The 113,040-nt window shown below is 38.8% G+C and overlaps 3 protein-coding genes across 12 annotated transcripts; 2 read left to right on the forward strand and 1 right to left on the reverse strand.

The window, feature by feature from the left end:
* Positions 1 to 1,136: 1,136 nt before the first annotated feature.
* Positions 1,137 to 7,899, forward strand: ostm1 (osteoclastogenesis associated transmembrane protein 1). Its single transcript, XM_085431980.1, has 6 exons — positions 1,137 to 1,584; positions 1,856 to 1,970; positions 3,256 to 3,353; positions 3,436 to 3,546; positions 3,945 to 4,110; positions 6,868 to 7,899. The coding sequence occupies exons 1-6, from the start codon at positions 1,207 to 1,209 to the stop codon at positions 6,921 to 6,923; spliced, it is 924 nt and encodes a 307-aa protein (XP_085288106.1). The 5' UTR covers positions 1,137 to 1,206; the 3' UTR covers positions 6,924 to 7,899.
* A 5,773-nt stretch (positions 7,900 to 13,672) lies between these two features.
* On the forward strand, positions 13,673 to 21,570 carry drc1 (dynein regulatory complex subunit 1 homolog (Chlamydomonas)). Its single transcript, XM_085431991.1, has 16 exons — positions 13,673 to 13,848; positions 14,296 to 14,389; positions 16,198 to 16,310; positions 16,420 to 16,603; positions 16,710 to 16,847; positions 17,431 to 17,517; positions 17,619 to 17,741; positions 17,910 to 18,037; positions 18,116 to 18,250; positions 18,366 to 18,735; positions 19,320 to 19,409; positions 19,490 to 19,573; positions 19,676 to 19,797; positions 19,890 to 20,033; positions 20,110 to 20,207; positions 20,977 to 21,570. The coding sequence occupies exons 1-16, from the start codon at positions 13,772 to 13,774 to the stop codon at positions 20,994 to 20,996; spliced, it is 2,007 nt and encodes a 668-aa protein (XP_085288117.1). The 5' UTR covers positions 13,673 to 13,771; the 3' UTR covers positions 20,997 to 21,570.
* otofa (otoferlin a) lies at positions 21,200 to 109,564 on the reverse strand. Of its 10 annotated transcripts, none has more exons than XM_085431990.1 (48): positions 109,206 to 109,564; positions 104,376 to 104,434; positions 85,166 to 85,254; positions 75,958 to 76,057; positions 71,158 to 71,357; positions 56,223 to 56,293; positions 55,837 to 55,963; positions 54,208 to 54,262; positions 52,609 to 52,740; positions 51,208 to 51,270; positions 50,780 to 50,864; positions 50,457 to 50,616; positions 50,061 to 50,247; positions 48,369 to 48,555; positions 47,636 to 47,859; positions 46,960 to 47,068; positions 46,680 to 46,863; positions 46,353 to 46,473; positions 45,671 to 45,771; positions 41,972 to 42,062; positions 40,780 to 40,896; positions 40,518 to 40,670; positions 40,212 to 40,404; positions 39,643 to 39,767; positions 39,405 to 39,539; positions 38,687 to 38,848; positions 38,302 to 38,373; positions 37,920 to 38,039; positions 37,672 to 37,833; positions 37,388 to 37,550; positions 36,780 to 36,946; positions 36,550 to 36,579; positions 36,293 to 36,430; positions 36,103 to 36,178; positions 34,997 to 35,142; positions 34,769 to 34,903; positions 34,542 to 34,679; positions 34,314 to 34,441; positions 33,863 to 34,033; positions 32,866 to 33,026; positions 32,505 to 32,647; positions 32,335 to 32,423; positions 32,000 to 32,098; positions 31,685 to 31,783; positions 29,266 to 29,507; positions 28,163 to 28,341; positions 27,642 to 27,742; positions 21,200 to 21,408 (listed from the first exon to the last, which is right to left on the reverse strand). In XM_085431990.1, exons 1-48 carry the CDS (start codon positions 109,285 to 109,287, stop codon positions 21,222 to 21,224), a joined length of 6,258 nt encoding a protein of 2,085 aa, XP_085288116.1. In that variant the 5' UTR covers positions 109,288 to 109,564; the 3' UTR covers positions 21,200 to 21,221. The 10 variants fall into 10 exon arrangements, with proteins under 10 accessions (XP_085288116.1, XP_085288109.1, XP_085288113.1 ...); XM_085431986.1 differs by lacking the exons at positions 21,200 to 21,408; positions 32,000 to 32,098 and adding exons at positions 25,423 to 25,487; positions 26,984 to 27,171; XM_085431984.1 differs by lacking the exons at positions 21,200 to 21,408; positions 31,685 to 31,783 and adding exons at positions 25,423 to 25,487; positions 26,984 to 27,171.
* Positions 109,565 to 113,040: the final 3,476 nt, after the last annotated feature.

Consider the following 113,040-nt stretch of genomic DNA (forward strand, 5'->3'; position numbering starts at 1 on the left):
AAAGAATTCCAGTGTACAGTCATGGGATAAACCAGATCACTTTTCCAGTAAACCTTGCTTCTAAGTAAGTGGACCCACTTATTTCAAAGCGGGTCCCTTTAATTCTTAATCTATTTGTAGATTTACAAAAAAAGTTTATACTCAATAACAGATGTAAGAACTCTGTGATAGGCAATTTGCTAGACCCTTGAGCCTCATTGTACCAAAGCAAACACAGTATCTCACATTCCCACTAAACACAATTTAAAATATATGCTTACTTACTGCCCTGTAACTAATTTTATGAAAAAAAATTAATGCATAGATGATGTCAATAGGTTCATGGGCACTTTTCAGAAATGATAGGGAACAAGGTCAGGGAGTACAAGTAACATTTTTACAGTTTTCAAAAGCCTTTCAGAAAAGGTGTCTATTTTAACCATTGGAGGGCAAAATTACCCAGTACATATTTACAGAGGTACAATACAGTTCAGAAAAAAAATATATATATATAGTGGATGAAAAAAATTAGGCTTTCTTTCATAAAAAAAATGGCTTGAAAATGTCATGGAAGTCTTGTAAAATGCCTACTTTACCTTAAAGATGCAAATACGAGCATCTTATATGACGTAGAGGAGGGGCCCCATTGAGAAGTCATTTAGATTAAGCCCCTCCTATCTCCAGGGCCCCTGAAGACAGTCCTGTCCTACATTACAACTCATTATGTGCTGACTGCATGCAGTATGCACCTCTGAGGATACATCTTGTAATAAACTAACCATTTTCTTCTACAATGATTGTTGTTATTTTATACGCACTTAAAGTCTTTTTTAATCAGGAATTTACTAATGAAACTAGTTCAGATATTACTTTTCCTTGCTTTAAGTTCGACTTGAAAACATTTGCATACACTTCTAGGGGTTTACTGAAAGCTTACCGCAAGCAGACAAGAAGTGAGCATGCGTGAAATGACAGCCTCGTGGAAGAACTGAGCTTTAAGAAGATATGTAACTTCAGTATTATATATAGGGTATAGGTCTAAAAAAACCCAGACTGCAGCATAGCATCAAACGGTATGTACAGTACTCTTGTGTGCTCTGAAGTACTGTACATCCCACAGACTGCGACGTGCTCTCGCGAGATTTCACAGTCACATGATTAACGAGGAAGTCATAGGATCTCCAGAGTGAAAGCCAGCCAGAGATAAATCAGCTGTGTTTTTCAGCCATGTTGCCGTATAATCTCTACTTGTTTTTTGTTTTCGTAGCGATAGATGTTCCCTCTCTCAAGTGTGGAGACGTGGTACATCTTAGCGCCTCAGAGTCAGCGGACAAACTGGAAGCAGTCCCGTCTTTAAGCACCGCTGCGGTCAGTTCTCCCGTGCCCGCCGTGGACACTGGTTTCTCGTTCAGTCTGCTGTCTTCCTTCCCAGAGGACCTGGAGGTCAGCGACTACTGCAGCGACCTGCTCCACATATTCGGTCAGCGGTATGTGGCCTATGTGAACTGCTTGGTGCCCGCTGCTCGACCCGTCAAAGTATGCCAGAGCTGTTACTCTACTTATGGCAGCGTCGTGGAAATCTACAAAAACATCTCGTCAGATCAGGTATGGGCTAAAGCCATTTTCTGTGTTTTTCTTTGCTATGGAAAAATGTCTCCAGTGTTTGTGTGAAGACAGGCCTCCTCACGCGCATCTGTCGTCAGACACCAGTCTTGTGATGTGATGAGTGTTTGCTGGTGACACATTTGAGGAAACAAGCTTAATCCTCGCAACATCTTTTGCTGACCTGTTGAGATGGAATGGAAACACACATGCAGTACCTGTGCAGGCAGAAGGTAACTCGTGAGGTCCTTTTCAAATGCCCCTGTCTCCTCAGATGGGTCCTGGGAATGTGACCTGCAGGGACAGCCTTCTGCGCAGTGATCGGCTGATGCTGGTTTACCAGCTGTACAGCAATCTGGAAAGTCTGTGGGAAGACTCCAACTGTGCCCGTAAGTCTTCTTCAGAAGTATAAAACACAGGATCTCTGCATTTCTGTGAACTTCTAACGCACACAGAGGATTACATCTGGCCTAAAAGTGTGTTTGCTTTGTGGATGCTTTAGTGAAAGTAAACAGCAGATATGTAGAGCTGAGAATCATGTGATTTTCTTTTTAGTTTTTAGAGCCATGTTTGGTTGTGACTACATGATATAATCAGATATAATCAGACAGTTATTTGGGTTGCTTACAAAATATAGTTGCGAGGCTACTTGTAGATCCTCTAAGTAGTCTCGTGTGACACACATTTTGTGTATTTCTGCTGACGTCAGTTTGTGATCTTGGTGATCACTTTTAGAGCTCTGCATGAATAAATGCCTGCTTACATTACCAAACTCTTACACCCATTTATAACGTGCAGTGTTCTGACAAATACCAGTCTGAAAACTAAAGGAAACTGCACTAACATTACACTTGTGATCTGTGGACTCTTAAAGAAACTTTTCAAGAGCAGCTCAAGACTTATTTGTATAGACACACTAGTGGATATTATTGCTGTGTTTTAATAGTTGTATTTATTTGTTGAGTGTTGTTATGAAGCACTTTGTAATCCTTATCTAGAAAGATGCTAAATAAATACAACTTACTTACTTGCACGGTAGACTTTAACATTAATTTCTTCTACTGGCTCAATGCAAAGGCATGTTAGCTCATCCAAGGATCTGACCAATGAACATTCTCAGTGGAACTGGTAGTTATTTCCTCTATTAAAACTTCATGGAAAACGTATCATAAATTCTGCGTTATGACAACCTTAAGTATCTTCAAAAGACAATTCAACACCAAAGCACCAAAATATATTTAACTGAAAAAATTAAATCAGAAAGTCTTGCTTTGTGTTAAATTGTGCAGGCAACAATGAGTGGAGAAAAACAAGACACTCTACCTTTAGCTGAAGTCTGCACACAAAGTCTGCACACGAGTTCCTGTATTTGGTTTGGCACGGCACCTTAGCCATCAGCTATGAAGTGTTTCCTCTTTCCTTTTCTAAAAAGACACTTAAACAAACTTAAACAACTTCAGCAAAAACAAAAGAAAAGCAGCAAGTCTCTACAAACAAGATGCAGGTACTGTTGGATTAATATATTTATTTATTGTTTTGTCTGAATCGTGTTTTTCTGACATTTTGCGTCAGACGTTGACTGCAAACTAACAAAAACTTGGTTCCAAGTGGAGGAAAATAGCTGATGTTACTATAATGCATCTAATGTTTCTGTTTCTATTCCCTGATTTGCAGAATGTGTCACTGGAGACTTGGAGAGCCTGACCAATGACACACTGTACTTCATGTCTACTCTCAATCAAACTCTCACCTGCTTTGAGAAGTATCAACAGGTATTTAGTGAACTGGGCGACGATGTCTGTCTGTCTCCACTGAGTTCATGTTCTGACGTTAGACTGTTGCACTTTTCTTTAGGGGAACCACACAGAGCTGTGCAAAAACTGCAAGAGCGCCTATGGGACACTGAATGTGCTGTACAGCCAAATGGAAAAAAACAGTACTCTGTGTATTGACATAGAGGATGCGGTATGTATGCTGGGAACAGAGATAAGCAGACCTTTTCAAAATGGGAAAAGAGAAAGCTGCACCCTCTAGAGGAATCTGTAGACATCAATAGAGTGTTAGCCCAAAAACTCTCACTTCACCTTTAGCTGGTGACAAAATGAAAGTGTTACCAAGAACTTTTTTGTGTCACTTCCCAAAAGTCTTACCAAACGATATGTTACATGTCAATGTTGAAGATTCATTTTCGACTTTGGACGCAGAGCCCTAAATTAGTTTTTGTTTCAGAAGCTTTCAACCTAATTTTTGGCAGATGAACGCGGATGAATGGCATACAGAACTGGAAACCTAAGAGGGTTGAATTCATAGTAATGTTGTTCTGTTGCTGTAGTCAGCTGAATATTGTTATTGCCCTGTTTCAGATGAATATGACCCGCAGACTGTGGAGTAAGAATTTCAATTGTTCCTTCCCCCGGGAAGAGAATGTGCCCGTCATCGCTGTGTCCAGCTTCATGCTCTTTCTGCCCATCATCTTCTACTTGAGCAGCTTCCTTCACTCTGAACAAAAGAAACGCAAGCTCATACACCGTGAGTAACCAGCTTAATTCGCCCATTGTCAAACACAGAGATTTTTTTAGGGAGGGCTTGGGGTCTTTGTAGAGGGGAAAGACTTCACTATCTCTGATACTGGGGGTTTGGCTCTAGATCATACACAATGTTTGAGGATTTCTTTTTTTTGTGTGGAAGGGCGGATTCTGGTAGCCTTGAAGTGTTTAAGGGAATTTCTCAAGACTCAAACATATTTAAGGCAGTGGCTGTGGGATGGATCTGTAGAAGAAGAATAACATAAAAACAAAGGGGTAAATTTAAAAGATGATGAGATGCAAGAATTATCCTGTGCTCAATAATAGCAGCTTGCTTAAGTTAGATTGATAAATAAGTAAAATTGCCTTTATCTTTTTTTATTATTTTAATTAAATAATCATACATATCACAGATTCTTGATATGAAACAATTGGTTTTTATTCCAGACTCATGCGCAATAAAAACAAGAGAAACAGATAAAACACAATGAATAAAATAAAGATAAAGTAAAAGTAAAACCAAAAAAACTTTCCCACAGAGAAACCAGTCTCTTCACAGCAGATACTGGTAAGGTGGAAACATTAAGCCCCCACTGATCTCATTCTTAGAAGTACTGATATAGATTAGGTTTCATTTAATGCAGATTTAAATGAACAGACTCTTGCAGCTACAAAAACTTAATTTTATGCAACACCGCCTTGGTCTCTTAAGTAATAATCTCAGTCTCTCATTGCCTTATAAGCAACATGAAGTTTGTATAAACTTGCTTTCTTGTAGTTTGTCCACACGTCTGCACATAGAGCGAAGTTTGCAGAGTGTTTCACTCCTAAACCTGAAGAGTAGGATGCATTTAAATACATCATTAGTTATTACCTATAAATATTTTCGTCATCTGTCATTTGAGTTGTAATAAAAATTTAAATTCAATTTAAATTTATGAAATCTCACATTTTTGTCCTCCTTGGAGACTTTGTACCTCACATGTTCCACACCATGAGCTGCTTGAGACCACCACTAATAGGACTAAAGACCACACAATCATCTGCATACATAATAGAGTTCACTACTATAAATCATGCACCCAGTTTTACAGGCTTGCAACTTCTTCAAAAGCTCATCAGCATGAAGATTAAAATAAGTGGGGGAGGTGACAAAATTCCTCACTCTTGACTTTCCTAACTCCAAACGAGGTTTGTGTAGATCACAGGATCAGTAGTTGGTTCTCTAGCCGGTAACTGAAGATTGCCTGATCATCGGGTTGAATAGGAAAGTGTCGTTCCAGTCATCCTCAGATTGTTGGATCTACTCCACATTTTATAATACTGACTCATCTACATCACAATTGCCTCCTGTCATTAACGAACCTAAGCCACTAATCTTAAATCAAAGCATTTTTTGTGTTTAATACCGTTTCCTAATACTCAGAATTAAATCTCTGCAGTGTGAAATTATTTTAGTGCTTGGGTAACATTTTTGCAAATTATGTCCTTAACAGTTGACCTGTTAGACACTATATTACAATTTTTTTTTTTTTTATCAGTGCTGTTTGTGTGCATGGCATTGTCTCTCAAACACAGCTCCTGCTCCATGACAAGTTTTGAACCTGAGATCTTTGGTGAACACTTGTATAAACAAACCTAATAGGGAAAAGTGAAAAAAGCTGACCATTTCTGGGATATACTGTGAACAAGATTCATCACAGTCAGGCTTTCTTTCTTTTAGCTTGCTTGACAAAATCTAAAACCACCAGGTAGAGATAACAGGTATAACAATGCTGGTTATAAACTTTCTCTGCTTCAGGCTTTATGCACACTCACAAAAAAGAAGCATTTCATGGATCACATGATTCTTTTTCCACCTACTTATATCAGAGGGTGGTAAAATGGTGATTAAACATTTCTAAATGTAAAATATGAGTGAAATGTAACACCACTGCAAATAATATGAGGCTAATGCTACATAAAGTAGTGAATCTTAGGATTTATCACAACGAGCTGTAAAATAAACATTTTAATTCATGTTAGTTAGTTTGCTGTTCTTGTACTGCTGTTCTTTTTGAACTGAATACGCCTCCCTAATCGAATGCATGTAAAAATTGCTTTAGTTTGAGGGCATATAAACATGAAATTAATTGTATTCATTGATCAGATATTTTTGGTGTGTTTCCTGTGTTCTAGTAGCTGCAGTTTCAGTAGTGTAAACAGCAGATTAGAACCATGTGTCACAACATTTATAGATTAGTATTATTTTTTTTGTATCACCAAATTAATATGTGAACATTTGTGTTAAAATGCAACATACAGTTTGTGCTTTATTTGGTGGTTTTAGTGGTTTCAGTCAGGTCGGATTAAAAACCTGCACATATAAATATCACCATATTCCTCTTGCAGAGAATCTACCTTTGCACTTCAAACAGCAATAGTAACAAAAAGAATAATTTAAAACGTGATGCTTCCAGCTGATTTTAAACTGAAATTTGGAGCTAACCCGCTCCTGACCAGGATATAGGCTCAGCAAAAGTTACCATGGTGATTTAGCCAGTGTAAAAGAGCCAATTTAACTGACACAGAAAACTCTTATTTTAAGATCAACATAGCTCGCTCTCACTTCCTAGTACACCCCTGTCTACTTCTGTGACAATGACCGATGCACAAATATTGTAAGCGACTTCCATGAATAGCAGTTGCAGCACAGCTTAGAGCTGAAGTAGCCAGTGCTTCTGATTCTTTCTGCAAAGTAATGTCCGTTTTCTCTTCACAGCCAGGAGAGCCAAATCAAACACGAGTCTGATGAACATTCAGGACAAACTGAGCTGAAGAGGCTGCGCCTGCCTGGAATGGAGTATTGCTTTTTGGGAGTAACTTTATCATCTCACTGCCTTGTGCCTGAAATTTGACCAAATCTGAAGAACTTAAGTGCAGCCTGCTCCACTGTTTTCAACAGGCTGTGATATCAAACAGTATTAAGAGGACTTGAAAGATCTGAACAATTGCAATTTTTTTTTTTTATTGCACTAAAAGGACTTTGGAAAGGTGATAGCTTTTATATCTTTCTAGTTAATTTTGTTGGGATACCTGGAGAAAAATCCACAGTTACACCACATTTACATTCTGCTTTATTTTGTAAACTTTAACATTAGGGATTTCCATAAAACAGAAATAAGTAAATCATGTAAGTCTTTGAACTTGTAATCACGTGGTCGCTCGTGTTGCACAGTACGCTCTTAATCCACAGGCAGCACTGGCCTCTCCTTCCTTTTTAACTCGTTAACAATCTTCAGGTTGTTCACCGTATCCTGCTGTCACGGGAGTGAGTGGTTGAATGCAATACGAGTGTGTGCGCGTGTCTGTGTGTGCGCGCGCCTGCATGCGCTCTATTTATGGATTGAGAAATGGGTTTTCTGTCTCTAATGTATGTCCAGAAGAGAGATACAAAAAAGAAGCACTTGATGTCCATTACTGGTGATGTATCTGCTGTAAGAAGAAGAGGGGTGCACATCAGCGGGAGGGGGAGTAAATAAAGACATAAAACACATAATGGAAGAGCACTCCACAGGACCACACTGTGATGTTACCTGTTTTCTAGTTGGTGTTTTTTCTTTTTCTTTTTTTTTTCGTGGTTGCATAAAGCTTTTAATGCGCTTTGTTGTCATTTTTCCACTGATGTTTAACTCAATTTGTTAACAGGTTTCTGACTGCTCATGAAAGCGGGTTGATGAAGTTGCTGTGAAGTAATGTACACCTTAATTTTGAATGCAAGAGCTCAAATAAAGAAATTCCCATCACAGACACAGCACAGGTGGTTGTATAGCAATTTAACTACAAATCCTTAGGTATCAATGGCTGTTTAGTTTCATTTAAAGTTTTTTAATCAGGTATTTAAATGCATTTCATTAACATTTTTTTTTTCTTCTCATTGACTACTTTTATTTTTGCTGCATGTGTACTTTCATTGGCACTGTGACACAAGTTACATTACGCCTAATGAGTACAATGTCATGCTGTTGTTCGAGCAGTTTCTTTACACAGCAGTGGCCCTTGTTCTCAGGTTACGTGGCCTTGTGTTTCTTGCAACGCAGCTTTTCCCTCCGTCATTAGCAGCTAATCTAAACGTGGGATAAGGATACTTGGCCGAATAATCGCAGCAACACATCCGTTAAACTCCTTTGGCTTTTTGGTATTATGGAGTGGAGCCACTGCTGGCTATCAGTGGCTCGAGCATTATGGAGATTCTGAGTCATGTGGTCCGGTTGCGGCCAGCGGAGCAGCTAAAAAGCACGGGGAGGGCGGTGTGGGTTTTGTCATTCGTGCCCCGGAGTTTAAGAATGACAGCTTTGACTGCCGTTAAGCCTCGTAGCTTTTCGGAGGCGTACTGAGGCTGAAAGTCAAGAAATGGGCCGGAGGTTGCCACGTGAAGGAGAAGACCGATGGAAAAGCTGAACTTGTTGTGAAGTTTAGCTGAAAGATCTTGTGCTTACTACTGAAAGTGGAGAAATGCAAAACAATCTCCACTTAGAAGAAGTTAATAGCCAGCTGCAGTTTGGATGCAAATGCTGGAGAATGTGGAGAACGCCACCAGATACCTCCTAATATTTTTGGAGTGTTACTATCATAGATGTCTCCAAAGGAAGTGCATTAAACCATGGCCCTACATAACCTTTAACTGTAACTTTAATAATTCTGTTCTCCGTTACGTTAAAATATATGCAATATGTATGCACCAAGCACTATGATAAAAGTACATTTCACACCCAAAGCGAGGTTTAGAGGAGTAATACTAACAGCAATTACATTTTTTACACTTTTAAATATTCAAATATGATAATATAAGTTTCACTTGTTCAAATGTCATCTTTATTAACATATTAATAGATTTAGATTTTTGAATTAAAAAAAAAAAAAAACTATACATACGCATATAATTTTTTATAAATATTATACTTTAGAAAAAATATTTGGTATGCTCATGTTTAAATTTTGAATTTTAAAAACTTATTTACCAAATTGTCTTTGGTTCACAATAGTCATAAATCAATTCATAAAAAATAACTGATAATAATCAACACACATTTATAAAAATAAATACATAAAACTTACATAATCAACAACATATTAGTGTACTAAGCATAGTTTAAATGAAGTCTGCAGATAAGTGTACCTGTAAACTTTAGTGCTTAAGTAAATGTACTGAATTCCCACCACATCCCAATCCTACATTTTATCTTGGATTATAAAATTACTTGCAATCACTGTGTCACTGTAAATAAGGCTGACAAACAAATGGCTTTCAACACTGGAAATGGAAAGTAAGTGTGCAACAATAATAAAGATCAATATAACTACAATGAATAAGTAATAACTACTTGCATTACTTCACATTTACACCTTGGCTCTGCATGCTGAATTGGATTAGGATCAAAGCAGATCTACCATGAGGCACTAGGTGTTATGAAGTGCCCTGCTCAGTGCCTGTATTTCGAGAAGGAGCCATACCAGGGTTTAAAAAAAAATCTACTGCCTTATTTTGCTGGCTCTGCATCTCAACAACATTGTGTTTTTTTTCAATGCATGAGTGTTAACAAGCTGAATTTCCTCATCTTTGGTGCCCCGCACTTCACCTTGAGAGACAGAAGTGGTTTAGGTTAGCAGTTTGCTTTGGAGTCTTTATTGTTACTTTGTAAAAGATGGAAGGTTTTTTTTTTGTTTTGTTTTTTTTTAGCTGCAAAAAGAACATTTTCATTTTGTGACGTGCGTCAGAATTTTATTTTTTATTTTTTTTATTTTCTAAACTCATTTACATTAAACTGCAACAATGGAAGCAACTCATTCACTCTCTTGTTGAGCTGACTGCAGTACAGAAAAAAAATCCAGAATTATTCTCAGAGTAATTATGGTCTAATGCCATGCAAAATTATTGTTCACCTAATCCACTCACAAAGGGCTTTGATTTTAAAAATGACTGTGAGAATAATTCTATTGTAAACGTGATGGTTTATGAGGAGGAAATTAAAATGATTTTGTGAAATGACTCATATTCTGATTTTGACTGCTTGGTCCAGTTCTTTTCTGGATTAAAGTCCAAAAAACGAACTGAGGTATGAAAAACTTACATTAATGCCAGCAGTGACTTTACACAGAAATAAACAATTGTGCATTATAAGAAGTTGTATGTTTTTATGGTTTATCTTTTTTTTTTAAATTAATTTTTTTTAATTTATTTTTCCAACAGTCCTAAATGTAAACAGTCATTAGCATTGTTCAAGGAATATCTAATCAACCTGTAATCACTGTTATTTCAGAGTAAAACCATAGAGGTGTGATCTTATAGCTGTGTAATGGAAACCATGAATTTTTATTCTGAAATAGAGTTAAAATTTTTAAATAACTGTAACATTTTATAAATTTTGCTAATATCAACATGTTCACAATAATCTGATACCATAAAGTGACTGACTTTTTTTAATGGACTCTCATTATTACTGTATTTCTTTATCTTGCGTTTTTAGCTTGAATCGACAAGTGTTGATGCGTAAAAATTATGACATAAAGCTAAAAAAAAAGCCAAATTAGCTAAAGAGCAAGATAGTAAGTAGCATTTATTACACAAACTATAATACAATAAACATGTAACATGTTAAAAGAAATTGCACTTGTTTACCTGCAGTAGCCCCGTTACCTCCCTGCGTGCCTTCTTTTGTGTTTCCCACTGCTCTCCCGTCTTTTAATGTTCAAAGACTGAAATTGTGCAGTTAAAGAAGTAGAGACAAAAGATTTGTTGGGGGAAAATTACTGGGCACTTGTTTGCAGTGCATGCTGCACACATGGCAAAAACATACTTCCTTTTGCACAAGTTACCTTGAGACAAGGACAGTACATTTCATGTTTCAACAGTAAGGGGATGCTCTTCATGTTGTTTGTGAATCTGGCCTTCTGTTTTCATTCATTAAATCTCATTTTTGTCCAATTTTTTTGACTAGTTTGCTGTTCTTTGACAAGGTCATGGCCTTTCTGGAGCTAAGCATTGTTGTATTTCTTTTTTTTCTCTAATTTTTTTGCTGTATTCTACAATCATCCTCCTCTCTTTTGTATTCTGTCCCATGCTGCAGTACAGTGAATGTCTCCATCGTTATGGCAATATTAAGAAACTCTTAGTTAGGACTTAAAATGTTATGCAACCCCCACCACACCAACACTCTAAGCTGTCAGTTAGTTAACTGGCTGAAGGTCAGGCTTAGATTATGCCCCTGGGTAATGAATATGATGCTTTGTTGAACAAGAAGTAAACATATGCCCCTGGGGGTAGGAATTAACGGACACACACACACACACACACACACACTCTCTCTCTCTCTTTTACCAAGCATATGTAGAGTGAATGGGGCTTATTATACACCTGCAAGTGGGGTCAAAGTCTGTCAATCCCTAGCTTATGGTATTATGATAGATTTTAGAATCACTCTCTAATGGCAGTCATTCAGTTTGTAATCTCAGCAGCTTGATGCAAAAGCACTCAACGTTCCAGCTAAGGGTCTGTTGAAAATAAGGCCTTCTCCTCATTCATTCCTCACTTCCCTCTTTCCCAAAGGTCTTATGACAAGTCAGCTGTTAGTGACATCACAGATGCAGGATCATATGTCAGAAACCTTTGCTGCCTGACTTATATCCCTTGCAACCATGGCCACTTGAGGCCAAAAGAGCGGCGAGAGGCCCCGGGGGGTGGAGGCAGGGGCACTCTTCAGAGCAAGAACATCTGACCCGTGTGTGAGTTTGTTTGTGTGGGCAACCAGACTGTGCGCATCTTGTCATCAGCTTGAGAAGACATCTATCATGTGCATGTGTGCATGTGTGTGTGAATTAAAAGTCCAGGTTCTGTGTATGTGAGTATCTGGGTTATGGTGATCGGGGGGCATGACAATTAGTGAGCATGGCCCTTGTGAAAAAATATTCAGAAATACTTGTTTGTGGAATTTCAAGTCAAGTTTTGATCACAAGGTAGTAGCTCCACCTAAAGTCAGCTTTGCAAATTACACTAAAGTTCATTATGTGATAATATTTAAATTCTTCTTCTTCTTTTTTTTTTTAGAAAATAAATTAATCCTAAAAAAATTAAGACACCACTTAATACACACACAAAAACCTTGCTAGGTCTCATGTTGATTACAAATTTCACTTTTACAATTGTCTGCTCGTTGTGTCTCTAGCACTGTTCTGATGAGCATGTGCCACGACTGCACAGTTTTTTGACTGCCTGTAACGCTTCACTGGGGAAAATAATCTCATGTCATAATCCGTTTTATGAACCTACAATGAAACTTGGAAGATTATGATGTTACATTTCTTAGAAATGACCCTGTTAGGGAGAGATCATTGCTAATATCTGCACACTGTCCTATAGTATGGAAGTTCTCATCCCCAAAATGATCTGGACCAAGTGTGTATAACATAAGGCCAATCAAAGACTCCAATCTGGCCCACTGGAAAATGAAAAATGATGCAGATTGTGAAGTTCTTACTATAAGTTAAAATTTTGTTTTTACAGCTTTTCCTACTAAAGACTTTCCCTGTGGTCTTTCGTACTACACCATAGTAAATAAGTAATATATAAATATTTTAATGACAGAAATGCTCCTGTTTTTCCCTATCTGGTGTAGAATCTCTATTTTTTATAGAGGAAAAAGGGACATTTTCTTAGTTTCTAAATTAACAAAAAGTTAGTTCTGTTATTTCAGGACAGTCTGGGCAATGAGCTGTCTAAACTTTTTCTGTTTTTAAGTATGCCTGTTTCTTACATTTTAAGACCAAAATCATGCTGACAGATTTCCTCAATTTCTTTATCACATAGAAAAAGGGGAATGCACTTTATTTAAATTCTTTTTTCTTAATTGAACATATCTGAGGGATTCAATAATTAGTTAAACTACTTTACACTGACAGAAAGGCAAGTTTCGCTTGAGGTCAAAGTGAGCTGTTAAATGAGTTGACATTCCTGATCTAGGGCGGTTGAAACCCGATGATGCCGCTAGATGGCAGCACCGAGCCATGTAAAATTTAACAGCATCATAAAAGCTACTCCCCCGGTAGAGTCGCATTTTAAAAGCCCTAAGCACAAGGAAAGAGAGTAAGAGAGCTTACTAAATAGAAGCAATCTCTAAACATGATCAGTCATTAGTAGCAGATAGCAGCACAGAATGAAAACAAGAACAAAGCCGGCAGACTGCGCTTTATTAACAAATGAAGGGATTATATTAGAGACACTTGAAACTGTTAACGTCATTATTAGTCTTTCAATGATGAAGGAAGGAATATTCTGATAGGAAATATAAGTGTAATAAGTTGTGAATAGAAAATGAAACAAGTTGTCACAGGCCTCTGTACAAACTAAGTGCAACCAATTATTCAGTAGCTTGTATAACAATCCTCAGCAATGACACTTAAAAAGACACTGAAATAACGACTGTCGCTGTTTTATTTTTGAGTAAAACATATGCAGGTTTCCTCTTAAAAAAAACAAACAAAAAATAGGACTTCAAATTAACGAGGGAACCTGAAAGCAGCTCCGTCGCCAAAGCAACGCTTACCAAACAGACTCTACAGGACTGCTGCGGACGACTTTAACTGTACAACGTTTAATGACTTTTTAGTAATTTTTACAACATCGTCAAACAATGGAAGAAGCTGGCAAAGTGCATGAAGAGGCGCCCGAACCTCCTGTGTTGTCCGACAATCAAGTGGATAAGAAGGGGTAACCTGCAGCTTACTGTGGCTAAACACTGCGATAGACGGGACAACGACAACTACCTTGAAAGCGCCGTTGCACGTTGTTTGTGTGTGTGTGTGCGTGTGCGTGTGTGTGTGTGTGTGTTTTAAATCTGACCGTTTAATAAATACGATGAACTCTGTCACTTTGCAGTTTGGCCCATTTTTGTTGATACTTTGCTCATTTGAGTTGAACGCTGCTCATGTAAAAAAAAAAAAAAAGTGGAACAACGAATGTTTTAAAAGCTGTAAAAGCCTCACAGTTATATTTTATTACACCAGTTGAACACAGATATATAAAAAATAACCTCTAATAATCAAAAGACCACAGTTACATGTCGTAAATCTTTTCTTAGTGTCCCAGGTGATTAAGTAAAGCGTAAAGTTAACCTGATATCACTCTACAGATGGTAACTATATTGTATGTTTATAGGGCCTCCAGTTTTAAGGGAAAGAAAGACCCCACTGAGGAGGGGAATGAGGAGCTGAAGAGCAAAATGGAAGAAGAAAAGACGGACGTTAAAAAGGTGGTTTTTTCATGTTTCCCTGTCCCCTACCTCTGCAGGATTGGTGAAACAATTGAAATGTGTATGTCTGGACTTCTTTTGGGTTTGTGAAGAGATTTCAGATTTCACCTTCATCAGATTTCATCCACGAGATCTCTTTAGTTCCAAAAACCTGATGGAGAGTGACAGACAATTAAACCCTTTTCTGTTGTCCCCCTGGAGTGTAATCATGTGAGTTCTTAAGAGTCACATGATGAACTTAGGTGTGAACATGGTGTGAATCCTGTCACATGATGTCCAGTTCAATTCAATGAAATTCAAGATGTGAATCTTTTGTAAGACATTAGCTCATCCTGCTTTAAGATATTGATATTGCAGCCTTGAGAGACCTTCCCAGGCACTTTAACCTTCACTAACACCTCATCCTCTATAATGAGATCCATGCCTTGTTCACACCTTGGCTTGTGTGACTCTTAATGACTTGCATGATTGCAAGGTGGTTCGAGGACTCTCAGGACACCAACAGGAGGACAATGTCATTAGGGGTTAAATACCGGCAGCTTGACACCAGTTTTTAGAACTGAAGAGACTTCATGGATGAGAGGTGAGTTGTCACAAAAACAAAAAAGTTGCCTTCATTTTAAGGCAGGGCAGCTTAGGATCAATTTACATTTCACTCCAAATAAGCTTTGCGAGGCAAAAGTACTAACAGGACTAGAAAGAGGAATCAAATTTCTCTCATATCAAGTTCTCTTCATTGGTTCCCTGAATTTAAATAATTCTTTCTTGTCAGTTTTGAATAGCGATATCTTACCCATCATATCTTAAAGACCCTATAGTACCATAATATATAACCTGTGGCTTCTAGAGCTTCTAAAACTAGAATCAGAGCCACAGCCTTCAACTATCAGGACACTGTACTGTGGATCTTGCTCACAGTTCGGATTCAGGACATAAACATCTGTTGATGAAACTAGGCTACGAAGAGAGGTGATGATCAGTCAGCAGCAGAGAAAGATCTCTACAGATCATGACAGTGTCGGTGGAAAAATATAGAGAAGGTCAGAAAGATCTTCAGTGTGTCTTCGTGGATCTAGAGAAAGCATCTGATGGGGTGCCAAGAGGGGAACTGTGCCACTGCATGAGGAAGTCAGGAGTGGCAGAGAAGTATGTGAGGGAGGTGGAAGACATGTACAGCGAGACAGTGGAGAGATGTGGAGTACGAGTGACACATGGGTTCAAAGCGGATCAGCTCTAAGCCCCATCTTATTAGCAGTGATGATGGACAGGTTGACTAATGAGGTTAGGCAGGAGCTTCTGTGAACCATGATGTTTGCAGACGATATTCTGATCTGTAGTGAGAGTAGGAAAAGGTGAAAGAGAGGAACGATGGAAGTATGCAGTGAAAACAAGAGGAGTGAAGGTCAGTAGAAACAAACCAGAATACAAGCGTCTGAATGAAAGGGACACCGGTGGAAAGGTGAAGAATAGAGATAGTGAAGGTATATGAGTTTAAATACCTGGGGTCATCCATCCAAAGGAACAAACATTATATCAGAGGGTTAGGTCATGATTTTGTGTTCTTGACTCTTATTGTGATTGCTATGTTGGAATGAAATAATTAAATCCATTAAAGCGAGTGGCCAAAGGAGAGGCAGCATTATAATATCCACTAAAATAGATCTTTATAACTGAAACTGAAAACAAAACTGAAGTTATTGCAAAAGATGAAGTCCAATCACTAAATGGACACTACCACAATCAGATGTAGCTTTCTTAAATTCTTATGAGATGTATTTATTTTGATTTGTCCCACTTTCACTGCTCAGAGGATAATGAGCCTGCAGAAACGTCTGACCACATTAGTGACCAACATTCAAACTGCAGCGGACGCCAAAGAGATGGAGCGAAGGTCAGGGATGGAGGACAACTGCAGAATTAGGTACGTCTTTTAAATTGTTCTCAGTGTTCAAATCACGCTTTCTCCCATGCAGAACACCCAGTGCTAAAGTGGCTGATGTTAAATTATGATATTCTTTCCCATCAAACAGAGAGGAGCGACTGAAAGATGATGCTAAGGCCTGTCAGGAAAAGGTTGAGGAGATCAGAAAAGGGTGGTCGATAGTTAATCAAAAGGTGGTTCATTCAGAACTGCAGAGTGTCCTGGACAGCCAGCAGCAGCTGTGTGCTGCAGTGATAGAAGACAAGAAAAAACTCATAAGGGAGCTCCAATGGGTAAATTATACACAAATGAGTAAAAGCATGATTTCATGGAGTTTGCATTTGTACCTCAAAGCCATTGTTTATAACTTGGTTCCCTTTTCTGCACTGTGCTGAACAGGAGCGCCGGGTCAAAGAGGATGAGTATTTGAAGAACTTGAGAAGGCTCGATGAGGAGATCAAACTGATGCTCGACAGGATGCAGCAACAGTTTCAAAACCTGTCCAAGGCCTACAGAGAGGAGCTCACACAACTTCAGGTAGAACCAGATCTGAGTCACAAAGGAGCTTTAAATGATTTTTAGTGCATCTGAATCAGTGAGCTGATCACATCTTTGCCTTATTTCAGTTTGACTTTTTGTTTTTAACTCCGCTTAGTTACGGTTAGTTTCTATTGTGGGTTTGTGTGTTTCAGTTTAGATTTTACTTGTTTGAAAATGTTTAGTTTTTCTTTTAGTTGAGTTTTTATTAGTTTCAGTTTAGGAAAATCACTGCAGGTATTACGATAAAAACAAATCCAGTGTCTGCATAAATACATCAAGACATCACGTCTTGTGTCATGCACTTATGCATACTGCATATATCTACTACTTACTTTGCTTGTAAAAAGCGGTTATTTGAGGTACTGCTCCCTTCTTATCAGCTCAAAGCAGTCTGGCTGTTTTCCTGTAACTTCTATCATCAACGAGGCATTTTCACCCAGGGAACTACCACTCACCAATTATTTTCTCTATTTCAAAGCATTCTCTGTAAACCTTAGAGATGGTTGTGCAGCAATATCCCATTATATCTATGTTATCTAGATTCTTATTAATAATCTAATGATTGTCCTGTTTTTGGCAGGCAGTTTATCAGCAGGAAATTGAAGTCTTACTTGCTAAAGACAAGGCTAAGCTGAAAGAACATATGAAGGAACATTGGGACACAGAGGTTAGGATTATTTAAATTAATTCACATACACTTAACTTCTCATTGATGCTAATATGTTACATATATCAGCTCTGTATGTAATGAATGTAACCTATTTCTAGCTGGAGAGTCTGATGGAGAGGAGGAGGATGGTAGAGGAGTCTGAAAAGACAGTTCATGATGTTATGTTGGAGAATACCACCAAAATCAAACTCGTGCAGCTGGAAGAAAATGCAAAGTCTCAGGTTTGTTTTACCCCAGTGCTTTATTACAATATGATGAAGCCTGGATGTTCTTTGGTGCTGAACATGCCATAGAGTGGTAGTGGTTGTGCTGCAAAAAATAAGATCAGTGTTTTACCACTCGATGTAAATGAACGCTCAGTCTTGAGATTGCTTTTCTTGCTTTTACAGGCTCGGCTGAGAGAACAACAACAGATGAAAGGCAAATCTGTAATTTTAAATTTTAAACAACTTGAACATGGCAACAAGAATGCAGCATATAATGCCAAGCTGGGAGAAATGAAGGGCAAAATATTAGGGTATTACAGTTTTTGCAGATAGAAATACACATAAATACACATACATGTCCAAGTTATGATGGTATCTTTTTGTTTCAGCTCTTCGAAAGAGGTGAAAAACTTAAAAACCAAGTATGCCAAACAAAAGGACAAGTTTATGAAGCAGAGACAGTATTTGTGTGAGGTCCAAAAACGCTCCCGCCAGCACTATGAACGCATACAGAAGGAAGTCAGGTAAGTAAGTGTTAATAATAATAATAATAATAATAATGATAATAATATTAAAAATAATAACCTAATTCTTTTATTTTTTTTCTGTTCAACTTCAACCCTTCCTTGCTTCATGTAGGTACACCACAGCCGCTGATGCCCGAAAGTTTGAGGAGATGTGGGTAATGATGGAGGAAGAGGTGACACAGCTAGCGGAGAAGGCTTTGGCCATTGACTCTCTGATCTGCAAGCACCTTGGTTTAGCCTGGGAATGTCCTTCAGCTGCCTTCATGGAGTCACCTGGTCCCCGCAGATCTCAGGAGCATGACACTAACCCCACCAGTCACCCCTTGCAAACCAGGCATCTTTCACACTGCAGCCAGAGGATGATGGATGCATCAGTCGGGCCCAGCCTGGAGAGGGACTCAGAGCACGGCACAGGGGTGGAGGAAGGGGAGCTATCCTCAGAGATGCTGATGAAAGCGATGGAGCTGCTTTGTGATGAAACGGTTAGAAACAAGTCCACAGGTTGTGTTTATGAATGATGACAGTATGGAGGCGGTTGTTGTAGAACGGGGCATGAATTGCACATGTTCCTTAGACATCCACAGATGTGCAGTATTTATATCATACTAGACACGTCAGTAACATGTCAGTAATTACATGAGAAATTTTTGTCAAGCTAAGCTTTTCTAATTAAGCTTTGGTACAGATTAAACAAGAACAAAGTTAAATGATGAGCTTTAGCAGGGCTGATACATTTTGGGATGTTATTTAATTTGGAAATTTGAGAATAAGCTCAGGAAGCTAGAGCAATAAAACCATTTAATAACATTTCATAACTACACAATACAAATTATGCCTTTTATTGCAGGGTAAAAAACAAAGTACAATTATATATGGAAAATATTCACATTTGACAAAGCAGATGACTTAAGTAGGGTGTTAGCAGTATATCTCAGTTTTTGCATAGTCAGTCAGGTATTATTATAGAGAAACACTACTTTTGTAAAACCAAAGAAAAAAACAGATAAAAAAATGCAAAATTGCAGTTACAAGAGCCTTTAAGATAAATATCTTCCTCCCAACTTAGGGATTCCTGGTGGAAGATAAACTGCGGAAGCTGCTGGCCCCCATGGAGAAAAATGAACAGACCACTGTGAAGCTGCATTCTCTCTTTGCTGTGAGTTCACATTTAGTGCTCCTTTTCATGTTTTTCATGTAGTTACTATTGAAAATCACACATGCTGTTTTCTCTTTTAGGTTCTGGGTCTTGAAGAAAAGGATTTAGCCAAGTTGGCTGAGTTTTTACTCATGTACAAACGTCAACAAGGAGAGCAGACTGTGGTGAGGAATCGAATGAGCAGTGGGCTTGTACTGAATATGGCCTTTGTGATTAGACAACTACTGTTCTTGTATCTTCTGTCAGTGTTTTTGTTCTGGCTGCAGGGTCATTTTGTTGAGGAGGCAGAGGCCATGGAGAACAGCGCCACAGCTGATTCAACCTCCAGACTCATCAACCCTAACAACATCTTGCCTGCTTTACGATGTTTCCTTGAGCAGCACAGGAAGTAAGACTACATATTGAATCATCAGTCCCGTGTCTCTTCCTCTGTGTGAGTGTTTTATACTAATTTTTTCCTGTTGCGCTTTGAAAACGGAGGTCTGTCCACGAGCGTTCCAGTTTAAGCCATCCAGCTAGAGATACCTCAGTGGAAGAAGCCTACTGGGATAGGCTTGGCAACATTATCACTGAGGACAAACTCAAGCTGTGGGATGCAGCAGAAAGGGAATTAAAGCAGTATGAGTGAGTAACACCTACACTGAAAGCAGGAATACCTCTGAATCAGATCAGTCATTTTTGTGTGTGTGTGTCTTTCCAGAGAGGTCCTGATGGATATCTCTGAGCTTGTCCCTGAAACTGAGCTCCTGAGGCAGCAGAACACTAAGCTGCGGATGCAGCTGCAACAGATACTCAGCAGTACGTGCACTTATGTTTAAGTTTACAGCACTGTAATCTAGTGCGAATAAGAATAATGATAAAACATAGGGCCTTTACCATCATAGCACAGGGTGTATCAAAAAGAATCACCAAATTTCAAAGTGCTTTAACTGTTCACCGGCATCGAGCGACACACGTACTGTTAGAAAGAGTGAGTTTGATGTGGTGACATTATTACAGCAATGACTCCAGATACTCGCAAAAGTGTGGGATGAGTTTGACAATCACATGGACGTATGCTGGGAGGACACATTGAGCAAACTGGAAGTTTTGTATGTAAAACTTTATATTCAGCCACGTATTTTAAAATTACTGTCTATTACTATTAAAATATAGGCTTTTGAAATCAGACAATTCTTTTTTGATACACCCTGTATATTAAAACAGGAAGCTTTGATCATTTATAATAATAATTAGTGGTTAATGCTACAAATGATTAACTATCCAGCTTTTTCAATGCAAACATTTTCAGATTTCAGATTTGACTGAATTTTAGAGTGTTTTTGACTGAATGAACAGATCATTTAATCTGAATACCTCTTATACCTCTGGCCAATTCTGGGTATTATTATTATTATTGTTATTAATTTCAAGTACTTACTTCCAATACAATGAATAATTAAATGATAAAATAAGAAACATTTATCAAATTAAACTATAATCATAGCAATCAGTAAAACAAAAGGGCTTTAAAATCCCAACTGAGCAGAACATCATGGATCTAACATCTTCTCTGCCTCTCTGACAGGTACCCGGAGCTCTAATTAATGAATAATCACTGTGGAGTCCGAGAGCACTGGAAGCGCCTTTGTGTTCATTTAAAAAACAAACAAAAAAAAACCACCATTAAATGATAATGTAGTGTGAGATTTTTTATTTATTTATTTTTTACAAATGTAAAAGAAAAATAGTCTTACAGTGTAGTTAATCAAACACATACAGTGTGGTTCAGTGTAAACAACAGTACACAGAGGATGTGTGTGTGGTTCGTCTCTACCCAGCAATGTTAAACAGCTTGTGGCTGAGCGCTGAGGGCAGAGAGAAGAAGAGCAGAACCAGAAAGAGCAGACCCAGTACAGCAACCAGCAGCATCACACAGTGCAGCTTGTAGTGCCTCCAGGCCAGGATACACATCGTCCTCACTGGAGCCAGCAGCCACGACATGCTGGCATTGGGGCGACTGCAAAGACAGATTCATAAATCAAACAGCAGTCACTGAAATTCAAAAAAAGCATGTTAGATTGTTAGTAAGTTTAATTTTGATTTTGGAGCTAATTGAGAAAATTTGTCTGTAATTAGTTGAATTAACATCCAATAAAATCCAAATAAAATTAAAGCCCAATATCTTTTTGGCTCTGTTTTTGATGCTGCTGAAGGAAATTCTTCAGGCCAATGTGAACTAGTCACTAACTTGATTTGCCTTTTCTGCTGAGCAAGTTGTCTGCAGTAGTCTACAAGCCTTTAGCTCAGGGGTCCCCAATCCCAGTCCACGAGGGCCGGTGTCCCTGCAGGTTTTAGATGTGTCTTTGATCCATCACAGCTGATTTAAATAAATAAATTACCATCTCAACATGTCTTGAAGTTCTCCAGAGGCCTGGTAATGAACTAATCATTTGATTCAGGTGTGTGAGATCTAAAACCTGCAGGGACACCGACCCTCGCAGACTGGGATTGGGGACCAATGCTTTAGCTGCTCTCTTTAGGGGTTGTCATACTGGATCATCTGCCTTCATCTCACCTGCCTTCATCTCACCTTATCACCTCGTGATAGGTATGGCACACCAACCCTGTGCATTGTCCATCCTGGTCTTTCCCAGTGAAAATCTTAATCACATCAGGTCTCACTGCCGTCTTGTAAAGCTTGTAAAACGATCTGTGTTCACTACCTCTGCTCCTTGCAGTTTCACTGTTACACCCATCTCTCTCGCTCACACACGTATTCTGTTTCACTTATACCGACTTTCATTCCTTTTTTCTCCAGAGAATACTTCTGTACCAAAAACATAAAAATACATTTTAGTGTACTGGTTGAGGGTTTTGTGTGCAACAAAATAATGTTAGTCAAGCATGTCAATCTATATAGCTATATATATATATGTCTATATCGCTGCAGGCCTTTAAGCCATTATTTCCCAGTCTGGAACTTAGTAAAAACAAATGCGACACTCCTGTCTAAAATAAATAGTAAGTGGGACAGTTGGATGAAAACGTCTAAGTTAGTGTGTTAGATACCAGCTTAGTCATTCATTTTTTTCTCACTTTTAATATTCTATTAATTTATTTATTTTAACCCAAATCAGATCTTTAAATCTAAATGAATCCTTTAGTGAGGATTTAGTGCTCAGGGTTTTGGCTAAACAATGAAACTGAACTTAATGCTCATCACAGCACGACAGGATGTAAACATTAATGGCATCCTTGTCAGCTGTTTGAGAGCTGTAAACTTCTTTTTGTCCTTTGAGCCCCACAGGGGCAAGAATCATTATAAACAAGAAATGGTAAATCAGCACTGATTATCATCAGCATACTTTTAAGGATAACTAGCACTATGGGTGTCACGGCTGGCGGAGGGAGCCGTGTGGTGTGGAGGAAAAGGAGGACCCAAAATGCAGCAAACTGATGATACAAGTGACGTTTTATTTACAGGGTGGTAGTGGCAAAAACAGGCAATGAAGCACGAGTAATTACAAACGGAAACCTAAACTGGGAGAAACTAAGTGACAAACCTGGGACCATACAAAGGGGTGCGGGGCAGAGAGACGCAGAGACAGGAACACCATAGAACGCAGATGAATGTAGATTAACGCAGTGATACATGGATGAACGCAGACGAGCCGACAACAAACACAGACCGACACCCACTAAATATACACACACAAGGTAATCAGGTAATCGCACACAGGAGGGAAGAACAGCTGATCTGAATACACATGATGACTGGAGGACACAAGCTGAACACAATGACAACAGACAGACTTTCAGAACAAAACAGGAAATCTAGAACCCGAACCGGACACAAGGGGGGAGGACACAGAATAACTAGACAGAGGGAAATAATCACAAAACACAAAATGTTGGGTCAACGACCCAGGACCATGACAGTGGGGGGTGTTATGTTATCAGTGTAATTCAGTCTATTTCAAATTGTCAAAACAAACAATGTATATGAATACACAAACCCATTGTAAAAACAGGCAAGTTTATTGCAAACAGTGAAACACAGTATCACAAGCAAAGGTTCCAACCACAGGCAAACTAAACGTAAAGGACACCACACACTTTTGTCTGGAGACAAAAACAGAGTTTTCAGAAGTAACCCCGACATATTTGACTAATATTCCCATAAAAATCATCTTTTACATTTTCGTTAACGTTAAAGACAACAGGGTTGGTGATTTGGTTTGCGTCGAGCTGGAAAGACAAGTCATGCTAACACACATGACCACTTTGGTCAGTTATCACAGTGATGCATGCATATTAACATATACTGTAGCCAACAGTGATCACCTTTACATGTCTGTAACTTTGGAGGATTATTAAACAGACCCTGGTCAAAATGATAATCACAAATTATTTATTTTAATTTTCTCTGGGATTTTTATGAGTGAAGTTTATGAGTCAGAAGACGAGGCTGGAGAGCATTTACATAATTACACACACACATAAAACTCAGGACATCCAGAGGGAAGCTGCTGTGAACACCCATGCTTGCACAATAACACAATTATAAAAATGAGGGGGAGATTTGAATCATTTGCAAAATCAGTTTTTGTTTTTATTCTTAAGGAGAAATCTTTAAAACTGCAGATAAACTAAACACCACAAAATGCTCATTAATTAAACAATTAATAACTAAGTCATCTTGTTCTATGTCTCACTGAAATTTACTAGGAAAATAGAATTATTTTTGTTTCCTTATTATTATTACTATATAAGTGTGCAAAAACTGCAATACCAATAACAGTTAAAAAGGTAACACTTTAACCTCATTTAGTATTTATAAGCACTGAATCGAAATTTCATATACAGTTTATAACAAACTCTAATGAAAATATAACTTCTCGTGAGAGCAGTGACTAGAGAAAGCTGGGTTATAAACAGATAAAGAATTATTATATCATTACGTAATAAGTTATAGCTGTTGACAAGTACTCCACATCAATAATGACTTCAAAGGTCCTTAAATTTCAGAGATATTTCCATCTGCAGTAATTTATATTTACTCTGTTCTGAGACATGATGCAACACTCATTATGTCTCGGAACATAATGAGCAAACAGCATTAGAAGGAGGAACTGGAATGAATGTGGTTTGCAAAGCAGCTTGCCACATGGAGCAACTGTAGGCTGGCTAAAACATCCTAAATAGAATCTAATAGATAAATATAATCTGAGCCATTAGCTGTGGGCTAATTGATATCAGTTGATCTGTGGGGACTTTGAGGCCTGCCTGAACTAACACTATGTTCAATTTCTCCACATTATAACACCACACCACAAACCATTTATTCAATATAGTGCTTATAAATAAAATGGTGGCAGGGTTAAAGTGTTACCCAAAGTTTTGTCCATTCCCTCTTAAGCTAAAACAGTAACAAGAGCTCATATAGTATGACTTGAAAGTGCAATCGCCTGACCACTAACCCTGGAACATATAAAATAAACTGAAGGCTGAAACAAATACAGAACCACCCACTTTCATGTAGCATTGCTTCAGAGGATTTTCAGGTTCGATCGGGGGTTACTTTGTGCCATGTAATTTCTGTGTAATCGTTTAAAAGGATGGAGTCCAAATATTGTGCATTAGATTTGTTAGCTGTTTTGCAGAGTTGTTAGTTGGATCTTCATTACTTGGGAGCCAGGGGGGCAAGGAAGGGGCAGTGGGGCAGTCACTTTCGATGGTGTTCCCTTCTCCTTTCAGTGCTAAGAGGGGAAGGTGTGAGCTGATTATGAAGCTCAGATTGGATTAGAGAGGAGAAAACATAGCAGTCTTGTCTCCCATCAGTGTTGCTCCCTTTCACTTATCCATCCATCTATCCATGTAGCCACCCTTCCCCTCCCCATCCCCCTAGCAGTGACTTAGGCCCCCAGCAGCTTCTTGACAAGGTAGCCTGGCATGCTGTAGAGGAAGAGGCCCACCATGATGAGCAGCAGCAGGGCCAGCACTATCTTGATGATCAGCCACTTGTAGCGGTTGCACACCAGGTAGCGGATTGCTTTCAGCGGGCTCAGGAACCAGAGGAAGGTGGTGTCTGGGCGACTGGATGGTTCAGGTGGAGTTTTTAAGAGGATGAAAATAAAGAAATGGTGAGGAAAACATGGAAGTGGAAGGAGTGTTGAGTTAAAGGAGGGTGAGAAGGGGTGAGTAATGGTGGACAATGAAAGGGAGCAAATAAAGAGGAGTAGGACAGAAAGAGAAAGCTGGTGTTAGTAAGCCATGTTGCAATAATATGCATGCTCACGGTTCACATTTCTATCAGTATTATGTTTCACAGGAGCAAAAAAACACATCACAGAGTGGAAGCTTTCTATTATGCAGAATGAGTATGTTGACACATGTAAATGAGTGGATGATGATTGACCAACAGCTCAAAAGACTGACATTTCTGGCAAATGTTTGCAACAGATGCTTATTGCCCCCCACCGCTCCCCACCCTGGAAACCAGAATCCAGAAATATCCTGGATGTAGGCACTCATACAGCTTATAGTGCATTACAATTCACAGGTTTTTTCTCATAAAATGGGATGAGATTTTTTCATATTGTAGATGGCCGATGGACTCGTTTGCCTAGATACGATGTTGAAATGCCCACAAAGTTTATGCAAAAATACTTAGCACAACATTACTAAAAAATACAGGAACTCTTTTTATATTTTGTTGCTTGTAAGCAAACAACTACGGTTTAATATGCTTAAATACAGGTTTTATTAATATAATCAATGATATAATTTTCAGGTTTCGGGGTTTTGTCTTTTTCTTTCCTGTGTTTGGTATTTCCCTGTTTTTCTCCGTTTTATTTTGATACTCTTGATACTTTTGAAACTCTGTCATTTCTTGTGACTTTCATTTAATTTTACTGCCTATGTCTTGTTTGAACTTCCTTCAGCTGTGATTTGTTACCCCTGATGTTTCAACTTCTCTTGATTACCTTATGTGTGTACTGTATATATAGCTCCATGTCTCCCTATGTCCTTTGTCTGTTTCTCATCATAGTGTAATCCTTGCATTTGTTGATGTTTCTTTGTAGTTTTGCCTCATGGGCTTTGCATTCTTGGAGCCACTATTCAACTACCATTAAACGTTTTGACTTCATTTTGTCATTTTTGGATTAAAAAAAAATATATATATATATATATACATTTTAACCCTCACATCTTTAGAATTATGTAATTTTTAATTTGTCTATACATTTCCCTTCTCTACCAATCATCCCACTTGATAAGAACATGGATATTTCAACCACCTTGTTCACCTTAAGTCAAAGCATCCCTACATGTGTCCATACTAAACAGTTGGTCACAATATGGGTGGTAACAAGATTTATAATGACGCTTGGTGGCAAATGACACTGACTTGCACACAGGGCTAAGACAAGATACAATAAAGGACACAGACGACTAGTCTACTTCTAAGACAACAGAGAAGACTAAGAAACTGAGCTTGGCTGGAAAAAAAGGAGAGGAGCTAAAGTTAAGAGAGAAGAATCCAGGGGCAAAAAGAGAAGCAGACAAAGTGAAGAGGGGGCGGAGGCTACCAGCGCATCAGGCCCCCAGCATCTTCTTGACCAGGTAACCAGGGATTGAGTAGAGGAAGAGGCCCAGCATGAGCAGCAGCAGAATCAGCCCCAAGACCTTGAGGATCAGCCAGCGGTAGTTGTGCCAGATGAAGTAACGAATGGACTTCAGAGGGGTCAGAAACCACATAAGACTGGTGTCCGGGCGACTTTGCGGGAGAAGGAAGAGAAAGAGGGAGGGAAGGAATGCAGTTGAGGCAAATAGGGGGGAGGGTGGGGGGAGGGTAAGGAGAAGAATAACACGCACATGAAAGGGGAGGGATGAGGGGAAAGACAGGGAGACAGTTGAAGAGATGATAGGAGGAGTAACGAGTGTGTAACAGTGGCCTTTTGACAGTGCAGAAAGCAATGCTAGAGGCTAACTGGAAAATGTTTTACATCTTTAAAAAAAATATCGATTTTAAGTGGCAGCACCTTATGATGTTTTAGAAACACTGCTTTTTGCACTGATAGAATGATTTTCCTAAAGACAAAGTTAAACACTTGCTCATGTCTGTCTTTTTCTGTTCCAGACAAGCGTTAAAATTTTTTAACTCTGAAACCAGTGTGTGTGTGTGTGTGTTTGCAAAACACAAGTTCTTGTATATATTTTTTTAAACATAACCCGTTAATATCTTACTTTGGTTTTTCCAGTGGATCTGGCTCATTTCGTCCCAGTCCTACAGGGCTTTTCTCTGCTTCCTCTGCTGTCACTAGGTGAAGCTCAGCTTCAACTTTCCCCTGTAATGACATTGAAAACAGAACTCAAAATAAAGAAGTCCTACCACATACAAAATGCTGACTATAAAATATCTGTTTTGGGATAAAGAGGATATTCATGTAGTATAAGAATCTAAATGAAAAAACATTTTCTTTTCCTCTACTTTTTTAATCTGAAGGACTTTTAGAAGATATCATATATTGTGAACACAGGTGGATTAATGCACACACACACACACACACACACACACACACACACGGTTTGCTTTGAACTGAACTCACAATTTTATGTATGTTCACTTATCCCCCCCCCCTTATACCGCTAATTCTACACCAAGCTTTACTACCTTGAAAATGTCTTTCTAAGTATTATAAGTATTATCATAAGAATCATAATAAACCAGTCATGATTTTGCTCATTTTCACTCTTGACTGTCTTACCGTGAGCTCCATTTCATCATTCTCATTACGGGCTACGAATGGCCACCATCCTTTAACCCTCTTTTGTTTAAAGATCGAAATGGTTGGCAGATCCTGCTCATTTCGAATCATGTCAAGAGTGCACTGCTTGGCTGTCTTTGCGCCCCGAGGAAAACGGTTTAGGTCCAGCTCGATTGCACCTGGGAATGGTGAAAGCAAAATAAGTCAATTTGGAATAGCCAGTACTCTTTTTTTATACACTGAGGGTGTTAAGAAAAGGATGACTTAGCTGAAAACAAACAGCTACAAAGAAAGTCATCCATAAAATGCATTTATATCAAACTAACTGCTCCTTTGTTCCTCCTGTGCCTGCATGAGTTCTCTCTGGGTACCCTGGCTTTCTCTCCAAGTCCAGAGACATGCATGTTAGGTTCATTGGTGATTTTAAATTAATCGTAGGTGTCAGTGTGAGTGTGGACAGTTCTTTCTCTCTCTCTCTCTGTATCGGGCCTGTGATGGATTGTTGACCTGTCCTCCTCCTCTTGCCCTCTGACAACTGGGATATGCTCTCCAAGACACTGAACTGGATAAGCAGCTAAGAGTATGGCTGGCTGAAACTACAGCAGAACTACATGAGCATTTGTGAGATTGTAGTTACTGTCAGTGCTCCTTCTATTAGAAGTCTATTAGACGTAATTTAGTAACCCTGATAAAAGCAAATGCCTACCTGTAGTCTATCTGTACAAACATTTGTTATTCTAAAGAGCTCAGTGACTGCAAGTATGGTACTAGACTGGCATACCAACAGTGCAACAAGTCAGTTTGTGCAATTTCTTCCCTCCTGGATGTTCCACAGGCAACTGTAAGCAGTATTATTGCAAATTGGCAGCGGAGAGCTGAAGCACATAAAAGTTGCCAATGCTCTGCTGGCTCAAAGGCTACAGAGCTCCAAACCTCATCTGGCATTAACATCAGCACAAAAACTGTGTGCCAAGAGCTTCATGCCATGGGTATCCTTGGCTGAGTAGCTCCTGTAAGTTAAATGTGTAAGTGGCCCAGTACTTTTGTCCCTGTAGTCCATGTCAGATGAAAGGATTGCAAAAAAAAAATTATTTCATCCTCACCCAGGAAATCATCAGCAGAGAAGTGGTCTGCATCCCAGACCTGCAGCGTGAGACGAGGAGGGATTTTGTATTCGGTCTCATCCCAGGAAAACATGGACTCCTTCTTAGAGATGACAATCTTCTCCTCAGCCATGAGATAATCAAAAGGGAAGACGAAGCGCCAGTTAAAGTTCCCCTCACCGGTCAGTGAGTGATAGTGCACATCTGTGTCCTGTTTGTCCTCCTGCTGCCCTTTCAGCCATCTATGTAAATGGTCATAAGGGTGAGAGTTAGTCTGATCTCCAGGATCATGGTTTGGTGTCATAAGTAGATGTTTTTGGATTTGTCAGCCATGCACTTCTAAAGTCCAACATGTACAAATTTACGTGATGTCAATTTAGTGATTTAAACAAGAGCAAAGGGCCTGTTAAATGTATTATTTAGCTAACAAGAGAGATGATGCTAGAAGGTCAGAATCAATGCACATAATGCGGCTCCCCAAAAGCAAATCAGCTTCATACATGTGATAACTTTAAAATCATTATTGAGTAATCCATAAAAATCTGATTTGATGTTGGAGTTTCGCACTATTTAGAAAGCCATGCATCCATAAAACTTGCAGATTTATGAAATCTCCATGTTTTATGGACACAGAAAACTTGCAGATTTATGAAAAAGCTTCATATTTAAAACTGCAAATTGCCAATGGAGGACTGATGCCTGGCATTGATGGTCAGCTGCAGCTGTTTCATTAACAGTTAAGTGAGGTTGACTTTAAGTCAGAAGGAGCAAGAGGGAAGGTGCACTCTCAGTTCTCAAAATACACCCCTCGAAAAAAGAAAAAGAAAATTCTAAAAGGAATAAAAAGGAAATAATAAATAAAAAAAGATCTGACAAAAGGTATTTGTCAGTTTAAAACAGGTAAATAATGAATATCACAAAGTGCTGATATGGTAATCGAGATGCATAAATTAGACTGAGATAAAGGCTCCAGGGAGAGGGCAAATTTTAAAGTGGTTACAAAGGGAAGAAAACACGCCAAATTCACGTGACCCAAAAAGTGATTCATTATTACTGTATCACAACACTGGATCCATCTGAAACAACCACAGTTCTCCAGTCTGTCCTGAAACGTTTGCTACTGAAATCTAGAGTGCAAACTGAAGGTTAACCTAATCCTTTACTGTTAGGGTTGTTTAAGAATGACACCCTGTTTGCTACAGTCCTGAGGGGACACATAAAGTGTAAAGAAAGAGGAGTCACTAAAACATAATAACATAAATGAAATGAAAAAAAATCTAATCTAGGCTGCAAGAGTTCGATCGTACAAGCATGCAGACAGTCACCAAGCAGTTTATCAGGAACACCTGTATACTTGTGTCTGTGCAGTACACTTCCATGCTGGAGTTTTTTTTTCCATGACCGTAAATATCTTTTAAATTAATATTTGTAATTTACTGCAGGACCAAACCACACAGAGAAAACCTCAAATGCCTCGCTGTAAAAAAACAAAAGCAAAAAGACAACAACAGCAAAAAAAAAAAAGGCCAGTCTTATTTGCCATATGCGTTGGTTGCATTAAATAAAAAATTGAACAAAACTATACTGTTATTATTATTATTATTATTTTTACCTGGAGACTAATATCAATTCTTTAGCATTTTGAAAAAAGTTATTTCACCAGAAATACAGAGACTGTACGTAGGGTAAAACAACTTTATTAGCAAGCCTTGACTTGTCAATAGGATGTGAGTCTTGTGAGTTGGCATTATAGGAATTGTTGCTCAGTGTTACCTTAACTGAAGGTTCATGAACAACATAAGTTAGTCCTAGTTATTCATGATTAAAGCATTTTGAATTTTGTACCACAGTTTTTTATGTCAACACATGACATATCTTTGCAGTCGGTCGAAATTGTCTAAAAGTAGTGGTTATACTGGTTCAATTCAATTCAGTTTTATCTTCTTTATATAGCACCAAATCACAACAACATTTGCCTCAATGTGCCTTTGTAAGGTAAAGATCCTACAATAATACAGAAAAAACAGAGAAAACCCCAACAATCACATGACCCCCCCATTAGGAAGTGCTTTGGTGACAGTGGAGAGGAAAACCCCCTTTCAACAGTAAGAAACATCTGATTGAAGCAAGTTCAGGGAGGGGTCTGTTGGGATTGGCTGGGGGTGAGTGCATTGGCACATTAATTTGTTTGTATTATATGCTGTTACGTGTTGTTCATGTGGTTTGGTCCTTTCTGTGCAAGTTTTTCCATATGCATTTATTTTCGTGCTGACAGGGGTGTTTGAGACAAGCGAGGTTGCGTGCTATGCAGAGTTAGAGAAACAGGAGGGTCATAAAAAAAAAAGGATTCAAGGGCTTCAGAAGGAGTAAATCAGGGTATTTTGTTGTTACGAGCCATGCAATGGATTCGTGTGTTTACCCCCTGACATAGATGTCAGACATCTTCTCTCCTGTCATGAATGCATCGTCCTCTAGAATTACGTCATCAGTGTTCCAAATTATAACACGAAGCTCAAAGCTAGACATCAGCAGAGTATTGACCAGAGAAAGAGAGAGAGGACGACAGACAGGAGACACGCCACGAACACAGAGACGCAACACACGACACAAACACGCACACAGAAAAATGGAAACAAAACAAAACAAAAAAAAGGTAATGGTTAACTGCAAAACAAATCACACACAGCTCACACCCACGGGATGAGGGTTGGCTGCCCCATCCCGCTGTACCTACCCCCTGACAAATATGTCACTGGACTTTTCCCCAGTGAAGTAATCATCGTCCTCCAGTATTACTTCGTCTGTATTCCAAATAATCACCCTGAGCTCATATCTGGTAAGCGAGGGGGAGGAAGGAACACACATAGTTGGACTTATATTTGACATTTTTAGAGCTAACTAGTCAAACCATAATTTAACCAGGGGATAAAACTACATTTTGTTCTTGAAAAAAAAAAGCTTTCTGTTGAGAAGAGCAATGAATAAATATTTATATTCAGTTTATAGCTTTGTATTAACATAGAATATTTTCAAAGTGACAGTCATCTTATTGCTCCAGTCAGGATGTACCTCTTTGGTTTTCTTGGAGAAATGTCAATTGCAGGTCCAGGAGCAGGCATATCCATAGGGAACATGTCCACCCACATCTCAATGCGGCCCTTTGAGGAAATAAAAAAGAATCTGCTCTAATTTCCAATCAGATACATTTTGGGTGTCTTAGCAACGCAGTCCTTTCCTACCTGTTCAATACCGGGTTTGTCTGGGTTCAGCAAGGGTCGGGTCTCCACATGCTCAGGGACGAGCTTGCAGCCAACTCTTGGGATTTCCTCCCAGTGATTCAGCACCGTGAGGGCCAAATGCTCCTCAGTCTGCTTCTTTAGACCTAATAGAATAATAGTAAGCAACGAGGAAAGCAAGAAAAGCTCAAGTCGGAATAAATCGTATTTCACCTCACCTTAATCTTAATGTAAACAAATCTGAAAATGTGAAAATCTCTGTAAAACCAACTTAGTGTAAATGGATATGTAAGGAATATAAATGAGATATAGAAAAATGACAAAAGAAGATTAATCAGGATCACGAGGAAAAATATAACAATACCGTTTTCATCCTCAATCTCTGTCGGTGCTGTAAAGATTCGATTAGCCACCTTGACTTTGCCTCCTGGCCCATAATGAGGTCCATCGATCTTGCCATCCTTACAGAGTTTAGCCAGGATCTGGCTGGGCTTCATAGGGTCCCGCCAAGAATTATATCCATGGCTAACATCAAGAAATACCACAGAGAGAGCATGTAAGTCATTGAAAGGTTTTGCATATGTATTTTCCTGGTCCTTGGTTTTTGTAGGAAATATTATTGGCTGCAATATAGAGAAATCGCTTAGAAAAAATGGCTGATTCATGGTTATTACACAGAAACTTTTTTTCCCCAGATAATTATTATACCTCTGGGCATTTTGGTTGACTTTATTCTTAATATGAAATTACATAGAAACAGGTAGTATTATATTTTGGAGACCAGATTCATGGTTATTACACAGAAACTACAGCAAAGGTTTTCCAGGTAACAAGCGACAGCATCAAATTTTATAATTATGTTACCTTGGAGAATTTTAGGACATACAACAGAACTAATTTCACCATTATAATTTTGAAATGGTGTCCTAATATATGAAAACATCAACCTATATTACTTTACAAGGCTATCCTATTTTTTCACCATAATTTTATATTATATAACTGAATTTTTTCATTTGTTTCAACATTATTACCCCATAATTTTATTTACAGTCTAATATTACCCAGTTAAAAATATCAAGCAATAGCTCGATATTAACCATTAACCAACAAAGAGGCAGTGACTGTTGTTACCCCTCTATAATCATGTTCTTACTGAGCCATATTATAAGTGCTACTTAACTGCAAACCAAATGCAGTCAAACCAAGGAAACTTTTAATAATTCAGTTGTTTGTTTATACTATTATTAAGCTAAGAATTCCACATTTCAAAAAAGTACTTAAAACAAATGTTAAGTTTCATATTGTGGCATTACAACTTAAACAACAACTCAAGCAGGATAAAATAGATTTACACTCACACAGAGTAGCTGGAGGAAATGCCACAGGTGACTCTGAATTTACTGTAGAAACGGTTCTCCAAGTCAATCTTTGTTTCACCAATCAGGTCATCTGTGCCGACCAGATCCCAGTCATACACAGACACCGTCAGCATCGACTCCATGGGAAAGGTGGCCTCGATGTCAAATGATCTGAGGACAGGAAGTGGAGGGTAATGTGAATAGTTCAAAAGGTGCAATAGATCCTGACACATAAAGTTGGGTCACTGTCTAAACAATGGAATGGAAATAAATGCACAATACAAGGACATGAAAATAATTTACAGCCATTGTTTAGTTAAAAAAGTACAAGTAAAACTTTTTGAAAATATATGCTCATCAAGAATTTGATGAGCAGCAGCAACTTTTTTTTTTTTGTTATTACACCTCCATCATTCAACGACAAAGTGATTCAAAATTTCTCTCGACTTACTTTCCAAATACTGGATTGAGCTGTTTGGAGATATAGTTCTCTTTGTCCTTGACCTCTGATTTGCCCAGTTTAATGACAACATATGGGTCAGCTTTCCCATTTATATCAGCAGGATGGAGGTCTGTAGCCTGGAAAACAAAGAGAAGAGAGAAAAAGTATTCATTTTATTTTCATACACTTAGTTTTTATGACTGTGGCACAGATTTAGACATAAAGAAGGCCACCTACCCTGACCACATAGACACGAACGAGGACGTTGACAGGATCGTTGTGCGGGATGCTCTGGAACATCCCCATGTTGGGATCAAATCCTGCTTCTCTTGTGATCTCTTCAGATACAGGTAACTTATATATACACAAGGATCCCTGATTGATGAAAAAAAATGATATTTATATGTTGTATTTTCTGTTAGTGTAGTCTGACAAGTAACAGTTCTTAGACAGTGTTTTCCCACCTTGAATCTACCAACAATCCTGTCATCATCCAGAGCGTGTTCGTCGTCTTCCCCAGCCTTTCCTCTGTACAGGTTGAACGTGTGAAGCCAGTCTTCAAAGTTGCCATATTCACTCTCAAGCTCCTTGTTGTACACCTGAAATAAACCGGCAAACACAAAAACTTTAAGTGTGCAGGGACATTAACGTGTGCTGGCTAGCTTTTGTATGACTGTTAATGGCATATTCACCACTAGCTCATCCACTTTTGCTTTCACTGGTCGCCTCTCGGAGCCATCTGCAGCCTGACCCTTCCTCTTGTCCTTAGAGTTCTTCTTCTCTTTGCCCCTTTCCTTCGTCTTGGAGCCTTTCAGAAGAAGTTCATCGGGTTTGACATCTGATTGAAACCATGAATGGAGGTGAAGACAGACATACGGGATGAAGACATGAAGACATAGGTGGCCGGGTTGCATGCACCACTACACATTATATAACATGAAAGCTGATAGGTCTTTATCAGGGGACTAAATTTCCCAGTTTGTGGAGATTTTATTTATTATCCTTTGACATTCTCTGAAAAAAGAATGTTGATCGAGAAGAGTGACAGTCACATATTGACAAACTTTATTTTGAGAACAGATTACAACAAGAACTGCATTTTACTTGTACAAAGAATAGTAAAATTGTAACTGTGAACTTAAAAATGATCTTTCTTCATACGACTCGCCTAGCGCCTGATTTTTATTGCAGTTTCAGTAAATCATTTTATGCAATAAAAAGTATTTAATAATTTTATTTCTGATGATTAATAAAGCAGACCTTTCTCCTCCAGCTTTCATCTGTACTGCATAGCTGGGAGGTCATGCTAATGTGAAAAATGATTATGATGTTCAGCTCTGCACAAATGAATGATGGATTCATGGGACGAAAGAGAGGAAGAGCAACAAACACATATGATGCCTCTCATGCTACTACATAATAGTTCAAGGAACCGAAAACAGTCAGGGATATAGTAGGTCCATGTTTGCAAAACCACAGCCTAACATTCAATATTAGCGACATTGTGGTGATGTAAATGTTGACAACCCTGTGAAAATTAACACTTCATTACCAAAAGTGTAAATGAAATTAAAAAAAGATAAAGTGACGCTACCAGTTACGAAAGTGGACTGAAATTTGAATTCTGTGAGATAAACTACATGACGACATCTTCTTCTGTTTCATTTAGCATGGCCCTATTCCAAGGGAGATAAAAAAGGAAAGCATCAAAGCACCTTTTCCTAGCATTCAGACTCTTCGACTTCAGCCACAGCTGCATGCTGGCAGGCAGCATTGCTGATTTGATAGAGTTCAATACCTGCCGTTTCAGCTGCTATCTCGATGTCCTCTCTCTCCTCGGCCTCTGCCTGAGCTGCCTCCTGGGCTCTGAGGATCTGAAAAACCAACCGAGAAGTATTTGTCAGTCTAATAGGATTGTGCTTGTGAAAAAAAGTCCCGTAGGACACATGTAGAAGCAAACAGAATTGACTGTATTCAAAGGGACAAACCTCCTTTAGTGTCTCTATGGAAGCAAAATATTTAGACCACCAGTCCAGAACACTCTCATCTGGCTCATCCTCTTCCTCCATTCCTCCCTTCTTTTTCTTCTTTTTCTTCTTTTTGTCTTTGTCACTTTCTTCCTCAATCTTAAAAGAAGGGCAGACATAAACTGACCCTCAGTAGATTGACTTCTTATTTATAATAACACACCAGCGGACTGTGGCACGTATTTTTATTGCTCAGTTTCTGCAAGAGGACTACTCACCATGTCAACTTTTACAACAGCATCAGACGTCTACAGTAGGGGGCGTCACATAAAACAACACAAGGATTAATACACACAGCAGATGGCGCAGGTATGACTGGCACATGTACAGAGGCAGGTAAAGAGGACTGAACATAAAGCAGGACTTCTACTACCACCAGCTACAAATACACCATATAAACATACAGTTTATAGAAATCCACTGTGCACAAGCTTAATGAAAAGCTTACTGCGTCTAACTTGACGACGGTGTCCATCTTTCGGACTGGAAGATCTCCATCCATGTTGACAACGATGTCACCTGCGGGGCGAGAGAAGGAGCGGGGGGAAAGGTTGGGTGAGGAGCGGGGCTGGGGTCCGCCATTGGTCAGGACCATGTAGCCATTCATTAGCTTAGCTGGTGTGCAGGCGAAAGTTAAAGGCAGCAGAGGGTGGAAGGAAAGGACATGCGAGAGAGGAGCGAGGAGAGAAGGGATAAAGGGAGGATGTGACAGGAAAAAGGTGGTCAGAGCAGAAAGCAAGTGAGGAAATCAGTAAAGTTATTACAGAACAGACTATATTAAGAGGATTTACAAACATTATCTCAAATGTTTGATCACATTCTTCAAGTCTTTTTTTTTAGAAAAAAGGAAACAAAAAACGGAGAAAAGACATTTCTGAAAGACTGCATTTCATGTGTTTCACTTAAAACCTTTATTACCAACTGCTACTGCAGATATTACACTGTTATTTAGTACTCAGTGTTGCACAGTGTTGACAAAAAGAGCTGGTGGCTCACACACTCATGTTACAGCTAATAGAGCCCTTATTAACTAATTCATCACATGATGGTCAGCACCTGCGGTCGCCCAGTTGTTGGAAGTCTTGTCTGGAGCGCTGTAAATGAAACGTCTCAGGCTGCTCACAGCATGTGACCCAACCAGGATGTAGCGGCCAAATGCTCGGCAGTCCACCACCCGAATATTGAGAGGGGGATGGAGAAGCTCATTTTCTGGAAGGTCCTATGATCAAAATCGAGAAAAAAAATTCTAGTCAAGAGTAATGTTTTCTTCAAGGATGTCGATTTAACATCTAAGCAACCATTTTCAATGGGTCTAAATATCAAATGATCGATGCACTTACCACTTCAAACCATTTGACCAGGGTGCTGAAATTGGGATTCTTCTTGTAGTTCTGGATGAGCGCCGATTGAACGCCTCTGCCTGCACACTCTATGTCCACACGGGGCCTATCCACCTGAGCTAAGTTGATTCTCTTCAGGTCCCTTAATCCCCAGAACAAAACCTGAGCCAGAGAACAACTGGGATGTGATAAGGAAGGGGGGTTTAAAAAGCTCAGAACACACAGCCAGAGTAGTAGTTCAAATTCACCTCTATGCGGTAGCGACTCAGTACTGGCCGGATGCCCAGCGGCACAGGGAGGATGGGTCCACGCTCTGAATCTGTCGGCCCCTCAAGGGGGGGGAGGTCAGCCCTGCCTCCTTGACCAATCTAATTAGAGGGAGAGAAGGGAATTAAACCAAGTTGGAAGCCTTCTGAGAGCACTTTATCAGCTTTACGACCCACAGCCCTCAAAGTTCTTCAGTTAACGCAGTTTTTCTCTTTAAAGAACAACTTTAAGAAGAAAGTTTAAAAAAGGGAATTATTAATGTCTTGTTGGCAGAGAAAAAAACACAATCTATTGTCCACATTGAAAACACTGTTGCCAGACAGTAAGATAAATCTGGCTGAAAAGAGAGAAGGAAAAGAAAACCTTTATCTGAGGAACAGCAAAATTATGGACAGCAATCAGAGCTCGCCTGATCTCCTCTGCATCAAAGGGTATCTGTAGGCAGCAGGAGAAGAAAGACATAGAAAATCGATATTTTAAAGAAAAAGAAGGGTGATTCAAAGGGGAAGTGGAGGGATAAGTTGGAAAAGAAACATAAAAGGAGAAAATGGGATTGGTTGTATTGGGAGGAGAGACGGGTAAATAGAAAAGGTTTGTCAGTGTCAAATACAAGAAATAGTGATAATGTAGAGAGTTTACAGGCCTATTTAAGAAAGGAAAAGTAGGAAAAGAATTAAAGAGTGAGACATAATTTTTTACACGGAGAGAGATATTTACGAGTGTATTCAGACATTGTTCCATGTGTTACCTGCAGCAGCTCAAAAGCGGCTAGAAGCTCCCCGGCAGTGCAGTTCCCCCTGTAAATCTGGAAGTACTCCAGCTGTGGCGGGAACCTCGGGGGTGCATAATGCTCATCACACATCTTGATGGTGGGCTTTGCAAAGGTCCGACCTATGAATTCTGCCTTACCCTGTACACCACAATGTGTAACAGCAGACGGCCAAGGCAATAAGGGGATACAGGGTTAGACATGGGTGTGGGAAGTGCAGTCTGTGTGGCACCAAATGGCTCAAGGTTCAAAGTAAAAATCTCAATCTTCTTATTAAACAAATATGTGTCTCAAATGATTATTACAGTACAATCTGAACAAATAAGAGAGGTCTAGGTCTTAGGATGCCACTGAAGTAGAAATGCACATTTTGCAAAGATTTTTTAAATCTAGTTGGAGAAAAAAGAGATCAAATTTTAAGAAAGTTATTTTAGAAAAATTAGAATACATTGACACATTACAGTAGCAATCCTCTGTCACTCTATTTAGCCAGCACAACATAATTGAGGTCAGAGTTTAGTTGAAGGACAGAGTGGAGTGAGACAAGGGTGGACAGACATTAAGAACATAAGGGATGGAGAAGCAAAGCACATTTAGAGCTTTATTAGCACACACTAACTCATTTAAAACATTTTAGCATGCAGTTTGAGTATGTAGCATCCTTCCATTCTCTCATTCTTGCAGAATAGTATCCTACCACAGTGTCCTGATCGTAGATTTCAACCACAATGATTGGAGGATCGTCTCTCAGCTCACTGGCCTCACCAAACAGCTCCACATCATCAAAGACCAGCAGCTGATCCCAAGTAGGGCAAAGAGTCTCACTCAGAACCTGCAGCACACACACACACACACACACACAAATACTAAGTTTAGTTATGCATAATCAGCATAAACACAAACACAGTCTCTGCATGTGCGGGCACTCATTTTACCTCAGTAACCTGGCTGTGTGTGGAAAAGAAGACCCGCGCAAAGGGGTCTGAAAGGCCACTGCTATCAGCAGCAAACAGACTGCGAGCCTGGTACATGTGTGCTCTCAGCTGGAACACCTGCTTCACTATTGGATGCACACAAAGACAAATATCACATCACATTAACTGACATGCAATCCCCTTTGTGAGCAATGTTAGACCGAGGTTAGAAAATTGAGCCACAAAGTAAAGGCGATCAATTGAAATCAATGTCTGTTTCTGACTGACTTTTTTGTTTGTGTGCGTTTTGCCTAGAATTGATTTTAGAGTTAAACGTTAACGGCAAATCAGGCGATATGAAATTAAGCAAATTATGGGGAGTGAAAATTTAAAAAAAGAGGACTTTACTATAATACAAAAGACAAAGTATTCAAAAGATAAAATATCCATGTTAGAGTTACAGGTACTTTCTATGATGGGAGTATTTCCTGCCTAATTATTTGGCACTAACAAAAATGATGAGTCCATATCTGCTTCTCAGATGTGTAAAAGTTCCAGAGTTTGTCATGTTTTGTGTGTATAGTGCTTACTGTCATAGACGAGGCCGACGGGGGGCATCGAGTGAAGACCAGGGCCAGTTTTAGTGGCTTTAATCTCTTCAAAACCATTTGGCAATCCACAGAGAAAATCTTTCCTCTGCTTGTTGAGGCCCAGCCATAGATATAACTCCAGCTTAGCCTGAACTGTCCAGCCTGCAGGACCAAAACCCTTCTTACCAGGAAGCTGCGGAGACAGATAAGAGAAACAAGAAACCAAGTAATCAAAAAAATGTAACTACGAAAAATGAAAACATGCTGGTTTTCTTAGTCACTTGTATAGCTTAGAGATTACTGCACCTTAAGGAATACAGCTTTGACTTTTCCACAGTCTTTGCCAGTTTCCTCATCCACTATGGAGTACAGGATGTCTTTGGAAGGTATTCGTGCATAAGCAATGCGCTTGTTGTTGTTCATCATCCAAATGAAAACATCTGGGATGCTGTGCTGAGGCTGGACAGTGAAGACAGAGGACCATTCTCATTATTTCTAGTTCCATACCCGATGATGTCTTAACACTTTAAATGTCCAAGGGTCACACAACGAGGGATTGCATCTCTACCTCATCAGCAAGGAAGCGAAGCTTCTGCAGGAAGTTCTGCACCAGCTTGAGTTTGTCTCTGACTGTGTTTTTCTTCACCTGAGTCCGAATCTGCTTAGCCTGTTGGCCCATGCTGTCCTGCAGGAGGAGAGATAATTAGTGGTAATGAGGCATACGGTGCTTTATTGGTGCAGTACAGTAAAGAGTTACAGCACCTTAGAGACATACATATGTGGAAGCAGCTACCAGTTTGGGCTATAGTTTAACTATAGTTTAGGGTGGATCAGGTGATGCTTATTATGCTGCTTTAAGTTCAGGCTAGTGGGGGACATCCCATGAGCACTTCTCCACTCCCCTCTTTTCACACCTGATGCATTTAAATGTCACGATTGCAACTTTTTTCTTCTCTCCCCCATAGTTTGTTTTATCATTTTTGCTATTCATGGTCTCTGTATGCGCTCATTTATCTATTCTCTTTTCTTTCCCCTTCACTCCCAAGCAAGTTGCAGCACATGGCTGCCCCTCATGGAGGTCTCTTCCTGTCAAAACAGAGTTCTTCCTTCCCACCATCGCAATTTCTTGCTAAAAGCCGTAGTCTAATTGTTGTTGTTTTTTTTTTAAACTGTAGTATCTCTACTTCACACTATAAAGCACCTTGTGGGGAATATTGTTGTAAAATGGCACTATACAAATAAAACTGAACTGAGTTGAACATAAAGTGTATGAATTGCCATCAGTTTTTTTTCCACAAACAATTTAAGTTTGTATTCATCTTTGGTATTTTTAAAATATGATAAATAAAAGTAAATATATATATAAGTGCACAGTGTTCAGAAGCATCGGATATGAGAAACTATTTGCGCTACAACCCTCTCCTCTCCTTCCACCTCTAAACCACTGTTTACGGCTCTGTTTTCTTTCTGAACACTTTGCATTCTTGTTGCATTTCCTCTTGAAACGAATTAAAAGTTGCGTCACAGCCAAATACGAACACTGAACCAGAGAGACTGTGATGGTGTTGGTAATGTTGCAAATGCACAAAGATGTGTTGCACTCAATTATCATGAGGCAGTGATAATGTATTTCAGAAATTAATTTACTTGTTTGGCCTTAATATCAAGTCCATAATGTTTACAAAGAGATTAGCAATTAATTAGCTACAACTTCAACTTCCCCTCTATCATTCGTGGCATCACAGAAACATGGATCATACCATTTCTCTCATGCAGGACTTGAGTCTCTCTCGATCGAGTTTGGTTCTGCCTGCTTGGTTCACATCCTTGTTAGCCAGACACACAAACCGACTGGAAACAAAAGAAAAAACACACACACACACTTTACAGGCTTAACACTGTATATAAAATTATATTCTGCAGTATTCTGTGATTCTACAGTCGTTATATGTGCAAGTGGTGAGCTATTAAACTATTAATGTTTTATTAATCAGGGTCCATACGCCTTTTTCACGGTAAAATTGAAACACCTTTTAAGCACTTTCAAGGTCCCTTTTTAAGCTTTTCCAGCACATTTACTACCCCGCCCCCCAAAAAAGAATGCATGTTTCAATTCACATCACCTCAGTAAGATCATGTGAAAATTAAAACAAATCATAGGTGAACTTCAACACCTTTGTTCTCCTTTTGTTAAGACATAGAAAAACGCACCACACAAAAATACTGCAAATGGTCACCTTATATGCATACATTTCACTTAAAAATTAAGATGTGAAATGTGAACAAGTCAACTTTTTAAAGATATTCATTTCCTGTTGAAAAAACAAAACAAAAAAGAAATGTCTTCTCATCAGATATTGATGCTTCTTTCCTGTATGACACAAAAAATAGGAGAGACATCTGTTTGATTATTTGTTTTTTAAGTTAATTCCCAATAAAACTAACTGTAAGATGTTTAACTACATTGCTGTCTGTATTATTGTTGAAGTCCTAAATGATCAGCTTTAAAGTGTTTGTGCTAATAACATCATGTACAGTCAGACAGGCATGGAGAACAGCACTGACTTTGAAAAGATCACATAGTTCAATTCAACATACAGTGGGGCAAAAAAGTATTTAGTCAGCCACCGATTGTGCAAGTTCCCCCACTTAAAATGATGACAGAGGTCAGTAATTTGCACCAGAGGTACACTTCAACTGTGAGAGACAGAATGTGAAAAAAAAAATCCATGAATCCACATGGTAGGATTTGTAAAGAATTTATTCGTAAATCAGGGTGGAAAATAAGTATTTGGTCAATAACAAAAATACAACTCAATACTTTGTAACATAACCTTTGTTGGCAATAACAGAGGTCAAACGTTTACTATAGGTCTTTACCAGGTTTGCACACACAGTAGCTGGTATTTTGGCCCATTCCTCCATGCAGATCTTCTCGAGAGCAGTGATGTTTTGGGGCTGTCGCCGAGCAACACGGACTTTCAACTCCCGCCACAGATTTTCTATGGGGTTGAGGTCTGGAGACTGGCTAGGCCACTCCAGGACTTTCAAATGCTTCTTACGGAGCCACTCCTTTGTTGCCCGGGCGGTGTGTTTTGGATCATTGTCATGTTGGAAGACCCAGCCTCGTTTCATCTTCAAAGTTCTCACTGATGGAAGCAGGTTTTGGCTCAAAATCTCACGATACATGGCCCCATTCATTCTGTCCTTAACACGGATCAGTCGTCCTGTCCCCTTGGCAGAAAAACAGCTCCATAGCATGATGTTTCCACCCCCATGCTTCACAGTAGGTATGGTGTTCTTGGGATGCAACTCAGTATTCTTCGTCCTCCAAACACGACGAGTTGAGTTTATACCAAAAAGTTCTACTTTGGTTTCATCTGACCACATGACATTCTCCCAATCCTCTGCTGTATCATCCATGTGCTCTCTGGCAAACTTCAGACGGGCCTGGACATGCACTGGCTTCAGCAGCGGAACACGTCTGGCACTGCGGGATTTGATTCCCTGCCGTTGTAGTGTGTTACTGATGGTGACCTTTGTTACTTTGGTCCCAGCTCTCTGCAGGTCATTCACCAGGTCCCCCCGTGTGGTTCTGGGATCTTTGCTCACCGTTCTCATGATCATTTTGACCCCACGGGATGAGATCTTGCGTGGAGCCCCAGATCGAGGGAGATTATCAGTGGTCTTGTATGTCTTCCATTTTCTGATGATTGCTCCCACAGTTGATTTTTTCACACCAAGCTGCTTGCCTATTGTAGATTCACTCTTCCCAGTCTGGTGCAGCTCTACAATACTTTTCCTGGTGTCCTTCGAAAGCTCTTTGGTCTTGGCCATGGCGGAGTTTGGAGTCTGACTGTTTGAGGCTGTGGACAGGTGTCTTTTATACAGATGATGAGTTCAAACAGGTGCCATTCATACAGGTAACGAGTGGGGGACAGAAAAGCTTCTTACAGAAGACGTTACAGGTCTGTGAGAGCCAGAGATTTTCCTTGTTTGAGGTGACCAAATACTTATTTTCCACCCTGATTTACGAATAAATTCTTTACAAATCCTACCATGTGGATTCATGGATTTTTTTTTCACATTCTGTCTCTCACAGTTGAAGTGTACCTCTGGTGCAAATTACTGACCTCTGTCATCATTTTAAGTGGGGGAACTTGCACAATCGGTGGCTGACTAAATACTTTTTTGCCCCACTGTATAAGACTTTAAAAATGCAGAAGCATCTACTTAAAATCTATTTATTCAATCTGTCATCTATAATATTATTATGTACAATTCTTATGTATTTTGTTCATCTCCCTTAAATAAACAGGCAGCCTTAAAGTATGAAATATTCATATACACATAAATGTGTCTACTGTCTCAGTGGCTGATAGTGTCCCACAGGTCTCAGTGTGAGCTTGAAGCCATTTATAACGTTTAAGTAGTTTATGTGTAGGTGCTGATGATAAACACATTTTGAATGAAAGCCGGGGAACTTTGGTAGCACAGAAACAAGTTATTTTCTCATTTTGACAAACTGTATAAGCGCAATTTATCTAATCAGACAAAATTTAAAATACGAGTAGAAAAAAGTTATATTTTTGACTGTAAAAACCACAAACATGTTTAATGAATCATTTTCATAACTTGAAATGCAAATAGAAATTGTACATTTTTAAAAAATATCCACGAGTTTTGCAAACAACAAAGTTATAAGGTACTATTTACCTAAAAATGCAGCCAAGGCTCAGAGGTTTTTTATATAACCATTTAAAACTATTTACAGAACAATCAGGTGTTCTGCATCAAATAAGAAGGCGCACAAATTATTTATGCAACTCCAAAAAATAGTTTGGACTGGAAAATTATTTGCTAGGACTCACCTATTATGCGTCTGGAGAGCGCAAACTCCGCTATTGTCATTTTCCATCAAACACTCATTAAAACAGCAACCTCAGGTATGTTAGCGCACTCATCCCTGACTGTCAGGGGGAGGGGCGGGGTCACACATTGAAACAGACAGAGGTGCAAGGCAGCCCAGGCGGAGAAATTTTGCTTTTACATTTTGCGACTCGTTTTATTTCTCTGATACGAAAACTATTCAATCAGATAGTTATTTGTGGTGAATGAAATACAATTACGCTTTCAATCACTTTTAAGCAGCACATCTGAAATTCAAGCACTTCTCAAACCTTGAAAATACAATATTAAAATTCAAGCATTTTCAAGGATTTCAAGCACCCGTACGAACTCTGATTAATTCAAATAGTTTCGAAATCTACTGAAAGAACATAAAGAAAAAAACCAATGCTGGTTCCTTTTACCATGACATGTTTAATAACTATTTACTTTAAAGCTGAGTGATCATGAAGGTAGCAGAGGTAGCTTTTTGTCTTTCTTGCTGTTTGAATGCTAATTGTATGTAGCTTTGATATGCAACCATGAGAAATGATCATTATTATGCAGCTCACCTGCAGCCGACGCTGAGCTCCTCCAGCACTCCCCTGAGTCTACGCTCTGGAAATGCCTTCTCAGTCTTAATAATCTCCTGAACATCATTCAAACCCTCTTCCTGTCCAAACACAAACAGTTCCAAAACTTAGGACAAGTCAAATTGTTATTACTTATACATTCACACATTCAAAACATCTATTACATCTATAACAAATAATATCTTAAACCAGCGGACCACAACTGGTCACCCTAGGGTCACATCTGACTCAATCAACGGCTTCACAAAGTGTGAAAATTGCAGACAAAGAGAGCATTTTTTGGAAATTTTGCAAATTTGGAGATAGTTTTGTTCTATCTTATGTTCTATCTACAAATAAGGGTCGCAGGGGAGTCTAACCCTAAGACAGACAGACAATCATTTACCCTCACATTCACACCTACAGAAGTTTAGAAACACTAATTAACACGACCCCGTGGATGTCTTTGGACTCTTTGGACTGTCTTTGGGAGGAAGAGAAGATCACACAGACACAGGGAGAACATACAAACTCCACACAGAAAGGTTCCAGACTGGATTCAAACCCGGGATCTTCTTGGTGTGAAGCGAAGGTGCTAACCACCACTAAACATCATAATAGTGTTTAGCTTGGCTGCTACAGATTATTAGAATGATTTTGTGCCATAAAGATGTACACTAACCAGTTTGTCTGCAATTTTATCCATCATATTGGAATTGTAAAGTCGTCTTCTCTGGTCCTGCCACCAGCTCTTGATGTAGATACATGGCTTCTTTTCAAAGTAGGGAAGATGGAAGTAGTTCCTGTAATGATTGAACAGGACTGTTAACTAACTTGTAATTATTACAGGCAATACTTGTTGGTTACATTTCATTATATTACTAAAAAGGATACAGTCTATAACAGTTTGCTACTGAGCAAGGCATACATTTTTTTGGCTAACTGAAACAAATCTAATAACAGCAAAATAATTAAATTGTTTTCTGATCTGTGACCTTTCACCCCTAACCTGTCAGTGATGACAGGCTTCATGGGAGGAGTTGAGGACACTGATACGAGGTCTCCATCCTCATCCGCCTCATCCTCACTGGAGTTCTGGATCAGCTCACTTTCCTCTTCTTCATTTTCTCCGTCTTTCTTTTTCTTCTTTGATGACGGTTTGCTCACGCCATCTATCTGGTTACCATAGTTACCTGTTAAATGATTTATCCAGGTAGTTACAGCAGCTATTGACTTTTCAGGTCAATATTAACACAACAAATCAGTACATTTTTCAATTTATTTTTTACCTATTGTGATTTCAAAACTGATCGGTTTGTCGCCAGTCTTCCTGTCGATCATGGTGGCCTCCAGGAAGGAACCAAAGACGAAGAACTCTTCTATTTTTCCTGTAGCACTCTGATGGGGGTAAAAAAGACAGTAAACATTTTACTAGAGCAAAGTGCATCCTATTCAGATAATCAGCTGCAATTTACAACAGACATAAAAACTGCATGTCTCCCTTCTGACTTGCTGAGGCACTTTGATTTTATGTTCCAATTTTCTGCCCTTTGCTTGTTATCCATTCATGTGGTTCTTATTAAAAAATATAAAAAAATATTAATCATTACACTTAAAAAAACAGTATTATTTGCAGCTGTTCATCACTATGCTTTTTAGGTAGCTCTGCAAGGCCAGTCCAGTCCAATTTATCTCGCTAATGTAGTCCTGGAAGACTCAAGTTGATATTCTTATGCCATTAAACTTCAGTGTTAGTTATTAGCATCCTGTTCAGAACCCCAAACCAGAACATTTTCTCACGATGTTTGAAGTTGGGTTAAACGATTTTCTCAGCAGAGGGAAATATGAACAACACAGCTTAAAGCAACAAATCTAGTGCCTTTGTTTCCTCTGCTGAGCAGTTACGCGTGGCTTCATAAATACACCATAAAGCTACACAGCACCACCATCTCGGGTCTATCTCACCTCTGAGATGTTGGAAACAGACTCCACGTGAACCTCAGTGGAGCTGAAGATCTCAGGTGAAGTGGTGTCCAGGATCTCCACAGCTACAGAAAGCAGGAGACGGGCTCTGAAGGACACCCCTTCTCCGAGTCCGTCGTTCAGGTCCTGATGCTCATCCATTAAAGTGTACTGACGAGTGGAACCATACATATTGACCCAGGCTGGACCCATGGTAGGCAAGAAACCTGAACAAAGTAAAGGAAAAATATCTTTTATTATGGGCTCAAACAGAATGATGGTGCGGAAGCCCTAACTTTATTATCAATTAAGTATTGTCTTTTTAATTAAATCTGGGGGAAAAAAACAAAAACAAATTCAGTTTAGATCTGTTTGCTGGATTTTTGCATTCACAGGATGTTTTTTTTGTTTTGCTTTACTGTTGCAGCATTTGTGGTTTTTGCACTTGTGCCTTGGCTATGCAGTTCTGTGCAGTTCCTGTCTTGGGCTGCAACATGCTCTCCAGTCCACTGCACCTCCCCTTTGGTTCAGCATGTGCAGCAAGTTAATTTGAATGTCAGACAAGTCATTTCTTACAGACATTAGCAGAAGGTCAGGTACGTCATATGGCTCAATACACAATCTACCACACTAATTAGTACATTTAGTAAAATACAGATAGACACTAGCATGGCAGAATAATTAAAGTACTTGGCAGATAATCAATGTTGGTAAGAAAAACTACGTTTTGACCCACCTTTATCACCATCATTTGATATCTTGCGTAGGTCAATGAAATGGGTTCCTATGGCAACATCATTGACTTTATCTGAGTCCCTTATTTGGACCTTTATCCTTTTGCAGAGAGGCGGGAACAGCTCGGTGAAGATGATCTGCTCATTCCATATTGGTTCATAACTGCTTTTCTGGACTGAAGTCTTTCCCTGGAGAAAGGAAAAGGAATTATAAGGAATTATAACAGAATCACAGAGAAAAAAAACACCTTTGGTCAGTTATAGCATTATATAGTTATAGCTGTGCCAGTTTAATAATGTAGACTTTAAAGAAGACATTATAGAGTCGTCATTCTGCAACAGCAAATATTGTTAAATGTTTAAATGCTAAATAAAGTGCTCACATTTTTTTCATTTGATTAAATGTGACTTACTGAGGCATATAGCATTTATATATAGTATATAGTAGTTTGGTTTTCTCTTCAATTGGTTCCTTGAGATTTCTTAAGAGCATGTTCAATATAAACCACAGTGCACAAAATACAGTAGGTGTCTTTGCAGTTGGAATAAATGCTGTGGGTTTTAATCTCCGTGACTTACACTGAAATCGTTTTAGGGAGCCTTTTTGTCAGTGAATGATTGGCACTACAGAAGTAATGAATTCAGCAACTAATACCCAGTTGGCAATTTCCAAGTCTCAAAATTGAAGCAGAATGTCAGGTAGCTGGCAGTTTTGGAGCCAGCTACCTGACATTTTGTTTTAAATTTATGCATATGAAGCTCATACATGTGTAGTCCAAGGCAATTTTTTGAACCACTGCAAGTAAATGCTGACAACCTGCTTCAACCTGCTTCAGTAGCTCAAAAATATTTTGAAAATATCGCTTTACAGAAACTGCAAAATGTTTTTATTTTCATGCTAAAGCTAAATTGGAAAAATGTTATAATTAAAACATTATCACAGTTCAGTTTCTCACACCTTATAATTAATTGCATAATTGCATATCTCACAATTGCATATCTCACAAAGAGAAAACAATGTGTTCCAGTGATAGTGAGCAGATAATAATAATAATAATAATATCTTGTATGTTTGCCATTGTGAGGTTTTATAAATCATTTTAATTTTTTATGTTTTTGTCATCGTATGTTTTTTTTTTGCCATCAGCTTGCTAGGAACTGAAGATGAAAATTAGCCTGTATGTTTAAATCTCCCATATTTACATAGTTTAATAGTTTAATTATTTATATAGCACATTTAATTACAACAGGAGCGTTGACCAAAGTGCTGTACAAGAATACAACATACATAATAAAACAACTTAGAGTATTAAAAGCAAACACCAAATATGAATTGGTGATGATGATAATATGATGATACATGATGATAATATGCATTGTCCCTTTTAAAATAAACATTGATTTGAACATAAACTCATTCATGCTCACTTTTAGGCCAAGACGTACTTACTTACGGCTTAAACTACTATGAACATGGTTTAAATCTGATTTATTTTATATTCTAGAGATTCAATGAACAATATTTCTACAAAAGGAGCTAATCTAAACCTCTGGGTACCACAGGGTCCAGAAATATTAAAATTAACCACAAACTCTTCCTGGGTGCTTAACTAAACTATGGCTAAAGCGCCTACATAAATATAAATGCAGTAATTAATAATCTAACTACTTCAAGCCTTCAAGCCTCATATTACCTTCTGCCCAGCAAAGTGCACTTGAACATAGGGGTCCACCAAATCTCGGTTCTCTCCTATGAAGGCCTTTTTCACATTAGCCATGATGCTTGTGTTCATTTTAGGAAGTCCCTCTGCACGGAAGATCTTTACATAAAACCTCGCCCATTGCCTCTCTGCTGGGATGCCCTCTGGCAGCAGGAGATTTCTAGAGGACAGGGTAATAGCAAAACAACATCCAGAGGCAAGCCTGTGGAGTTACTGTCTGCATTTGAGATAATTTCATGTAACAAGCATATGAAATACTTGGGATTAATTCAGAACATGTGTTAGTAAATCTGAGATATTTAACAGATTTTCATGTATGCTGCAGATTTCGCTTGACGACAGTATTCCTAATCAGTGACAGCTTATTACCCCTCTATGTCATCTTCGTCAGTCTCATTGGCTTTGTGTGGAGTCTTGATGTTGTCACCCTTTCCGACCACAGCGATGTCACACTTTATATATCCTTTAGATCCTGCTGTGATGTCATCAGGATCAGACAGGATGGCCCATTTATGGTAGAACTGGTGTTCTGAGACAGATGTCAATCAGTTAGTCACTAACAGCATTTATCAGCTCATTTTCACTTTACAACATCAAAATTTTAAAAAATCATTTAGTAAATTGATATTTGAAAATGAAAAGTATTACATGAATGCAAATAAAAGCATGAAAGCAGAAAGCTTGGAGTTTACCAGGCTGAAAGTAAACAGTCCCAACATCCATTTTGAAGGTTCCTACCAAGGTCCCACTCCGTAAAAGGTTCTTGGAATGAATAACCTAATTAGACAAAAAGGTAAAAAATAATATTGTACATAAGGCAATAAGCTATGAGACTATAATAATCTATAAAAATCTATAAAGAAACTGATGTCTGTTAACGTGATTTCCTACTAAGGGGGCTGGGGGTGCATAGTTTTACATATTTTACACCTTATAAAGCATGAACAGTTTCAGCCTTGGCTTATACAACCTTCTGTCCAATGGGGCTATTACATTTTCTCTTGTGAACTAACAATGTAATATTTACAGCTCATATACCATAACCTGTAAGAAAGAGGGTATGGTAACAGTCTATTCAGACGCACTCAAGTGTGGACACATTGTGGTATAAATTACTTACTGAAAGCTTGATGATCTTGTCAAACATGACGTGAGGAGGGACGTGGAAATCAAAGACAAAATACTGCAGAGTAAAAAAAAGCTTTCTCATTAACACGCAGTTACTCATGCCCTCGTTTTTCTAGTAATGATTGTAGGAAAACACATCATTCTTTCAGATTTGGTCTTGGAGTAAAATGTGTCAGGCAGTTGTTTCTAGATAACTTTGAAGTCAAGAAAACATCAGTTCAGAAATTAACTAAGGAAGTGTGGGAAAGAGAGAAGATCCTCTCATTATCAGGCCACTTTGGTGGGAGATCTGCTGCTTTCTGCTGCTGTTTTATTTCAGGATGGATAATTAACTAGTAACCAGCACATACACACCAATGACTATTTGTGAGATTTATTTCTTGTTCTAGCATGTGTGATTTTACATCTGCAGTTAGTGTTTGTTTGCCCACACTAATGTGGGGCAGTTATTCTCTCCCTGTAAAGACAATTATGCTGTGCTGGACTGTAGCCCACTGACTCTGCTGCAGGCATGCATGGGTGGATTAAAATACAGTGGTTGCCTCTCCTAACAAAGCAACATAGGCTTACATCACCCACAGTTTGCAGTCTTTTTCATTCTTATTCTCTTGTCTCTCAAATCACCTGAACTAACTTCTTGAACAGAAAGTGAGTTCATTGCACTCAAATGGCCTCCACGTTCACCAGATCTCAATCTAACAGAGCAACGAGTGGTTTGACAGGAGATTTGTTTCATGGATATGCAACTAATTTTCCCTCTACAACCAATTTAGGAATCTTACTGCAGAGAAATGTACCGCTACCTGAAATAGCACAGATGCAGAACAAGCTGGGACTGAAGCGGTTTTGACACAAAGACAGAACGCTTAAACCACTATTGATCATGATTACTCTGCTTTACAGTTTGTCTCTTGATAGGGGATCCTCAGACAATTGATAACAGACTGTCACTTTCACCCCCTGCAGGGCACAACTAAGAGGCTGAGCTCTGCACAGTCCTTACCACCTTACAATTGCTACTAACACTCTCCAATTTAGCGCATTGTACACTAGTCAATAAATCATTGCAGCATTACACTATCAAAGAGAACACTACTGCTATCCTCTACTGTTCTTTGCATATTAATGAAGTTCAGGGTTGTAGCTGACTGATGACTTCATTTTGAGAAACAACTGTTCTCACTAGCTTTGCCTAGCTTTACCCACATGTCCAATTGTTGTTGTTTTTTTTGCATTGGAAAATTAGAATTGTTGCCTGAAAACCAAAACAGTGAACTGAAAGACACAAAAGTGGTCCACAGAGCTGATAGAAGTCAGACGATAAACATGCACAGATTTGTTACTTTAAGGACAAAGCTCGCAAATTACATTTTAAAAGCTTAAATTGTCTCACCTCGTTGTAGTATGGACAGTTGGTGGACTCCTTCATAGATGTGTACTTCTTGTCATCTCCAATCTCCACACACACCACAGGGTCCATGTTAAGGCCTATTAGCTGTCTGGCCTCGATCACCGTGATGCTGATCTGATGAGAGACATTAATGCATCAGATCTGACTCTGAAACTTTAAACAAGCTGCTCTTCTTCCAATAGTGAGTCAAAAAACAGCAACGGTCTTATTATAAATAATTCAACCATTCAGTAATTATCATAATAATAATAATAATAATAAACTTTATTTATAAAGCACACTTAAAAACCAAGGGTATGCCAAGGTGCTTAACAAGTAAAATAGAGTATAGGAGGAGGATAATAGAAATAGGACCAAAGCAAGTACTAAATATGCAAACAGATAACTGTCACTAATACATAGGAAAGCAACAGGTACAGAGCAAACAAGAATTTAAATGAGCATAGAAGTGCATGATATAAAATCATAAAAGAAATATTAACTAGAGGGAAAGGCAAGATTGAATAAGTGGGTTTTTAATCGTGATTTGAACAGTGCAATGGAGTCAGAGAACAATTCATAAAAAAACAATCCAGACCCATCTTTCAGAAACTAATGATGAAAAGCTGTGAGGGCTTTTGTCAGAGCGCAGTAGTTTAGACTGTTTTTACTCAAACATTTCCCCAGGCTGAGGTAATGTAGTTGCTTATGGACAGACTAGATCCCAGCTGAAGGTTTCCACATTCAAGTATCCCTCTGGTTTAATTATTCTTTGCTTGATGAAGAGAAACCAAGCGAAACAAAAAAAAAAGGGAGAGACAGTCTGCTGCTCACGATTGCACGAGGATTACAAGCTGGTGTACAAAAGTATTCTGTTTTTTACATTTAAATAGGTCATGAAAATGGGCCATGTGCTATCATTGCGGCGTAGTTACACTGTTCTGTTTAGGTGTTTGTTGATGTAATGATGAATAAATTCAGAACTGTTAGTCCCAGTAGGCAAACAGTTGTGACGGTAAAGTACACAAATATACATATCAGTACATCTACAATATCAGTGGACATATTAATAGTGCACATGCAACTGGGCACAATCCCTGTGTATGACAGTAAACTATAATTTTTAAATTTTGCAACAAATGAGATACAACGTGTTATTTTGTCTACAGCCTTTTTAAAGATAGAAAGCAGCCAGCTAGGCTGGTCTGCTTTCACCTTTTGTGCTAAAAGCTAACTGCCTGCAGTGAGATGACCTGATATTAAAAGGAGGAAATGAGAGTGGACGTGTTAATTAGCTGCCTTGTAGCCCACAGTTGCTCCAAGGTCTTTTAAACTTTGAAGAAAAGTTAAGGTAGCTGTTAGGTAAGCCATCTCCTTCCTCTTTATATACGGGTAATTTAATGACCCCCAGATCCCATTTAGATCTGATGCACACAAATGTAGGAGTTGCTTTGAGTTTAACCAGCCTGAGAAAAAGAAAGTACGCTTAATCAAAAAAAGACAAAACAAAACAAACTTGAGGCCAAACATGCAGGAAATCAAGTCGATAGAGTTGGTTACAAAGACCAGCTTTCAACCCCACATCTACATGCAAAAACTCACCTGATAATCCACTGGTCGTCCGGAGCTTGGTTCCATTTTGATGTCTGGCTTTGACCTGAAGAAATCAACATAATCATGATTTTTCTTCAACAAACTGACAGTGAAAAAGCATGAAACAAATTTAATTTGAAGTTTGAATCTTAAACATAGTATGTTTGTGTATGTATATTTAAAACTGTGCAACTAACTTTAGCTTATTTAACTGCAAATTGCTCAGTCACAGCAAAAAAAGAAAAAAAGAAAAAAAAAGGAAAAACTGGTGGTTGCATTCAATTTTTTTGCATTCCACAACCAATTGCATGCAGTTGTGGCAATTAAATGGCCACCGAGAAGTTGAGGAAAACAAAACCTTCAACTGTTTGGCGACACCTTCAAAGTGGTTGCCAAGGGGGGAGGCAACCTGTCTCCAAACAGTTGCAGTCACTTTCAGACATATGGCGTTGGGTTTGCAAACAATTGCCACCTAATTTATAAATACAGGCATATTGCCAACACTCTGCGTCATTGTGTGCTGATAAGTGCAACTTGTTTGTGATTCATCTCTTTGCAACAAGGGACTTGACTCAGCTAGTTGCTAATTGGCAGCCAACTGGTTGTAACATGGTTATATTCTTGCATAAGTAAGGTTCATGTTGCTATGCCATTTTGCAGTCACTGTCCTGCAGTACCAATATCACTTTTTGTGGAGAAATATCTGAATTTCTGTTTCATATTACTGAGGTTGTGGCTTGTAATTGGAATTTCTGTGCATGATTTTGACTGATTTGTCACAGTTAATCACTGTATTATCACAAATAGATTTCATACAAGTGCTAACATGGCAGCATTTAATCACAAACTGATAGCAGACTAACTCTGTCTTATTCCTGTTTTTTGCCATCTTGATGCACTAAAGTTAACTTAAAAATGCCAGATGACTGTAGATCGATTTTTGTAGCAACAATTTCAAAGACAGCAAGGCTGCAATAATTTTGGTCGAACTGCAGTCTCCAACCACTGTTTTCTCTAGAGCAGGGGTGGGCAACTCCAGGCTGGTGTCCTGCAGATTTTGGATGTATCCTTGATCTAACACAGCTGATTTAAATGGTTAAATTACCTCCTCAACATGTCTTGAAGTTCTCCAGAGGGCTGGCAATGAGCTAATCATTTGATTCATGTGTGTTGTCCCAGGGTGGTATTTTTAAAGCCTTTAGGACACCGGCCCTTGAGGCCTGGAGTTCCCCACTCTTCCTTTGAGTGCCTGTACATTAGAGGTTTCAGACCTCCATATATTTTCTTTTCTAATCAGACTGCAAAACAGATTAACATTACATCAGCTGAAGACGTTTTGGTAGATCTAGGTAGCTCTCTCTGAAAATACAGACTGAACTTCTTCATTTTACACAAGCCTGCCTTCATAAAAGTTTAAATTCAAGCATTTTTAATAGCTTTTAGTAGCTTGTGGGTGTGCCTTTGAAAGAACAGATTCCAGCAGTTTCTGCTTGTTTCAGGATTCCACACTACATTACACCACACAGATAACCTAGTTTTATGAGATACTGTAACTTTCAGGTTGTGAAATCTGCCTCTAGGTCTGCTTGTATTTTAATGCTGTGCCTTGTGATGTGTGCATGCGTTACTGTATAAGACCTTTTATTGGAGACGTCTGTGGTGACAGCCGTGACAGAGGCCAAAGAGATGGTGTCTGGTTCCAGCATACCAGCAAGACGCATTGCTTTCTTGTCCAAGTCCTCCATGTCCAGGACGGCTGGCTCATCTGCAAGAATAATTGGAAAAAAAAAACAAAAAAAACAAAGCAAAAGAACCACACAATTACCAAATAAAACTTGATGGGTACTTTAGATCTCCATTATTTTCAATTACATACTGCTTACACCAATTTTAAGCCTATAGACAACTATCAAAGGTTTCTATTGTTAAATAATTATAAATAATAAGTAATTTCAGATCAGAAAATAATCTTCAGTTTCTAATTTCAGTAACTTAAACAGGTCTTGTTTTGTGGAGTGTTTTACCTTTCTTGTGGTCATCTCTAGAGCTCTTGATCTTTCCGAGCTTCATGGCTGAGAAAACTCCCTTCCCTGCTCTAGTGAAGGTGAACAAAACAATGAAAAAGAGAAGCGATAAGACGGAAGTGATATCATGGTAATGAAGTGTCTGATTCACTGCCGATCCATCCTGAACTTCAAACTTGTCACTTTGAGTTGTAACATAAGGAGAGTTGGGTTAACATTAAAACCTGAACTTAACTCCAGCAAAAACTCCACTGCTGGCTTGTGTGCACCCTCAAAATGCAATTCAACACCATAAAGTTGACCATACCTCACAGACATCTTTGAAACTGGCTGGACATTCAATTCCTGTTGCTCCCCCTGATCACCACCAAACAATTCTCCAGACCCTCAATCACAAAACAAGAGTATCGAGTGTCTCCACATCGATATTATCTGGATCACATATCACCGCAACAACAAAGAGCTTGTGATGTCATCAGCAGATCGACAAATGAGGGGCCTTAATAATTAAGAATGAGTGTGGCTGTCTAATTTGCTGCGGATATGGATACATGTCAGAAAATTAATGAATAGGAGGGTTTTCCTTTTGTTGCCTCAAGCAGTGAGAGCCGGGTGTATCAGAGTTCAACTTTTGCTTTGATCTTTACCTCGTAATTTTAAAACAGTTCAGCCTCATTTCATGGAATATGGAAAAGTTGAAGTTTAAGACATCTCATATGATAGGTTCATAACCCATGGTGGTTTAAAAGTCTATGAATTCCTGATAAAAGTCAGAATATACTAAGAAATACCCACTAAAAATGCAAAAAAGAGCCTCCAATTACAGTGAAAATGGCCATTTATGCTTAAGATTTTACTTTTAGGTTTCTCAATCTGCGTCATGTCCCTGAGGCAAAGTTTAACCATATTTTTCCTACTTGATAAGTTACTTTAAATTAAAAGTGCTGGATGGTAAATCGTGAACTGTATATGAATGATGAAAAAGTGCCAATTAATCAAGAAGCTAGACCCAGCTTCTCCAGCTCTCTTTCAGTGCTACAAGATTGCAAGCAGTCAGGTGTCGGCTGTGTGGCAGGCAGGTTTGTGGACCCAAATGCAGGACTCAGGAAACAGGTATAACTGAAAATATCAGCTTTAATGCTGCCATTCACAGAAATACTGGAAAACTGAAACATGCCTAAGGCTGAAAATGCTGGGAACCCAGAGGAAGCAAACACATAACCATGCAGGATGACATGAAGCAGGATTGCACAGGAACTCAAGGAGTTAAATATAAACCAAACTATAACCATGGACAGAACTATGTGAGAATATGAAACTAGCAAATATAAAGAAACCAACCAGAAAAACATACATTAAAGGGAAAAAAAGAAAGAAAACAAATGATCTTTACAAACAAAAGAATAAAATTTTTCCAAGACCCACGGACCCTGACAAAAATTAAATATGTTTACGTTTTGGGCTGAATTTGAAGCCTCATCAGCTAAATGAAATACCACTTTAATAACGCAGTTAACATCGAACATTAGTTGCATTCACAGTTATTCTTCAAAAAAAAGAGTAGTCTAACCTATTTCTCTTATAGCCCTTATTCTCCTTATAGTCTGAGGACACATCACTGCAATGTAATAATGTGACAAAAGTATTTCTTATACATACCACATGAAAAACACTGATGCTACTCAGCTCCAAGGAGGTCAAATCAATCCACCTGAAGCTTCTTTCTATTATAAACTATATTTCCATATACTATATCTGTCAGCTGCAGAAAAAACAGACCAGCCTGGCAAATGGTAGCTGGACAGATGAGAGGATGAGGGAAAGGGAGAGAGAGAGAGAGAGAGAGAGGTGGAGGGACATGTTCAGATGTACAAAGACAGGAGGTAGAGGAGAGAAAGGATGATGGGCTTTGTAGATATTTGTAGACGGGAAAATCCTTCTACAAATCAAACGAGAGTCTCCAGAGCTCATAACAAACTCTTATGAAATTAATGTGATATTGTAGCTTTTCAACTGCCTAATAACACAAATATCTGAACAGCCAATCACATGACAGCAAGTCAATGCATTTAGGTATGTAAGCATGGCCAAGATGGCCTGCTGAGGTTCAAACTGAGCAACATAATGGGGAAGAAAGGTGATTTAAGTGACTTTGAACATGGCATAATTGTTGGTGCCAGAAGGAGTAGCTGCTGATTTACTGGGGTTTTCAGAGAATAATAGAAAATATATAGTGAATGGCAGTGGGTAAAAATGCCTTGTTGATATCAGAGGTCAGAGAAGCATGGCCAGACTGCTTTAAGCTAAATGGAAGGCAACAGTAACTCAAATAACCACTCTTTACAACAGAGGTACACAGAAGAGCATTTCTGAAAGCACAACACTTTGAACTTTGAAGCAGATGGGCTGCAGGAGCAGACGCCCTCTCCGGGTGCCACTTCAGGCAGCTAATAACAGGAAACCGAGGCTAGAATTCACACGGGCTCATCAGAATGGGACAATATTAGATTGGAGAGACATTGCCTGCTCTGATGACTCTCAATTTCTGCTGCAATATTTGGATGGTAGTGTCAAAACTAGGCAAAAACAACATAAAAGCACGGATTGAGCCTGCCTTATATGAATGTTGCAAGAGGACACTGTGCACAGGTCAGATTATTAAACTAATGGCCAGTGCTGGCATTGATGATAAAGCTAAAGTCACTGTGATGTAATACGGGGAAGAGAGAATAGAAATGGACACTTCATACATTTGACGTCACACCCGTCACTCTTTTTCATTTCCTTTTATGAGTCAAAGAAAAAAGAAAAAAATCATCAGAGACAAGTATTTTCAGCAAGAGGCTCTAAGTTTAAAATAAGACCAACGGATGTTGTTTTTTCCACCTTTTTTTAATGAGTAGTCCTTTTTTATTGAATTAGTTATGAAATGTAACCTTCAAAGATTTGAGTAGGTGGCAGGGAAACTTTACAACCAAGTGTTTCCAATTACAGAAATAAAAATATGCAAATTCACTCGTAGCTTTGAAAGTAAAAAGTCACAACACATCAAACTTGAAAAGAAAACAGAGAGAAGGGGGGTCGAGAAGCTGAAGATTATGTTGCACGTCTCTCCTTGTTTCCTTTGATCTGCAAAAAACCTATTGCTCTAGTTACACTGCAGTCAAACCCAACACACAAGTAAACACCCAGAATGCGGAGCGATGTGTATTCAAGATTAGTAGATATAACGAGAACAAGCCCACTAATGCATGAAGAGCACAGCTTTTGCATACTTTAAAGGCAAAGGTGCATAAAGACATGTGTACATGCATGCTTAAACTGTGCTGTATATCTCAGGAGAGTGAGTAGAACTCGTTGATACATACACAACCATAAACCCTCTACTTACACATTTAAATTGCAGTAAAGATCAATGAACAAATTGAAGTTATTCACTAACAGCTTGATTTAAACATTATCTGTAAGCAAAGCATTTCAAGCTATCTAACTTATACAATGTTTGTTCTGATAAAATGAATAACAGTTATATGGTTATATAAACTATTTGTCAGTCAGGATTTAGGTCACTGAATAGTATACCCTCAGCCATTAGTGAACAAATTACACTGGCTTGGTTTGGATGATTATGCTCTGGGCTTGTGCGTATTTTTCTCACTGAACTAATCTGCTCTCACATCAGTGTCCCCTGCTTGGTATTCATAAGTGACAAACAATGGTATTACTCTAAAACACAAGAATAATATACTGACTTTGATTATAGTCAGCTTTCTGTCTGCATTTGTTTTTCAGAACTGCAACTTCAGAGCGCTCCCGAAAGATAGACTGTATAAAATGGACTTGTTTCTTGCTATGGCCGTCTGGCTTGGAGCCTTTCTGTGTGGAGTTTGCATGTTCTCCTCAGGCTTACCCTCGAGGTAATCCAGCTTCATATTTCAAAGACATGCATGTTGTTAGGTTAATTGGGGATCTAAATTTTTACTAGGCATAAAAGTAGCACGAGTGGCAATCTGTCACTATGTGTTAGCCCTGTTGTTAGTCTGGTGATCTGTCCAGGGTGTAGCGCATCCACGTCTATGACAGCTGCCACACGCTCAAGTGTCCCCTGTGACCCACAAATGGATAAGTGGAAGAAAATAAATGGTTGGATGGATGATCACAAAGTAAAACATTCACTAGAGCAGGACTGATAACGTTAGGCATGATTAGAGTTCTTACATTCTCTGTCAGATCCACTTCTTGTGCCTCTCTAGCATCTTATCCAAGTATAGTATTTTCTATGTAAAAAAAAAACAAAAACAAGTTTGTGATGGTAAAATGCCAAACCTGAAGCTCAAGACAGGTGACACCAAGGTGGCTATTTCCACTTTCTTTAAATAGTCTTTCTACTAAGCGCTTCTAATATTACAAGCCAAAAAATTGTATGTTATGAGTTGGTACCACTCCTGTAATTAGGGATGGGTATCGAAACCTGGTTCTTGTTGAGAACCGGTTCCCACTGTTTCAATTCCTTGGAATTGTTTGCCATTTTTTGCAAATGATTCCCTTATCGATTCCAGTCGCCCTGAATGACGTCACCACGTTGCGGAGCGTTGCTTACCTGACAGGAAACATGGTGGCTCAAATGCTCAAAAATTTGATTATACTTTACGAGAACGGATGACAACAGGGCAACTTGCAATACTTCATTTAAGGGAGGAAACACTACGAATATGCAAAAGCTCACAAAACACGCGATGACCTTAAATGAATGTCATGTTTTTAATTCCGCTCCGGATTCGTGAATCTCAACCCAGCAGCAGCAGTAACGTTTGCACGTCCTCTCCCGTTAATGCGGCAGGTATATAATCAACTAACAGTGCATATTATGTTAGCGCGATCTGCCTTATTACAAAACCTGCCATTACTGTGCATTTAGGTGACCATGATGAGAGAGACAGACAGAGTCTGGCTGGCTCAGATGCTGGCAGTTCTCGCTGCAGTCTACCGGTCGCGTCTCCTTTCAGGCCAGGATAGACGAATGTCACCGAGCAGTGACTAAGTTTGTGGTCAAAGGCTTGCACAGCAGATGCTCCGATTTTCGGTAAGTGAATGTGTTTAATTGTAGGCAGAGACATTACTGGATATTCTTGTGTAATTGTTACAGAATAATTTATGTTATACTTTGTTATTGCTACAGAAGAATATTTATGTTATTATTTTACATTTACAATTTTTTTTCCTGAGGACCCTGTGACACCCCATTGAAGAGCCGTAGGCTGGATCTCTTAAGAGCTCACTGTTGGGTTTGTAAGACCATGTTACTCCTAAATTTCTATCTTGTTCAAAGAGAAGATATAAAACAAAGTTTTAAGCTAATCGACCTTAGTGTTCTCCTTTTTTAAAAAGAATCGATAAGAGAATCGATAAAGAATCGAATCGTTAAACAGAATCGAAAATGGAATCGGAATCGTGAAAATCTTATCAATACCCATCCCTACCTGTAATGTTAGCTGGTGGAAAAGTGCAGGTGGTTAGGCGTTTGCAGAGAAGAGAAAAAAAGACAAAATAGTGCATGGTGGTTCTCTGGGCAAAACCACAGCGAATGCCATTTCTGTCAGCTTAAAGCAGGAAACTGAGACTACACTTCACTACACTACACAAAAGTATTGCTTGATCTAATGAGTCTTATCTTCTGGTGTCACGTTCAGGATATTAGGGTGAAAATTTGTTGTAAACAACATGGAAGCATAGTGTATATAACAACATAGCTCTGTGAGTGTGTATTTATGAATCATTTAATACCGTTCAGTTAAATCATGAGTATTACATTTGTTAGATTTCTGAGTTTGCTGAGGTTAATCCAATATTCTCTCACAGTTTCCTCCAGACAGTAATAGCTGAACCGTTAGTTAGCATCTATCCATCTGTATGTTTTCTCATGTGTTTTAATTTCAGTTCAGATGAAAACAAATAAATAAAGTGAAGACTGAAAATATCCCAGGAGCAATTAATATTTAACTAACATATATACTGTCAGTTCTGCTCTGGGAGTTCTGCTGAAAGGGGCTCACAAAGATTCCCTCCATATATATCTCTTCTTTCTTTTTCACATGAATTGGATTGGATGCACATTGAGCCAGACAAAGATCAGCACTACCTGATAACACTGCAAGGGAATGAAACTGAGATAATAAGAACTCTATCCTGAAACCTTATTGAACAATGCTCCCTTTTCGCTTTCACTCTCTAGTTCTCTACACTTGATTTCTTTCCTTGGCTATTAAGCACTGTTTTGTTTTTTAGCTTTCTAATTGATAACGTTTGTGTTCCTATCATCCCCATGATTTAGATAGATCTTGTCAAGTGCATTGTGTTCTCACTTCATTTGCTTAAATGATATTCTTTGCATGCATGATCTAGTAAATGTTTGCTTATAACTTCATCCCCATTAGAGTCACATAGTTAAATTCTCATGCAAGTTTAAAGCCTGCCTACACAACAAAGTCCTCTGAGTCTTGGTGGCCTATTTACAGCAAACAAAACTTAAAAAAAAAAAAATCACAGGTCTATTATTTAACACGGCGTCTGCATCAGGAAGGAAGATGTTACCCATAACACAAACTGAAAACTCAAACAAAAAGAAGAAAATAAAAGTGCTGGGGAAACTGAAATTAAGGGCAGGGGTATTAGAATGTATAGTACACAATGGCATTTTTTGTAGGAACATTCATCATATTTAAAATTTTAATATTTTAATATCCACTCCAAAAATAGCATTTTATTTAATTATTTGTTCATATTTTTTATTGCACCAGCTGGGCTGGAAAAGAAAATCTCTGGATAGTAAAGTTTAATTCAGGCTGTGCTGAGGAGTTTGCAATTGTGGTGGTCTGCCACATTGTTCTTTAGTTCTCTTCTTGTGTTTCTTAGTTTAATTTTCCTGGTCACTTCCTGTATCGGCTAGCTGAATGAGGAGAATTGTCCCTTTATCTCTTTGTCATTACGTGAGTTTTGCTGGACCACTGCTGGACGACCTCCCATAACACTGAATACACTTTGCGCCATCTTTCAGTTTGACTTAAGTTTGACTTTTGTCTGCCTTACCTGCTGATTCTAGAGTGGATTTTGGTTCTTTTTATGTCTAAAGTAATTTAAAAAATAATAATGGCAACCTTAGCTTCTTTATGGCGTACAACGTTACAACTCCTGTCTGGATTAAACACATGCAATAAAAAAAAACAACAACAAAAAACTGGGATGTCTTTATGTCATCATTGTAATCTGCTCCTTCATCAGGGCTTTGAACAAAAAAAGAAAACAAAAAGACAGCATCGGGAGACAAAAAAAGTTCAAATTTACACACCAGCGCTATCACAGAGGCTGAAGATAAGAGCCAGTGCAAAGCACAGCAAAACAAAACAGCAGAGATGAGAGCTGCAATCCCTCGAGGGGATATCAGTGCATGAAAAGAAACAAGTAATGCCAAAGATTTAAATTACAACGGCTGCAATTTAGGGACACACAAGTGAAAGGGTGAAGAGAAAAAAAAACATAATTCAGTTAAAACATTGCATTAAAGTTACTCTTTGACTTGAAAATGCAACATTTGAACCCCAGACTGATACAGGAGAATATTACAAGATGTTTTCCTTAATATTTCTCATTTTTATGTGGTAACTTTCTTTGCAAGGTTCCTCAACTGATAAGTTACAGTTTACATTTAATTTGATAGATAAGACAAACCAGCCTCTGGATTTTTACATCGCTCGTCACCAGTGTTGGGACTAACGCGTTATTAAGTAACGCGTTACAGTAACTACGTTATTATTGTGGTAACGAGCACGGTAACTAGTTATTATGCCAAAATCAGGAACGCGTTACTCGTTACTGGGATTTAGATAGGGTCGTTACTCGTTACTTCGTGTGGTGGCTATCGCGGAGCTTCCACAGATTCAGTAACATTAGCAAGTGGTGGAGGCAGCAGGTGGATGAAGGAAAAGGGACGCAGAAGGAAAAGAGACCCGAGGCGGCCGCCGGTCCAAGTGTGAACTGAACTTCAGGTAAGAAGTTATGACCTGCAGTCTCTCTGGGTCAGATATGAACCAAGTTTAGGTGGAGTTTATTTTCGTTATTCTGACTTTTTCCGTACTGCGTGCTAGCTAGCATGACGGAGTTTCTATACAGCTGGGTGGGTGCTATGAAGTTAATGATGTTGAACCTTATTTTGTTCATAAGTTATTAGAGTTGCCAACTGTCCCGTCTGGTATTCAGAGAAAATATTACGCGTTTCTTATTGAGGTGAAAAGGAACAGTTTGTCCCGTAATTCAGCTACAATGAAAAAGGCACAAAGCTGGAGTTATTCTGTGTCTTTGCTGCACAGCTGCCTCTTCTTCTCTCATTATCTCTCCTCTCTCTCCTGTTTCTACTTCAATCATGAAACTGATCAATGATCAGCTGATCGGCTCTCTTGTTTGTTTATCGCTCACTTTGCGCCAGAAAGAGGAAACCAGCAGATGTCGCGCTAAACAACAGCAGCACGTTTAAGCTTGATCGGCTGTTGTTAGAATTTATTTAATATTAATTTCTAGTATCAGCTGATGTTTGCTGGAGCCACAGCTGCAAAAAAAAAAGCTGCTGGTCATGATATGGTTTGGTTATCTGGTGAGAGGGAAACATGAAGATGAAACCAGGAGATGTCCTTACTGGATCATCAGAGCTGAGCAGGTGATGGAGAAACAGGTTTACCTTTTAGGTGACATGAATGAGTTGAAGTTATGAACTGTTTCTGAGAGACAAATAACACCAGGATCCTTTTTTAGGTAGCTGACAGCTGGTAACTGTGCAGGTGCGGATCTAGCAAAGTGTGGCCAAGGGGGCATGTAGGGCATTAACAGGGAATGGGGGGCACAAAGAAATACTTTTCTTTCTTATTCTCATTTAAAATGTCTAGCTTTTAAAAAATAATTATCTGAATCTTACAACAAACGATTGATAGATTGATGCATATATACCATCAAAACAGTGTACATCACTGTCACAACAGTGTTTGTTTTCATTCAAAGGCTTTATGATTTTTCCTATAATGGTGGGCCAGTTTCTAGTCAAAATGCCCAGGCCAATTTTCTTTCCCAGTCCAGCCCTGTATGCAGCTCATCTGCAGTCTGGTGTTACCTACATCTTCCTATTCAGAAGGCAGAATTTCTGAGTTCTGAGTACAATCGAAAGCACTACGACTGCAGTTTTTGTGTTGGATGTAAAAGGCGCACATGACTCTGTGACGTAGGCTAGAATCATGGCAGCAGTCAATGACGGTCCAGGCGTGGGATTTCTCTCGTGGAAATATGCACGTTATCATATCCTTTCTATTGGTAGGTGGCACAGTGCACTTGTGGCAAGTAAGCAAGCTAGAAGACTGGCAAAGTTATGGAAGAAACACATTAACAAGAGAATTCTGAGTAAAACCAAAGTTACTTTCCCTAGTAACTAGTTACTTTGAAAGTAACGAGTAACTTGAAGTAACTGAGTTACTTTTGAGAGAAGTAACTAGTAATGTAACTAAGTTACTATTTTAAAGTAACTTACCCAACACTGCTCGTCACTAATCTTTTAACAAAGTGGGACTTTGGCAACTTTATCTGTGATTGCAGTGTGGCGGCAGTGTTCTCATTCATTGATCTGAAGGTTTTTGCTGACAACAGTGTACAATTGCAAGTTTACAGTGTGTGTGTGCCAGAACAGTGCATCTGGCAGTATCTAACACCTAAAATAAGTCAGAAATGCCATGTTAGTTTGAGGTAAAAATACAGTAAAGTTGCTGTAACCAACACGTGTGTTTTAAATGGCTGGGATCACAAGAAAAATGTTTTACACTTTATTTTTAGCAGCACAGACCACATAATAATTAACAGAAATGACTGTGAGTCTAGAACATAAATCTCTAAATATACACTTTTCTGCTATCGCTCATTTTGAAATACATTGTCAGAATAAAGGGTTGTTTGAACTCTATGTGTGAGGGCTGACTGTGAGGTAGAGGCAGAATAAATTGTTCAGGAGGCTGACAGTCCAGTCCTTCCTTCACATCTGTGATCTAATGTGTCATATATAGAGTGCAGCCAACTAAAGAAAAAAATCAAACTAGAAAGACTTTATAAATAAACAAAAGAATAATAACACCTCTAACTGTTTAAAATCAACAGATTCTTTAACCCCCCCACCCCCCCACCCCCTCATGCTACACAGGGATTTCACTCTGTCTGCCTTGTTACTTGGTCAAAGACTGATATTATAAATGTACTTAAAAAAAAGTGCTAAATCATGAAGCGTCATTTTCCCCCTTGTAATAATTCCCTTGTTCATTCACTTTCCCATTTAAATTTCCATTTCATTAATAGAGGTAGTCACTTCAAATGACTGAAAACAAAAGGGGCACTCTCTGTGTCCGTGTGTGCCTAATTGAAACAATAAAAGAAGTAAATAGCCCTGACAGTGTTGCATGCAGTTAGATTAGCTAAGTGCCTCAGTTCTCCAGGGATGTCCTGACTGATACCAGCCATTTGTGTTGTGATGGAGCACAGCCACAGAGAAAATAACTTCATCTATTTGTAGGTGTTGCCTAAATTTATTTTGTGCTCTTATTAAATCATGCTCTTTGTTTCATAGCTTTTAGATTTTTTTTTATAATTGACCAGGATACAACAGGAAGGTTATGTAAGTAAAACTGATCCTGAAATTGATAAAGATTAAGACCTATAAGTAGACTTAATAATTCACCTTGTTATTAATAAAGCATTCATCGATTATTGTGCAACACAAGAGTGGAAAGTGCAGTTGGGTATGCTGTACTAGTGTAACTACAATCAGGTGAGAATTAGGGAGATGGCAGTTAGTTATACATCTAATCACGACTTAGAAAAAGCCTGATCAATCAACAGGACCAATGCAAGCACTCCTTTTAGGTTCCTACACAAATAAAGAAGGCAGAATACGATGATTATATGCATACTGAAGACCAGATTTTTGTATTAGCAGACATGTCTGCTCTAATGAATGTTTCCTCAGGGAGTCAGTGATGTTGTGAGCAGACAACAACACTGGCACACAGTATGAGGATAGATCACAGCTGTGTGACAACACGGCTGTCTTTAAGGATGCTGCAATTTACACTGGTGAAAATAAACCAAGTAGACCAGATAATAATAATAAAACACAAGTAAATTAACGCTTGCTTGAACAAATTACCTTTTGCTGCAGTGGGAATGAAGACAGGAGGGTGATGTTGTGCAAATGGTGCATGCATATTCAAACTACCTGGATAAACACAATGAAAATTTACAGCTATTTGCTTCTGTGGGGCAATACCAATAAATCTATGAATTTCAACATTATTTCAACAGGAAGAAAACACTCTGTTAGCCCTATGCACTAGGGTTCTGGTCTTTTATTTCCAGGTTTTGATGTCTGTAGATGTAGATCTCATTTTATTTTAGTTTATTTTCTCATGGTATTTTTTGTGATCTGTGCCTCATGCACTGCGTTGAGGCAGCAGTGACACTGGTCACTTATTCCATAACTTTCACATGGATGCATTTCAAGGATTCCTACTCTCACATGCACTGGGTCAGTTTTACTTTTTTAATATTCAGACTTATAAGGCACATTTTAACCAAAATCACAATCTTTTCCTTACCTTAACTAAACAACATGTAGTACATATATTTATCTAAATACCACAACGTAGTTTCTGGCGCCCGAAGAAAAAGTATAAAACAAGTCAAAACAAAGCAGAGGGGAAAAAAAGTTATTCACAATCTCTTAATAAAGTTACTCCACTGATCAAGCCAACCAGCATGCAATTTGTAGTTCTTTTACTAATCACAAGGTGTTTGGTCAAGTTACAGATAACAAAGTAAACCTCATGTGTATTGTGGAGACAGCTGGAGAATCAAATCTATCCTAAAATCTGCTCTGCTCCTTACTCGTGCTCTAAACAACACATTTGCTTAAATGAAACTCAGAGAACTTGATTTACTTTTAGAAATAACAAAACCCCTAAAAAGCTGGCTTATTGTTGTGTTGCAGATAGCATGCAGTGCTTTATGGGTGCTGCCATAAATCACCCTGCAGGCCCAGAGACTTTGCAGAGAGATAGGAAGAGGTGGCAGCAGTACTGTACCAACTTAAGGGGACGAAGAGGAAGTCATATACCTTCACTATCCAATTTGTCATTTACAGAAGTGCTGGAAAGATGTAAAGATGAAATTCCATCCCCACTGAACACCGACCCCCGTGTACGAGGCACACATGACCTTTAGGCTACAGCTGATATAACAGAAATAGGCACCAGTGGGTTGAGCGCTGTGCAGGATCATGTTTGTTCTTCCACAATTAAGCTCAGAACAGGAAACTGAATTCCTGCTTTTTAAATGTAACTCACATTAGAATGTGCTGCATTTAAAGTCTCAATCTAGCAGCAGCTAATAAAAATCCTTTTAAGTTCGGAAATGCTAATAATTAATACCTGGGAAGGACAACTAACAATTACTGAGGTGTGTGAGATGTGAAATATTTGCCCTAAAATGGGTTAAAGTTACTATGGTCCACTCTCCACCATGACCTGGTCCACGCTAGTCCTCAACAGGAGTTGCAACCCCTGATTAAAAATGACAAACATAGAGCTATAAACTTAAAAACTTAAAAAAATAAAAATAAAAATCGAGGATCATTATTAGAGCTTAACTGCTAATGACATTCTCCATCTCCTCCTCCTAATCCCCCTCCACTCTCCAGGAATGAGAGGCTCATTCCAGGTTATCATCTCCTGCACATCCACACTTCATTACCACAGTAAGGACAATTAACAGCGGCTTTGGAGCATCAGAATTCAAGACACAGTGAAATATCTTTGGGAATTTTAATTCTGAAAACATCTCAACCATAGAGAAACTTAGCAGCCGGTAACTCAGGAACTAATAGGATTGGATGAGAAGTGGCACGGCTATTAAAAATCCTCCTACAATCCTGCCACACTATTTTGCAGCAGTTTAGAGCTGAACTTTTTGTCTGGGCTTTCTCAGGAACTCATTCACCTTTTCTCCCCCCAAGACAAAATGCCTTTCGACACCTCGTTACAAGGTCTGACTGACAGCTTGTAGCAACCTCAGCAACGAAACAAGAAGGCCGGTTCACCTGAAGCGTGTGTAGCAAAAAAACAATTTGATCACAAATTTCTTCGCGCTTCTACTAAATTCTTTTACACTATTTTTCTACAGCAGTATTTTCATTTCTGTTTTCTGAGCAATATCCAAAGTCTTCCTTTCTTATGTAACACTCATGGGATGCTCTATAACTTCTATCTAACTCTTCTCATTGTCCTCAGGCTGGAAACCCTGTTTCCAAGGAATTTGATACTGTAACACAATGTAAACGTAGGTGTTCAGTATTAACAGACAAATACTTGAGCACAACAGCAAGCTACACACAAACTTTTTATACATGCCCATTCAATACACAGCACAAAGATGGGTTTAGGGGTTTGGCTGTGTTGATAGTTTCAGTGGAAATCAATACAACCCACAGATTATTTCACATGCTATTCAGCGAAAACGCAACAGTAGAACTGCAGAGGAAGAGGATGACAAAAGAGAAAAAGCCTTGGCAGAACATGCTCTTAGAGCTTTCTATGCTAAATATATCTGATGTTGTATGGCTTGCGTTTACTTGTCTATAGGAATTGATTATATTGTTAGGAATGACATTATTGATTCTGCTTATACAGTAGATGAGGATCTTTATATTTTTTCTTAAAACAGGCATACATACATTTTCAGTGTGTGTGTGTGTGTGTGTCAGGTAAGCAAACGGTTTTCAGGAAAAAGATGCCAGCATGGATTAAAAAAATGGAAACGTTTGTATACACATGGATCCTGTGACCCAACATAACTATTACTATTATACAACAGCAATATGTGGAGATTCAACTTCATGATACTCATACATTTTCCCATATAGTGGACGCTGCACTCTACTCTTGTGTAATCAATGAAATTAAACACTTCTTGCCTGGTGTCTTAAGATTACTTTTGTCTGTTATCAGACAGTGAAGAGGAAGACAGGAAATGGGGCATGACATATAACACCAGTAGAAGATGGTAATTTAACAAGAGATATTGCAGTTATGTAGGAGGAACTATAACAATTCAACTAAAGCACTCAATAAAAGATACTTCTAGCTTCCATGTTGGCTTCTCGTTCATAACCTACTGCATTTTTACCGCATTACCGTTTATCCGACACTGCAAACTTCTTATAGAGCTACAAAGCTTTACTCTGTGCCAAATATGCAAAACAACTTCTAACGTCTTTCAGTCTGGAGTCTCTGGACAGCAATTAGGTCATTTATGTTAAAAAGAGCTGCCTAGCACTACTGAGAATCTAAAGAATCCAGCAACTGTTGTTCTTCACTGCTCTGGTATTAAATTGAGTAAATTTATGTCTTTTCTACACGGGACCAAAGGTTGTTCCTTTTGGCTTTACAGTTATGTAACTGTCCCGAGGGGTTAAGCTGCTAGTTCTGCCTCGAATACTTTGCTTATTTCATTGAAACTTTGCAAAAACAATAACAATAGTCAAGTCTACACCATAGACTGATGATCAACTGATCACTTATAACAGCTCGTTTGTGGAACAATAAAGTCTTTATTAAAAAACAGACTTCCTGTTTATTTCTCTCTGTAATCATAACAGATGTTGCATGAACTAGTCAGTAATTCTCACCCACGTGTGAGTCAGTAGTGCTGTTACTGGAACTGACTTCTTAAAAAGTGAATCATGTAATTAAAACAATATATCTTGTTTGGGAAGCCAACACATTAATCTTGAAAGGCAAATTAAGAGTAGTTGATTTGTAATGTGCTATGTTCTAATGTAGAGATGGTTTTATGTTTGACTTACTTTCTGAAGGTTGGTATGGATCCATGTAAAGATCGTCCAGGGGACGTCCCTGACCCGTGGCTTTGTCCTGACAGCAAGCTATCTGTTTCAAAGGAAAACGTCCCATCACGGTCGTCAGGAACATCCAAGAAGTCCCCGTCACTCCACACTCCAACCATGCCATCCATCGGCTGGTACCTGATCTCTATGGTAACATTGGTCTGGAAATGAAATAGTGAATGAATGAAAATGAGCTTACTTGAAACGGCGTTACGAAGCTTCAAAGTATTTGGATAAAATCATAGTAAATCTTTCAGAAGCAAAGACGTACAGCTTATCTTTAAATGACTTCAAGTACTTAATCTGGTCATTTAATTTGAAGCATTATCTAATATCTAAAATCTCTCTTCAGTTTTAATGGTTAGAAGTTAGGTCTGAAAAACACTTTTTTTTAACTTTTCCCCAAAATAAAGTTTAAAACATCTTTAAACAGTGTCCTCTCCAGAAACTTATACTTCTACTATAAACTCTACTGTTCTCCACAGATTGACATTTTTATAGTATCTTTTAAATGCGTCTTTGTTTCCTCTGATATGAGACTTCATTTGCTAAGGAAATCTCAGTCTTCTCTCAGCTGTTGTAGGGACTTAATTATGCCTTTGTCAAAATCAGATATAATCACTTGTGATACCTCTAACTGAGAAACAGTCAAAAGACATTTTGCCCTTGCTACATATATAATTTTTATTTGCTAGAATGGCAGTGTATCCAGACATTAGAACATACTCACATAGCCATCAATATCATATCACTGTATGCTGTTAAAGCTTGAGAAACAGCAAGTTACCTGCAGATGCTGTAAAGTTATTTTAATCTAACATATTCTTCGGCACAGGAAGAATGCCTACAGCGTCAACTACCACATGAATTAAAAAACTTAAGCTGGGATTGTACAGTTTTCCAAGACCAACATGTTAGCTTAAGATGTGTGCTAAAGTGTCAGAAGACTGCATTTATGCCAACTTGAGAATGTCAATAAACGGAGTGAGTCCCTTTCAACTCCTGTATTTAAATCCACAACTCTGAAGCAGAAACTGTCTTTTAAAAAAAACAAACAAACAGATTTTGGACCCATTAGCAAATTTAACACACTCATTTATATATGTCATTATTAGTTGTGAGGCAGCTTTGACTGACAGGGTGCACCAACCACTGAGCCATGAGTGAGTCTTTATATGTTACAACCAACACACAAGTCAAACTGAGCTTGTAGTTCACTGAAATAAACAACAACAACAACAACAAAACAATAGACAACACAGTAATACATAGTCTTGGCATGTCTATATCAGTTTAATTGTGTAGAAAAAGCTCTTGATAGTAGAAACAAACTTGACAGGACAATAAATGATGTCTTCTGCTTGGTATTTGTTGGGGGAAGTCAGACTGACACTAACTGCTTGTTTAATCCAGGTCAGAAACATGGGTGACACTTTAGTGTGTCTTTAGTGCCTTCTTGGGAGTCTTGCTTGGACAAGTTTTAGCCTCCTAACAACGACCTGATCTTTTTTACAGAGCAGCCAATTTATTCCACTGACAAAGATGGATGAGGAAAAAAATGTACATGGGGCTCTCGGCTCCTTTCTCCTCCATTTCTCTCTGTGTCGCCAGCTCTTCCTTATATCCTCACAAGGCGATAGCTGTGGTCCGTGAGGAGTTCGATTTGTTTCTATGGCAACCACACCAGTGCAGGATTGTAAGTAAAAGTGTTGCTCTCAGGTTATGTCTGGCTTAGTTTTACCAGTTTTTTGGTACAAAATCACCATTCTCCTGTTTTCATGGGAAGCGACTTGCACATATGTCTGTGGATATGTGCATCAATGTGTGCAATGTGTGTAAACCCTGAAGCTCTCCCATGCTGCGTGTCATCATCTCAGAAGCATCACATCAGTGCTCCCGGTTCCAGGAACACCATTCTGCACACTGGGGTGGTTTGAAAGCTCATATGGTTGGCTTCTCTCTCACACACTCAATTGTGCTGCCCTCATTTCCATATACATATTCACTCTTACATTATGCATTCGCTGCTAAATCAGCCTCACTCTCAACCTCACCACTGAACTGCTCTCGGTTGAGCGGTTTTAAATAAAATTTCCAATCAATAGTAAATATCTGGATTCATGTTAAATGCAAATGTGCTGATGTTGCTACGACACACTTGTATTTCCATCAGATCCTCGTTGATGTGAGGGTCCTTAATGCTTGTGCCTTTATAGGCCAAGTGATGACTGTTACATTGCTTATTGTCAGCAGTGCAGGTGGAATTCAAGATTGATTTCTCCATTTAATGGTCCCCTATTTGCTTGTGAATGCATTTTGGAAGCTAATACAATCCCTTTCAATTCTAATGACGTATGGTAAGTTGTATAATTTACAAAACTAGAAGTTCGATTTAGGCTCAGTTTTAACCTCTGCTGTGTTCATCAGGTTCTTTCAACTACCTAACTAAAGGTAATGTAACCATGGAGTAAAGGCATGTTTTCATGACTGTGATATTCAATAAGTCTATTTTAGATTAGACTCATTTTGACACATTTTGGGCACTTTGGAGTCTCTGCTTGAATTTAAAATAAAGATATTTGAAAGTTCGCAGCAAATGTTGCTGATCTTTTCAGTGAGGCTAAACATGGAGCCTATCCTAGTTAGTTACTGCCTGTGTTACTTTCTGGTGACCAGAGATGGGCAGTAACGCGTTACTTGTAACGCGTTACTGTAATCTGATTACTTTTTTCAAGTAACGAGTAAAGTAAGGGATTACTATTGCAAAAACGGTAATTAGATTACGCTACTTTCCCGTAGTAACTCTGCGTTACTGCGTTACTAAAACCGTGATTTTTTTGCAAGAATGTCTCATGACAGTGACGTAAGCGAGTGCGCCCTTAGTGACAACAGCTGTGTGCAGATCAACAATGGATCACATATCGATTGTGGGAGAGAGTATGAGCGTGCAGCGTTTAAAGCAGGGGTGTCAAACTCAAATACACAGTGGGCCAAAATTCAAAACTGGAACAAAGTCGCGGGCTAACGTTAATATTTATTGAAAAAAGAAATCTTCCTCCAGATATAAGAATGAATCTTTTCTTATGGACTCAAATAAGTTTTGCTGAAAAACTGAATATGGAACAAGCAAAGCTTAATACTAAACTATATATATATATTAGCTGTATAATACCAGTAGGCCAGCTCTAATAGTAATTTGGTGTGGCTTTGCGGGCCAAATGTAATTAGGCTGCGGGCCAAATTTGGCCCGCGGGCCAGAGTTTGACACCTATGGTTTAAAGCGTGGAAGTACTGACCTTACTTTGAGTTTGATTCCATAAAAAGTGACAAAAACATTAGCGTCCATCGTGCGTGGGAAGAAAACTTCTTTTTACAGCGAAAAAAACCCCTAAACTTCCAAGCAAGCACCGAGTGCGCAACGACGTAATGGGAAACTCACAGAGAAAAGGATTCTTCCACTGACCGCTGCCGCACACCTGCACCAGGGTAAACCTCCGCCTACTCCACTCCTGCTTTGCAGGTGAAAATAGAGCAACAGGACCGCTAGTCTTTGACTTTATTTATTTTCTGCTGTGTTTTACTTGCATCTATTTGAAAGACTGAGTGTAAACACAAAAAATATTTTATTTTATGTGCTGGAATGTGCAGAAAATAGGTTTAAATGTTAAACTAATTTATTCAAGTCAGAGAATGTTGCATATAATTAAATTTTTTGCTTGATGCATAAAGTTAAAAGATTAAAACTGATAAAACAAGTTAAAAAAGGGACTTTTCCATTTGATTATATTTTGTATGATGGATTATGTAGAAAAAGTAGAATTGGGCTGAAAGATCTATCGCTTTATCACCTCTTCAGGTTGTAAATCGTGTTTTTAAAAAGTAACTAAGTAATTAATTACTTTTGAAAATAAGTAATCAGTAAAGTAACGGGATTATTTTTGGGGGGAAGTATTCAGTAATTAGTTACTGATTACTTTTTTCAAGTAACTTGACCAACACTGCTGGTGACTAGGAAAAATCTAAACAATATGTAAACTCAACAGTAGCATGTGATCAGTTCATAAAGCAAAGACATCTATAACATCTTTGTGGGAATAATATTTACCTATTTTATGGCAAAATGCTATACTTTCAGCAACAAATTGCTAATTTTGCCATTTGTTGCTTGTTGGGTAACATGTTGTACGTTTATCCAAGCCCTTTTTTTTATTTTCTCAAAACTGTCCTTGTTACCACTGAAAAAGATGTCACTGGTTTAGTAGGATCATTAGAGAGCAAGCCGACTTCTATCCACAATTTTTTTCAATCCAAATTAAGAAAAAATAACCAGATTTTAATGTTTCCTGGTGATTGATGGACCTCTGTTCATCTTTACTTCTGAGATACTCTCCAAGATGCTTTTCTTATACTTAAACATGCCACTGACCTGTTGTCTAATTAGCTGCAAAATGTTCCTCGAGCTGAACTTACTTTTCCTTTTGTTGCCCTGTTACTCAATGTTTTGCTGCCGATCACTTCAAAACAGCTTTGATTTTTTTCTGTTATTTTCTTATTTTAAACATTTGATATGTTATCTGTGTTGTCTTGTCGATAAAATATGGGTTTATGAATGAATCCCAACATAAACTGAAATAAAGCTACAGAAGGCCCAACATTAAAGGTTTCAAATTAGATGGTGCAGTCACATGAAAATGCTGTCTAAATATTTTGATTGGCTCACATTGATTTATGTCTGTAGATTGTTCTAATGTGAGAGTTTACCTTTATTGACGTGTTGTTATCATCAGTGAGTGTGTCAGTCAGCTCTAGATGTCCCTCTTCAGCCACTTTCTGAAGCACCATACAGAAAGTCCCAATGAGTCTGTAGGAAAAGAGCAACAAAGAGCCATGCATTGTAAACAGAAATCAATAGAATCAATAATGGCATTGTGTCACTTGTCTTTTGTTCCTCCTCTGCTGCCCATCTGTTTATCTTTGTTTTACATGCTGCAATAGAGCGCTCGCATCACTGCATTTGGAAAAAAAAACACATGCAAACATACATGTCCTAGTTTAAACCTTTAAAGTTTGCACCCCCCCCCCCCCCTTTTTAAGGCTTTGCTTGTTTAAGCAATACAATGACCAAGCCAAATTTATTGTGTACAACATAATTTCTTTCTTATAAAAGTGTGCTAAACTACCTCACCAGGAGTGTAGAGCTGTGAACTCACATTATGAAAACAAAAATATGACAAAAGAAGCTGTGAATTGCTGAATGGGAAAAAAAAAACCCTACATATATATTTATAATATGTTAACATGTCTCTGTCTTTGTTATTAAAAAAACATTTCGCAGTTTAAAATTTGATTTGTCATCTTGTTCCATATTTCATTAAATACATGGGATTTTAATAATTAACAAATCCCTTAGCGGTTTCATTAAATTTTACACAACATCTCCTCTTTTTTTGGATGTAAGCAGCAGTGAACTGAGCTGTTTTGGCCACTGCAGGTGTCTAATTTGATCCATATCACTTTGGCACTCTTTCTACTTCTGTTGGACATTTGCGGTGACAGACAGTGAAAAAGTACTTCACTACCTTTGTCACCAGCTCACTCTGCCATATGCTGCATCTCAAACGAAGTAATTAGTGCCCCAACCCCCCGGTTAGTTTGGAAGTGCATCTTGTGAAATGATTTTTGCTTCTGCTGTGATAACTAATTTTCCTAGCAGATAAGCAATAGGAATTAAGTTTTACTGCCTATTTTAAAATACTTAGACATTTTTCATGCTTAATATCAAACAGTTAACACAAAAATGTTCCACACTGGTCAAAACTACTCTGTAAATTAAACATCTATCCATCTACTATTTATTCTACCTATAAATTATGTCCAAACGAGCTACAGCTAAAAGATATTGCTGTAGCCATGATTGCATTAAATGTGGATTTTTACTATAAAGGCACTACAAAAAAAAGTGGAGGCTGCACATGCATCTTCAACCTAGCCACAAATCAGATTTACAGTCAGCACATTTTCAGAATAGGCAACAAAGTGAAAAAACAAAATGTGAAATATGGTCACATTTCCTCTTCTGTTCCTAAGTTATGGCATTTAATAATGTCCATGAAAGTGTGACATCACGGTGAAGTCTACCGTTGGTATTTTGGGCTTAAAATGTCATTTTATATTCTATCACGTCAGACATTGGTGTAGTAACTTGTGCTTTGAAGCTTAAATATTCATATTTGTGCAAACTGTGGAGAAACTACCTCGAGGCTTTCCTGAGATACTGTGTTCATAAAAATGGGATTGACAGACAGACTGATGATCCATCAACATAATGCTTTCAGGAGAGAATTTCATTTTATGTTATGGAACGTTTAGTAAACATACACCATACATTTTTTAATATAATGCGTTGCCTCCATCCAGAACCCCCTGAAGAATTACCAACATAATGGTACCTCCCTATTGCAAACTTTAGATCATAAGATGGATTTCTCCACTGCCCAAGGACACCTCATAAAATGTTACAGTGGGTAGAAACTCAGTACAGTGCCCATTCAGGTGGTCAATTAGAGCTGCTGAATAATTTAAAAAGTTTCCCTCATAAAAGTGTGTTGTTTGCAGAGCAGTCAGCCACACATGAAGAACCACATTGAGCCCAACCATATGGCATTTCTGCCATATACAGTGGTGACAAACAATGTTTACAGCTACACAAACACGTACCTCGGATAACTCACGGACCGAAAATAAAGCTGCATCTTATATTTCTACTGCATATGTGACATACAGGGTGATAAATATTCAAAGAGAGCATCAAAAGGAAGGAAAGGCATACACACAAACAGCAGCCTGGATATGAGCCCGTAGGGAGATACAATATCATAAAACGAAAGTGTGGAAACAATAGTTAACCAGCTGCCATGCACACACTTGCAAATACACATGCACACACAGAGGAAATCTGTAGGGATCGCAGCCAACAATGTGATCTTCCCAACAGGACTACTGAACCTGACAAGTCAGAATAGAGTGAAGGACTGCAGTACGCACAAACACACACATGTACACAAGGACACCTGCAATTCAACATACCCCCCCACCCCCCACCCCTCCCCCCGAATGCTATCTCAATAAATGAATGAGCTGCAACAAAAGCAGCAATCTGTCTGCTATTATTTTTTTCCCCCTTTCCTTAGATTAATCTCTCGCTCTTTCTATACCTTCTGTTTTCACTTTGTCTTTCCTCTGGAGTCAGTGGTGATGAATTCAAACTACAGTAGAAAGTGAGGCTACATTTGTCAGCAGAGCTTCGAAACTTAATAATGAGGTAAATTTAGACTTCCAGAACTTGACTTCTCTTTGAATTGCAGGTTAAAAAAAACCCCCAAAAACAGTATGTGCTTCCCCCGAGGCGCTGGCAGGTTCTGCCTTTGTGAAAGTGAGTATCTGCCAGGCTCCCCAATGCATAACTCCATGCACAACTCTACAGGCCTGACATGACTAAAGAAAAACGTCTGTGTGGATATAGATGGCTTTGTGCAGAAAACTTTTTTTCTTTTGAAGATGAATAGAAACTTCTGAGACTCTGAGCAATATTACTAATAACCCACTGCACTGTTTCCTTTACCAGACAGGGGTGATCAATATATCCAGTGCTACTTAAATGGTCTGTCATTTCCTTTCAACCCTTGTAGCACGTGTTGCAAGTGCTGAATAATTGAACTGAGCAAGGCCTATCATGTTCTGGCTCGCTTTTTTTTAGCACTTCAAAGGTGGCATTCATTATTGATTGAAGTCCTGCAAACAATTTACTTTCATCTGCTTCATGATTCAGCTCCCTTCCCTTTCAATTTGCATTAATTCTTCTTCTCTTTCTCAATTTAAGGTGTGACTATGGCAAAATGTCTGGCTCAGGTGTATTTGTGAAGAGGTGAGCTCAGCTTTGAAATGTAAAATATTTTTTCCAAGGCAGACAGAGGGTTCGCAAAGATGCTCTAATCCACTGCAGCGGCAGGTAGTGCAGCTGGAGGATAGTGTGAAATGGAAATGTTACAGCTGACAGGAGTGTGTGATTTGGCCCCCGTGATCTGCCAGATCTCTGCCAAGCACTCTGCTGCCACTAATACAAATATGAGCAGATTCACTGAATGCATCACTGAATTGCTCAAAGATGATCTATTGATTCATGGGGATGCAATCAATACACCCTGTCTCCTTTTCACACACGCAGATGAGCTTAATAGAATTTTTAACCGCAAATGATAGAAAAAGCTATTATGTCTTGCTTTATTGCCCATCAGCATGCCATTGCAATCTGAGTGTGGTCCTGCGGTTTAGCTCCTTTTACTGCTGTGATGCATATACATAAAGCACTCTTACAGCTTTGTAACAGACACATTCCATTGCAGGACAAAACAAAGAATTATATGTAAATGTGTTTGTTTTGACTGATTGTTTTATTTCAAACTATGCCAAAGGATAGAGAGGCGAAGTGGAAGAAAGAGAGAACATAAGGTTTGTAAAGATGCGTGTGGGGGTGCGGAGCATAGACAAAATCTGCCTATTATTGACACAATTTTCATTTTGCACTGAAACAAAAGCAAAAATGAAACCAGGTTTATCTGTTTAGCTGAAGACTCCTCAGTCACACAGGCTGATCAGCAACCCCTCGGTACAGTTGGCCACTAGGGAAATTGTATATTAGCCAACTGGTTTAAGAGTGGTTGCTAGAGATAACTGGCTATCACTGAGTGAAACTGGTCACAAGGAAAGTGTTGCACAAAATTCCTCCATCTGATTTTTTTGGTAGCTGGCAGATTGATACAATTGTGTGAAAAACAGCAGCTAGTCTACATTTAATTGCTAGCTAACTACCATGGAGCAAACTCAACAATGTGTGATGCAAACTGCAAATGGAGAATGTTTGTCTTCAAAATAAAAGTTGTCCCTTAATGCTGAAGTAGACGCCTTTCAAAATGCACAAGTTTTACTTTGAAGGTGAATTGCTTCTGTTTCCATTTTTCAGCTTTAGCATTCCATTTCACAGCAGCTGCCAGTAACTTCTTGCAACCACTCTCAATTGATCAGTGAATACTATTTTACATACCCTGAGGTACCCTTGAGCAAGGTACCGTCCCTACACACTGCTCCCCGGGCGCTGCACTGGTGGCTGCCCACTGCTTCACTGGGTGAATGGGTTAAATGCAGAAGAGTAATTTCCCTATGGGGACTAACACATACACATTATTATATATGTTGCTGGACAGGAAGGATCAATTGAAAGCACCTAAAAAATTACTTTTTTTGTCTTGCTTTTGGCTTTGTTTCCTCCTTGTTTGTCCTCCCCTATGTCCGTATACATAGTCCCTTTTCCTTTGTTTAGGTGTCTGTTATGTTCCTGAGCTTGGTCGCTTAGGTTATTCCTCGTGCATCTGGACCTTTTAGAATTCTGTTTATTGCTGATATTGAGTTCTCGCTTGCTTACTGTTAAGTCTGCCTCAGGCATCCTGCCTGTGGCTTCTATCTCAGTCTTACAATCTACGCGCTGAGACACCACCGACCTCAGGTTTAGAACACTGAATATGCTATCATATAACCTGTCACTGTTCAGTGCTCAATAACTCCCACACAGTATACCCCATGATGGGCCGAATATGAAAGCAAATCTCTCAGCCACATGAGAAAACAAATAAAACACGGTCTATATGTCACTACAGCAAAGAGGCCACTACACATCACTGCCCTTTCTTTGTGTTTTTGTAATGTGATCACATTTGTGGTGGTAGGGTGTATCACACTGGCCCTAAAGTGTGTTGGTACAAACAGTGATGAAGTAGATCAAATACCCTGGTAATTAAGTAGCCTGTGGACATGTGGAACAGGTGCAAGAACCACAAAAGCTGTGACTCACACTGAATTATTTACCTGTTTAAATGTGTGTCAGGTTATGCTTTTGTACTCAGTTTTTACATTTAAGAACTGCCTACTTATGGCAAAGTATACATTTTGCTTGGACTCAACCATCTCCAAATGTGCTTGAGCTGTTATGAAAAAGTAAGTCGATGAAAAAGTTTCATTAAAATAGAACAGTGTTTTTTTCCCACCCAAGAGAAACTCTGGCTCACATCAATTCTGCTTTTAAATTGAATTTAATGTATGTTTTTTAAAATGGATCTAGCAGTTTCTTTGTGTACAACTGTAAAAATTGCCTTCATTGCTTAAGGATCAATGATGCAGAATTAATATCCATCTGAAGTTATGAAAAAGCTTTCCATAGTTGGAAAAAACATCTGAAAAAATTATAACTCTATATGCAGTGTTAAGAATGAGAATCTTGCTGTGTCAGAGCAATGGCATGCTTGCACCTATATGAATTTGTTATATTTCTTTTTTGTAAACAAGACTCTCTATATACACAGCCAATACATTATATATTCAATATATAATATGCAGTCAATATACAGTCGTGCCTTGTTAATTGCTTAGATTCCTAACAAGTTGCCTGTAGTAACTACTTGCCAGGTGGTAGTAAAACCGTAAAAATTGCAATGCAAACCAGAACCAGGAAATGTTCACTTTCAGTGTAAAAAGCCATACCTTACCACTGCAATTGAGAGATTTCCTTTACTTTGAAGGCAAACTGTCACAGTTTATGTTTTTTTGTCACGCTTTTCTTTTTTCACTGTGGCTTGATGAGTAGCTGGGGAGTATTCGTAGGCAAGCCGAACCTTTGCCCACCAACAATGGGCAACCACAACAATCTGCTAGCAACCAAAGCAATCATGCGGTTTCTGCCAGCTGGTTAAGGAGTGCACATTTTTCCCCTATGATGGGTGATTGCTAGCTGGTTGAGAACCAGTATCTAGGCCTGTGTGACTAACAAAGATTAAAGTTAGATAGCAACAATTGGAATTGCATTCCGGCACCTTTAGTTAATGAGTAATTACATCTGATAGGCAGGTTATTGCATAATGTTGCTGAATGCGTGAATTTTTCATGCACTGCAACCTGGCATTCTTCCAGTGATGACATGGAGATAGTTGCTCACTAATACAAACATAATGGCATCCCACAGCCTGCTTACACCTTCAACGCATCCCTTTCTTCCCTGTGATGCATTTATGGTGCTGACCTAAAGTTATGTATGCTATACTTCAGCATTTAGCTATGAGGAGTGAGCATAAATTGAGTAGTGTTTTTTTTTAATTGCAAGATAATTTTAAATGAAACATTTTAAACAGTTCAACAAGCATCAGGAAACACACAAAATGTTTCTGTGTAGTTTATTACAAAATGTATCCATGAGCTAAATGTACAGTTGCTGAATTTCCTTAGGAGAGGGAAAAATGTTAATGTGTGACACTGATAGATGAAGCAGTATGTGACATTTTATAAACTGGAAGTTTAAATCTTACATTTAAAGTTGTCATGAATTTTGAATAAGTTATTAGACCTTTAAATAACGTGTTGCTAAATTATATTTTTGTGAAGCATTTTGCAAAAACAAATTTAAGTATGCTCATTTTGTGTTTTTCAAAGGTTGCATGAAAATATCAGTTTAGTATAGGCTACACTGATAGGTTTGCAGTGTTTAACTTAGTTGGCTAAATCAAAAAGTAGCAAAAGTAGCATCACAGGTCAGCTAATCTCTAAAGAGAGAAAATCTACTAGAGTTCACAAGCAAATTATCATCAAACTTATTTCTAAGTAATTTTTCCCCACTCTGCACTGCCACGCTTACAGCTTACAGCTCTTACAGCTCTTACAGCTCCCCAACCCAATAAATCATACTTTAATCCTGCTGACTAGGGCCTTATTCACCTGACTCCACATTCACAATAGTCACACATCCAGAATGGTGAAGTTATATCACATGGTCAGTAGTCATGTGTCTGCAAAACTATGCTACTTTGGTGCAGTGTTGCTTTTAGCAAAATGCTAATGTAGACATTGTTCTACTCACACTGGTGTTACTGCCCAGCCTAATACTGTTTTTCCTGTAAATTCTTAATCTGTTAGATTTTACATCTTTGCTAGGGAGCATATAATTACAGACCATTTTGAATAGGTGGCTTTGCGTAAGTAGCTAGCTTGATTAGCACGTTATGTATATCAGTTTTTCACTCTGAATTGGTAAGGCTAATTTTTGACAGAAAAATGACCAGAAAGATTAAAAAATATCAGCTGCTTCCCTATGGTGTCTTTTCGTACAACTAGCGTTAAAGGTGACTGAGAAGCCAAGGTGACTGCATTCTTAAGCTGTAGTGACTTGCTAATTGTAGGACAGTCACACTAAAGCAGGATTAGGCAAATAAAGTTCCCAAGGGGCCGCATACAGAAACAAACTGGGACTGTTGTGGATTTAATACTGAGGTGAACTGATATCAGCTTTTTGGTGCGGCCCTCCACAAACGTTTCAGATTCTCATGTTGCCATTTGGGAAAATTAACCGTCCACCCCTGCCCAAACCCTCCTAAACTCACTGACCCCTAATTGTCATGCATGCCTGTAAAAATGTATTTGTCTTTGTTTCAACTTCAGTCTTCCACACAATGGCATAAAGAAATCTTGCTGACAGTTCAAATCTGCCTTGATGTAGACTTGATCTAGCATGTGTCTGCACACCTGTCACCAGCATTTAGCTCTTTATTACACACATTTACATGCAGCTAAATTTGCACACTGCAGACATGATTAGGTTACATAGACTAACTATTGAGCTGGTGCTACACACATGTATTGATGCTTATGGGCACACACAGAAGGAAGTTAACATTACTGTGCTTTATTAACTCGGAGGGTGGTGCAATGTTTTCTCTAGTCTGAACCATATTAGACACATCAATCAGTCCATTGTGAGAAGTTGGGCAGCTGGTATAATTTGACTGGATTTGTTATGGACACAGTAGGTGGACTGGCTTCCTGGTACAACCAGTCCATCACTTTTTCAAGCAGGACACAAAAAGTGCACAGCGCCATCCAAATGAACCAAAATAAAGGAAAAATTAACAAGAAATTGAAGAAGTGAGGAGAAGAGGGATATTACTTAACTAGCCAATTTACACAAACAGCCTTGCACAAATGATTTCTACACCTTGTCTATGTGGGAAGCGTAATAGAAACAACACATTAGGAGAGCAGTAGTACATTCTGCTCCATTTCTGTTCATACAGGATGTATTCGGGTGACATGCATTTTGGCAGCTCTCAAAAGGCATCACACAGGTATGAGCATCAAGAGGTCGAATACATATCTGAAATGTAAGAAATACTAATGTGCAAGGAGTACAAGAGCAGTTACATGGTCTAGTTGGACGGCTGGATTGATGAAATAGGAATGTGTTCTTTCAGACATGCGAGAAATGGTGACAGAAAAATAAGGCTCTTCTCTGTAGACAAAGCATTATAAGTTATTAGTGTCATGCTGCACCCATGATTCAGGTCAGATGAACCTCACAGTAATATTTTTAGTTGGTTCTCACATGATTACACCTCGTGAGGTTGGGATGTGTCAGTAAAAACATATTAGCTATGACACAATTAAAAAAAAATGAAACATTTGTCTGACTTGTCTTTAAACCTACGGATATTGTAAAAGCAATGATACTCAACTTTCAGTTGTATCATCAGCTACAGGACCGGATGGGTTTTTTCTAAAATGATCTGACTGTTTGGAGTGTGTGAAATGATAAATATGCCTGTTACCAAGACTTTAATACTGTTTCATTACCTCTGCCCACTTTCTGGCGTGATGCTTACTCAGCCCTGGCTGCTGTTTGCAGTCTGTTGCATACAGGTGAGTCAATTTAGAGCAAACCCCTAGGGGAATTTAAGCGTTTCCTTCATTAGGTTAGCTACATGCATCATGTGTCAGTCTGGGGTGGTCACAGGTTGCAACAGAAAGGCAGGAAGGCAAACATAGACAATTTACTCTGAAGCGCTGTCTGGGGGGCTTGAATTAGTAAACAGCACCATACCTGTTGGAGAAGACCTTGCTGTAATTGTACACTTGGATCTCTAGCATTTCATTTCCATCCAGCTTGCTGGCAATGGGCCATCGAAATGTCTGAAAAAGAGAAAAAAAACATGGTCAGGTTGCAGCTAACATGCAGCATTGATTATTCGGATTATATGCAAATGCAATCAATTATATGCACGGAAAAAAGTGACAAGTTCTGTTATGTTCAGAGTGACACCATTAAATTGCTTGTTTTCTCCAAGCAGTAACCTCACAGATGGAGCCTTTGCATAAATGGCAAAAACAGTTCATCTAATTGCCACTTGAGGTTGCAAAAAAGTTCCTGCAGACTCAGATTTTAAAACTGGAGAGCATTAAAGATAAATGCATGTTAACAGCATGGCATAGGGTTTTGACCTCAAGAGATAATATGTGACATGCAGTCTAAAGTGCTTTGCGTTGCCTGTAAAACTAAACAAGTGCTATGTTAATGTCAGACTATTCCACTTCATCATGGTGGCCACATTCTATCTTTTATATGCAGCCTATGATTTTGCACATTAGTTCAACTATACTATAACTATAACTTCCAATTTATCTGATTTGTGTACTTATTATTATTATTATTTTTATATTGAAATGGCAATTATCAACACTTTTCCAAAATCAATTTTTCTCAACTGATTAATTTATCCACCATCTAACTGTTTACTAGATAAAATTCCTTTAAGTTCAAGGTAAAATACACAGTACTATCTATCTTCTCACTTAAGTATAGGCAAAAATAAAAAAGTCAACCAAAGTCCCGGACTATATTCAAGGCCCTATGTCAGCATGCGTCTGTTACTTTGCAGTATCCTTGATTTTCTTTTTCTAAAAATCACCAGCAGCTACAGAGACACTGTTCAGGAGGGATTTTTTTATTGATGTTTTATTCATCACGCTGAACATCTCCAGGTTATATTGCACCAACCAAGCTTACTGATAACTTTTGCATCAGTGAAAACAAGAAAAAGCAGGAGCTAAGCAAAAATCCAATGAAAATGTATTTATTATCCTCCTGTTTGTGAGTCTGAGGATAGCTTTGAGGGATAACTGTTAATTAGCATTTTAAAAGGAATTAGCTCTGAATAACAGTTTTACTATATTTCCAAAGACTGAAGTTCATTTGAAATCATTTTTCTTTACTCGATGACAAATAATCATCGAAACGATATCTCTCTTGAAGGTCCTGTTGAGTGAAAATTATATTGCTGTCTATATGGAGACTTAAATTGAATCATCTAAACAGATGAGTTGTTATCATTTTATATGAATCAGAAAAGAGAGTCTGATACATCTAGACAATATTTACTATCTAATGAGATTAAATTTTTCTTCTACACTCATCTAGGTGGCTGATTCTTTAAAATGTAGTTGTATTATTTTATAAATGAAAGCTTTAAAAACAACATATATTGTTGCGTTGCCTGTAAACGCAGGCAACGCGTGCGTTTACAGGGTAAAACATATTACTGCCAACAGATATCCAAAGCTTGTTTAAAGTGAGTTGGACTGCTATGATATGACTTGAGAGCATCAATCTTAATAAAATGCAGAGTCAAGACTGGCTGCAGACATCGGTAAAAGAATTTTGTCACAGGAATTTATTCAGTCCTGTAAAAAATCAAGTGCACCTTATGATTCAGTAGCTTGTAGAACCACTTTTAGCATTTGACTGTGGACAACTTTGGTAAACAGAGGAATTTATCGCCAAGTCAGCAACTGCAAGACGGCTGAGTAAGCAAAACAAGTGCAAAATCTTCATGAAAATTGACCACTGAAACAATGTCCTTTGGACAAATGAGAGTTTAGTCACATCTGTCCAAAACACATTTTTCCTGAAGTCTTCTGGTTTGTTTAGATGAAACTAAGCCGCGCTGCTATGTTCTTTTAAAAAATAGGCCATCTCCTGGCAACCTGTGCAAATTTCCAAACTTCTTCAATCTTTTTCTAATTATACTGTCATGAACTTTCACCTTTAACATTCTAATTGAGCCCTGTAGTGTCTGAGATATAGCTCTTGGGTTTTGCAGTGTCTCTGAGCTTTGCATGGACATTGGTGTAGATTTGTTGGAACATCCATACCTGGGAAGATTATAGCATTGTCTTAACACACACCTAAATGCTTCATTCCAACAAAATGCTAAAGCTTCTGCTTTTATACAGGCGAGCCCACCTGCTGGTTATCATTTATATAATAAAATCACAGTTTATTCTGAAAACATTCCACTGGTTTTTTATATGAAAATAAGCTTGAACAATCTTTCTTTCTCAAACCTCTAATCACAGCTGACTTCAGCAAAGTAATATATCCAAACTCTCTTCAGGTTTGTTGCTACCAGCTTTACATCAGAAGAGTGAATTACTTGGATTCATTAATCCCCACACTAAAGGGACTCGAGAATTATAAAACACTTAGCAGTTAGCCTTTTAAGGAAAGTATGATAGATGTGGTAAAAGCAATTAATTGGCTTTTACTGCTTCCATTAATAAAGTATGACATCCAATTGTGATGCATTACTCACTCCACCTGTGTTGATTAACTATGACAGGGCGAGACCAGAAGATAAAAGAAACAAATGTAAGTTATAAATTTAGCCCCATCATACATACAGGTGTTGATTCACATTCAGTAAATCACCTCTAAGCCTCTTGCTGTACAATATGACGGGAAAGAGTCTTCACAAGGGCACAGGGATAAATGTTGCACAGGTGATTTAAAAGTAATTCGCCCCTTGCTGATATGGGCCTCTGACTTAGGAGAACACTGCAGGCTGTCAGACAAGAGATCCATCAAGACCGTCCCATTAGCGAATCCCGTGGTTTCCACCTGCTACTGTTAGACCTTCAAGGATCTGTGGCCAGGCCTGTAAGTGTGCATTAACATCAGTCCATGCATACTCAACCTTCAGGATCTGCAGCCTGTGTTCCCAGGTTTCAGTCAGAAGAAGCTAGTACTGCCCCTTCTTTCCCACCACCCTCAAAGCCTGAAAACATCCTGAAGTGACAGTCGTTGTCTGAGGTAGTGGCTAATACAGCCGCGCCACATCTCATTTAATACCGAATCTCCTCCGGCATGTTTGAACAGCCGAGAGTGCGAAAAGGAGGCCCCAGCATGGTGTTAATGGTGCACAAATGACAGCGCACACAGCTAATGCCCTATACACACACACCACTGCATAACACACACACTTCAAGTCAAATGATACACACCACTGTGTGATTAGGAATTGTTTATACAACACCAGGGAGATTGGGCAGCCATATTAATTTCCCAAGAGTCAGAGAAGCACAAATTTTAATCAGTGAATGTAAACTCAATACAAACATGCGTGTTATATGTCTAAGTGCTTGTAAACATTTCCTGTTTTCCTACTATTTTTTTGACACGCACCACCTTTAAACATCTGTTTATAGCATTGTCATGTCTGTTATGTTGCTTTGGTATACTATTCAGAACAACTTATTGCTAAAATAACACAGACAGGAATCCACAACAAGAAAGCTTAAGCTGCTTATGCTGCCTGAGGCTTTTGTAGCCACCGTGACAGACAAAATGCTTACAGTGGTTTAAATACCTGCACAGGACAGATAAACAAAATGAGAGGTGGGAAAGTGGAAAAGCTTGGTGGGCTTCAGTTGTAAACAAGTGTCTGCAAACAGAGCAATTTCTGGTTATGCTATGCAAAATTAAACTCAAAATTAAGCCTTAAAGGAGCACCAGTTTTTCAATTTTCAATCTATGCTTTTTATTTAATGAAAAAACGTTGATATTATATACAAGACAAAGAAGATTCCCTTTTTGTGCTTCACCCTGCTAGGTAGATTGCATGCACTGCAATTTTCTTTACTTAGCTCTATTTATTTAAAATGTAAAAGAGGCATGAATAAATAATGTGATTATGTGACAATTGTGATTTAGCCAAATGTTTAATTTTACTTTTTCAGGCTCAGGGCAATAAAATATTAAAATTAAACATACTTAAAAGAAAACAACATACTGAAGATTTGCAGGTATTAGACTCCCTGCTCATGTTCACCCCCAACAAAAGCTGCCGGTAAATTTGTTGTTACAAGGTTTCATGTTACTTATGGCAAATTTTGGTACCACTATCCCAGCGTCACAACAGAATTCAAGACTCATCAGACTAGGCAATGTTTTACTAATCTTCTATTGCCCAATATCTGTAGCCTTCCTGTCAGAACAAAGCAGTCTGGCCATTCTTCTCCGACCTCTGGCATCAACAAGGCATTTTCACCCAGAGAACTACCCCTCACTACATATTTTCTCTTTTTAAGACCTTTTTCTCTGAACTCTCGGGAGCTCAGACCAGCCCATTTGGCACCAACAACATGTCATAGTCAAAGTCACTTAAATCACCTTTGTCTGCTTGCCTAAATGCCCTGAGTTGCTGCTTTGTGATCAGCTAATAGATCAGCTGTACTCAATGAAGTGCATGGTGAGTGTACAAGACCACTCTGAAAAAGTGAAGACTTTCTGACCGAGAAAGAAGAGGCAACAAAGTTACAATAAAGTGAACATCCTGGCAAAGATCCCACAGATGTTAACACATCTGGCCGTGGAAAAAACTGACACACAGTGGTGACAAAATCAAAACTTTAGTCAACAGAATAATGCACACTTTGTTTAGCAAAGCTTTCTTCTCTAAAAAACATTCCGTTTCCTTAGCTACAGTAGATGTTTCATGTTTTTAAAAAAGTTCTTGTTAATTATTAATGGTAAATGGTAACTGGCTTTTCATGAACCAGTAAAAAAGCTTCAGGGATCAGTTGATATGATCACAGTTGATTTTTACTCTTTGCTGAATCTTCAGCATAGGTACGTAACCGCAAATCCCCGTGAAACCCTACAACATAAACCTACTCTGTAACCTGATGTGCACCGGTGTAACACTAGTTATTCTGTGAGTTTCCTGCTATTTTTTCAATGCAGTTCTTGAATGAATCAGTGAGTATAACAGTCATAGCTTCGACATAAAGAATTAGCCTCAGTATAACAGATGTCAAATTCCTGAAGGGGAATTGCGAAGCATGTCAGAATGGATGCGAAGAGATGAGGGACAAATATATTTGCCTCTGGTCTCTCATCAAAGAGACGACCAGAAGAAAAAAAAGTGCCAGGATTTTATTTGTTTTGCCTGGCACTGCATGTAAATCACCAGGACATCAGCACAAGGTAATTAATGCTACACAGAAGAAGGCTGGCCTGCAGCGCCAGACACTTATATAGGTTACGTCATAGGCTCTACAACGATTCATCGCAACTCTGTCACACTGTCATGGCTTTAAGGAAATTTGAATAGAGTGTAGCCATCATTCATTTTATTCTTAACACTTATTTTCCTTCTCCGATGGGCTAAAAAGAGCCTTTTCACAGAATTTCCAGAAGACATTTGGACTTCTCAAAGTGGAAAAATAACACTCACATCTCTGTGAGCTACAATAATGTATTGGTATGCACAAAACACCACAACCCTTGGTTTGCCTTACTTTCAGGGAATGCAGCCATGATAGATACTATTATTTAACCCTTGTGTGGTGTTCATATTTTTGTTACTCAGCCAGTGTTCATGGGTCTGGTGGACCCGCTAGAGTTTTGGCTTTCCAAATTAACACTATCAAACAATTTTATGTTAAATTACTGAACAGATGTTTACTTCATCCCAATTACAAGCCATATGAACAGCAAACATGGTTAATTTTTTCTCTTTACCTTTGTTAGATCACATTTATGAATTAAAGTGCTTCTCGATTCTTTTTTTTTTATATAAAATGTTATAAAAAAATAAATCAGTTATAATCAAGTGGAGTGAGTGGAAAGACACAACACATTTACACGTGAAGCAATATGTTTCACAACTAAATGGGATCAGCTGCTCATCAATGGTGACATTAGGCCCAGGGTTGTAAAACAGGGGAGGTGGTGCACCCACTTATCCCACACTGTCCTGATGGCAGCTAGCTTGTCTCTCTGCCGTCGAGCTGGTCTGTCGTCTCGGTTATCAAAATGGATAATCCTGGAAATTTTGTGGAAGTTTTCCAGAGACATTGATGCACGGAAAGGTTCTTGCCGGTTTCTGCATCCCACAGGGATTCTTTGGATTCCCCTTTGGACCTGAAAACTCCTGCAAGGATAAGAACCCCAAAGTAGGCCTTTGGGGTTCTTAGATGAATTTGGTCAATCTCCTTCCACCTTCTAGATTACTGCAATCCAGAAAAAATTTCTGGATGGAATCTGGGATGAAAAGCTCAAATGAAGACTTGATGTCCTGCACATGAGTAACTGTCAGCCGTGTTGGCCCTGGCTTATCACAGTAACAGCTCTGCAGGGTGGCTCATTTCTTGGGCAAGAACACCATTCGATTTCACCAGTTATTGACATCCATATTTCTTCACTTGCTGTCTGGTGGGCTTGTTCTGGTCCTGGAGCTGGCTGCAGATGGGGTACTCGTCTTCGTTTTGTTACTAAATGGTGCTCAACTTCATCCTCTTCTTCAAAGTCACTGTCAGACTCTGAATTTTCAGAAATGTGAAATATTCTGAAACCTCTTTGTCAACATCATCATCCGAAGCCCCTCTCTCTTCCAAAATCAACTGGATGGCCCTCGCAGCAGATAATCTTTTGCCATCTTGATCAGTTGTGATAAAGAACCACACTGGCAAAGTCTTATTTATAGTATTATGCCCCTAATTTGCAGGTGGGACAGGGTATGAGAAAATAAAATTTGGATCCCTCAAGAAAGAGGGTAAAATGTGTGGGAATGTAAGAGCAGACGGTGTTGATAGTTGAATTTTCAACAATGCTGCAACTTTGTGCAGGAGGGGAAGAAAACACTATCAGCAGCACCAGAAAGGAGGAAGACAGAGTGTGGGAACACATGACCTACACTTTCAACACTTTTATTAGACCTGGGTCCAGTGGACCCGAACACCTTGTATGTAATGTAAATGCGTGGGGGGAGGTACAGTATGAGGTCATTGAAAATTAGTTCGGATTTATGTTCTTCACAGAAAATAAGCCAAAGCCAATGAATTTCAGGTTGAAAAAATAATTAATTGTTTCATTTTTCTTTTGAAAAAAACTGAAAACGGGTCTCACAGACCTGAACACCATACAAGGGTTAAACCTGTGCTAATATGTATTCTGTATTAATGTTTTGATGTCAATTAAGCCCCTGTACAGTCAGCCAGAATTAGCCAAAAAGTTATATTAGTAAAAAAGAACACTAACAATGTGTAGTCAGACAGTGTTATGGATTGTAAAGTTTTCCAGTTATACAAACTCGACCTTCAAGTGTCAGTAGTCACTGTGCTTCAAACACTGACTGATGTAACTGCTGCAATGCGCCTACTCTACCATTCAGGCTGGCTTGCTTTATCAAAATGCATCACTGATTATGTGAATCTAGGAATATGTGAGAGTAACTGGAGAAGCAACCGCTGCAATGATGCTTTTAAAAAGGCAAACGAACACTAATCTTATTTTAGATCTGCTCCATTCTTTTCTGAGCTTGCCTGAATACTACACTACTACTATTCCCAGACTCCCACGCCCAACCCCCTGCATTGTACAACGCCTAATTGCCAGAGTGAGGCCGCTCATTAAAAGTGACAGAACTGATGTCACTAACCACAAGCCTTGAGACCACAGCGCTCTATCAGAGCGGCTAAATGCGAAGCTGAGGAAAAGCCATTACTGCTGTGAACCCACGCTCTAGCATCATGGTGAACAAATGGATGACCTCAGTTTTCCCTCCACTCACCATCCTTTTATATCTCATGACTGTTGCCACAGACACAGAAAATGAAAACACCTCCATTATTAATTACGAACAAAATATTTTTTTAAAGACGTGCACTGCACTGACAGTAGGAAAATTCTTCTTACAGCTTGTAAAGTCAGGTCAAACTCGCAGGCTTCTTACAACCTTATGATGTTGTAGTCGTCAAAACTTTGATTCTTCAGGCTTTATCCTTAAAGGGTAAAGGAGATAAAGGGAGACTGCAAAAAGATTGCAGCTCCATTACCAGCAGGCTACATATGCACCAGCTGCATCCAGATGCTATAGCATTGAAGTTTTTCTGATGTGCTAGTGTGAGTCCACCTCTGCATGAGTTCATCCCTCAATGCTAGAACTTCACTTCACCAACATACAGAAACTTAACAATAAATTTCACTGCTCAGCTTTTTCTATTATCATCTTTCTTTCTTTACTGTCCAGCGTGATTTTAATTCATTTTTATCAAATAAATGTGTTATCATTGTGGAACACATGGTTATCTTCACAACCATGCTGAGTAAAACTAAACCACCAACTGATGATTCTGATTAGTACACGACCCGGTCTAGCTCCTGAGCTACAGTCACCACAGTTGACTATAAATTAGAAAATTGGGCAGGTCATCTACTAAATGGAACATTTGTGGTTTGATCCCTGATACTGAACCACAAATTGTGCATGTTAAATAGGAAGAATTTAGTCAGAAAAAGCATAGAAAAGCGCTTGTATGAATGGTCCAATGGGTAAATGAGGCATATTGTATAAAAAGCTTTGACTGCTCCAGAGGAACAGAAAATCATTATATACAAATCAGTACATTTACCATTTAAATGTTAGCATATACTTAAAAATTAGTTTCTTATTATTAGGATTTTTTTTTCAACAAGTAATGCAGCAGATTACTCTTTAATGGCAGTGATGAGAACAAAAAGACTTTCATTTGCTGTTTTTAATTATTTGCTGTAGGCATCTATTTGCAATCACTGTCTGGTTCGGTTTATTCACCAAATTAGAGCTCAAAGCTGCCTTAGAGGTTGCTTAGTTATGCTTAGGCTCAGAAACATTTTACTTTTCTGTAGAACATCTTTCTGCGGACTTCACCTGGAGCCATAACACTCCCTTCCCAGTTAAGAAGGTACATCAGCATCACTACTTTCTCAGGAGGCTGAGGCGTGTTGGACTTGGGGGCTTAGTTCTGAACCTATTTTTGCACCACCACACATCTATACAAGCAGATGCAAGAGGCTTGACATGAGGCTGCAGTGCAGAACCACCAGACTCAGGAACAGCCTCTGCTGTCAGATTGTTGAACTCTGGTGGTGCTCTGTAGTCTGCTGCTGCCAGATAAAGGTCAAAAACATGAGAAACATCTTGCATTTGCACTATCCACTGTACCTTAAATTTTCTTATTACCTCTGACAAAGAGCTTCTGTATTTGGTAGCATTTGTGTGGGTGCGTGGCATTCTGTCTGTAAACACAATAGCTCGAGAAGTTTTGAATGAACTCTGATAAAACTTTGTAGGAGTGTAGAGGTCATGGGGTCGTGTTAGCAATCCATTAAAATCTGGCTTGCACCCACCACAGGTCTTTAAGGTCAACTTAATGATTGACCTTAATATATAGGTCAAAAACTGAAAAAAGCCTAATTACGTAGACACTGTCTACGTAATTAGTAATTATGTTGTTAACATGTAAAAAGCACTTTATAAAGATTTAAAATATCATATTAGACTTGACCTCTGACCTCTCCTAAAGGTGAGTAGATTGATCTGATGGTCAAAGTGATAATAATGCTAGACAGAGCTATTTAAAAATGTTTTTACTGTGTTGTTTGTATTGACAAGATATTGGTATTTATTGAGTGATATACAGGAATTCTTAACATCACATGACTTTTAACCTCTGGTCTCGTCCTCAAGGTAAAATAAATTTACACAAGTGCTTAAAATTAAGCTGCCTTTGTTCGTTATAGCAACATGATTTTTACTGCACTACAAACTTCTTAAAGTAAAAAGAACAAAGAAATGATATATTTTTATAATTGAGAGTATATAAAATGAATGAAGGTGTACAAAATACGTAACTGCCCCATTAAAATTAAATGTTGCCCAGAGAGTGAGCTGCTTTGGCAGAGGTTTGAGCTTCTGGAGTGCTTCTTGTTTATTCTTCATATTTTCTTATTTATTCTAAATGACAGTGTGAATGAGCTCAAGCTGTCTGTTCCTAGTTTGTGTACATATTGCTCTTTCATGTTCTCATTCTTGTTGCCTTTTAATTGCACCCAATTACAATTTTGCTTCGACTCGTGCAAATATATGTGTTGGAATGACAATAAAAATCATACTTCCAGCTGAAGTACACTGGTAGTCATTACTAATTGCACTGACTCCCACTACAAAAGGGCAATTTGTGTCCACGCACATGAACATAATACACATTGTCTAATTTTTTGTTGCTTTGCCATGATACTGAGCTGGTAATGTGTGTGTTTGTGTGCGTATGTGTGTGTACAGATGAAACAGCATCTCTGATAAGCCGGTTCTGCTTAGAAACTCGATCTTGTTGAAATCACTGACAGCACTCTGCTTACATGCCCTCCTCATCACCACAAACCTGGGCTCAATTTACTTTTTCCAATTCAACTGTCCATCCCAGTTTTCACTTCCTCTTCAGCTCGTATGTCACTTTCTCTGCATGCTTCAGTGTTTCTACATTGATCTCAGTCTAATTTATAGCATGTGTCAAATACAATGCCATGGCTGAAGACATGGTGACATTAATTCAGTCAGAACAGTTCATTCAACCAGGATTTGTGCATATTTATCAGTGATTGTGGTAGGCTGAAAACATGCTGCAGGAATTCCTGTTAATGCTGTTTTCTGTCTTAAATATTACTGAGCTGACTGTCTTCATTAGTAACACTGAATTGAAAACTGTTACTGAAAATATTACTAGCCCTGCGAGAGACAAGTGGATTGCTCAGTCATGAATTCAAGCCTTCCTTTTCTCTTGAAATTGAATAGCTTTGAAGCCACCTAAGAGAATGTTATCTAGTTAATTCACTAAAGTCTTATTTTGTTGTCAAGCTGGACTCTGATAAAACTGCTCTCCGTTCTCTAGTTTCTGCTGCTGGAAACCAGATGGTGCAGAAATAATTGACCACACACTTGTCAAGTAAAGGGCTTCACAACTCTTTAAAAATAGATGCTCTTGTGCTAAGAGATAGCACTCACGCCTCAAGTAAAAACTTTCTTTTCGCTGAAGTGCAGTTTTTTTGTTCTCCTTCTTTGCAACAACAGAAATCCTTCTCTGTGTTCATTCAGTGCACATTTATCCGATATTTATCTAGATATGTTATATAAAAAATGACAGGTCAGCATCTCAAATCTGAAAAAGAAATCATCTTCTTTGATAATTAACATAAATGTGTTGTGTTATTGCTACAGCGAAGCCATCATAACATACCATAGTATAGTAAATATAAACTGAATCACATGTTTCTGCTTTATGCATTTGCTTAACAAGGAAAAGATCCCTGATTGAGTTCTGGGTACATGAACCCCAGCGGAGATGTAAAAACTCTGCTAAATCAAATATGCAGAGCTACCCCCTATATGTCTGACTTGTGGAGGGTAGCTCTGCAAATCAAACTCCTTCTGCATAGGCTCCCTTGTGGATATAAGAGCAGCTTCTCTTCTAGGTATTCTCTAAGTAAGATACTGGGAGAAAGTTATCACTCAGACATATAGTGAGTGCAATATAAATCAGTTTTTTACAAGGTTAACATTTTAGAAAGTACATGGCGGATGACCGCCATGAGTCTGGTCTGCTGGAGGTTTCTTCCTGTCTATTTTTTCCATCCCACTGTTGCCAAGTACTTGCTCATAGCGGATAAAGTGATTGTTGGGGTTTTCTCTGTATTACTGTAGGGTCTTGACCTTACAACATAAAGTTCCTTGAGGTAGGGCTGCTCACTTAATCGAATTTTAATCACGATTACGATCTGGGCTTTCAACGATCATTAAAAATGACTGAGCCGATTATTAGCCCCTCCCTCGTGCTTTATTCTCGCGCTGCTCTGTGTGGCAAATCGAGCGCACCTCTCTGCATTTCGAACACGCATCACAACAATTAAGAGGACCCGAGGGAAGCTCGGAAATCTCGGAAAGCTAAGCAGAAGTTATTTGGAGAGGAGAGTGACTGCCGTTGGTTGAAAAGAGAGGTAAAAAAAAACTTCAGTGGTGTGGAAACATTATGGATTCGCGGAGTCAGACGTGGATCAAGTAGACATAGTGTGTAAACTTTGCTACGGTGTCATAGCTGCACCACAGAGCAACACTGCAAAGTTCACTAAACATAGATGTTTACATTTTTCATTTATTTTTTTATATTGCAAACATTTGCACACTATTTTATATTATTTTTTAAAGTCATTATTCAATACATTGTTATTGTTAACCCTTTAAATCCCTGTAGAACCGGAACCGCGTAAGCTAGCGCAATAATTTGTTTTGCATATGAAACCGGAGGAGTTGTACTTACATCTTATGCCATCAGCTTGTCCTCGGTCACGGTTTCCTTCCACATATAGCTTTGCAAAAATCTCCAAAATAAAACTATGAAGACACTCAAAATAAATTTCCTGTGGTGGGAAACTATTTTTTGCAACTTTTTTGTATTTAAAGTTTTGAGGGATAAGCCTCTTAAATTTCCCCAAGTAGAAATATATGTAACAAAAAACCAAAAACGATTTTAAATTTTTTTGTAGTTTATTGCACTTTTTTGCAATTAATGTAGTTACTATGGACTTAATGCATACATATTATTAAAATATGGGCTATAACAGTTGTATTGATGTATAGCAACTTGAAATGCTCCCACAAATGGCACTACAGCATGTAAAAAAATATATATATATAAGCTCTGGCGGACTTGGTTCTATGGTAGGTCTTAAAGGGTTAAATAAATATCGTCAAATAATCGAGATCTCAATTTCAGTGAAAATAATCGTGATTATCATTTTTGCCATAATCGAGCAGCCCTAGCTTGAGGCAACTTTTCTTGGTATTTGCTGCTATATGAATAAAATTGAACTGAATTTAATTGAATTTCTCAAGGCAAACCTTGCAAACAACCCATATTTGTTCATTAACTTCATTATTCAACATGCTAACTGAGACTAGAGTCGCGCTTGGGTTTCTTGCCAATTCTCTGACCATTGCTGGGTCTGAACTTGTTGTTAATTTGCTGAAACAACCACTCCTGGGAACATAGTGGCATTGTGTTGACACACAGCTGATGAACTCACATTTGTTGATTATCTGTTAATCAAGTGCATTTGATCAGCAGCATCTGAAAGCTACTAACCCTCCTAAATTCTGTGAAAACAGTAAAAGTATCCAAACTGTCCTATAAAAACTCTCTTTTTTACACAGCTGTTACTATACAGTTGTTATTAAAGAAAATTATGTTTCTGTGTTGACCTACACTTCTTTAAACCGGTAGTTTTATAATTCATTCATAGAAAACCAGTATGAATAAATAATGTAATGCATAAATCACACTCAAAACAAAATCTTGGGATTATCTTCTACATAATAATTTGCACCTATGCATTTTATTTCCTTTATTTTCATTGCTCAAATTTCCACTTTACCTTCCCTCCAGCTCTATACCAGCAAAGAAAATATTCTGCTAAGGTCATCATTTATTCAGTATACCGAGAGTTGGGAAAGCTCCTCCCTGGAGCAATGCTGAATCTTAAAACCCGGTGAAGTTTATTATCTATTTTTAGCATCAGCAGTATTCCAGCTTGTGTCTGCTCCTCTGGAAACTACTTCTACTCAATACTGGTGGTCAAGTGTTCAAGTGAAGCAGCACTGAAATGTGATCTCCAGAGGTGGATCACAGTGAATCCTTCAACTTATGTTTTAAGAGTCTTTTATGCTCAGGTGACTTACAGTATATGAACGTAGTATAGCGTATATTAGTTTAAAAACCTCACCCTGACAGTGATACGTTCCACTCTCATATAACAAATAGGCCTTACTTGAATACTGGCTTCCCAAACATGATTATCTATGAGCAGTAGGAAGTAGCTTGGACGTAAACTCACTGAGGTCTCCTCCTGCTCACTTTGATGAACCACAATATGCCAGCAAATTCATAGGACTGGTCAGGCTGACCAGAATTTTAGCTGAGACTGAATACAGCTGCCATTTCAGCAAACTATGAATCATATTTGTCATGGTCCTGCGACCATGACTCAGTGACTTTATGTTTATGTTCTTTATTGTTATTACTTTCATTATTATTCATGGCTGTTTTGGGATGGTTTGTGTTTGGGATTTTAGACACTGGGTTCTGGGTTTGTGCTCCCTCTGTTGGTCCCTGGTGTTAGTGTTCCCCTGTCTCGTCAGGTTAATCAGGTCCAGCTGTTTCCCCCACCTGTGTGTGATTTCCCAGTGTCTCTTTGTGTACTTATAGTGTGTGATTTCCTCTGCTCCTCGTCGCGTCGTCTGTGTTCATACCTGGTGTAATCCCCTGCGTGCTCCCTTCATGCTCAGGTTTGCTATTTCTTTGTGTAGTTTCTCCCAGTTAGTTCATCCTTAGTTCTGTTTTACCATCCCCACTTTATATTGGATATTATCAATAAATCACCCTCACAACTGAATAAGTGCTGCGTTTTGAGTCCTCCTTCCGCTCTCCACACGGTCGCTGCCCCGGACCGTGACAATATTAACTGACAGGAAAGATGAGAATAGTGTGATTTTATTTATAAAAGCAAATGCTCACAAACTGAGGAGGCTAGTAGATAAATATATCAGAATTTAAGGAAGATGTTGGAGTTTGTTCACCTGCACTTCTGCTAATAACCAGCATGAACTCCTCTGACTGCAAGGAAAAGTCAGAATGCCTATAAAAGTGGATGGCCCGATTGGTTTATATCCTCAGTCACAAGTTTCACGTCTTCTTCAATAAACCATGATGTTCCCTTTGAAAACTATGGTGTGAACAGAACACTTTATAGCCTGGTTCCCATGTGGTTGACAAGTTGCCGCTGTCTGAGCTTGCAGTGTCCTCACATTCTCACTCAGACCTCCTCTAGCTTGTGATGTCTATAAAACATGTCGACAGCCAAACTGTCACGGCTGGCGGAGGGAGCCGTGTGGTGTGGAGGAAAAGGAGGACCCAAAATGCAGCAAACTGATGATACGAGTGACGTTTATTTTCAAAGGTGGCAGTGGCAAAAAACAGGCAACGAAGCATGAGTAATGACAAACCTAAACTGGGAGAAACTAAAGATCAAACCTGAAATCTTACAAAACGGAGAGCGGAGCAGAGAGACGCAGACCAATGACCAGGATACCAAGAAACACAGATGAATGCAGAGATACACGGAGGAACGCAGACGAGCCGACAACGAACACAGACCGACACCCACTAAATATACACACACAAGGTAATCAGGTAATCACACGCAGGAGGGAAGAACAGCTGAACCTAATACACATGAGGACCGGAGGAGACAAGCTGAACACAATAACAACAGACACAGACCTTCAGAACAGAACAGGAAATCCAGAACACGAGCCTTCAAAATAAAACAGGAACAGACTGATGTACAACACAACACGGGGACATGAACAGAGCACCAAGGACAGACACAGGTAGGGCTGACAATACACCAAACTTCAGGTTAACCCCTAAACTAATACAAATCAGAATAAACACAAAACGCTGGGTCAACGACCCAGGACGATGACACAAACTGCCAAACTCGAGGCTTCAACACAGTCATCCGCAAGAACGGCGTCAGCGGTTGCTGCCATTCTTTAAGTGTAGTTTGTAGAAAGTGTGAATAATATGGGGTCATTCTGGGATTTTATCAGTAAGGAAAATACAGAAAAAACACAGACAGTAAGTACAAATTCTGAAAAAACACTTAGAATCATAGGAAATTACTGGAAGCTGTTGCAAAATGAATCTTCTAATGCCCTTCTGTTATTTGTATGCTATCTATAGTGCATGGTTCAAATCTCTTGACATCTTGTTTGAAAACTTAAAATTGTTATATCTGCAGGGCCAAAACTGAACTCTGTGGCGATGTGCAGTGCATGCAGGACTCTCTGTTCTTTGCTCTGCTTGTGTCTAACTAGTCAGGGGGAAGCCCTGGTGCTCTGCAGCTAAAAGCCCCACCATATAATGAATAATGAATTCCCCATCCAGTCTATCCGAATACTAGTTCAAAGGCATCTATCGTTATGCATGGACCGGCATCAAGCCACACAGCTCTATGCTAATGGCCCTTAACTCCAGGGGCTGGACAGAGCCTACTGAGCCATGCAAATGTTTTACTGCTAAGGTTGAAGAAGACAACGATGGGGATGTGATGAGGACCCAGGGGCTGGGGGAAAAATGTACGCCTGGCCACCAGCAGCACACAACACTGCAACATTTTCACACAGGCACACATTCACACAGGCTCGGAAACTACTGTAAGCGCAATTCATCCCATAGAAAGCTTGATCGTGTTATTGATGCTGAGTGACACTAACTACCTCCCCAGTACTCCGAGACTGAGATGTGAGAATTGGGAGAGGTTGTCATAAGAAATCACATTTCAGCCTCACCACTTAGTTGATACCAGTTATATGCAGAGTCAAAGATATTTTGGGATTCATTTGTCTGGTTTTCTTCTTTTTAATCTTACATCATGATACAAAAAACAATGCTGCCTCTGCAGGGACTGTACACATAAAGCGCGTGTCTGTGATTGTGTGTGTGTGAGTCTGTGTGTGTTTGTGGGTGTGCCTGTGTGACTAGGCTAAGTTTGTACAGTCATTTCAGCATTTTCCTGATTAGACTGAAAACAAAAGCCCCTGTTATCAGGGAAGGAAGCAGCACTCTGCTTGTGAGCCATCAAACGAAGAACATTTTTCTCTGTTAAAACCAGCAGCTTAAAATGAGAAAAAAACAGAAAGCCTGATGTAAAACCTCCTCTGGGAAGGTACTGTATATATTTGAGAGTGCTTTCCTGTTTGTTTTTCATTTTTCATTCCTTATCCCCTACCTCTGTTCTGTCTCTTTGGCTTCTGCTCTGTGTGGATTTCCTACTGCACTTCGCTCTTGATCCCTTGGCCTTCATTTCTTTCTTATTTCCCCTCTCTGCTCCTTTACACGAGTCTACATTTGAATTCATCATAATGCTGGTTTCACAGTGTGATGGAAGCTTGCAGAAATAGTATTGGGAATATTTCCCAGAATTTCAAAGCAACCAAAATCAGAGACTTACCAACCACCACCCGAGGGATGCAGGTAAATCCTTTGGGTTTTCAAAGAGACGCTCAGAGCAATGCAGCTGCTCAGAATAATGCAATTTACTAGATTTAAAGTAAAACAGTGAAACCTTCTTTTACAAATGAAAGAAACCTCTAAGTCGGAAAGAAGGGCTTTTTAAGGAACCACCTTTTTCCTAACTAAAGCAGTGGAGCATGAAATGCCCAGTTTAATTGCAACACTGTTCAACACTGCCTCGCCTCTCTAACCTTGATAGACCATAAGCGAACAGAAGAGGATGATTAAAAGCCACTTGGTGAGATGTCAGCCATGTGCAGGGAAGAGCCACTCACGAATGGTTGCTAATTTTTGAATCAGAACAGTAATGAGGTGTTAAAGCAAGATCCTTCAGCCTAGAGCTTAGCATTGGCATGCTGGGAGTTATCTAAGTGTCTGCATGAGCATTAAGAAATTACAACAGTGGGGTCTTGGTGGCCCATTTCTATATAAGCCTTACGGATACCGACTACAGAATGGAGGGAGCAGTTGTCAGCCACCGCCTGTGCATGAATGACATCAAGCTGTATGTCAAGAGTGAACGAGACATCGATTCACTGATCCACACCACCAGGATATTCAGTAATGGTATTGGAATGTCATTCGGACTGGAGAAATGTTGCCGGATGATAACAAAAAGAGGGAATTTAGTCAGAACTGAGGGGACTGAACTACCAGAAGGCAACATTGCAGACATAGAGGACAGCTACAAGTACCTGGGGTTCCCACAGGCAAATGGGAACCATGAAGAGGTCGCTAGAAAAGCTGCAACCACCAAGTACCTGCAGAGCCCTCTAGTAGAGGACCCGAGCTTGAAGGACAGACCATAGTAGTGTATTTTGTGTGTTTGCTCAATAAATCGCTGCACCCTTTTGCCATTGTCCTAGCAAAATATAAACAAGCGAAGGGTGGCTCAAGACTTTTGCACAGTATTCAGTATTTACAGAGTGAATGAAATTTCCCCTCCAGCAGCTGAGTGGCTATTAATAAATATGCTTGAACTCTTTAACTGGATACTTTTGAATATGCAATTATTCAGCTTTTGGATGAAACTGATTCACTAAATGTTGGGCTTGATGTTCAACCATATGTGCAGCCACCTTTCCTGTGACTCTGCTATTCCTTCATATCTGTTTACTTCAACACACTCATGGTAGAGGATCACAAAGGAAATTCCTATTCAGGTCATGGACTGTATTGGGTATAGATACAGAAACACACAAAATATCCCCTACCTCTGTTCTGTCTCTTTGGATTTTTCTCTGTGTGGATTTCCTACTGCACTTCGCTCTTGATCCCTTGGCCTTCATTTCTTTCTTATAACTGTACTTTTTGATGTACATTTGTATTGCTAACAGTTTTCCTCTGAGGCATCTCCATTTACAGTATTCAACTGCATTCTTAAAGGAAGTGGTATTACTGAACAATAGATCCTCTATTTTTAGAGCAGTTTCTTACACTCTGTGCATGTACATTGCTTCACGTTGTATTCACCTTTTATTTGCACTCTGTATGCTGGTATAGAGTCAAGCACTTTGTCCATCTTTTCTCTACACCAGGATTTTCAAAGTACAAAAAAGGGCAAAATTTCTATCTATGTCACCCGACATTCATTTGGCATCTTTTGGGGGATAACGTTCTTACTCACGAACACAGCAGGCTTGTACACTTGTACTGAATACAGTGAGAATAACTCAGCTGAATCACTTAATTCAAGTAAAGGCTAGCATCCTTAAAGTGTGCCAGAATTTATTTGAATTAAATAAAGATTTTGTTAAACAGCTGTCAATGTTTTGGATAAAACTGTTTTTAAAGATATTAACATCAAATGACTAATAAACAACACAGAGCCTTATTCCTGTAAATGTAAAATCTTACAGTGATCATTTCAGTGATTACCAGCAATGTGTCTTTTTTCACCTTTTCCACCTCAATTCAATAACAGAACCTGCAGCCAGTGAAATCAGCCAATTCTGGATTCTTAATAATTGCTGATTGGTCACCATTGACACAGGTTATTGTATGACAAATCAAATAAAGATACTGACCTCATTAAAGTGTGCCACCTCCTCACAGTTCTCTGCTACACGACTGTAGAAGGACAGACCTGAAAAATAAGGAGGAATTTAGTCATTAAAACCTGGTTCAGTAACACCATTGTGCCTGCTGTCATCCCACTTTGAGTGGGTGGGCTCACTGCATGGGGCACGTACAAAGCACGAGAAAGAGCAGTCAGTTGGTGTTTACTTAGAGCTGCATTAATTATGAAACAATTTAGTTTTAAGACTTTATCCAAAGTAGCAAGCAGGTAAGTGATTATTGAAGCTCTGTGCACTGTGATGTGGTTTTTTTGTTTTTTTTTTTGTAGCCACAGGACTTGGCGTTGACCATAAACTCCCCTGTATACCAAAGTATTCTAGAGTGAAATGTTTTAAATATGTTTCCTGTGTTGGAGATGCAACAGGACAATGATCCAGCAGCAAATCTACAGCAGAATGGCTGAAAAAGAAAATAATCAAGATATAATCTAAACCTGGACCTTAGGAGACCTCTGCATAAACAAATCCAAACTGAAGCAGCATTGTAAAGAAAAGTGGGAAAACATTCCTTCTCAACAATGTGAAAGACTGATAGTCATACAGAAAAAAATAATTTCAAGTTATAATTGCTTAAGGTGGTTCTACAAGTGACTTAATTGTCCAATGCAGGTTAGCAACCTGAATCCATCAGTTCACTGAGACGTTTATTAAAGTGAAAATGGGGTGACATAAAATCAGCCTACTCATCTCATAAAGAGCTGCGAAAAGACAAATGATACTTTAAGTACCTGACAAATGTAAATATGAAACAGCTGTGTGGAGTCGCCAGAGGCAGAAAAGAAATGCAGACAATTAAATGACTACGGTGTGGCTCACTGTGCGACACAGAGAGACTGCAGAAGAATGTAAAAAATATAAATTAAAATCATATTTTTCCATTATTAGAGCTAAAAGTATGTGTGTCAGCCAATGAAAGCTGTTGTCTACTCAGAGTTTATATTGGGAAAGGAACCTTTCATTGAACAGTAACCTGACTCACTCATGCGTCCTGGTTGTTGTGCTCACCTGGTTGCTTTGTGATGCTTATGAATGGTCCTGCACCACAGTGTGCATTCTGCTTTGTTCTGATAGTTTGCTTTGTGCATCTGAGCCTTTATGAAGCTCTGTTGATGTCTATTTGTGTGCTTGTGGGCACATCAGCTGCCATACACAGGGAGACACACAAACGCATACAGACACCTACAATGTTAATTACAGTCCCTGTCAGTTTGGCTGTAATAATGAGGGTAAATGGAGTAAATACATTGTGCCAGGCTCAGATATTTTAGATATTATAAGTGCAGAAAGTATCTTTTCACACATTCAAAAGCACAAAACCTTCAGGTTTTAAAGATGTCATGCTTGACGTAAGCTTATCGTTATAATTTTACCAATGCACAAATATGACTCTAGTTTATAATCCCACTTCCAAGTGTTCCTGTCTCTCTTTGCCTTCACTCCTACACTCTCTTGAACCTTATAAATCCCCCAAACCTTTGAATTTTATTTCAGAAAATAAACACCACTTCAGTGTCAGAGAGGGAGAGAGACAATATTCCTCCTACATTATTGAAAAGAGCGGCACTGCTGTCATACCAGTGTTTTCATCCAACTAGATGTGGGCTTAGAAAAGCAGACCATGTGACACTTATGTAAGGTGCTCCACACCAAACTAAAACAACATTCTGCTAATCGGTGTGGCTTTTGGCCTTGATGAAACAGTCAAAGATAAAGAGTTAAAGAGCTGCTATGAAAGACCTGAGGTGAAAGAAAGAAAAGGAACAGAGAGTCATTTTTTGTTATCTCAAGCAGATAGATGAAAATTAAAAGAGAGAAAGATGGAGAACACTGTGTAAGTCTGAAACCCACATGAATGAAGAGGGTGCAGAGGTGCATTTAAGGCTTTCTTAAGTTTTTGCAAGAATGTGGTTAAAGCAGAAAACTAGAGTGTTGAGTAGAAACATGGAAACATTTGTTTATTTTTATGTATTTTAATCTCTGCAGTTAATTTTACCTTATTTCCTGGTGCATTAGGGGGCAGTAAGTGGTATTACAAGCTGAATAGGTGCCCTAATTTAAAAAGTAAACATACCAAGTGTCTGTTTGCAGAATAAAGTGCTACACAGAGAAAAGGAATTTTAAAAATATCCGCAGGATACAAGAAATTGCCCCAAGCTCTGTTCCTGTCCTGTGAATCAGGAAGACTCTGAGTAATAAAAAGAACAAACAAACTGTCTAAGCAGCTGTGTTAAGTGCCTAGAGGTTAAAGAGAAGTTTGATAAGTGCCAACGTAGAGGAAGACAGCCTGGGTGAATGAACTGAAAATTAATATTGTAAAGCACAGAGATAAGGTTTCATTAATTCTTGCATAGAGTATGGCTCTGTATCGCTGCAGGCTACTCAGAAGAGGAGCAACAACAGCCGAAGTGCAGCTCTCTGATAAAGCCAAGAGCTGCCGATCACACAACCAGAATTCATCAACGACTTGTCGGGAAATCAATTACATTTTGAAGACCCTCCTTTGAAGGGACTTGACTTGATTTATTGTTTCTGACAGCAAATAATAACAACCAGATAAAGTTAGATCAGAGATAGAACATCACGTCGCATTTAATCCATTTTTATTAGCTGTCTTTATTGCACTGGCTTGAAGCTTTTTTATTACACCTTTCCCCCCTTCCAGAGATATCATGTTGATTCAGCTTCGGGGTGGTTATAGGACTCTTCTGACTTACAAAAATTAAGCATCTGATGATAACAAAATACCTCAAAAATAGAGACATTAAAAGACCTTTGGTCAGTAATTGCTGATTTCTGTAAGCAGCAAAGGGTTGACAAAAATGCATCTGATATTTTACATATTCATACTTATACACTTATAGATGCTAGATAACAAGGCAGAAAGCTGGGGTACAAAGAAATGCCAGAATAATGACTGAATGAGTTTCTTACACCAGACACCCTAAAAAGAGAGATAAACTGAAGCTGTTCTGTAATTAAAAATGGCCCCAAACTCCTCCTGAACTTAGTGCAGGTCTGATACACAGCTACACAAAGCACCAAAGCACTTATTTCCCTGGCAGACCGCTTCCTCTCCAGACAGGAAACGTTTTAAACTCTAAGTGCTCAGGAAACTCCACTGACAGCCTAAACCAAAAACCCACGGCGCCGGAGGATATGTGGGGATACAAGGCTGATTAAGACACTGTGATTAACACACAAATTTGGGAAGTATTTAAAAGATTATTATTTAGCTCAAATAAATGAATAATTAAACTTAAATGCGCTGGAAGAATGGAGAAGAAATTGTGAGTCTGAGATAAAATGACAAGATTTAAAAATGGAAATGAAATTTCCCCTCCAGCAGCTGAGTGGCTATTAATAAATATGCTTGAACTCTTTTACTGGATAATTTTGAATATGCAATTATTCAGCTTTTGGATGAAACTGATTCACTAAATGTTGGGCTTGATGTTCAACCATACGTGCAGCCACCTTTCCTGTGACTCTGCTATTCCTTCATATCTGTTTACTTCAACAAACTCATGGTAGAGGATCACAAAGGAAATTCCTATTCAGGTCATGGACTGTATTGGGTATAGATACAGAAACACACAAAATTTTCTTGAAATTTTTAAAACATTATACATGAATGAAGTGGAGCTACTCTGCTGACAGATGGACTTTTGAGGAAAGAGCGGACGATCCAGTCACTGACTGTGAAGGCACGGTTCATAGAATATCCAGACCCTGGTGCAATCACTGCAGCACAGACCACTGCACTAGAAGTTATCCTTTTTTTCCCCCAACATACACACACACACACACACACACACACACACACACGCACACACACACACCAAGAGGAAAGGAGGCAGCAGTGCACTTGTAACATCTTCTCCAATTGTGATGCTGCATTGATTTCAACAGGGACTGAGCACCTGTCAGTGGACTGATCACTGTCCAGGGTGCTGAAAAACACACCGCTCCTCCTTCCTGTCTCGGTTTCTTTCACATTATTTTGCTCACACACACAGCACACGGAAAGCAAACGATAAGAACGTGAAACACATGAATAAATCAACTAAACCCTTTTTTCCACAACTCACTTCGTCTTCTCATCTCCTCTGAGAGAGAATGCAAGGTCGTGGCTACAATTCTGACTCTTAGATTTGAGTGAATTGGTTAGTACTCCAAAGATCTTACACAGAACATTCCCAAAGCTCCATCTTTAGCCACATCTTTAGCAATCGACGCCATCAGCTTAGTCTAAACTGGCCTCTTAAACACATTGTTCTAGTAAGTTGAAAGAAAGTAAATAAAATAACTGAAAATCAGTGATGGGAAATCGATGTTTCAGGGATGCCAAGATTGGTGTTTTTTCCTCTTTTATGATACACTTAAAAATAGAAGAGATAAAAGCTTTGAATTTACATTCACCATTCTTGGCAGAAATGGTATTAATTTTTGTAGTACTTTACATGATGTATATAACATATAAAGGAAAAAAGACAGAATTTAATTTATCAGTTTGTTTTTTTTACCATATTAACGAACATAATGAAATAAAACGTAAGACTTGGATACTCGATCTCTCTTTGTGATATAGACCAGTTATTCTGTTTTGCCTGCAACTAAACTCTTTTTCTCGCTCTTCCAACTTTTTTATGCAGCGGCTGACTGGCTCTCATCACATTGTGTAACGAAACGCAAATCAGGGCACAGCACACAGCGCGATCAGGTTTCCAAACACACACGGCTTCAAAGAATAATTAAAAAAATATACATATATATCCTTACCCCTGAATGTAACTTTGGCGATCTTGTCACCTTTCCCTCGCAGGTGAGCGACCGTCTTCAGGTGAACCATTAAAGCCATCATTAGTCCAGTCTGGTGGGGGCGGGAGTAATTTTACTCCACACAGATAAAACTTGAATCGATTTGGTGCAATCTGCGTTTAATGATGTCTTGGTGAGCCTTTCTTTGCGGGCTGGTGGACCCAAAAATCGCTTTCTATCCGGGCAACATGAATACTTTACGTGCGTTTCTTTAAACGAAAGAAAGAAAACAAACAAAAAATCCAAAACCCAAAAATGAATTAATCACAGGCTCCAGTTAACATTTCCTCCTACTCCGTGGCTGCTGGGTCTATCGCACATCTCTGAGCTGGCTCTTGGTTTTACTCTGCTCGTTGCGCAGGAAGGGCGGGGGTGGGCTTCAACTACAGAGAGATGATGCTCTAATTGCGGGGGGACAAAACAAAACAAAAAAACACAGACCAGGCTTGGGATTCGGATGAAAATCCTACCGCTGTTTGAGAGACATTTTTAATAAAAACGCTTAGCCATGAATCTAGACCTACTGTACTTCATGCATTTTACTTTGAAATAAAAAGATGATCTTGTTACAATAAACTACAAACGGTTTGCTGCCACGCCCACATTATACTGCAACTCCCCGATCCCTTTAGTATAGCTGTGGGTCAACATGACGAACAGGTGAGGTGAACATTGTCCTTTTCTGACCTTTGGCCAACAGTTCCTGCTGAAGAGGCGTCAGGATAGCCGCAAACAACAGAAACATGTTGACTTACCTACCACCAGCTTCAAATCTACTCCAGTATGCACACTCACCTGCCACTTTATTAGGTGCTGCTCCTTTGACGTAAACGCGATAAAAGCATGGCTCTGTCCTGCCCTCTATCAGAGGTTCAGGTGATGGTGTAATGTCTCTGTGATATTTAGCTTTTTGGGCCATTGAGTACCGCAAGAGCATTGCTTAATCTCCACAGCCTACCTGAGTATTGCTGCTGACCATGTCCATCTCTTTATGGCCACAGTGTACCCACCATCTGATGGCTGCTTCCAGTACGACAATAGACCACATTACAAAGCTCAACTCACCTTAAACTTGTTTCTTGAGCATGACAGTGATTTCACTATACTTAAGTGACCTCCACAGTGACAAGATCTCAATCCAATAGCACGTTTTTGAGAGGTGGTAGATTGGGGCATGGAGCCGACAAATCTGTAACTGTGTGATGCTAGCATGCCAATATGGACCTAAATCTTAGAGGAATGTTTTTAGCAGCTTGTTGGATCTATGTCAAGAAGAATTACGGCAAAAAAGAGGGTCCAAGCCAGTACTAACAAGGTGTACCTAATAAAGTGGAATATGAGTATATATGTATTTGGTATGAGAAAAGATAAGGCGGTAGGTTTCTTTGGGCTCCTCTTTTTAGATTTGAAAACTAGTTATCATTCAGTAGTAATGGGTATCACTGTAAAGATACCAAGAGCGCAACTGTGTGAAAACCTTTGTTTTGATGCAGTGTTCAGAAGTGTCTGCAAACAACTGCAGAGAAGCTCTACATCTGCTCGCTCATATAGTGTTCCTCACAGCATGAAACCAAAACTTCAGAGCTGTGAGTTTCTTCAGGAATGCCACTGTTTTCTGGTTGCAAAGGCAGCAGCAGGAGTTCCTGTCACAGCATTGTGATGCTTCAGGTCCTTAACATCCCAGGAGCAGTGCTCAGCACTCAATATTCTGTCAAATATTCTGCTAAGAATGGATTCCAAACAAATACACATATGCTGTGTTATAAACTGAGAAAACAGCATCATAGTCTAAACTGGTTTACACAGGGTATAAAAGATGACTACAACACCCAGTTTTAGGGAGTATCTATGAGCACCTTCAAAAAAAATGATGGAAAACACAGACAACAGCAGACTGAAATGAACAATCCCTGAATTTATCATCTTTGTACAAAGAAAAATAAAGATTCCAAAAGAAGACACACCAGCCAACATGCCATCCTTTATTCTGTAATAAAACACAAATCAATTGTGTTTTAAATAAAGTTAGATATGAAAGAATTCAGTTTAGAGCATAATGCAACAAACTTGACAAATGACAAAAATGATCAACAAAGTAAAGACACAATAATGACAGAACTGGGACACACACTATACTTTAACACCTACTGATATAACTACTAGACAGTGAGTCTCTGTGGATACAATAAATCTGGTGAGATGGCCCAGTATTGTATCATAAACAAACAAAAACTTGCCTCTTCACCGATTACGGGAGTTCCTGGCATAAACAGCCTCAGGCGTGTGTATAACAAGAGAGAACACATTTCTACCACAGTCTCTCTCTCTCTGGTGTGAATGAGTGACAGTCTGTAAGTATCTTTTGTTTAAATTATGTATTGCGGTTTGCACTGACTCATGTATGAGAGAGATAGAGAGATGAGTAATAAAGTAACTAATACTGAAAAAAACCCCCAATTTAATCTGTGCAAATGATCCAAAGCCAGCAGCGCTGCAGACATCAAAGCTGCTTCTTGTTATTATTCAATTTTCTTTTTTTAATCTGAATTTTTGTGCCACTGCTTCCTATTATCAAAGTGTGGTTAAAAACCGCGCCCCTGGCTTAAACCCTTTAGTTCTCTTGTGTTTTCCTCGGGGGAGGGGGTCCAACCCCGTGTTAGAAAGGTTCTGGATGAATAACTTTGATGTAAAAGACATCAAAGTCATTCATAAATTAAGTCACATGCAAATGATTGACATTGTTTTCCAGTAGTGATATGAGCTTTAGCCAGCAGAGGGAACTGTTGGAAAACTGTTGGCTGGGCCCACACTGGTACAGATGGACATAGAGATGTTTTCATGACAATACCAATGGAGACACTCATTAAAATAACTGTCAGTTCAGTCAGTTTTACTACCATATTGTCGCAGGCCGTGCGGGACATTTGCTGTTATAACATTAAAGGTCGAGGGAATCTACAGCAGAACCCAGAAGATTTCTAAGAAATCAGAGAAGCTCTCTTATTAAAAAATGAGTAGAAAATCTTCCTGACTTCAGTGTGGTGGGCACATTGGAAAAGAAATAAACAATATATATTAATAGTTCAGTTATAGAGAAAAATGGATATAAATCAGTTTACTGTAACATGACATCACACCTTTTTTTTTTTTTTGAAAGGCAAACGGTTCAGATTATATCCAAAACAACAGTGGATAAAAGCCATAGTATTGCTAGGTCAGTGTTTACAATACTCAACAATTAGTTCCAGTTTTCTCCTCAATGCCTCCTTTTATTGACAACAACAGTCTGCTCCATCTAGTGGTTAAATTAATTCTTCGGAAAATTGATGTAATTATGAACTTTGTCTCCACTGATTAGATCATCATGTGATGGAATTTTACTTGGCCCACGATTCTGTTCTCTCACACCTGGTGCACGGATGGTGTCATGGAAAGGTTTAATCCTGGGGTGGATCAGGTGGGCTGGAAGAATAATACCGATAGTCGTATAGACGAAACTTGAGAATATCATAGAGGTTTAAAAGGTAGATATTGGCTTTATTTTTTTAATTTTATTTCTTTTAATAGATTACTGATCCGTAGGTCTGTTATAATCTAGTACTTCTCAAGTCCTCCCATTTGTTTCATCTTTATACCTGCTTCCAGCCTTAAAGCTTTGGATGCAATCATCCTGGTTACCTCCAGAGGGAGACATTTTCTCATTTTCTCTCTTTCATATTAGTATTTTATCCAGAAATTAATGATTAGCTTAACTTCATGGAATTTAGAAAAAAAATATCTAAGTCTCCATGTTTGT

Source organism: Copadichromis virginalis, linkage group LG15 (genome assembly GCF_057382275.1).
Source record: "Copadichromis virginalis isolate Kocher_CV1m ecotype Utaka linkage group LG15, C_Virginalis_male_GT1.1, whole genome shotgun sequence".
In the NCBI taxonomy this organism is placed as follows: Eukaryota; Metazoa; Chordata; class Actinopteri; order Cichliformes; family Cichlidae; genus Copadichromis; species Copadichromis virginalis.

What these genes read in the sequence shown, in the direction of transcription:
- ostm1 (XM_085431980.1), top strand. Translation starts at nt 1,207, where the DNA reads ATGTTGCCGTATAATCTCTACTTGTTTTTTGTTTTCGTAGCGATAGAT. An exon ending in GGAAGACTCCAACTGTGCCC is followed by an intron (nt 1,971 to 3,255) that starts GTAAGTCTTCTT and finishes CCTGATTTGCAG; the next exon opens with AATGTGTCACTGGAGACTTG. An exon ending in GCTTTGAGAAGTATCAACAG is followed by an intron (nt 3,354 to 3,435) that starts GTATTTAGTGAA and finishes ACTTTTCTTTAG; the next exon opens with GGGAACCACACAGAGCTGTG.
- drc1 (XM_085431991.1), top strand. Translation starts at nt 13,772, where the DNA reads ATGGAAGAAGCTGGCAAAGTGCATGAAGAGGCGCCCGAACCTCCTGTG. An exon ending in CGCATACAGAAGGAAGTCAG is followed by an intron (nt 18,251 to 18,365) that starts GTAAGTAAGTGT and finishes TGCTTCATGTAG; the next exon opens with GTACACCACAGCCGCTGATG. An exon ending in AGCTGCTTTGTGATGAAACG is followed by an intron (nt 18,736 to 19,319) that starts GTTAGAAACAAG and finishes CTCCCAACTTAG; the next exon opens with GGATTCCTGGTGGAAGATAA.
- otofa (XM_085431990.1), bottom strand. Translation starts at nt 109,287, where the DNA reads ATGATGGCTTTAATGGTTCACCTGAAGACGGTCGCTCACCTGCGAGGG. An exon ending in ATAACAACACGTCAATAAAG is followed by an intron (nt 71,358 to 75,957) that starts GTAAACTCTCAC and finishes TTTCATTTCCAG; the next exon opens with ACCAATGTTACCATAGAGAT. An exon ending in ACAGACGTCTCCAATAAAAG is followed by an intron (nt 54,263 to 55,836) that starts GTCTTATACAGT and finishes TGATTTCTTCAG; the next exon opens with GTCAAAGCCAGACATCAAAA.